A 144,179-nucleotide genomic window follows, 5' to 3' on the forward strand; every position below is an offset into this window, starting at 1 on the left:
AGAAACTATGAGAATAGAAAGGTTCAGATCTTCTGTGAAGCATCACAGCACAGTTGAAAAATATATGGCAAATAGAAATCCAATATGGATGGTGTTAAGAAATAGATGGGAGGAGTTAAATGGAGCTGTAGGTTGGGACTAAAAACAACAAGATAACAAATGTAAAATGTTCAGTGTCTGTGAAATGTATGTAGGTTCAGAACTTTTGTGAAACAGCACAGTTAAAAATATATGGCAAATAAATTTTAAAAAAGGGCAGAGGAAGTACAAAAAACAAACAAAATGTAACTATTGTAAAATACATTGTGTCTGTAAAATGTATATAGTGTGTATAAGCCTTTGTGTTGTTGTTCATTAGTTTACTCCAATTAGGGGAAGGGTTGTTGGGTTAGCGGAAAATAATAAAGGAAAATATATTTTTAAAAGATATGTGTGTGTGTATATATATACACTGCTCAAAAAAATAAAGGGAACACTTAAACAACACAATGTAACTCCAAGTCAATCACACTTCTGTGAAATCAAACTGTCCACATCAAACTGTCCACAAGCAACACTGATTGACAATAAATTTCACATGCTGTTGTGCAAATGGAATAGACAAAAGGTGGAAATTATAGGCAATTAGCAAGACACCCCCAATAAAGGAGTGGTTCTGCAGGTGGTGACCACAGACCCCTTCTCAGTTCCTATGCTTCCTGGCTGATGTTTTGGTCACTTTTGAATGCTGGCGGTGCTTTCACTCTAGTGGTAGCATGAGATGGAATCTACAACCCACACAAGTGGCTCAGGTAGTGCAGCTCATCCAGGATGGCACATCAATGCGAGCTGTGGCAAGAAGGTTTGCTGTGTCTGTCAGCGTAGTGTCCAGAGCATGGAGGCGCTACCAGGAGACAGGCCAGTACATCAGGAGACGTGGAGGAGGCCGTAGGAGGGCAACAACCCAGCAGCAGGACCGCTACCTCCGCCTTTGTGCAAGGAGGAGCACTGCCAGAGCCCTGCAAAAGGACCTCCAGCAGGCCACAAATGTGCATGTGTCTGCTCAAACGGTCAGAAACAGACTCCATGAGGGTGGTATGAGGGCCCGACGTCCACAGGTGGGGGTTGTGCTTACAGCCCAACACCGTGCAGGACGTTTGGCATTTGCCAGAGAACACCAAGATTGGCATATTCGCCACTGGCGCCCTGTGCTCTTCACAGATGAAAGCAGGTTCACACTGAGCACATGTGACAGACGTGATAGAGTCTGGAGATGCCGTGGAGAACGTTCTGCTGCCTGCAACATCCTCCAGCATGACCGGTTTGGCGGTGGGTCAGTCATGGTGTGGGGTGGCATTTCTTTGGGGGGCCGCACAGCCCTCCATGTGCTCGCCAGAGGTAGCCTGACTGCCATTAGGTACCGAGATGAGATCCTCAGACCCCTTGTGAGACCATATGCTGGTGCGGTTGGCCCTGGGTTCCTTCTAATGCAAGACAATGCTAGACCTCATGTGGCTGGAGTGTGTCAGCAGTTCCTGCAAGAGGAAGGCATTGATGCTATGGACTGGCCCGCCCGTTCCCCAGACCAGAATCCAATTGAGCACATCTGGGATATCATGTCTCGCTCCATCCACCAACGCCACGTTGCACCACAGACTGTCCAGGAGTTGGCGGATGCTTTAGTCCAGGTCTGGGAGGAGATCCCTCAGGAGACCATCTGCGTGTTGTAGGGAGGTCATACAGGCACGTGGAGGCCACACACACTACTGAGCCTCATTTTGACTTGTTTTAAGGACATTACATCAAAGTTGGATCAGCCTGTAGTGTGGTTTTCCACTTTAATTTTGAGTGTGACTCCAAATCCAGAGCTCCATGGGTTGCTAAATTTGATTTCCATTGATAATTTTTGTGATTTTGTTGTCAGCACATTCAACTATGTAAAGAAAAAAGTATTTAATAAGAATATTTCATTCATTCAGATCTAGGATGTGTTATTTTAGTGTTCCCTTTATTTTTTTGAGCAGTGTATATACAGTACCAGTCAAAGGTTTGTGCACAACTACTCATTCCAGGGTTTTTCTTTATTTTTACTATTTTCTACATTGTAGAATAGTAGTGAAGACACCAAAACTATGAAATAACACATATAGAATCATGTAGTAACCAAAAAAGTGTTCTGCGGTACAACTCATCCCTAACCATCTCAATTGGGTTGAGGTCGAGTGATTGTGGAGGCCAGGTCATCTGATGCAGCACTCCATCACTCTCCTTCTTGGTCAAATAGCCCTCACACAGCCTGGAGGTGTGTTGGGTCATTGTCCTGTTGAAAAACAAATGATAGTCCCGCTAAGCGCAAGCCAGATGGGATGGCGTATTGCTGCAGAATGTTGTGGTAGCCATGCTGATTAAGTGTGCCTTGAATTCTAAATAAATCACCAACAGTGTCACCAGTAAAGCACCATCACACCTCCTCCTCCATGCTTCACCGTGGGACTCAAATTTGGACTCATCCAACCAAAGGACAGATTTCCACCGGTCTAATGTCCATTGGTTGTGTTTCTTGGCCAAGCAAGTCTCTTCTTCTTATCGGTGTCCTTTAGTAGTGGTATCTTTGCAGCATTTCGACCATGAAAGCTTGATTCACACAGTCTCCTCTGAACAGTTGATGTCGAGATGTGTCTGTTACCTGAACTCTGTGAAGCATTTATTTGGGCTGCAATTTCTGAGGCTTGTATCTCTAATGAACTTACCTCTGCAGCAGAGGTAACTCTGGATCTTCCTTTCCTGTGGCGGTCCTCATGAGAGCCAGGTTCATCATAGCGCTTGATGGTTTTTGCAACTGCACTTGAAGAAACTTTCAAAGTTCTTTAAATTTTCCAGATTGACTGACATTCATGTCTTAAAGTAATGATGGACTGTCATTTCTCTTTGCTTATTTGAGCTGTTCTTGCTATAATATGGACTTGGTCTTTTACCAAATAGGGCTATCTTCTGTATGCCACTCCTACATTGTCACAACACAACTGATTTGTTCAAACGCATTAAGAAGGAAAGAAATTCCACAAATGTACTTTTAACAAGGCACATTTGTCAATTGAAATGCATTCCCGGTGACTACCTCCTGAAGCTGGTTGAGAGAATGCCAAGAGTGTGCAAAGCTGTCATCAAGGCAAAGGGTGGCTACTTTGAAGAATCTCAAATATATTTTTATTTGTTAACCAAAAAAATTAATACATGATTCTATATGTGTTATTTCATAGTTTTAAAGTCTTTGCTATTATTCTACAATGTAGGCAATTGTAAAAAAAAAAATAAGAAAAACCCTTGAATGAGTTGGTGTGCCTAAACGTTTGACTGGTACTGTATATATTTTAAAACAAATATATACAGTGGGGCAAAAAAGTATTTAATCAGCCACCAATTGTGCAAGTTCTCCCACTTAAAAAGATGAGAGAGGCCTGTAATTTTCATCATAGGTACACTTCAACTATGACAGACAAAATGAGGGAAAAAAATCCAGAAAATCACATTGTAGGATTTTTAATGAATTTATTTGCAAATTATGGTGGAAAATAAGTATTTGGTCAATAACAAAAGTTTATCTCAATACTTTGTTATATACCCTTTGTTGGCAATGACAGAGGTCAAACGTTTTCTGTAAGTCTTCACAAGGTTTTCACACACTGTTGCTGGTTTTTGGCCCATTCCTCCATGCAGATCTCCTCTAGAGCAGTGATGTTTTGGGGCTGTTGCTGGGCAACACGGACTTTCGACTCCCTCCAAAGATTTTCTATGGGGTTGAGATCTGGAGACTGGCTAGGCCACTCCAGGACCTTGAAATGCTTCTTACGAAGCCACTCCTTCGTTGCCCGGGCTGTGTGTTTGGGATCATTGTCATGCTGAAAGACCCAGCCACATTTCATCTTCAATGCCCTTGCTGATGGAAGGAGGTTTTCACTCAAAATCTCACGATACATGGCCCCATTCATTCTTTCCTTTACACGGATCAGTCGTCCTGGTCCCTTTGCAGAAAAACAGCCCCAAAGCATGATGTTTCCACCCCCATGCTTCACAGTAGGTATGGTGTTCTTTGGATGCAACTCAGCATTCTTTGTCCTCCAAACACGACGAGTTGAGTTTTTACCAAAAAGTTCTATTTTGGTTTCATCTGACCATATGACATTCTCCCAATCTTCTTCTGGATCATCCAAATGCTCTCTAGCAAACTTCAGACGGGCCTGGACATGTACTGGCTTAAGCAGGGGGACACGTCTGGCACTGCAGGATTTGAGTCCCTGGCGGCGTAGTGTGTTACTGATGGTAGGCTTTGTTACTTTGGTCCCAGCTCTCTGCAGGTCATTCACTAGGTCCCCCCGTGTGGTTCTGGGATTTTTGCTCACCGTTCTTGTGATCATTTTGACCCCACGGGGTGAGATCTTGCATGGAGCCCCAGATCGAAGGAGATTATCAGTGGTCTTGTATGTCTTCCATTTCCTAATAATTGCTCCCACAGTTGATTTCTTCAAACCAAGCTGCTTACCTATTGCAGATTCAGTCTTCCCAGCCTGGTGCAGGTCTACAATTTTGTTTCTGGTGTCCTTTGACAGCTCTTTGGTCTTGGCCATAGTGGAGTTTGGAGTTTGAGGTTGTGGACAGGTGTCTTTTATACTGATAACAAGTTCAAACAGGTGCCATTAATACAGGTAACGAGTGGAGGACAGAGGAGCCTCTTAAAGAAGAAGTTACAGGTCTGTGAGAGCCAGAAATCTTGCTTGTTTGTAGGTGACCAAATACTTATTTTCCACCATAATTTGCAAATAAATTCATTAAAAATCCTACAATGTGATTTTCTGGATTTTCTTTTCTTCATTTTGTCTGTCATAGTTGAAGTGTACATATGATGAAAATTACAGGCCTCTCTCATCTTTTTAAGTGGGAGAACTTGCACAATTGGTGGCTGACTAAATACTTTTTTGCCCCACTGTATGTACTGTGTAGCTAGTAAGAGCTGTGCAGATGTAAGAGAATGTGGCCCCACTGTATATATATATATATATATGTAAGTAGACTCTACATCGGCCTGATTATAAACATTTTCACATGAAATATTATTAATCAACTTAAAGCGCTTACAATTACTTTAGTTAAATATTCTACATTTAATGCTACCAATCATTCCCATCTGTTTATTTCAAGCTGCCAATGAGAAGTGGACAATTGGGAAGTGTTCAGAAAATGTCAGTATAAAGTATACCTGTATAAAGTATACCACATTATTCAAAGACTTTATACAAATAGTATCAATAAGGATGACAGATGTACTGGTCTCTCTTGTGGGCTTATAGATGAGGGGATACAGATATCTGGAGTCTAAAGTATTCAAAAAGTCAGATGTGAGTGCTTCTCAATTTTAAATACATTTATGTGGTAATAACCAAATAGAAAACAAATTTTTTTCTTCATTATGAATCAAATCCAAGGTTGATGCAAGGATAACAATGAAACTACCAATGTCAGAATCGGGTGGCCGATAGAGGCATCCAATTACCACTTTTTTACCTATCTGACTCCGCTATGCCTCCTTGCCCGTCCAACATTTCCTCATCTCCCACCCATTCTAATATGACTATCCCCGATGCTTCTCCCTCTTTTTCCCCTACACCGCTACAAAGTTTCTCCCTGCAAGCAGTCACTGAGTCTGAGATGCTAAAAGAGCTCCTAAACTTGACCCCAAAAAAACATCTGGGTCAGATGGTTTAGACCCTTTCTGCTTTAAGGTTGCTGCCCCTTAAATCGCCAAGCCTAACTCCAACCTTTTTAATCTGTCTCTCCTTTCTGGGGAGGTTCCTATTGCTTGGAAGGTAGCCACGGTTAGTCCTTTATTTAAAGGGGGAGATCGAGCTGATCCTAACTGTTATAGGCCTATTTCTATTTTGCTCTGTTTATCAAAAGTGTTGGAAAAACTTGTTAATAATCAACTGACTGGCTTTCTTGATGTCTATAGTATTCTCTTGGGTATGCAATCTGGTTTCCGCTTAGGTTATGGATGTGTCACTGCAATCTTAAAGGTCCTCAATGATGTCACCATTGACCTTGATTCTAAGCAATATTGTGCTGCTAATTTTATTGACTTGGCCAAAGCTTTTGATAGGGTAGACCATTCCATTCTTGTGGGCCAGCTAAGGAGTATTGGTGTCTCTGAGGGGTCTTTGGCCTGGTTTGCTAACTACCTCTCTCAAAGAGTGCAGTGTATAAAGTCAGAAAGTCTGCTGTCTCAGCCACTGCCTGTCACCAAGGGAGTACCCAAAGGCTCAATCCTAGGCCCCATGCTCTTCTCAATTTACATCAACATAGCTCAGGCAGTAGGAAGCTCTCTCATCCATTTATATGCAGATGATACAGTCTTATACTCAGCTGGCCCCTCCCTGGATGTTGTGTTAAATGCTCTACAACAAAGCTTTCTTAGTGTCCAACAAGCTTTCTCTACCCTTAACCTTGTTCTGAACACATCCAAAACAAAGGTCATGTGGTTTGGTAAGAAGAATGTCCCTCTTCCCACAGGTGTTATTACTACCTCTGATGGTTTAGAGCTTGAGGTAGTCACCTCATACAAGAACTTGGGAGTATGGCTAGATGGTGCACTGTCCTTCTCTCAGCACATATCAAAGCTGCAAGCTAAAGTTAAATCTAGACTTGTTTCCTCTATCGTAATCACTCCTCTTTCACCCCAGCTGCCAAACTAACCCTGATTCAGATGACCATCCTACCCATGCTAGATTATGGAGACATAATTTATAGATCGACAGGTAAGGGTGCTCTCGAGCGGCTAGATGTTCTTTACCATTCGGCCATCTGATTTGCCACCAATGCTCCTTATAGGACACATCACTGCACTCTATACTCCTCTGTAAACTGGTCATCTCTGTATACCCGTCGCAAGACCCACTGGTTGTTGCTTATTTATAAAACCCTCATAGGCCTCACTCCCCCCTATCTGAGATGTCTACTGCAGCCCACATCCTCCACATACAACACCCATTCTGCCAGTCACATTCTGTTAAAGGTCCCCAAAGCACCACTGGGTCGCTCCTCTTTTCAGTTCGCTGCAGCTTGCGACTGGAACGAATTGCAACAAACACTGAAACTGGACAGTTTTATCTCCATCTCTTCATTTAAAGACTCAATCGTGAACACTCTTACTGACTGTTGTGGCTGCTTTGTGTGATGTATTGTTGTCTCTACCTTCTTAACCTTTGTGCTGTTGACTGTGCCCAATAATGTTTGTACCATGTTTTGTGCTGCCACTATGTTGTGTTATGTTGTGTTGCTACCATGCTGTGTTGTCATGTGTTGCTGCCTTGTTGTCTTAGGTCTCTCTTTATGTAGTGTTGTCTCTCTTGTTGTGATGTGTGTTTTGTCTTATATTTATATTGTATTTATTTAATTTTTGAAGTCCCAGGCCCCCGTCCCCGCAGGAGGTCTTTTGCCTTTTGGTAGGCAGTCATTAGAAATAAGAATGTTTTCTTAACTGACTTGTCTAGTTAAATAAAGGTTAAATATAGTTCATGCCTTACATGTCCAAGACAACCACACATTTGTGTTAGTTTTGTCAGTTGGGGTGCACTTCCTATGGAATGCACATTGACACAGTCCACATAACACCTCTGAAGACTTCAGAGGGTTATGACATTTAGAGCAATGTGTTTTGTATGGGTCATGTGGTTAGGTGAAACACATGAACAAAGTAGAGTAAATATGGGTGTGGTGTGTATGCGTGTGTCAAATCAGTGGACTATAGCTGAGTCACATGGGGGGGGGGGGAGTTCTGGGCCGTTCATCGGGGAAGAAATTCGCATTTCATATGTGCCCTCTCCATCTCCATCTCAATGAGTTTAGGGCCCAGTTTGAGTTGATCTGCCAGGAGTTTATTGGCCTTGAATTCTGTGTCAAGCTTCAGTCTTTACGTTCTCAATTCCATCGATTTAAAATGTTATTGAGCCTCGATTGATTTTCGAGGTAGTCTTCTTTGAAAGAGTGCTTGTCAGGTGTTTCGTTTGGAAAATGGTGAAATCCTCAGACACGGTTTTGAACGCGGTCTGGCTGGTGACATTCGCACCCTTTAGCTCCTCCCCCATCCTGTTATCAATCAAATGAACGGTAAGCATTAACGGTTCGACATTATATTGAATTGTGTGTTTTTCTTCAGGTTGATGGGATCATCACCATAAGGAAATATGAATCGTCCCTGTGTGAACTGCTTGAAAGGTTCTGTCACCTTCCTCAACTTCATCTGCTGGGTAGGTTATCATGAACTCTTTATGGTCTCTAAAGCGTGGTGACATCTGTAATATCAAACTCATCCTGTAGAGGGGATAAAAGCATAAACATCACTTTATTCAAGATGCTTTCTATACTTTCTTTATTCCGATACTATACTGTCATCAAAACAAATGATTTTCCTAAGTTAGTTTAAAAAAAATCTAAAATTCCCACATTTTCGTATCAACAATTTGAGAGATCCACAGGATCATGTATTCCCCTTTTTGACCCCAAAGTAAGCCTTTTACACTTGTGTCTTCCAGTTGTGTGGTGCCTTCATCGTGGGTTTTGGAGAGTTCCAGATGGTGCACTCTAGATTTGGCTCCCTCATCACGTCCTTCTGGCCCATCTACCCTGCCAACACCCTGGTAGTCACAGGTACCATTGTGACGTGTGTCTGTTTCCTAGGAATCATGGGGGCCCTGATGGAAAACCGCTGTATGCTCATCACTGTGAGTCTGCACACACATTCTTTCTTTCTTTCTTTTATTAGGTCATTTGTCAGGGACCACGCACAGTAAGTCTGTGTCCCAAATGGCACTCTATAGCCCCCGGTCAAAAGTGGTGCACTCTAAAGGTGCCATTTGGGACGCGCCCATGGTCTACGAGTAATTCGGGATCCGTTGTAATTGCAGTTTTTCATCCTGCTGTTTATCTTGATGCTGGTGGAGCTGGCCATGGCCTGTGTGTTTCTGGTGTACGAGAGGGAGGTAAGAAACATCGAAAAGGGTTCTCTGCTGTCCGCATGACTTCTATTGACTAAATAAAGTGTAATGGTGCTAGTAGAAGTCATGTAAACATGTGACCTGTGTGCAATACAGATTGACACTTTCTTTGAGAAAGACCTGATGCGTAGCTTGGAGACATACAAGAATTCTACGTCAGAGGGGAACTTAACCATTAAAGAGGACTTTGATGTTGTCCAGCATATTGTGAGTATTCAGTAGGTGTAACGGTAAATTCGTACATATCGCACTGTATACATAATACAGGCTGTACCTAGACCTCAATAACATTCCAGTACATTTCTCCATTCTGCTTGCCTGGACAATGTTGTTACAGGGTGGTAACCCAGTGGCTTTGCTGTGTTCAGTTCAGGTGCTGTGGGGTCCACGGCGTGGCAGACTGGGAGGGCAACGTGCCCCTCTCCTGTTGTACCAAAAACCCCTGTAACATCATCCCCCAACCTAACTGGCAGGAGGTGTGCTTGTTTCTCTGTCAACATCCCAAAAGGTACCCTATTCCCTATATAGTGCACTGCTTTTGTCCAGAGCCCTATGGGCCCTGGACATGTGTAGTGCACTATAAAAGGGAATAGGGTGTCATTTTGGATGCAGATTTTCATCTTAAAAATTCAAAAAGAAGTATCAAGAACAGCCACAGCAATATAACCTCTGTCTCTTTCAGGGCTGCCATATGAAGCTCAGGAACTGGTTTGCGAGGAACTTTCGAAGCACTGGAGCAGGTGTCGTCTCCCTTTTCATTCTACAGGTACAGTAAACATCACCTTCTACGTCTTTTCTAATTTGGGTCAATGCGATTACCAGCATAGGAATAGAATTGCTATAGAAATACAAGTGGTCATTCTTTTTATGATTACCATCAGCCTGTTTCCTCTTCCTTAGTCTGTATGTACTTTGGTCTGAGTTAGAATGTACTGACTAAGTATCCAAAACATGTTTTTGTTCTTGTTTGCAGTTCATTTGCATGTGTTTCACCATCCCCGTCTTCTGCCAGTTCAGTCGTAATGGATATGGTTACAAGTGAAAGGAGAACCCATGACTTTCAACTGGCTTATGATGCAATACAGGATCTCATGAACTTGAGACAAAATAATAATAGATTTAATTTATGTCGAGCTTTTTAATACATGAAAAATCTCAAAGATGTATTGATGTCCTATGTGGCTCAGTTGGTAGAGCACGGCCCTTGCAAAGCCAGGATTGTGTGTTTGATTCCCACGGGGGACCATTGCGATGCAATCACTGTGAGTCGCTCTGGATAATAGCGTCAGCTTAATGACTAAAATGTAGATGTCATAAGGATATAATTTTCCTTCGCGTGTTTAGTTTTTGTTTGATTGTTTATTTAAGCAATAAGGCCTGAGGAGGTGTGATATATGGCTAAGGGCTTTCTATGCAGGACGCAACACGGAGTACCTTATTGCATTCATTAACTGGTTACCAACGTAATTAGAACAGTAAAAACAAATGCTTTGTCTTACCCGTGGTATACGAACTGATATACAACGGCTGTCAGCCAAACAGCATTCAGGGCTCAAACCACCCAGTATATAATTAACCGATAAGGCACGGGGGGGGGGGGGGGGGGGGGGGGTGATATATGGCCAGAATACCACGGCGAAGGGCTGTTCTTATGCACGACTCAATGCAGAGTAATTATAAACTGGGTGGTTCGAGCCCAGAATGCTGATTGGCAGACAGCTGCGGTATATCAGACTGTATACCAGGGGTATGACAAAACATTTATTTTTACTGCTCTAATTACGTTGGTAACCAGTTTATAATAGCAATAAGGAACACCTGGGGTTTATATTTGACCTTTCTGAGAGAAGTAATGTTATGAGTAGTAGTACTTAGCATATGACCAAGCATCTAACAAAATAGATTGGCAAGAACAGTTGCTATTGACACTTTGAGTAATTTGAGCACAGGAGGTTGGTGGCACCTTAATTTAGGAGGACAGGCTCACGGTAATGGCTGGAGCGGAATTAGTGGAATGGTATCAAATACATCAAACGCACGGTTTACATGTGTTTGATGCCATTCCATTTGCTCCGTTCTGGCCATTATTATGAGCCGTCCTCCCCTCAGCAGCCTCCTGTGAATTTGAGCTATCATTCTGTATTTTTGTCTTTTAATTTCATTCTGGATAAATTGCACCTTAGAGACTAATATGTATGTATGTTATTGTGATTGTTTCAAACCTACAGGAAAATAAACACTACTCAACTGGATTCTTGACTGCTCATACCTGTCTATTAAACCACAGATTTGCATGAAAAATTATGTGGATGTGCATAACAGCTTTTTACTCTTACAGTGTCATTCTGGATATACAGTGCATTTGGAAAGTATTCAGAACCCATTACTTTTTCCCCAAAAAATGTACATTACAGCCTTATTCTAAAATATATATATTTTTTATTCCCCGCATCAATCTACACACAACACCCCATAATGACACAGCAAAAACAGTTTTTTAGAAATATCACATTTACATAAGTATTCAGATGCTTTACTCAGTACATAGTTGAAGCACCTTTGACAGTGATTACAGTCTTGAGTCTTCTTGGGTATGACGCTACAAGCTTGGCACACCTGTATTTGGGGAGTTTCTCCCATTCTTCTCTGCAGATCCTCTCAAGCTCTGTCAGCTTCGATGGGGAGCGTCACTGCACAGCTATTTTCAGGTCTCTCAAGAGATGTTCGATCGGGTTCAAGTCCGAGCTCTGGCTGGGCCACTCAAGGACATTCAGAGACTTGTCCCGAAGCCACTCATGCGTTGTCTTGGCTGTGTGCTTAGGGTTGTTGTCCTGTTGGAAGGTGAACCTTCACCCAAGTCTGAGGTCCTGAGCGCTCTGGAGCAGGTGTTCATCAAGGATCGCTCTGTTCTTTGCTCCGTTCATCTTTCCCTCGACCCTGACTAGTCTCTCAGTCCCTGCTGCTGAAAAACATCCCCACAGCTTGATGCTGCCACAACCATGCTTCACTGTAGGGATGGTGTCAGGTTCCCTCCAGACGTGACGCTTGGCATTCAGGCCAAAGAGTTCAATCTTGGTTTCATCAGACCAGAGAATCTTGTTTCTCATGTTCTGAGAGTCTTTAGGTGCCTTTTGGCAAACTCAAAGCGGGCTGTTATGTGCCTTTTACTGAGGAGTGGCTTCCGTCTGGCCACTCTACCATAAAGGCCGGATTGATGGAGTGCTGCAGAGATGGCTGTCCTTCTGGAAGGTTCTCCCATCTCCACAGAGGAACTCTGGAGCTCTATCAGAGAGACCATCAAGTTCTTTGTCACCTCCCTGACACAAGGCCCGTCTCCCCCGATTGCTCAGTTTAGCCGGGCGGCCAGCTATAGGAAGAGTCTTGGTGGTTCCAAACTGCTTCATTTAAGAATGATGGACTCTTGGGGACCTTCAATGCTGCAGACATTTTTTGGTACCCTTCCCCAGATCTGTGCCTCGACACAATCCTGTCTCAGAGCTCTACAGACAATTCCTTCGACCTCATATCTTGGTTTTTGCTCTGACATGCATTGTCAACTGTCGGAGCTTATATAGACAGGTGTGTGCCTTTCCAAATCATGTCCAATCAATTGAACTTACCACAGGTGGACTCCAATCAAGTTGTAGAAACATCTCAAGGATGATCAATGGAAACAGGATGCACCTGAGCTCAATTTCAAGTCTCAAAGCAAAGGGTCTGAATACGTATGTACATTTCAGTTTTGTATTTGGTATAGCAAAAATTTTAAAAACCTGTTTTCGCTTTGTCATTATGGGGTATTGTGTGTAGATTAATGAGGAAAAAAACTATGTAATCAATTTTAGAATAAGACTGTAACATAACAAAATGTGGAAAAAGTCAAGGGGTCTGAATACTTTCCGAATGCACTGTATACTGTATGATTGAAACAACAATGAGTAATATTTTTCTTCATTAAGTATTTCTGAACATTGTTTTTTTTATGGTAGAAAACATCAGGCCCAAATTTCCCTCAGCGTAAGGGAGAACAGGGTTCACATCTTTGCTAAACGTGGCAGAGGAGGCTGGTGGGAGAAGCTATAGGAGGATGAGCTCATTGTAATGGCTGGAATGGAATAAATGGAATGGTACCAAACACATAAAGCACATGGAAAGAACATTGATTTCATTCCAGCCTTTACAATGAGCCCCTCCTCCCAAAGCTCCCCCCACCAGCCTCCTCTGGAATGTAGGTAATGCGTCACAGAAGTTGTCATTTTGTCTTTCCCCTCAGTGCTATTTTGAAATGCACGCCCCTCACAAGTTCTCAGTATAGATTTACCATAATATACCCTAGAATAAGGAAGTAGAATGAATTGCCTTCAGTCTACTGAGAACGGGAAGTACCAGTACAGCCAAGTCAAAGGTGCAGTAATCCTCTAAACAACGGATTGTAAAGGGTATCGGGCTTGATTTAAACTTGTATCACTATTTCAACTGACAAGGTAAGTACAATGTCTCAATTGTATTAATTTAAATGGGAAGTTATCTTTAATTTCCTGTAAAAGAGTGACGACATTTGATTGTCTTTATATTGTTATGAGTGATGTGTCTAGTCTAATAGACGTCAGGGGATAAGAGAAATTGGTCATGTGTATATGAAAAGCACAGGAGGTTGGTGTCACCTTAGTTGGGGAGGACGGGCTCGTCGTAATGGCTGAAGCGAAATAATATCAATGATGCCATTTCATTCTCTCCGTTCCAGCCATTATTACGAGCCGTCCTCCCCTCAGCAGCCTCCGCTAGATTATTCTCAAACCTATGAGAATAATCTAAAATTAAATGTTGGGAGTGTTATATATTGAAAACATGTGTATTTAATATAAAAACAAAATTTCTATAGTAAAATCATATAACAAGAAAGATGAGGAAGTTTGGGGATTCTTAGGCTGTGTTTATACAGGCTGCCAAATTCTGATATTTTTTCACTAATTAGTCTTTTGACCAATCAGATCAGCTCTGAAAAAGATTTGATGTTAGAAGATCTCATGTGATATGTCAAAAGACCAATTAGTGAAAAAAAGATCATAATTGGGCTGCCTGTGCAAACTCAGCCTTAGAGGTTGTTTGGCTCAGTGAGGTACATTTAAATATGACTAATAATCACAGACACAGTATGGTGTCCGAGGATAAGTGTCATTTGGGTTAGACACATTGCACAGGAGGTTGGTAGCACCTTAATATGGGAGGATGGGCTTATGGTAATGGCTGGAGTGGAATTAGTGGAAAGGTATCAAATACAGTACCAGTCAAAAGTTTGGACAAACCTACTCATTCAATGGTTTTCTTTATTTTTACTATTTTCTACATTGTAGAATAATAGCGAAGACATCAACACAGTGAAATAGCACATATGGAATCATGTACTAACCAAAAAAGTGTTAAACAAATCAAAATATATTTTATATTTGAGATTCTTCAAAGTAGCCGACCTTGGCCTTGAAGACAGCTTTGCACACTCTTGGCATTCTCTCAACCAGTTTCACCTGGAATGCGTTTCCAACAGTCTTGAAGGAGTTCCCACAAATGCTGAGCACTTGTTGGCTGCTTTTCCTTCACGCTGCGGTCCAACTCATCCCAAACCATCTCAATTGGGTTGAGGTCGGGGGATTGTGGAGGCTAGGTCATCTGACTCTCCTTCTTGGTCAACTAGCCCTTACACAGTCTGGAGGTGTGTTGGGTCATTGTCCTGTTGAAAAATAAATGATAGTCCCACTAAGTGCAAACCAGAAACGATGGCGTATTGTTGCAGAATGCTGTTGTAGCCATGCTGGTCAAGTGTGCCTTGAATTCTAAATAAATCACAGACAGTGTCACCAGCAAAGCACTCCCACACCATCACACCTCCTCCTCCATGCTTCACGGTAGGAACCACACATGCAGAGATAATCCGTTCACCTACTCTGCGTCTCACAAAGACACAGCGGTTGGAACAAAAAATCTCAAATTTGGACTCAGACCAACGGACAGATTTCCACCAGTCTAATGTCCATTGCTTGTGTTTCTTGGCCCAAGCAAGTCTCTTCTTATTATTGGTGTCCTTTAGTAGTGATTTCTTTGCAGCAATTCAAAGGCCTGATTCACGCAGTCTCCTCTGAACAGTTGATGTTGAGATGCGTCTGTTACTTGAACTCCGAAGCATTTATTTGGGCTGCAATTTCTGAGGCTGGTATCTCCAGTGAACTTATCCTCTGCAGCAGAGGGATCTCTGGGTCTTCCTTCCCTGTGGCGGTCCTCATGAGAGCGCTTGATGGTTTGTCTGACTGCACTTGAAGAAACTTTCAAAGTTCTTGACATTTTCTGAATTGACTGACCTTCATGTCTTTAAGTAATGATGGACTGTCGTTTCTCTTTGCTTATTTGAGCTTTTCTTGCCATAATATGGGCTTGGTATTTTACCAAATAGGGCTATCTTCTGTTTACCACCCCCTACCTTGTCACAACACAACTGATTGGCTCAAACGCATTAAGAAGGAAAGAATTTCCACAAATTAACTTTTAACAAGGCACACCTGTTAGTTGGCATGCATTCCACTACCTCACGAAGCTGGTTAAGAGAATGCCAAGAGTGTGCAAAGCTGTCATCAAGGCAAAGGGTGGTTACTTTAAAGAATCTCAAACATAAAATATATTTTGATTTGTTTTTGGTTACTGCATGATTCCATATGTGTTATTTCATAGTTTTGATGTCTTCACTTTTATTGTACAATGTAGAAAATAGTAAAAATAAAGAAAACCCTTGAATGAGTAGGTGTGCCCAAACTTTTGACTGGTACTGTACATCAAGCACATGGTTTCCATGTGTTTGATTCCATTCCATTAGCTCTGTTCCGGCCATTATTATGAGTCGTCCTCCCCTCACCAGCCTCCTGTGATTGAGTGGGTGTACAATTCCACCCACATTTCCATTCTGCAGTCGGATGAAACACTTATGTTGGTACACTTTCACTGATTTTTCCTCAAGGAATAAGGGCTCTATTAAATCTGTAAAGCTGAAGCGTTACATAGTTTGCCATAGAAATCAAAACTGTATTGGTCTAAACATGTTAAAAACTATGATGAAAACCATTTAAAAATGTTCAGCCGAGTCCCATGGGTAAATTTAAAGGAAGTAAACCAGATACAGCAGGCTAATTTCCTCACACTGTGACACTTGATGGCCTCACTACTCACTCAAAAACAGTACCCAGTTCCTTCTAATTTCTTCAGATGGAGAAAAAAAAATCTGACTCAGTGATGTTCTTACTATTTTTAACAATTGTTGCTGTGTATTTGTGTGGTATATGTTGCTGTTTTCGCTGATGGTCTGGGTTGAAGACACGCTTATCATTGATGTATTGGCACAATATGTGTTTATCTGTCTCTTGTTTATTTTGCAGGTCTGGAAGCACTTCTGGGAAATGGCTCAAAATTGCCTCAAGTGTTTGAAATACACCATGTGTATGGTTAACTTCTTGTGCTTTGTACGTATCTCCAATCTCCATCTATTAGCCTTCTACTCTTACTTACTCAATGAGATTGAAACCCATGTTCAGGGTTGGGGAGTAACTGATTACATGTAATCAGTTACATGTAATCGGATTACAAAAACATTCCGTTACGTTAAAAGCAAAAATGTTGTAATCAGATAAACAGATACAGTACTTCTTAAAAACTACATGATTACTTCTTGGATTACTTTTACATTTAGAAAAAATACATTATGACACCTTTCTGTTTTCTCAATGACATTCAAATCAGCATTGAAAAAGGCACAAGTTGAAGTTTGTCCCACCTAAGCGAGTCTGACCACAAGTCAGAGACTACTATGATGACATATTAAATGTGTTTCCCGGATACATTTTGTCTTCTTCTAATGCCTCTTAAGGTTAAGGGGGGAAGTAATCAAAAACAGTTACAATTTTGGACAAGTAACTAGTAACGAATTACATTTAGAAAGTTACGTACCCAACGCAACGCAACCCTGCCCATGTTCAATATTTCAATTTCCATTTATCCTGTATATGGTACATTTTAGGACAGCCTCCTCCTGATAAGCTTGACAAGTCCTGATGAGACTGCCCTAATATGGACACCATAATTATGTTAAATGACACCATATTCTGTATGATGTATGTTGACGCCATGTTGTTGTGTTTGGGTCAGATGTGTGGAACGGCAGTGTTTGGTTTTGGAGTGTTCCTGATGTTGAACACCAAGGTTTCTGCTCTCATCCCCACCCTGTCCTCCTTGAATCTGGCCAACACACTCTTCATCACCGGCATCATCATCACTTGCGTGTCCTTCCTGGGGTTCCTGGGGGCCCTTAAAGAGAACCGCTGCCTCCTCATCACTGTAGGTCTCACATGGATCTCATATTTGACATTATTTTGTATTCATCAGAGACATCGATCTCTTCCTTCACTGTCCTTGCTTTAAACTGACTTACAAAAACATGTAAATAATCTATTTTTATTTATCAAGGTACAATCAATCATTAAAAGTGCAACGTGATAACATAAGGATGTGCATATACTCCGTTTTTCTTGGTTTGCAGTTTTTCATCCTGCTGTTCATTCTGATGTTGGTGGAACTGACTCTAGCCTGTCTACTGCTGGTATATGAGAAAGAGGTAAGATAAAGCAGGTGCACCATCAGATGTTGGTAGGAGGTTAAGGGGTGAGAGAAAATTAAGTGAAGAGATCATTAATACACTACTAATTAGGACTTATATCAGGACTTGAGGGCCAGAGTTGTGAGGAAAGGTCAAAGATGATAGGAGATCGTGTTTTACGAGACGTTCATACTGCTAAGAAATGAATATGTGCGCTTAGATTGACAGATTCCTAGATAAGGATCTCAAAGAAAGTCTGGCGAAATCCAGGGATTCAACTAAAGGTGGGAATTCCACAATGAACACGGATGACTGGGACATCATTCAGATCACGGTGAGTGTGAATTGAGAAACACAAACTACACAATGAAACTTGGATGCCCCCTCTTTCACCCTGCCATAGTTCAGAACAAAATTGAGTGGAAATATGTAGCACATGTAATGATAACACTGCTTTTCTCATGCTCAATTCTATTACATTTAGTTCCAGTGCTGTGGGATCCATAACACAAGTGACTGGAAGACCAAAGTGCCTAATTCCTGCTGCCACGAGAGCCAATGTGCTCCCGAGAAGCCAGTATACTGGAAGGCCGTATGACATTATATATACAATATCCTCTCATGATTAACAAGCCTCAAATGAACTAGAATACTGTAGAAAAACAAAGCTGATGTCACTCAATACGGATATGTTCTCTTCTTCATCTCAGGGTTGTTACAATAAGCTGAAGGTGTGGTTTGAGGAGAACTTCCTCGTCACCGGTGTTGGTGTGATTGTGCTCTGCATTATCGAGGTATGATCAGCTTCCCTGCTAGTTAATACAGGGTGTCGGTGATAGGTTTATCTTGGCATTCACGTAAAAAATACGTATTCCAGACCAGAAGCATCTTGTCATCTGGTGAAAAGTAGTGCACTATATAGGGACTAGTGTGCCATTTGGGACGCACACCATATTCCTTAGGACGCTATTCAAGATGAGTAATGTATAGGCGAGAGGCCTATACACTACTCATCTTGAATAGCGTCTAAGGACTAGTGCGTCCCAAATGGCACACTAGTCCCTATATAGTGCACTACTTTTCACCAGATGAATAGGGTGTCATTTGGGATGGTGTTGCATAACTATACCAGAACACCATGTAGGCTAACGCATTCATTTTGTCTTTTCTATGTTGGTAGGTCCTGGGCATGTGTTTCTCCATGACTTTGTTCTGTCACATAAGCCGGTCTGGACTCGGCTACAAATTATGAAAATTCTGCTTACCTGGTTAGGACCTTTCTGTTCTAACTGAAAACATCTGTCTTCAACTGTTTTACAGAGAATTTCCATATACAGAACTATAAACGCACCTTTGAGATTTTATACACTTAAATTAATGATTTGTTTTTTTGTTTGTTTTCTGTAATATAATGCCGTCAGTTCATGCTCTCTGAGGATTCATTTCATGCTAAAAGGCAGGCACTTTATAATGTAAACCCAAATAATGCAATAAACATTGAGCTTTTAATTCATTTTAACACCACAAAGAATCTGACTAAAAGCACTTTTCCCTCCTGATCCGTAATTGTATAGATTTTTCTGCCATCAGCAGAAGACTTGGAAACAGATTTCCTAAATTAAAATATCTTGGGAGTTGAAAAAAAAACTTTCCCATCACCATCTTTCTAACTACACAGTATGACAGCTGCTTGTCAACATCACATGATTTCCTGTTACTTTCCACCTGCATGGTGAAACTGAATTTAACCACTTCTTCTTTTAGTGTAACTGATGGTTTCACTTCACTAATATAACAACGAAGCAGTCAGTAAAAGGACCCTCCTTTCTGCGAGAGAACTTTGTTAAAACTCCTGTGTGAAGGTGTGAAAACACCACCACCTTGTTTGTTGTGGGAGTTTACAAGAATCCTTTCTGTTTTGCATTTCTAACATCTACATTCAGGTCCCTTTCTATGTAGATTTGCAGTTTTTCACACCACCTTAATGTTTTCTCAATCCTCGGGCAAGATATATTTCACTTCAGATTGAGATATGAAGTGGAATCAAAAGCAACACCTTGCAGGGACATTTACAAATATACTTAAGAATAAAAAATACATTTAAGCATTGCACAGTTTTATTTAAAGAATAAAATCCTGCATCCTCAATATTTTAAGACAAAAACTAAAAAAATACTAAGACTTCCTTTACATTTTAAAATAATTGTGTTCTTTTTTGAAACCGTCACAAAAAATAGAAACAAGTACAATTTTGTCATTTAAAAAAAATGTAACTGTACACAGCAGAATATACCATTTATTGCAAACTGAACACCCCTGATACCTCAGAAACTATACACACACAATTATTGCAATTCACCTAGAGATATGCAAAACTAGTCTGACACAGGTTCATTCATTCTCTTTACTGCTCTGAAATATGACAGCTGTTAAATGAGTCCGGTTCATTTCCCCACGCTGCCCCTGTAATTACCCGGTGTCTGAAGCACAGCAACTGCTATCTTCAATGTGATGTCATGCCTTTAGCGCAGTCGATTTCGGGGGAGGTCCATTTCTTTCTATTTAACTTGTACAAAATTTCAGTAACTGTGGCACTTTTGTCCTCCTCTCTGAACACACAACAGAAGAAACAATATCCTCTTTGGAAGAGAGAGGGAGATGCATTTGACTAAACTGAAATGGTAAGATATGTCACTTAGAGAAGATATCTTCCTTATTTAATAGGGAGGTCATTAAAGAAACCAGAGTCCCTCTGAGTAACAAACGTACTCACTATCAATTCAGCAGAAACCGACTGCCATTATGGTAAAGCAATGCCACCAAACATAAGAAGCTAGACTATTCCTGCATCATGGACACCTCTAAAATGCACTGGATACTTTAACAGATAAACTCGTCTATGAAAGGGATTTCATTTGGAAAGATATGTTTCATTCTAAAGCCTTTGGGCTATTCAAATTATTTGTGTATGACCTACACCTGGGACAAATGAATGTTTGATGTGCAATGTCTTCAAAAACAGATTTTCCATGCCTTTTTCTTTCTTTTGCTGCATATTGCATTAATAACAGTATAAATGCCACTTCAATGACATTCCATATTTCCTGGGTCTGACCAGAGGAGGGTAACGACAATGTATCCCAAGTCTCAGGAGGATACTGAATCCGCAGTAGGGCGGGTATATACACACCACCTCAGTGGGGTGTATACCACATTATTCCACCCCAGTAAATAATGCAGTGCTCACTACAGCCATGGGTGAAGTTAGAGTTGCAGAGGAAAATGTAATGCAATCAAAAGCCAATTAAATGCACTTGCATGACAGAGTATCAGAAATCTGAAGCTCAATTAGAGTAGTTTGAGACAGTACCATGTCTTGAAAGTACATTCCGCTAGGTTAGAGAACCCAAACCATCCATGATTTAAATGCTGCAAAGAGTGAGCTCTTATCACTCAGTAAACATTTAATCCACCAAAAGGTCCATGACAGCAGATGTATCACACCGCTATCTGCAATGACAATAACATCAATAAATAAAATGAGAAATGTAGTCTTTCCCAACCCTTGTCTACCAAAATCTCCAAGTCAAACCTATTCACACAAGCCAACATAATTGGAATGAGTAAATAACAATAGGGTACCCAGCCCCTCTTGAAAACATTAAAACATCTAGGTTAAAAACCTGTATATCTGCTTTTTATAGTTAAAAAAAAAAAAAGTCAGTTATTGTTTGTTCAGTAACCATCACCCCACAATACACTCTGCACTAATTTAAATTGATCGTGTCAAATACAGTATTACGAAATCACGCCCTCTACTGTCCTAGCCATTTCCAGCATACATAAGACCAAAAACAGCAGACCCCTTATGGGTTAAAATCACAGTTACGATTAGTTCAAATTAAGCATGACACAAAAAATAACAAGTTACCATTGATGATTCAAATCTGCCCCTCGTTGTAACCAGTATGCAGCAACAAATAAGTCACCCCATCCCAGTTGCACCATGGAGCAATCTACTTAGTATCAATTGAAAAAGCCTCACTCAAAATAACCATCAATGCACTTTCACTGAAAGGAGGAGGAAACCAATAGGCCCGGGGTATTCAACTCTTACCCTACGTCCCGGAGCCTGCTGTTTTTCTGTCCTACCTTAATTACACCCACCTGGTGTCCCGGGTCTAAATCAGTCCCTGATTAGAGGGGAACAATGAAAAAAACAAACAGTGGAACTGGCTTCGCGGTCCAGAGTCGAGTCTGAGGGCAATAGGCTAATCACTGTTAATACCAAGCAAGCAACCAACCATCTTTCACTAGGTACAACACTCAATTGAAGTAGCAACCCACGATCAACAGCAATTGGAAGCAGGAAGAGGAGAAGTCATTCATTTAAGTTAAAGGCTACCATTTCCTAAAGGCCAGTCAAAGTGTAAAAGCTAATACAATCAGGAATTAAGAAAACAAACAACGTTCCAAACATTGACATTTTCAAGTTATTATACCCCCATAAAAGTTATATTGAAAGCAGGATTCAGATAAACTAGGTGTCACGTGATTGATAATGAGTAAGCTTCATGTGTCACAATGAGCAAAAAGCAACTACATATAAGGCAGCTTGTTTTAACCAGATTTGCTAGCACACGTGCTTGTCCATGGTGCAATGTAGAGTCAAGCTGACTTTAAGCTTGTAAAGCATTGAGACTACTCTTTACTTGTTAAGACTACAGGTTTCAGGCCATACAGAAGGCCTCTGGGCTAAACTAGCCTATGTATTCACTGGAAACAATGCAAAGGTTTATACGGGTCTGGGTCATATTAACTAGGCACCAAATGAAAGAAAATGGACTGAAACAGGGAGGGACTACCTAACCATATCCAATAAGAAGCTCTTGTTTTCGTATTTCCGCTGCAAAAAGTTTTGCTTTGGTGTGCACTAATAAATACGACCCTGCTGTGTCTATTAAAATGGTGCCGTACACATTTGATGCCGCCGTTAACTTGAGTCCCAAACTGCTTGTCTTCGACAGTGGCATTTCAAATCCATGTTGTATAGCAGCTTATTCATGGTCATATCCTAAGACTGCACGACGACACTATGATTAACCAAAACCATTATGGGACCAAAAGGACCAATAACTTAAAATATGGTCACAACAACCAAGTGAAAGTCATCTTCTGTGCATGCCATTGTGGTTCTGTAAGCATTTCTCTTTCATCGCTTGCACTCAAAAGCGCAAAACACTGACGTCATTATGACACGACTACAAAGTCTGGCGTCCCGCACTTAAAAGCAGCCTTGAGAAATCCATAGCCAGGCCAGTATAGGAATGTAGGGGTTCTGACCTGGCCTGGCCAGTAGAGTGACAGTATAGGAATGTAGGGGTTCTGACATGGCCTGGCCAGTAGAGTGACAGTATAGGAATGTAGGGGTTCTGACATGGCCTGGCCAGTAGAGTGACAGTATAGGAATGTAGGGGTTCTGACATGGCCTGGCCAGTAGAGTGACAGTATAGGAATGTAGGGGTTCTGACCTGGCCTGGCCAGTACAGTGACAGTATAGGAATGTAGGGGTTCTGACATGGCCTGGCCAGTAGAGTGACAGTATAGGAATATAGGGGTTCTGACATGGCCTGGCCAGTAGAGTGACAGTATAGGAATGTAGGGGTTCTGACCTGGCCAGGCCAGCATGTGTTCCAGTGTGTCTAGGCCTGTGAGCAGGGGGAGAGGGAGGGGAGCTGTGTGGTTCTGATGTGTAGTAGGGAGAGTCTGAGGGCTCAGGGGGTTGTGCTGTGGAGTGTCGGCGTGAGGAGGGGTTACATTTGGTGGTGGTGGTGTTGTCTGTAGGAGCCCCAACCAGTGCCAGAGGAAGGGGAATGCTGGGTTGCGTCCCAAACAGCAGCCGATTCACCTTATACTGCATTACCTTGACTGGGGCCCATAGGGCCCAGGTCAAAAGTAGTGCACTATGGAGGGAAGAGAGCGCCATTTGGGACACAGTCCTGGGGGTGTTTAGATGGGCAGCTGTCTGTGGACTCGCTCTCATGGGAGTAATGCAGCCAGCGTTGGCGTCAGTGGTGATGGTCTCTTCCCTCAGACAGAAGGACAGACAACTCCTGGGCCTGGCTTGGCAGAGCTCACAGGGGCATCAGCCGAGTGGTGTGGAACAGGAGTGGGTTCAGTTCCTCCGCATGGACAGCCCGGTGGAGGGAGGGCTCCGAGGCACTCCGCTCAATTTTTGGCAACAGGTCCTGGACCTGCTCAATGCCTAACATGATCTGGGGCGAAACAAAACAAACATTGTATAAATTGGGAAATGTACTCCTGCTCATAAACAGCAAAAACCAAGGAGGCCGACATGCATAAAATAAGACAATAAGAGAACAGTAAGTAAAGAGAGGAATAAGTAAAACACCCTCTTGTTGCTGACTATGATAAACCAAGCACACAACAAATGCTTTGGCAGTGCTCTCTCACCTGTGGAAAGAGGGGCCTCTCATCACGTTTGAACTTCAGGCAGTCAATGATGAGCCTCTTCATGGACTTGGGTGAGCTACTGGACAGCAAACTGAGGTCTGGAGACAAGTAGCCACGCCCAACCATAAAGAGTATCTGAGAGGAAAGACAGGTTGGTAAACACGATATACAGTACAGCAGTATCGTGTTTTTTTTATGCATGAGAGGTTTTAATGTGAATTATCTTACATAGCATGCATGTTAGCTGCACCCTTCAGATACACTACCGTCACAAAGAAATGACCTTGTTTTTGAAAGAAAAGCACATGTTTTGTCCATTAAAATAACATAAAATTGATCAGAAATAGAGTTTAGACATTGTTAATGTTGTAAAGGACTATTGTAGCTGGAAACAGCTGATTTTGAATGGAATATCTACATAGGCGGACAGAGGCCCATTGTCAGCAACCATCACTCCTGTGTTCGTTAATCCAAGTTTATCATTTAAAAAGGCTAATTGATCATTAGAAAACACTTTTGCAATTATGGTTAGCACAGCTGAAAACTGTTGTTCTAATTAAAGAAGCAATAAAACTGGCCTTCTTTAGACTAGTTGAGTATCTGGAGCATCAGCATTTGTGGGTTCAATTACAGGCTCTCTTTAATCAGGACAACAGTTTTCAGCTGTGCTAACATAATTGCAAAAGGGTTTTCTAATGAAAAAAATTGCCTTTTAAAACTATAAACTTGGATCAGCTAACACAACGTGCCATTGGAACACAGGAGTGATGGTTGCTGATAAATGTAGATATTCCATTCAAAATCAGCCGTTTCCAGCTACAATAGTCATTTACAACATTAACAATGTATACACTGTATTTCTGATCAATTTGATGTTATTTTAAAAATGGACAAAAAAATGTGCTTTCCTTTCAAAAACAAGGACATTTCTAAGTGACCCCAAACTTTTGAACGGTAGTGCATATACAAAACAGTTCCTATCCTCCTCTCAGCAAGTGTTATATTTATGGTGGTTTGTAAACTTTTAATACTTACATATTTAATCATTTCATTGTAAGTATGTGTGCTTGAAGCTGCAACTTGTAAAAAAAAACAAAAAAACATTATCTCACCTGGTCTCGGTTGTTAATCTGGGAATAAGGCAGAGTCCCCGACATCAGCTCAAACAGCACCACCCCGTAGCCGTACACATCTGACTGGAACGTGTAAGGGTTGGCGTCCTGCATCCGGATCACCTCAGGAGCCTTCAACGGAAACACACACACACATCATTGGACAGCTGACGTAAGCAGATATTTTCTTTGAGAAAATGTCCCTTTTCTAGCTGATGTTACAACTGTTCTCTTTATACCAAAATAATATAAATCACACAAGAGAAATGCTACTCCTTGAAAGTCTAGAACACTCACAAGACATAAAAAAAATCACATGGCTAAATGTAGATTGACAGTTGATGTGAAATGACGCTACACGCAATACCAGACAGTGATATCTAGGTCGTACTCCCTAGACACCAAATGGAAGACAACGGACCGAAACAGGTAGGGACTACCTGAAATTGTTGCAAAACGTTTCCCATTGCAAAATGGTTTGCTACAGTGTGCCGTAATGAATACGACCCAGGAGTGCCAGAAACTTACCATCCACAGAATGGAGCCGCTGGGCTGTTCTACCTGCTCAGAGCCACTCCATCGAGACTTCACCGTTGCCAGCCCAAAGTCCCCGATCTTCACAGTCCAGCCCTCATGGAGGAAGATGTCTGACAACAGAGCTCAGGAACATGGCAGCAAGTAGGTTGGTAGGTGTATACATTTGGAAAAGCCAATCAATCACACATCTAAATAGACGTGAAATTGATAACATTCTACAAAGGTGATCTAGACTTGGACACAAAATATCTTTCTCTGATGGGGCGGACAAACATTTGATCCATTTTATGTTGAAGTGTGACAAATACGAGAGTTAGATCAATTTGTTCTAATACATCTCCATGGATCTGCTAGAAAGCCTGATGTAACACATTCTACTTAGCCTTTAAAAGAGGAAGAAGAGGAGATGCTGTGACACAGTTTGAAGCCAAACAGGCTCACACCAAGCAACATAAAACACTCAAATCATGATGCATAGATTTCACAACTGTCACACAGTGCCACACTATAAAAACATGAATATTAGTGGTTAGCACAGCTCTGAACTGAAAGAAACACAAAATAAAAGGGGTGTTTAAAAATACTTCTGTGGTTATTCTTTATTGGCTGCCAACTAAGTTTCTGGTCCACCACAAAGGCCTACACTATGTAAAGGAAGCTCTGACAGAGCCTCACCACTGACAATATTCATAAAGCGTCGTAAGAGTATGACTGCTCATCTAGGATCAGGGCCTTCTTATCCATATAATGGTATTAATCTTCAGAGAGAAAAGCCCAGCTCAAGAAAGGATACTGTTTGATTTCAGGTCTCGATGAATTATATTCTTGGCATGAAGATAACTGGAAAAAAAGACTAATGTTATTTAAAATTGAATATACCAAAGCAGTCAAGCTAAAAAAAATATACAAATCTGCGACTAAAAAGCACCACGTGTTGTGACGAAAAAGACAGTTCATGAGGCATTTATAAGTAATATTTAAGAATCCATTGCTACGAATCAAGAATTTAAAAGTTCAAAAATAGATGTACAAATTCCAGATTTCCCCTTTAATAACGGTGTGCAAAGAGCTGCAGCCTTACTCCATGCCCTGTGCTGTCTGCCTGGCCACGTCGATGCGACGCATGGTCTCAAACTTGGTCTCAGAGACGTGCAGATGGCGGTACAGGCTGCTGCCCTCACACCACTGTGTGATGATGGCAAAGTTAGGCTTAGTCATGAAGCCCATGAACAGCAGAATGTTGACGTGGCGTGTCTTTCTGCATGGGAGGGAACCCACCAGGGAGAAATATTAGTCACAACACACACTGCATAACTCTCAATATCACACCTAAAACTGCATGTTTCCTCAAACCACCATCCACCACATTCCGGTACAGCACCGTCATTGAGTAATGTACATACCGGTATACCAGGACCTGATAAAAATAGCATTCATTAATTTGTCAATGTAACTAACAAGAAGAGGGCAGCTACTCACCGTAGCACTTGCATTTCATTTTTAAAGGCTTGCAACTGCTCAGGTGTTGGCTCTGTCACTTTGAGGATCTTGATGGCCACGTCTCCGTGCCACTTGCCCTTGAAGACAGTCCCGAAGGAGCCTGCACCTATCCTTTTCTGGATGTTGACTTCTCGCGAGTGGACCTCCCAGTAGTAACTTGAGTCTCTATAGCCTCCACGGTGCTAAAACACAAACCTATACTCAACACTATTTTCAACAACATCCCCATCACTAATTAACAGCAAACACCAAGGGCTCAGAGTCCCGGACATCACTTTCTAAAAAAGGTGATGGCATCTCCAAAAAAAGACTGGAACAACCGTTGATGCCGTCACCTTTACATTTTTGGGTCTTTCCCCAGATGAAAATCTCATTCCATAGAAGCCTTTTAGTACCGCCAGCATATCTAATTTCTACTTACCACTTTCTTTTTGTCGTCAGATGAGGAGGGCTTGCGCTCCTTGTGCTCTGAGGGGGATTTGGGGGGTCTCCTGCCAGGGGAGCCCAGAGAGGGCGGGCTGGTAGAGGGTTTGGGTGATTGTTCAGGAACTGTATATAATACAATACAGTACCAAATGAGCAAGTTATTAAACACTTGCAAGGGGCGAACAATCTCAATAATAGTAATCTCAAATAAATAAATCTGATCATTTTAAAATCTCACCCATTGTATTGTTTTGTATTTTTAACGCATCCTAAAAAGAGAACAAAAACACTTAGCATAACCACTAACGTCCAATATCATTTAAACATTCAGACTCAGATTGATGCCCGCTATAGGTGTGATGTATGCTATTGTAGGGGATGAGAAATGAGCTGTAATAAATGGACTGCTGAAATTGCATTGCATAGTAAATCCTGGCGTGTAATACCAGGCCCTACATTGTGGGTGTGACTGTCTCACCTCTATGATGCTGACACCGGCAGGGCCCACGGTGCTGACCATGTGGACGTTGGGGGTGGAGGTGGACCGATGCCTCTGTAGGGACTGACCATCTCCACCTGGCAGAGGGAACCGGAAGGCCGAGGTTGGGGACAGTAGTCCGTGCCTATATGAAAACATAGGAGCACAACAGTACAGGTTAAGGTTCATTTTTGAAGAGTTACCGTTATCTATTGGAGGGGCCCCACATGGCACTCTATTCCCTTTATAGCGCACTACTACTGACCAGAGCCCTATGGGACTAGTAGTGCACTATATAAGGAATAGGGTACCATTTGGGATGCATTTGACTATGGTTCAGATCCACTTACCCAGAAGGATCCGGGGTTAAGGCTATGTCGCTCTGGGATATGGAGTTGTCTGGCAACAGTATGGATATCTGAGGGTACTCATCTGGGCAAGGATTGGGTGTGCACCTGGAAACAAGGTACAGTACACACAGAGGGTAAACAAGTGGTGAGGAGCACTGTTCCAGTCACACAATGCTAACAGTACAACAAATATGAAGTGACATGAGTGACCTTGTGAAAACAGGGTATCTGCAGGTTCCATGAAGTTGAATTCAAGACTTTTTAAAAGACCTTAATGCCACTTGGAATTCAATTTAATGCCAATTCTGAGGTCTGCATGCAACACACATGCTAATATTCTCCTCCAGAAGTGAGCCCATGTAGGTAAAAAAGTACTATTTTTAGTGCTAGCCCATTGAAAGGCTATAGCCTACATGGCTCATATTATCAGGCAGGTGTGCTTTCTTAGCAATGAGCCTGACAGATGTAGTAGCATAGTAGCTACTGGCTAGGCTATACATGGCTGAAGCGCAGGGTTGCCCATCTGCATTTGTTTAGGCTACCCTGGTGGGCTAATCATTAGCTAGATCACAAACTAGGTTAAGAATTTTGGCTTCGATATCAATACTAGCTTAGTATAATGATGCGCAATACCATAACTGTGGGAAAAAAATGCCTTAAAGTCAAATATACAGCACTGTTACTGTATAAAACATATGTGCTCTCCGTCTTTAGAGCTTGGCCACTGGGTATGCAGGCTTTTGATCACACCTGGACCAGTTTAACAAGGTCCTGTTGAGCAGTGGATTTGTAGAATCTTGTGTGTTATAGTGGGCTGGAAGCAAAGTCTACACACGCACACACAGTAGCTCTCCCGGAGGTATTATTCTATAACATTAGACCATAAGCCTACACCCAAAAAGTCACACAAAAAAAAAACTAATTCAGTGAATCATGTATCAAATGCCTATACTTTGAGGCAAGGTAGCTAAGCAGGATGCTCTAGACATACTTTTTCCAGTGCCAAGTAAGACCTGAAAGAAGTTAGCTATTTCATCTAACATGCTCAGGGAATAGATGATGGCTATTCAAAATAATCAGATACATTTCCGTCTCTTTAGAGATTAATTTGCCTGCATGTGTTTATGTATATTGTCCTAGGCTATATCCTACGCTACATCATTTACAACCTGAGGAAGTGGGAACTCAAAACACATTAGCTAGATTGCTAACGCTAAATATGAAAAGATTGCTTTAGCTATGCAATTAATCTAACGGTAAATGTAAATATCCTAACAAAACGTATTATTGGTAGGCCTATATACAGTGCATTCGGAAAGTATTCAGGCCCCTTGACTTTCTACATTTTGTTACATTACAGCCTTATTTTAGAAACCTGCTTTTGCTTTGTCATTATCAGGTATTGTGTGTAGATTGATGAGGAAAAAAACAATTAAATCCATTTTAGAATAAGCCTGTAACGTAACAAAATGTGGAAAAAGTCAAGGGGTCTGAATACTTTCCGAATGCACTGTCGGCTACTTGATGTATTCACTGGATAGCCTACTCTTTTCAAAGTGGTGTTATTTCCGCTATATAAACCACGTTTCCATCCAGTTTTTATGCGAGTAAAATCACACTGAATAAAAATAAATCATGACAGGTGATGAAAACAGGTAGGTTCGGTACAATTTTATAAATGCCGACAGATCATTTGTTCGTTCGACACGGTGGGATCTTTTGGTGTCTGTAAAATGTATTATGCGCCAAATTGTGGTGTAAGCACAAATACTGATATAATAACCATCATATCGAATGAAACACGGAGTGACGTGATGATTTGGTGTGTGTGGTCCTCCCACTATGACTTGGAAAACTATGCAATTTATTAGGCTACAGATTAAATAAGTTAATGAACTTCACAGGGTGGTGAAAGTGCATGGTGAGCTTGAAGCTCCTTTCCATTAAATTTCTAAGGTGTTATATTCCGGTGATATGATGATTGATGCTTGACTGCAGTTTGACAAATAAAAATGTTCTCGCTCTTATCCATAATTATCATCATAATTATCTCTCTAGCCAACGCAAGCTGTTGGCTAGAGAGCACGTGCCAAGACCAGAGTGGGCACATTTGCTATTTAACGCAACAGTTTGTGACAAAAGTATCGCTAGAGTTGAAAGTACGATGGAAACACATTGAACGAAAAATCGAATATATCGTGCACTACATCACGCTTATCAGAATGAATCTCTCTTCACCAGAAAAACAGGGATAGGGCAGATGCTATAACCTTACCTACATGTACAGATGACCTCAATTACCACGACTAACCGGTGCCCCCGCACATTAACTCTGTACCGGTACCCCCTTGTACATTGCCTCGCTATTGTTATTTTACAGCTGCTCTTTAATTATTTTTACTTTAAATTCGTTACTTTTAAGGTATTTAAAAAAAAAACTGCATTGTTGGTTAAGGGCTTGTAAGTAAGCATTTCACTGTAAGGTCTACTACACCTGTTGTATTCGGTGCATGTGACAAAAAAAAAATGATTTGCTTTCATTGCAGGAAGCAGGCTAATGCACATTACTGTTCTCCAAAAATGGTTTTAGAACCCAAAAAAAAATCACCAGGAACGTTGTGTAGCCTAATCACCGACATAAAAAAACATTGCATTGGTAAGAGGACAGTTTATCATCCCAGCTTTAGTTAATGTTGTCTATCAAACTGTACAGTCGTGGCCAAAAGTTGAGAATGACACAAATATTAATTTCCAAAGTTTGCTGCTTCAGTGTTTTTAGATATTATTGTCAGATGTTACTATGGAATACTGAAGTATAATTACAAGCATTTCATACGTGTCAAAGGCTTTTATTGACAATTATATGAAGTTGATTCAAAGAGTCAATATTTGCAGTGTTGACCCTTCTTTTTGAAGACCTCTGCAATCCGCCCTGGCATGCTGTCAATTAACTTTTGGGACACATCCTGACTGATGGCAGCCCATTCTTGCATAATCAATGCTTGGAGTTTGTCAGAATTTGTGGGTTTTTGTTTGTCCACCCACCTCTTGAGGATTGACCACAAGTTCTCAATGGGATTAAGGTCTGGGGAGTTTCCTGGCCATGGACCCAAAATATCGATGTTTTGTTCCCCGAGCCACTTAGTTATCACTTTTGCCTTATGGCAAGGTGCTCCATCATGCTGGAAAAGGCATTGTTTGTCACCAAATTGTTCCTAGATGGTTGGGAGAAGTTGCTCTCGGAGGATGTGTTGGTACCATTCTTTATTCATGGCTTTGTTCTTAGGCAAAATTTTGAGTAAGCCCACTCCCTTGGCTGAGAAGCAACCCCACACATGAATGGTCTCAGGGTGCTTTACTGTTGGCATGACACAGGACTGATGGTAGTGCTCAACTTGTCTTCGGCGGACAAGCTTTTTTCCGGATGCCCCAAACAATCGGAAATGGGATTCAGAGAAAATGACTTTACCCCAGTCCTCAGCAGTCCAATCCCTGTACCTTTTGCAGAACATCAGTCTGTCCCTGATGTTTTTCCTGGAGAGAAGTGGCTTCTTTGCTGCCCTTCTTGACACCAGGCCATCCTCCAAAAGTCTTCGCCTCACTGTGCATGCAGATGCACTCACACCTGCCTGCTGCCATTGCTGAGCAAGCTCTGTACTCGTGGTGCCCCAATCTCACAGCTGAATCAACTTTAGGAGATGGTCCTGGCGCTTGCTGGACTTTGTTGGGCGCCCTGAAGCCTTCTTCACAACAATTGAACCGCTCTCTCCTTGAAGTTCTTGATGATCCAATAAATGGTTGATTTAGGTGCAATCTTACTGGCAGCAATATCCTTGCCTGTGAAGCCCTTTTTGTGCAAAGCAATGATGACAGCATGTGTTTCCTTGCAGGTAACCATGATTGACAGAGGAAGAACAATGATTCCAAGCACCACCCTCCTTTTGAAGCTTCCAGTCTGTTATTTGAACTCAATCAGCATGACAGTGATCTCCAGCCTTGTCCTCGTCAACACTCACACCTGTGTTAACTTCTTATGGCGGCAGGGGCAGTATTGGGTAGCTTGGATGAAAGGTGCACAGAGGTGCTCATAGTAAACTTCCTGCTCCTCAGTCCCAGTTGCTAATATATGCATATTATTATTCGTATTGGATAGAAAACAATCTGAAGTTTCTAAAACGGTTTGAATTATGTCTGTGAGTATAACAGAACTCATATGGCAGGCAAAAACCTGAGAAGTTCCACTTCCTGTTTGAATTTTTGGTGGCAGATTTTCAACCAAGCTCTCATTGAAATTACAGCGAGATATGAGTTTTCACTTCCTAAGGCTTCCACTAGATGTCAACAGTCAATAGAACTTTGTCTGATGACTAATGTGAAGGGGGGCCGAAGGAGACAGGAATGAGTAATCACTGCCATGAGGTGACCACGCATTGAACACGCGCGTTCATGTGATAGGCATCGCCGTTCCATCGCTCAACTGAAGTCAATCTAATTCTCCGGTTGGAACGTTATTCAAGATGTATGTTAACAACATTCTAAAGATTGATTCAGTACATCGTTTGACATGTTTCTACTGACTGTTACGGAACTTTTGGACATTTCGTCACGTTATAGTGGTCGCGCTTTGTGACTTTGGAATTGTTCACCAAAAGCGCTAACCAAAGTAGCTAATTGGACATAAATAACAGACATTATCGAACAAATCAAGCATTTATTGTGGACCTGGGATTCCTAGGACTGCATTCTGATGACGTTCATCAAAGGTAAGGAAACATTTATCATGTTATTCTGGTTTCTGTTGACCCCAACATGGCGGCGAATTTGGCTATTGTTCTGAGCTCCGTCTCAGATTATTGCATGATTTGCTTTTTCCATAAAGTTTTTGGGAAATCTGACAACGGTTGCATTAAGGAGCGGTATATCTATAATTCCATGTGTAAAACCTTTTTTATCATCTACATTTATGCTGAGTATTTCCGGTGCAACGATGTGGCAATGCAAAATCACTTGATGTTTTTGGAACTAGTGAATGTAACGCGCCAATGTAAACTCCGATTTTTTGTTATAAATATGAACTTTATCAAACAAAACATGCATGTATTGTGTAACATGAAGTCCTATGAGTGTCATCAGATGAAGATAAAAGGTTAGTGATTAATTTTCTCTCTATTTCTGCTTTTTGTGAAAGCTATCTTTCGCTGGAAAAATGGCTGTGCTTATTGTGGTTTGGTGGTGACCTAACAATCGTTTGTAGTGCTTTCGCTGAAAATCATATCTGAAATCGGACACTTTGGTGGGATTAACAACAAGATTACCTTTTAAATGATATAAGACACATGTATGTTTGAGGAATTTTAATTATGAGATTTCTGTTGTTTGAATTTGGCGCCCTGCACTTCGACTGGCTGTTGTCATATCGATCCCGGTAGCGGGATGCAGCCATAAGAAGTTAACGAGAGAATCACTGACATGTCAGCTGGTCCTTTTGTGGCAGGGCTGAAATGCATTGGAAATGTTTATTTGGGATTCAGTTAATTTGCAAGGCAAAGAGGGACTTTGCAATTAATTGCAATTCATCTGATCACTCTTCATAACATTCTGGAGTATATGCAAATTGCCATCATACAAACTGAGGCAGCAGACTTTGTGAAAATGTATATTTGTGTCATTCTCAAAACTTTTGGCTACGACTGTATAGGCTACCTTACTCTGCTCTGGCAACAGCCCGACTCACACTGGCACACACGTGACGTGCACACACACAGGCGCACATGTGGATAGCTCTTGAACATCTTGAAATTGCACTTACAGTATTTGATTATTTATTTTGTTTATTTTTCGTGGTGGCAACAATTAAGCAGCGGCACAATATAACGGAAACACTGTAATCGTCTCCTTCGTATTTTTTAAGACCTTTGACAACGGGATTTAAGACATTTTAAGATGTAAGACCTCTAAATCAAAAAAATGAATATAAGACTTCTTAATAACCCGTGGACACCCTGTGAAAAGCACAACAAAATTAATCAAGAACATTGTGGGATTTTAAACCTTTTATCACAATGTACTGGAGACTCACCACGCTATTGACTCATACAATCTAGGACAGTATCCCTGTTCCGTCTCCATGTCCTCGACACTCACCGTTTTGTTATAGTGTCCATGTCCACACACACAGTGGGGACTTTGCTGCTGCAGTGCTGGTGAAACTTGTAGCCGCATGTCTGACATCTGAAGCCGTTGAACAGAAACTTGTGACAGAAGTCACAATAGGCCAACTTAAAGAAGGTTTTTCGTACCTGGAATACAAATTACTTTAAATATGGTGTGTATTTTTCAGACATTTCAATTGAAGCAATAGGGCAGTATTTAAGAAGGAAAGTGAGGCGAGGGTTTGTGGCAAAGTAGTGAAAGGTCCAGTATTCTAACAAGCACATTCATTAAACGTGGTGGTGGTAACCACTACTGGAAAAAGAGGTGTTGCCATACAATACACGAACGCAGAGTAAAACAATCACAAGAGCTACTTACAAAGTTATGCATGGTGAGGGGGACATCATCCAACACCTCTACCAGCAGCTCTTCTCCTACCAGTGGGGTGATGTCAGTGTTCCAATCAGTTAGTCTCTTGCGACTGCAGGAGGGGGTGGTGGATAAAAAGACAAAGGAAATGGGGAGAACAAAACTGAATCAGAAAACTGTATTGCCATGAAAGACAAAGTTGCTAAAAATGTATTCTGGGGTTGTACATAGAAAGTTATGAAATATTGTTTGAGCAAAAAAACGTAAAAATTGTTATAAATCAGGTTAAAGGTGGAGTGACCCAAAAGGAATCAAATCAGGCTGCCAGTTTAGTTAACCGTTCATAAAGTATGACACTGACAATATGTCTGAGTCACAAATGGCACCCTGTTCCTTATATAGCGCACTACTTTTGACCAGAGCCATATGGGCTACAACAGACACTTACCCTTCTAGGAGTCGAAACACAGCGCAACAGTCCTGGCTCAGGCCCCTTACTTTAAGGGCTTTATCCAAACTGTCATAAACGGTCTGCCCAGGGCGAACATTCACCTGCAGACACAAATAGTAGATGTTTGAACAAAATAAGAGTTTTATGAAAGCTAGTTCAGCATGTGAACGTGGCTGCTTGTGTCAGAGAAATAACTACTTTCACGTGATAAAATACAACACTAAAAACCATTTAGAGTTATGAAATTTTGTAAGTCACATAGACAGTTGGTTGTTAAGCAATAAAACCGACGCGTGCGCAATTATGGGTCTAAACAGACAGGGTTGGCTTAGATCGTTGACATGTAAATTATATTTTGTCTCCAATGTTTATTGAAAACAAATACATTTGCACAATGAGCACTTGTCTCTAAAATACACACACGTGTATATATATACACTGCTCAAAAAAATAAAGGGAACACTTAAACAACACAATGTAACTCCAAGTCAATCACACTTCTGTGAAATCAAACTGTCCACTTAGGAAGCAACACTGACTGACAATACATTTCACATGCTGTTGTGCAAATGGAATAGACAAAAGGTGGAAATTATAGGCAATTAGCAAGACACCCCCAATAAAGGAGTGGTTCTGCAGGTGGTGACCACAGACCACTTCTCGGTTCCTATGCTTCCTGGCTGATGATTTGGTCACTTTTGAATGCTGGCGGTGCTTTCACTCTAGTGGTAGCATGAGACGGAGTCTACAACCCACACAAGTGGCTCAGGTAGTGCAGCTCATCCAGGATGGCACATCAATGCGAGCTGTGGCAAGAAGGTTTGCTGTGTCTGTCAGCGTAGTGTCCAGAGCATGGAGGCGCTACCAGTAGATAGGCCAGTACATCAGGAGACGTGGAGGAGGCCGTAGGAGGGCAACAACCCAGCAGCAGGACCGCTACCTCCGCCTTTGTGCAAGGAGGAGCACTGCCAGAGCCCTGCAAAATGACCTCCAGCAGGCCACAAATGTGCATGAATGGCCTTATTGAAGAGCTCAGTGACTTTCAACGTGGCACCGTCATAGGATGCCACCTTTCCAACAATTCAGTTCGTCAAATGGAAACCCATGAAATGGGTCGGCTGGAGTGGTGTAAAGCTCGCCACCATTGGACTCTGGAGAAGTGGAAACGCGTTCTTTGGAGTGATAGTCACGCTTCACCATCTGGCAGTCTGATGGACTAATCTGGGTTTGGCGGATACCAGGACAACGCTACCTGCCCAAATGCATAGTGCCAACTGTAAAGTTTGCTGGAGGAGGAATAATGGTCTGGGGCTGTTTTTCATGGTTCGGGCTAGGCCCCTTAGTTCCAGTGAAGTGAAATCTTAATGTTACAGCATACAATGACATTCTATACTATTCTGTGCTTCCAACTTCATGGCAACAGTTTGGAGAAGGCCCTTTCCTGTTTCAACATGACAATGTCCCCCATGCACAAAGCGAGGTCCATACAGAAATGGTTTGTCGAGAGCTTTACCTGTTATTGCAACAAAGGGGGGACTGACTCCATATTAAACGCCCATGTTTTTGGAATGAGATGTTCGACGTGCAAGACTTTTGGTAATGTAGTGTATATCGTTACAGTTGTTGGTTAGCTAGCTAGCGAATTTTAGCATTGATATGAAAACAGTCAAAACAAGACATGGTATCAAAAGCCACTCAACTCCCCACATGACAGTTTCTGGTCATTGTTGCTAGCCATCTGGCCATCAAAATTAAAAACAACTCACGGCTTCTGCCCCAATAGGTTCTAGGGTTGGTCGGTATGCAAATTTCCATACCTTCATTATCTGCCATCCCGGGATATACAGTATTACAGGTAGGGGAGCAATTCTTTTCAAACGTAAACTGGCTCTGTTCACTTAACAGAAAACGAACAAAATTCTTACAAATAGCGATGAATCCCCATAACGGATTCTAGACAAATGATAAGTGCATGCAAACATTTACTACTAAAGACACTTTCTCAACAAGTCTCAATATATACCAGCATATGTTTCGTTTATGACACTGTTCATTGCCAATTGAGAAATATCGTCCTGGCAATCCGCCAATTATTTATGTGGAACATGTTTGCTTTTTGAGTATTTTCACATGCGAAGATAAGCTTTTGACCAATAGAGATTGTTATCTGGGACACTGGCACTGACTGTGGGTTTGTTGTGTGAATTACTGAATTTTTCTCTGCCTGTTTTTTTTACATTTGCAATGCATCAGTACAGCAATGTATCAATTTAGCTAATGTGATCACATCACACCAGAGCTACACGTTGCTCTTGCCAATATAATAATATCATATAATAATGTTGCATGATATCTGGAAACGTCGGTACTTTTTCAATTCAACCCCCCCAAAAAACTGTTGGAACTAGAATTTTGTTACGTTCAGTAATTGTCAAATGTGTCTCACGTGATTGTGAGGATCAAGTCTGTATCAGCGCAGCCCCTTTGTAGCGCGATGAGCAGAGTACCTGCTCCACTTATTCATTGCTATTGCTGTCTGGGCAGCATTAGCTCCCAGTCCCCACTCATGCTGGACAGAAGCTAACACACTTGAATAATGCAACACAGTATGTAAACATTGAAACGGTTCATTACTGTTCGTAAAAAATGTATATCCACACAGGCTAAAACACTTTTACAATGCAACACGATACAGGTAGCTTCCAGCTTGAATTATAGGCTACCTTTCCTTGTTAGTTTACAACGGAATATGCTGATTTCAAAGCAGACTGTCACCAAAAACGTCATTAATTCACTACGTCTCCCTCGCTAACAAAAACTCATTCACATCATCTTCTTTTGCCTCCCTTCTGGTTTTCACTAGATTCCATAGCCACATTATGCCTGCAAATGACAATTAACGTCTTAAAGAGACAGCGCACACTTTTAGAAAAGATATTGCTTCTTCCATGCAAATGCTGTTAATCAGAACAATAAAAATAATGTACTCAAGCAGTTGCCAATAAAATAAGTCCTAAATAGAAAGGATTGTTTGTCATCTGTAGCATAAAATGTTCAAATGCCACGATTGTGAATGACCATAGCTGAGTCTGTCTGGATCAAGTGCCATTCTACGACTTTGGCTAATACGTATTTTTTTGTGGTATTGATTTGGTATTGAGTATTGTGATGCTAAACCTGGTAATCAAGTAAAAATTCTGGTATCGTGACACCATTTTATAGCCATTCAGCAAGCAAGAGGATCGATAGCTGTTTCTCTCCTCGAATATGCCTACTAGTTGTTGTTTTTTTTATTGCTAGAAATAAGTTGAACTATATTGCTGTTCATTATCTTATATAGGGTACTCGTTCAAGAGCTAGAGAGAGGGGGAATGAGATAGGACAGTGGAGTAGCCAGCAGAGATGCGTGAATTGCGCAAGAAAGGAACAGTGAAGACAGAGATGTGTAAGTTGGAAGTTAATATATTATAGGCCTGCTAAAGTGAATCTTTGCGACCACCTGTGCTACAGGCAACCCAAAGAGGCAAAAAAAGATATACCTTTATCAATAAGTGGTTGCACAGATTTAGATAAATCATGCGCTCAAATTAAGATGTCAAAATAACCACCCATTGCTTCACTAAAATTGATCAATGGCTGATCATTAGGCTATGGACTGCTTGCGTGCATGAGTTTCTATTGTCAATTTCATCTTCATAGCTGTCTCTCTATATCCCCCCCTGAAATGTTTCTTCATCATTTTAAATGATAGGATAATGCTAACTCAATGTAGCCTATAATGTAGACTAGTTTTGAATATCATACAGAAATTATTTGACTTGCTCTGATAAAAAAATAAAAAATAAATAAGAATCTGTAGGACGAAAAGATCACAACGCAGTTGGTGAGAAAAGGCCTTAAGACAGACACAGCTCATACAGTTATGCAAGTATATCAAAATGCAGTTTGCAGAACGCACAAAACAAATATTAGACAGCAGGGACCTTAATCCAGGAGGGGATTGTCTCTGCTGCTGTTACAAAGAAGCTTGATCTTGCAAGCGTTAGCCACTTACCTAATATTAGCAAAACCTAGCTAGAAATAAGTTATTTAGCTACACTTAGTTAATACTTATAAGATAAATATCTGTCAAACAGTAGTGAATTTCATACAAGTGTAACCTGATCACCTCACTTAAGTTGTGCTGCAGGAGTGACTCCCCTCACGAAGCTGCTGTTTTTGCTCGTTGTGTTTCTTTGTAAACAAACATGTGAATGGCTCAACCAGCTGTTTTGGGAAACTAGTACCAGTAAGCTTCATAATAAAACAATCTAACAGGTGAAATTATGAACATGATCTGCTTTATCTACACTACATGACCAGAAGTATGTGGACACCTGCTCATTCCAAAACCATGAGCATTATTATGGAGTTGGTCCCCCCTTGCAGCTATAACAGCCTCCAATCTTCTGGGAAGGCTTTCCACCAGATGAATGGAAGAAAGTCCCCGCAGCAACAAGACCATTAGTGAGGTCGGGCACTGATGTTGGGCGATTAGGCCTAGCTCGCAGTCAGCGTTTCAATTAATCCCAAAGGTGTACAATTGGGTTGAGGTCAGGTTTCTGTGCAGGCCAGTCAAGTTCTTCCACACCAATCTTGACAAACCATTTCTGTATGGACCTCACTTTGTGCACGGGGGCATTGTCATGCTGAAACAGGAAAGGGCCTTCCCCACACTGTTACCACAAAGTTGGAAGCACAGAATAGTATAGAATGTCATTGTATGCTGTAGCGTTAAAATTGCCCTTCACTGGAACTAAGGGGCCTAGCCCAAACCATGAAAAACAGCCCCAGACCATTATTCCTCCTCCACCAAACTTTACAGTTGGCACTATGCATTTGGGCAGGTAGCGTTCTCCTGGCATCCGCCAAACCCAGATTCGTCCTTCAGACTGCCAAATGGTGAAGCGTGATTCATCACGCCAGAGAACGCATTTCCACTGCTCCAGAGACCAATAGTGGCGAGCTTTACACCACTCCAGCCGACGCTTGGCATTGCACATGGTGATCTTAGGCTTGTGTGCGGCTGCCCAGCCATGGAAACCCATTTCAAAAAGCTCTCAACTATAATTTTTTTACACGACACGCGCTTCAGCACTCAGCATCCCATTCTGTGAGCTTGTGTGGCCTACCACTTCCTGGCTGAGCTGTTGTTGTTCCTAGACGTTTCCTCTTCACAATAACAGTCTTTCAGTTGACCGGGGCAGCTCTAGCAGGGCAGACATTTGACGAACTGACTTGTTGGAAAGGTGGCATCCTATGACAGTGCCACGTTGAAAGTCACTGAGCTCTTCAGTAAGGCCATTCTACTGCCAATGTCCGCCTTTGGAGATTGCATGGCTGTGTGCTCGATTTTATACACCTGTCAACAATGGGTGTGGCTGAAATAGTCGAATCCACTCATTTGAAGGGGTGTCCACATTCTTTTGCATATATAGTGTATTACCAAGTGCACAAGTTGACCTCAGGTAATTATTTAAAACATACAAATATTCAAATGTATTTAAAAATAGTTTTGGAAAATCATATCGAGGGCATTTCAAAACACCCCGGGATACTGTATATACGGTACACCGCCCAACCCTAATGGGTTCTCATGTTTGAGAGACAAGGCCCAGTTCCAATTTCTCATCTTAGGCACCAGCTGGTGCACAACATTAACTGTCTGCTGCGTAGGGGTTGGGCCTAGTCATTAAAAAGTCGTGAAATATTACTGTTGAAAATAATTCAAATGTACTTGTATGTGAGGGCCCCAAGAGATTATTCTGAATGTCTTACCACGGTCCTCTGTTGATTGGGGAGGAAGACACGGATGGTGCCCCCACCTCGGGGCACGTCCTCCGGACTAGTCTCTCCCGAGGAGGAGCAGGAGGAAGAGTTTGAGGACATAATGACAGGCAAGAAGAGCAAGGGAGGCAGCACTGAGATCCTTCAACAACAGGAGAACTTCATGCACTGGGGATCCGGGGGAGTGAGCCCTTACCTGGAACCTGAGACAAACAGTGCTACTAATTAGCAACAATCCATCTGACGCCAATGACCGAGTGAAACAAATGTGCCCATAATCATGATCTTAGATCGACAGAGTATGTTGCAACTAGCTAGGATGATACCACACTGGTGTGTGTACAGAACTGGTAAATAAACAGAAGAGGCCTCATTTTGACATTCCAAAATCCAGCTGCTCACAATAAAATCATTGACTGTTAGGGTTGTTTGCACCACACAAGTGAGCTGGTGTAAATTGTCAATGATTCGAGCAACCGTTATTTCTCATATGAAAATATTAATATTTTGACACGTCAACTAAATGTACTAGCTAACCAGCTATAGTAGCTTTATAGGCAACTTTTCATAGCCTAGACATCTAGCTAACATTAGCTAACGTTACACTATGTCTCGCTGCACTTTTACTCTGAGCTGGAAACATTTCATGTGTATGCGAAATGGCACTAACCAGTAACGTTATTGTAAGAGCCCTGTTGTTGGCTCATCATAGCCCAAAGTAATTAGCTATCTACAAATGCTATAGCTAGCAAATAAAATAACTACTTACGTATCCTAGTTTAGCATAGTGTGATTTGACTGCTTAGCAATATGACATTTCGAAAATTTGGAAGCCATGTTTGTCTCAGTAAACCACTTTAGATTACTATTCATTTATAATTATTTTGATGAAATGACAATACCGCTTCGACGAGGCTAAATTATAAATAGTTTCTTAATTCCTGTCAGGTGTTTTTTCACGTTCGAGTGAGCGCTTTCATGAGGCGGAAAGGGATTAGTTAGCTAGATGGCAAGCTAGCTAGTAAAGCCAGAGCTAACGTAGCGCGTTAGCTTGCAACTTTTGCTGTCTGACATTATCAAGTAATGAAAAGCTTGTTTACGCATAAGCAACTATTTTATTCATATTGGGCAATTAAAGACCACTGCAAAACGAGTCATTCATAAACAACTAATTGCATATTTGGTTTTTGGAATAAAGTCTTACCTGAAGCAGCCATCTTGAATTCTCTCAATCTGAAGTAGAATCTGTCAAGTATTTCTGGGAAAGCGGAACACCTCCGTGATGCACGCTCTGTATTGGTCCATTCTCACATTTACACTCGCTCATTGGATGGCAGAATCGATACATAAAGGGGCGGGTGTTACAAGCAACAACAAAAAATTACATTGTATAAATTCATGTCACAGTATGCTACACAGACAAATTACGTGGATGATTCAGTTTACCGTTCATGGTTCAGGGGAACCATTGTTACATCAGAATGTGTAAAATTAAACTACAAAAAGAAGAAGCAAAAAGCAAAACAGCTGCATACCATAAATGGAGTTAGGGCCTCAATGTCAGTGGAGGCTACTCAGAGGAGGAAGGGGAGGACCATCCTCAGTGAATAAAAAAATAAAAAATAGTGAAACATTTCAAAAGTTATCATTTTTAGATAAAACTATACAAAATATTTTCACGTCGCTAAATAATTGATTAAAACACACTGTTTTGCAATGAAGGTCTACAGTAGCTTCATTGCACTCTGTAGGGTAGCAGCATGGCGTAGCCGGAGGACAGCTAGCTTTCGTCCTCCTCTGGGTGCATTGACTTCAATACAAAACCTAGGAGGCTCATGGTTCTCACCCCCTTCCATCACCCCATACAGAACCAATCAGTCGATATAATTGAGAACAATCATCAGAAATCACGTGATATGAATCAGACAGTGGGACACCGCCTGATCCACTAGTTGGTCAGAAGGTTCAAATCAAAGTTTTATATCGTAATTTCCAAGTAGGCGGTAAAGATAATTTTTTATTGTGCTGTAACTGAAACTAGAAGATCTTCTGATGGCCTTTCCTTTCGTCAAAGGTACGTAATGGATTTTTAAAGTGTTTTTACCCCGGGATAGCCCGCTATTATGACCCATAGTAGGGAAGAACATTTATTGAGTGCAATTCGATCTACAGTACATCTACACCATGATATGAAACATTGATTTGAACCTTCTGACCAACTAGTGGGTCAGGCGGCGCCTCACTGTCTGATTCATATTGTTTGATTTCTGATGATAGTTGTCGATTATATCGACTGATTGCAATTGTATCGGGTGATTCCATAGACTTACACAGTAATTATGACAACTTCCAGGGGATATCCTCCAACCTATCAGAGCTCTTGCAGCATGAACTGACATGTTGTCCACCCAATCAAAGGATCAGAATGAATCTAGCGTAAGCATAAGCTACAGCTAGCTAGCACTGCACTGCATAACATGTGGTGAGTAGCTGACTCAAAGACAACGACAATAGTTGAACAGTTTTGAACAAATTAATAACTTCAAAAATGAAGGAGCAAGAGAGATAGCTATATTTCAAAATGTTTTTCACTTTCACTTACTTAGCTGGATAATTTAGCCTACTCAAACAGAGGGGTGCTATGTTAGCTAGCTGGCTATGACTATCCAACACTGGAACTCTTCCAAGGTAAGCTTTTGGTTTTACTAATGTATTGCCACCTGTGTTCCTGCTAAACTGCTTACTGGCTGTACACTGTGCTGCATGATTGCAGCGGGTTTACTAACACGCTATATCTAACTATGTTAACTTTGACGTTACTTTAGCTAATATGGTGACAACTATGTAGGCTGTGTGTAGCGTTTATGATATGAAGGTTTGGCTTGGAAAGGTTTTTTCGCCTGGTCATGGACAGCTGATGTGTTGTGCACTTTAGTCCACAAGTGAAGGGAAAAGGTAAGAGGAGAGTGTGTAGATGCGAGAAGGTATACAAAAAGGTGTTTATATGTGGCTATGAGAGTTAACGGTTTGTGTTTGATCATGGGTGTATTCATTCCACCGATTCTGTTGAAAAACATTTCTTAAACAGAAGCAAATGGAACAGGATTAATCATATCCAATAAAAACTCTCGTTTGCAACTGTTGGACTAATGATTACACCCTAAATCGGTGTGTACCTACGTTGCAAACTTTCATTCATAGGCTAGGTTGAAGCAACCGCAAGATGGGTATAGGGTAAAATCTAGTATCATGTAGTAGCCTGAACCTGTTATATTGAAGTGGGTGAATGGAATATGAATGACAGTCATCCAACATGCTGTAATAGAAATAAGGTGATGCTCATAAAAAATAAACATCCTCAAACGGCACAGACCACCAACGCATGCTGTGAACAGGCAAATGTTCAGATTGTATGTATGATTCAGATTAACAACAGTAATGTGGAATGTATCATAAGAGAAAGGAAAAACAAGGTTAAAACCTGGAACTGTTTTTATTTTTTACATATTGTTCATCTCTGGGCGAGTCACTACCTCAGATACAGTGCAAATGTAGTACAAAATTATACGTCTATAATATTGTGAGGCTGATAAAGGAAAAATGTATATTTTAGCCATCTGGAAAAAAGTATTGAGTATTTTTGTAACCCCCTGGAAAATAAGTAAATAACTAAAACATCTAACATACAGCAAAGCCAACAATAGCCTTGTTTTGAATCATATTTTTTTTCTTTAGTTCTGTTAATTTCATGGAAAATAGTCAAATTTGGAGTTAGGCCAATCGTAGTATACATAACTTCTCTGGTAGAGTCTTTCAATGAAATGATTCAATGTCTGATGCCATATTTCCATGAAAAACAAATTTGAGGTATGGTGTGTAAAACTGAAAACACAACATTAGACTACTATGTGGTTAGGCTGCTTTGGCCATGCCCTGTCAATGAGGGGCACACTGAGATGTGGCTAATGTTACTCCATGCTGAGAAACTTCCTCTTTTTGGCAGTGTGTGTATATGAGTGGTGGCGCCATTCAACGTCCGCTGTAGCCTCATTTTCCAGGGTACCAAGCTTGATCATGTACACTACAGACAGAAAAACAGTTATATCACTAGATTATAATATAACAATTACAATTTTGCATATGCATTCTCAATACACACAATATCTTTAAAAAACACTAAATGTATAGGGGGAGCAGTGCAGGAAAGGGTCAAACTGCAATTAATCCAAAATTACACATTGTTCAAAAACATGGTGTTGCTTATGATGAGAAAGGTAAAACATTGTACCTACATTTGATTTCAAATCTGGGCCCAACTTCTGACAACTCAACGTTCCTGTGGTCCGTTTTCTTGTAAGTGTGATGTCTGCAATAAAAATAGGTCCTTAAGTAAATAAGAATGTGTAACTACATTCCGCTACCTGAAGGAGTCTACAGTCAACCTATCTGCCCAAGATTAGGTACATGTTCGCAAATAGCTCTTTCAATGCATCCCTCTACTCACCTGAAAGATATAAAATCCTCCTGGTTGGCAAATGTGATAACTCGTCTACTGTCCTCTTTAGGCACCGGGAACAAATACTTGAGGATATTGGAAACCTGATTTTAAGAGAGATTTACTTACAGTCAGTGTCAGAAACTTTTGGATGCACTCACAGTACTAGGGTAAACATTTATTGAGAATTGTGAAGTGCCAAGTCTCTCACCCTCTGGCCAAGTCGTGAGGAGAAGTTGTGAAAGATGAGGTGGGGGTAGGCTTCAGACATGGTTCCAATGTCTGGCACATCATGTCTCATTACCACATTGTAAAGAGTGAAGTACGCAGTTGGTCCAAAAGGTAGGTGGCACACCACCAGCCCATCTATACAGTTCACACAGACAATATTAAAGTAGTTATTTTAAAGTTCCCTTGATGCAGTGTTTTTACTTGGAATGATGCATTCCAGCCTGTAAAAAAAAATTATATACACTACAGGTCAAAAGTTTTAGAACACCTACTCATTCAAGGGTTTTTCTTTATTTTTACTATTTTCTACATTGTAGAATAATAGTGAAGACATCACAACTATGAAATAACACATATGGAATCATGTAGTAACCAAAAAAGTATTTAACAAATCAAAATATATTTTATATTTGAGATTCTTCAAATAGCCACCCTTTGCCTTGATGACAGCTTTGCACACTCTTGGCATATGTGTTATTTCATAGTTTGTCTTCACTATTATTTTACAATGTAGAAAATAGTAAAAATAAAGAAAAACCCTTGAATGAGTAGGTGTTCTAAAACTTCTGACCGGTAGTGTGTATGTGTATATGCATATATAATGTGCATGGATATGATAACCTGGGTGCTAGTCTCTGTTTCTGCTCTCTTATCAAGTCCTTATAGAATTGTCATGCCAAACATGTTGACAATGACAGCAATGGAGTTGGAAAGAGCATAAACAGACCTGGAACCAGGCTATGGCTATAATCATTTGGTGTTGGTAATAGATGGTTCTAGATGATTATAGTTGGTTAATTAAACATTTGAAATTGGGAGGTGCTTTGCAAGCCACTCAGTTAAAAAAAATATGATTGAATTTTAAAACATAAAACCCACCTGCTGACAAGCCCCTCAACATATACATTACATTTTAGTCATTTAGCAAACACTCCCATCCAGAGTAACCCACGGGAACAATCATGGTCAAGCACCCAGCTCAAGGGCACATCGACAGATCGCCCACCCAGTCGACGCAGGGACCCGAACCAGCGACCTCTCGGCCTCTGGCCCAACACTTCCAACCATCCAAGACCCCTCTGAAAACCTCAGTTTTTTTAACCACTTCTGCGCAGGCACGTTTCACTTGCCTTTTAAACTCTGATTATATTGTTTTGTATTTTCTTGTGTGGAAATAAATAAATACAAATATATTTAAAAAAAATATTGTTATATGCCTAGATGGGCTTACCTGGCTGTCCTCTAGTCTCATGAACGATGACCAGGTCTGTAACATTGTTCGCTTTACAGGCTTGTACCAGAGCTTTAATTTCATGACCTCCCCTGTTCATACGCTGAGCCCCAGGGAAGATCAGCTTCACCTCCTGTCAATAGCAAACATTGCACGTCAGCAAAAATTGAGGGTGAGTCATTATTACTTGTATAAAACTTAATCTATTATACTGTCTGTTAGCGCCTTCTTGGGAATTATTTTTCCTGGTTACAATATGCTCTGTAATAGAGGTGGAGCAGAGGATAGACATTGAATAAGAATTGAGACATAAATGAACATACCTTGACAAACATCTTGAGTCGAGAACTGGGGTCTCTTGATGTTGTGACCATGACCTTTGGATCCTCCACTCCAGCCCATTTATACTCATCATCCATGTGAGAGCTGACACCTGCACACACAGAGTATCTCTGTCACTGTTTGCACATTTCTTATGGGAAACTGTGGTAAAGGCTGCTTTTCCATGAGATGTGTTGTCAACATCATAAACAAGACAACACTGAGGATGCGTCCCAAAGGGTACCCTATACAATATATAGTTCAATACTTTTGACCGGAGCCTAGTGTCTCGGTGGTCAACAGTTGTGCACTATATAGGGAATGGGGTGTCGTTTAAATGTTGATGTGCAGAAACAAACCTTCTGCTCCCTCATCATCATACTCCAGCAATTTCTGTAACTGTACAGCTTCTCTGCGAACCTCAGTAGGGATGAGACGATTGTCTGTAGGGAAAAACAAAAGTCAATGACTTTTACAGGTACCCAAATTGTAATTTGTTAGCGCTGCCATTTTAAAAAGTCTCAAGCTATTTTAGATTGTTCATCCACCCACCAATCTCCTCCATTACACACAGTCCTCACCATCTAGAGCAGATTTCAGCTTCTGTTTCTTCTCCTCAATAGTCCGCACCCTGTCCTCTTGGGACTTCCTATACAGGTACTCCCGTCTCAGTCTCGTCTCTCGACGAAGCTACAATCATCAGAGACAAACACACCATGATGAACAGTAGAAAGCTGACTATCAGCATTGTACTGTTCATTATGGCTCAGAAATTATACAGAATAGTTATAACACACATCAGACACAAGAATTGCAGGGGGAAAAAACACGAGAATAATCAAACACGAGAATTGCTCAGAAAGACCACTCTATAATCCAAGATCAATACTAGTGAAATCGGAATTACATCAATCCAACATGCCCATCTGGCAGTGTTTAGCTAGCAAACTAGCTAATAATCTAGCACGGTAACATAGATCAGCAACGACCAGACAATATCTGTTTCTTTACAACACTGTGGAACTAAATAATCAGATGCTTCAAGCTGATATGAAGTTTTAAAAAGCTAAACAAATACTCAATGGAGTTACCATTTTGTTGATTTGATTGCACGCACTCACAGCCAAACACACCGACTACCGCGAGGAAGTCACCAACACTCTTTTTCATTGGATAAGCCAACATCCAATGGGAGTGTGCGAAACTGGCAAGAAGATTGGACGATAGACGTTTCAAAATAAAAGCCCCAAATACGAGCTATCAATGTAAAAGTCCCAAGTACAAGCCATAAACAACGTTGAACATACACCGGAAATGCATTTCACATTTGCATGTTTTTTTTTGAAAACTCTGTTTATTAAGTTTTACACACACAGACAAGACAAAGCAATATAAATAATATACTCAACTAGAAAAAATACAAATAATACATATAAAAAAAATAACTTTAAAGATACCATACTTTAGACAAGTTAAACACACCAGGCAGAAGGCTACAAAAGGTTAAAGGGCAATCTATAGTATAGGGACAGAGCAAACGCCTCACCATTGTTCCTGTAAACAGTCAAGGGATGGGGTGGAGAAATGCAACCACTCACAGACAGTCAAGGCCACAGACTGACCATCCACTGGACCAAAAATAAAAAGTTACAATGCTTTAAAATAAAAAATGAATAATAATAATTTTATGTAGGCGTGAACAGAATTAAAAAATAAAAATAACTGGGAAAAACAAGCTCACACCTTAGTCTCTGCCCGGGCAGGATGAACAAGGCATCCACAGGTCACAATCAATAAGCACATCAACCTTAATGCCCCCCACCCCCACCCCAGAAAAAAACACAGAGAAATGCTCATCCAACCCCTAAGTCACAGGGGGGTCAAATACAGACTTATTTTGGTTTTAATAGGAATGCCATCAGAGGATGGACTGTTTAAAGTAAGACCGGAATGGAGCCCAAGCCTCATTAAACAGTTTGGGGTTCCCACGTGAATTGAATTGAATTTTTTCTAGTTTCAGAGAGCACAACACATCTCTCACCCAATATTTATAAGATGGGGGAGCTGCCATCTTCCAGTTCTGTAGTATTAGCCGTCTAGCTAAAAGAGTTGTATAAGCAACAGTGTCCGACTGGATTCTTGACAGGGGGGTACCTATGGGCAGTACTCCAAAAAGGGCTGTAAGGGGAGAGGGATCTATAACAGTGTTATATATATCAGAGAAACATTTAAATATTAATTCCCAGAAACCTGACAGTTTATGACAGCCCCAGAACATATGCAACAGTGTGGCTGGTTCAATTTTACATCTGACACAGGTAGGATCAAAATCAGAGAATATTCTTCCAAGTCTGGCCCCAGACCAGTGGATACGGTGAACCACCTTGAATTGAATGAGGCTGTGTCTAGTGCTAAAAGAGGACAAATGCACCCTGCGCAGCACAGATTCCCAGGTGTCTTCCCCAAGTTCCTCCCCCAAATCCTTTTCCCATCGAGTCTTTAAAGGCACCAAAGAAGGGTTCTGTAAGTCATGAATGATTGCATATACATCTGAAATTGCGCCCCTAGGAAGCTTGTTCAGCTCCAGGATGCTCTCTATAGCTGTATTCGCAGGCCTATGGGGAAATTCAGGTGTGTTAGCTCTGACAAAGTTCCTAGTCTGGAGATAGCGGAAAAAGTGGGATTGGGGGAGGTTGAACCTTTCCTGTAGCTGAGCAAAAGAGGCAAATGTATCATCAAAGAATAATTGGGCTAGTGAGGAGAGGCCTAGTGAGTGCCAGATGCCAAAAGCCCCATCATTCAAAGATGGAGGAAATAAAATGTTCTGATTGATTGGGCCTGATAGAGAAAAGCCTCGGAGGCCAAAGGCTAAACGGAACTGATTCCACACATTTGCATGTTTGATTCATTAGCTCTTTTTATTTTCCCAGATCTCAGAAAAAGATTTAAATAAGCCATATGTTTCTAATTGTGTGGCTGCGTAGTTTCTAATTGTGTGGCTGCGTACTGAACCAGTTCCTGGGCAAAGGAGACGACGAATATGACGTTATCTCCTCTCTGCCCAGAAAACTACAATTTAACCGACAATTCACCAGCTCTGCAAGCGTTATAATGTAAAAATACGTTCGTTACTCACGAAATATGTCTGCCTGCAAACTATCGATACCTGCAGGCAGGAAAACAACATTTTGAACTAAAACTAAATAAAAACAAGCAAATCGGGTCTGAAAACTAACTGAAACTAAAGTGAATTTGAAAAAGAAAAAGAGCCTCATATAAAAACACAAAACTACACTGAACAAAAATATGTTTCATGAGCTGAAATAAAAGATACCAGAAATGTTCCAAATGCACAAAATTCTTATTTCTCGCAAATTTGGTGCACAAATTTGTTTACATCCCACAGCCCCATGTACAATTCCTGGAAGCTGAAAATATACCAATTCTTTCATGGCCTGCATACTCACCAGACACCCATTGACCATGTTTGGGATGCTATGGATCGACGTGTACGAAAGCGTGTTCCAGTTTCCGCCAATATCCAACAACTTCACTCAGCCATTGAAGAGGAGTGGGACAACATTCCACAAGCCACAATCAACAGCATGATCAACTCTATGTGAAGGAGATGTGTCACGCTGCATGAGACAAATGGTGGTCACACCATATACTGACTGGTTTTCTGGTCCACACCCTATTTTTTTTATTGGTATCTGTGACCATTTTCAAACAGAAATTTGCATCCTGTAGCACTAATTCCACAAAGTTTTGGGACACTGTAAAGTCCATGGAGAATAAGAGCACCTCCTCCCAGCTGCCCACTGCACTGAGGCCAGGAAACAGTCACCACCGATAAATCTACGACAATCAATCATTTCAACAAGCATTTTTCTACAGCTGGCCATTCTTTCCTCCTGGCTACCCCTACCCCGGCCAACAGCTCAGCACAGCAACTTGTCAAAGACCCCCCCCCCCCCGCTTCTCCTCCCCCCAAATACAAACTGCTTATGTTCTGAAAGAGCTGCAAAATCTGGATTCCTACAAATCAGCTGGGCTGGACAATCTGGACCCTCTCTTTCTAAAATTATCTGCCAAAATTGTTGCAACCCCTATTACTAGCCTGTTCAACCTCTCTTTCGTATCGTCTGAGATCCCCAAAGTTTGGAAAGCTGCCGCGGTCATCCCCCTTTTCAAAGGGGGAGACACTCTAGACCCAAACTGTTATAGACCTATATCCACCCTGCCCTGCCTTTCTAAAATATTCGAAAGCCAAGTTAACAAACAGATCACCGATCATTTCGAATCCCACTGTACCTTCTCCACTATGCAATCTGGTTTCTGAGCTGGTCACGGGTGCACCTCAGCCACGATCAAGGTCCTAAACAATATCATAACCACCACCGATAAAAGACAGTACTGTGCAGCCGTCTTCATCGACCTGGCCAAGGCTTTCGATTCTGTCAATCACCGCATTCTTATCGGCAGACTCAATAGCCTTGGTTTCTCAAATGACTGCCTCGCCTGGTTCACCAACTACTTCTCAGATAGAATTCAGTGTGTCAAATCAGAGGACCTGTTGTCCCGGACCTCTCTATGGGGGAGCCACAGGGTTCAATTCTCTGGCCGACTCTTTTCTCTGTATATATATCAATGATGTCGCTCTTGCTGCTGGTGATGCTCTGATCCACCTCTACACAGACGACACCATTCTGTATACATCTGGCCCTTCTTTGGACACTGTTAACAAACCTCCAAACGAGCTTCAATGCCATACAACATTCCTTCCGTGGCCTCCAACTGCTTTTAAGTACTAGTAAAACGAAATGCATGCTCTTCAACCGATTATTGCCCTCACCCGCCCGCCCTACTAGCATCACTACTCTGGACGGTTCTGACTTAGAATATGTGGACAACTACAAATACCTAGGTGTCTGGTTAGACGGCTTCCTATTTTGCAACAAAGCCTCCTTCACTCATGCTGCCAAACATACCCTCGTAAAACTGACTATCCTACCGATCCTTGACTTCGGCGATGTCATTTACAAAATAGCCTCCAACACTCTACTCAGCAAACTGGATGTAGTCTATCACAGTGCCATCCGTTTTGTCACCAAAGCCCCATAAACTACCCACCACTGCGACCTGTATGCTCTCGTTGGCTGGCCCTCACTACATATTAGTCGCCAAACCCACTGGCTCCAGGTCATCTATAAGTCTTTGCTAAGTTAAGCCCCACCTTATCTCAGCTCACTGGTCACCATAGCAACACCCACCCGTAGCACGCACTCCAGCAGGTATATTTCACTGGTCATCCCCAAAGCCAACACTTCCTTTGGCCTCCTTTCCTTCCAGTTCTCTGCGGCCAATGACTGGAACGAATTGCAAAAATCACTGAAGCTGGAGTCTTATATCTCCCTCTCTAACTTTAAGCATCAGCTCAGAGCAGCTTACCGATCACTGTACCTGTACACAGCCAATCTGTAAATAGCACACCCAACTACCTCATCCCCATATTGTTATTTATCCTCTTGCTCTTTTGCACCCCAGTATCTCTACTTGCACATCATCATCTGCACATCTATCACTCCAGTGTTAATGCTAAATTGTAATTATTTCGCCTCTATAGCCTATTTATTGCCTTACCTCCCTAGTCTTCTGCATTTGCACACACTGTACATATATTTTTCTATTGTGTTATTGACTGTACATTTGTTTATGTGTAACTCTGTGTTTTTGTTTTTGTCGCACTGCTTTGCTTTATCTTGGCCAGGTCGCAGTTGTAAATGTGAACTTGTTCTCAACTGGCATACCTGGTTAAAAAATGGTGAAATAAAACAAATAAAACAAATCTGTGACCAACAGATGCATATCTGTATTCCCAGTCATGTGAAATCCATAGATTAGGGATTGTTGTGTTTATATTTTTGTTCAGTGTATAATAACCTTGCTGTGTACTGAGCCTATCTGTTTGCCTTTTTTAAAATCACAAGTCAACCTAACTATGCAAAAAAAGAAAAAATAGTTCTCTCTATATTAGGCAAGACTACTGTGGTTGGCCATTTCCTGACATCTTCCATAGCAGAGCCTGACATACTGTCTTCTGTGTTTTACTTCATATTTTGACTCCAGCAACATTCAGCAACAAAAATGCTTCTACTGACTACATTGGTTTTCTGGCTTGCTGGTAAGGACCATATGTGTGTGCCATGTACATTTGTATGTTGCCTGCACTTCATAGTAAATAGCTTATGACTATGTATTTATTTTGCATATTGCCATCTTTAATCTGACCAATGATGGAGTTCAGACGGACATTTTCAGTAATGTAAGGTAAATGAAGGCATAGCAACAAAAACCTGGATTACAGAGGGATTATTGATTTGACTGAACTGATTTTCAATAATGGAATGAGTCAAGTCAAAACATACTGTACATTTCATAGTATTCACAATTCTTTGTAAGTGTTTGTTACAAAGTTACAACTCATACTGTCAGCTTTTCAAAATGGCGGTGATGTAAAGTACTTAAGTAAAAATACTTAAGTCGTTTTTTTTGGGGGGGGGGTATCTGTACTTTACTATTTATATTTTTTACAACTTTATACTTTTACTTCACTACATTCCTAAAGAAAATTATGTATTTTTTATTCCATACATTTTCCCTGACACCCAAAAGTTACATTTTGAATGCTTAGCAGGATAGGAAAATGGTCTAATTCACACAATTATCAAAAGAAAATCGCTGGTTATCCCTACTGCCTCTGATCTGGCTGACTCACTAAATACATGCTTAGTTTGTAAATTATGTTTGAGGGTTGCAGCATGCCCTTGGCTATCCGTAAATTAAAAAAAAACAAGAAAATGGTGCGGTCTGGTTTGCTCAATATAAGGAATTTGAAATTATTTATACTTTTACTTTTGATACTTAAGTATATTTAAAACCAAATACTTTTAGACGTACTAAAGTAGGGTTTTACTGGGTAAATTTTACATTTACTTGAGTCATTTTCTATTAAGGTATCTTTACTTTTACTCAAGTATGACAATTGGGTACTTTTTCCACCACTGCAAAATGGAGATGAGAAAATTATAGATTAAATTGTCAGTGTAATTTACTCCAAATGATTCAAAGAACAATTCAATCTTTTACTTCATGAAACAATTTGGGCTGAATAACAAGTTACATTGTACAAAACATCCTCTGCGCTTGACACATGCTACATGGTTGGTTGTGATATTTGAGACAGGAAATTAAAAACTTTTCTGGGAACTTTTGTCTTGATAGATCCACTATATATACAAAAGTATGTGGACACCCTTTCAAATGAGTGGATATGTCTATTTCAGCCACACCCATTGCTGACAGGTGTATACAATCGAGCACACAGCCATGCAATCTCCATAGACAAACATTGGCAGAAGAATGGCCTTACTGAAGAGCTCAGTGACTTTCATTGTGGCACTGTCATAGAATGCCACCTTTCCAACAAGTTTTCCCTGCTAGAGCTGCCCTGGTCCACTGTAAGTGCTGTTATTGTGACGTGGAAACGACTAGGAGCAACAACGGCTCAGCCACAAAGTGGTAGGCCACACAAGCTCAGAGAACAGGACCGCCATGTGCTGAAGTGCACTCACTACCGAGTTCCAAACTGCCTCTGGAAGCAACATCAGCATAAAAACTGTTCGTCGGGAGCTTCATGAAATGGGTTTCCATGGCTGAGCAGCCGCACACAAGCCTAAGATCACCATGCGCAATGCCATGCGTCGGCTACAGTGGTGTAAAGCTCGCCACCATTGGACTCTGGAGCAGTGGAAACACGTTCTCTGGAGTGATGAATCACGCTTCACCATCTGGCAGTCCGACAGACTAATCTGGGTTTGGTGGATGCCAGGAGAACGCTATCTGCCCGAATGCATAGTGATAACTGTAAAGTTTGGTGGAGGAGGAATAATGGTCTGGGGCTGTTTTTCATGGTTTGGGCTAGGCCCCTTAGTTCCAGTGAAGGGAAATCTTAACGCTACAGCATACAATGACATTCTAGACGATTCTGTGCTTCTAACTTTGTGGCAACAGTTTGGTGAAGGCCATTTCCTGTTTCAGCATGACAATGCCTCATGCACAAGGCAAGGCCCATACAGAAATGGTTTGTCGAGATCGGTGTGGAAGAACTTTACTAGCCTGCACAGAGCCCTGACCTCAACCCCATCTAACAACTTGAATGAATTGATGATGAATTGGAGCGCCGACTGCGAGCCAGGTCTAATTGCCCAACCTCACTAATGCACTTGTGGCTGAATGGAAGCAAGTCCTCGCAACAATGTTCCAACATCTAGTGGAAAGCCTTCCCAGAAGAGTGGAGGCTGTTATAGCAGTAAAGGGGGGACCAACTCCATATGAATATCCATGATTTTAGAATGAGATGTTCGACGAGCAGTCCACATACTCTTGGTCATGTAGTGTACGTAACGTATAGGTTGGTCAGTAGAATTCTTTCATCAAGATATCATATACACTCCCCTCTGTATGTATTTGGACAGTGAAGTAACATTTTAAAATATCGCCCTACACGCCATAATTTTGGATTTGAGATCAAATGTTTCATATTTTACAAGTATTTGGACAAATTAGTGGTCAAGCTATTACCTTACCAGCTATTTCTATGATTGAAAGGACACCCACTGTATTCAAAAGCATGTTGTGTCAACCGATGGCAGACACAATACAAAAACCTCAGAAAGTATAAAATTGGGTCTAAGCTACAACATATGCGAATCTGTATATTTTGATGTGGAATTTATGCATTTATATATATATATATATTTTTTTTTTACTTTTAAAGAAATAATTAAATTAGTGTGACAACCCCATTTGTAATCTTTTAAATTATATAAATCTCAACCGTTTGTCATTTCCAGTGATGAAAACATGGATGTCTCATGGTATGGTGAGGTATGGAAAATAAGTCAATTTTGAGCACCTTTATCTCTTGAATGTTTTGGCATTCAGGTAAAAACATTCTGGTCCAAAAATGTTTTGGTATTCAGGCCCACTTTCCAAACACTCCTATAATTGGGCAAATATGGCACCTTGCATTCAGGCTCCCGAGTGGCACAGTGGTCAAAAGCACTGCATCTCAGTGCTAGAAGCATCACTACAGACCCTGGTTCGATTCTAGACTGCATCACAACTGGCCGTGATTGGGAGTCCCATAGGGCGGTGTAGTCTGGTTTAGGGTTTGGCTGGGGTAGGCCGTCATTGTAAATAATAATTTGCTTTTAACTGCCTTGCCTAGTTAAATAACGGTTACACACATATACATACATATATGGAAGGTTTTATTCAAAACAAAAAAGGTTGCCTTCAAAAAGTGATTGAATTCAAATTGATTTACCCCTCTATAACTTTATCAATAATCATGATTTATTCATGATGGCATTATCAGGATTAACTTAAAAGTATTTAGAAACATCTTATCTACTCCCAGAAATAAAATTACTCCAGTCATTATTTACCATTAATTTCCTATTGGACAAACATATATAAGAAACGCAACCAAAACACACTGCAAATGCATCCAATGAGTGTGAAGAGTCACAAGCTTAATGTAGTCATTGTGTGCTAGGATGTTGGAACAAATACTACACTTTTAACTACTTCAATACACTATACATGAATTTTGTCTTCACATGGGTGTACTAGATAGTGTTTTCATCTCTAAATGGTAAAAAATACATGTATAAAAATAGCCTCAAATTAAAGATGACATTCTTTACTGTCGCATCATATGAAACATTTAATCAAAAATTATAATTTTAGCTTCACTGTCCAAATACAGTACATATGGAGGGGAGTGTAGGTATTCGATTTTTCAAATAATGAGTCTAAGATTTCTAATATTAATCTATAATTATATTTCACAGGCACATGTGATGGTGTGCAGAGACTGACCTGTCCTTATGATCTAAAGGACAAGGACCTCCCCAGGGTGTGGTGTAAGGAGACGTCCCCACAGTGCTGTTCAGGCTTCAGCTTCAGCAGGGAGAGCAAGTCTTTGGATGCAGGAAGGCTGAAGGTGACCCAGGGTGTTGACTCCTTCATTGTGGATGTCCTGGGCCTGGCCCAGGGAGAGGGAATGTATTGGTGCGGTGTGCTGAGCAGCAATAAAACCATCATCAAACTGGCTGAGGAGTACTTCTACAGCAGTAAGTGTGATACTTGTTCTTGACTGTGCACAGACAGACATCGCCAGATGATGTCTTGATGTAAGTCAAAGTAACCATGAGTGAAGAAGCGAGAACCCTGAAATGTAGCCTATGGTACCTACACTGATAGGCCTGCTAGCCTAATTGCTATCCAACCTCTTACAAGTCCATCACAAGGTCTTGGATTACATGTGCTCTGCTGTAAATGGTCCTCTCTGATTTTTTTTATGTCGACAGTGCCTTTGGAAAGTATTCAGACCCCTTCACTTTTTCCACATTTTTTCTCTCACCAATCAACACAATATCCCATAATGAAAAAACAGGTTTCTAAATTTTAGCAAATTTATTAAAGTTTGGGCTCTGGCTGGGCCACTCAAGGACATTCAGAGACTTGTCCCGTAGCCACTCCTGAGATGTCTTGGCTGTGTGCTTAGGGTCATTGTCTTATTGGAAGGTGAACCGTCGCCCCAGTCTGAGGTCCTGAGTGCTCTGGAGCAGGTGTTCATCAAGGATCTCTGTACTTTGCTCCGTTCATCTTTCTCTTGATCCTGACTAGTCTCCCAGTACCTACCGCTGAAAAACATCCCCACAGCATCACCGTAGGGATGGTGCCAGGTTTCCTCCAGATGTGACACTTGGCATTCAGGCCAAAGAGTTCAATCTTTGGTTTCATAAGACCAGAGAATCTGGTTTCTCATGGTCTGCGAGTCCTTTAGGTGTCTTTTGGCCAACTCCAAGCGGGCTGTCATGTGCCTTTTACTGAGGAGTGGCTTCCGTCTGGCCACTCTACCATAAAGGCCTGATTGGTGGAGTGCTGCAGATATGGTTGTCCTTCTGGAAGTTTCTCCCATCTCCACAGAGGAACTCTGGAGGTCTGTCAGAGTGACCATCAGGTTCTTGGTCACCTCCCTGACCAAGGCCCTTCTCCCCCGATTGATCAGTTTGGCCAGGCGGCCAGCTCTAGGAAGAGTCTGAGTGGTTCCTGCAGACATTGTTTAGTACCCTTCCCCAGATCTGTGGCTCGACACAATCCTGTCTCGGAGCTCTACGGATAATTCCTTCGACCTCATGTCTTGGTTTTTGCTCGGACATGCACTGTCAACTGTTGGACCTTATATAGACAGGTGTGTCCCTTTCCAAATCATGTCCAATCAATGTAATTTACCACAGGTGGACTCCAATCAAGTTGAAAACATCTCAAGGATGATCAATGGAAACCTGATGCACCTGAGCTCAATTTCGAGTCTTATAGCAAAGGGTCTGAATACTTTTGTAAATATTTGTTTTCAATTTTTTATAAATTAGCAAACATTTCTAAAAACCTGTGTTCGCTTTGATTGATGAGGAAAATGTTTTATTTAATACATTTTTGGAATAAGTCTAACGTAACAAAATGTGGAAAAAGGTCATGTGGCCTGAATACTTTCCGAATGCACTGTAGAGAACTTTTGACTTAATTTGTATCTCCTCTACTCGCTTCGGCCTCAGGTTCCTACGTTTGGGACATTCTTCGCTGGATTCTGATGCCTCTGCTCCCCATGGCGATCCTCTTTTCTTACTGTTACTTAAAAAGTAAGTCCTTACAACCTCCAAGCATGCAATGAGCCCAAATGCATCCATAAAGTACTGCTCTTCCACTGACAAATACTAGTCCATAACATTTTAAGTAACTAACTTCAACGCTTTCTCTCCAAACAACAGGAAAAGACCAAAACAAGGTAAAGTATGACATGAAAACATTTAATTCCTTAAACAGAATAGCAATTGCCATGTAGCTACTGTTTTCAACAGCTATAACATACACCTGGTATTTCTTAATTCAGAAGGAGGGAGTATACATGGACATCACTATGATCTCAGATCTGGGAAAAAATTATCCACATACTGAAGAAGAAATAACTGAGCTGGAATGATGGACATTGCTAAAGGACACACAAAATGCTAAAGGGGCTTTCAATTCTATGCTACAAAACAAGACAGCCATTACAGCTTTTTACAGTTACACAAACTGAAGTACTGTACCTCAAGAAAATGTATTAGTCTCCCTGGTGGTTACAAGAGCTAAGTGAAAAGAATCTAAACCAATAGTTTGTCGTAGCTTTCATGATTTTCATAATGGAAAAAATGTAAACGCCATCTATGAAGAAATACGTTTGCATTTATTAGGATGAGCCAAACACAGGTTCACATCCAGTGAAAATATGGAAACATTTCATGGGATGAAAATAAATATCAATTTACCTTTGTATACATTATTTTCTTATTGTACAACATAAGCCTCATGCGCCAATTGGAAATTTGCTCTTAGCATTATTTTTGCCTCATGAACCACCCATTGAATGACAACAATAGACAGACAATGCCGCAGTATTTTAGATTAATGCATAGTTTCATATTTTGAAAGATACATTTGACATTTTAAACCTTCGAATGTAATCTAACGTGACAAGTATATAATACATCTAAAAGTCTGTTGTCTCGTCAGTTAATAAACATACCTTGTAACATCGTCGAAATAAAAGCTTAATGTACCGTGTATCATTCCTGAATACCACCTGCATTTATTTTCTTGTCTAATATGAATTCATGCTGCTTTTAATTCAATTGATGGGTGTCTGTCATCATTACAGAATAGCATGGTATCTTTGCAATGTAAACAGATTGCAACGACTGCTTTCATCTGCAGTGATGCATTTACATACTAATTTTGGCAATGCAACTAGTCAACCTGCTTTAGCACACTAACACATGGGAAATATGTATACATTTGGAGCGGGCAATATAAACCTTATGTTTAAGTCAAACCAGATGACAATCAACCACATCGTAGGTATTAATCAATCCCATTTGTATTTCCTCGTCAGGAAAATATGATCATGACAAATACCATAGATGAGAGTAGTAATAATGAAGCACTATTGTTGTTGACATGTTTCAGTCCAAAAATAGCTGCATTCAATGTTAGTAGGCTGCCATTGAAATATCTCCAAGAACTACAGCTATTGCAAGAAATTGTATTTCAAATGGACATCTGAAGCACAGGTAAAGTTCATGGAACCTCCTGAGACAGACACGCTAACGGTTATGTAAAGTTAACACAAGAACAATAGGAGCCTTGGAATGCAGGAAAAGATTGAGATTTGTTTTTATAGTAAGCAGTTCATTATTTAAGTTACCTTATTGTGTAAGCAGTTTATGACTTTAGCAATCATTAATTTCTAAACTGGTAGGAGTCCCTTAACAACATAAATCAAGATAATTATCTAAAAGCAAACGTTTACATATATTGTGTAGTGTGCTGCCAAGATTTTGGTACTGGCTTCAGCAAAAAAAAAAAAAAGACAGTATATGATACATTTCAGAGTGACATAACATTACAGTTCACCAATAGAAGGCACCAGACATCTCACATCTGTCTGAAGCTACTACCTGTCAGTTCTGATGCATTACAGTCTTGACTTCCCGTAAGAACACTTGACAAATGGTTGATAAGGATTGCAGACATGTACGTGTGTTGTATGTCACTTTTAAGGCATCTAATTAAAACACACTGAAATGTGTACTGAGGCGGTAGAAAAGGTGACAAAAGCTACATCCCAAATAGCACTCAATTCCTTATATATTATACATAGGGAATAAGGTGCCAATTTGGGAGGCAGACAAACTGAAAACTACAGTCACTGTAAAATGGTGTTGTGGAGGGGAGTAAATTATCAAATGGAGTGAGATAGTACTTTGTCAAAAATAGAAAAAGTCAACGAAAGCAGCACAACTTTCAACAACCATTACATCACTGAGTCGGAGAAACAAAACCAGAGGATCTAAGTAAGAGGACAATCTTCAATATGTGAAATATGACCATCAAGCATGTATATGCTCCACTATGTAATATCAACACTGTCAAGCAACCATCACTTTACAGGCATATGCTCTCAAGCAATTCTTACACCAAATAGAGGACATTCAGACAATAAACGTTAGCCCTGCCAAGCCCATTTGGAGTGGTTCACTTCAGGAGAGCATCATTTAAAAAGTTAAAATAAAATAGTAAGCAAATACACATTTTAAGTTAAACGTCAAATTAAAAAAAGTCAAATCTTTCCTTAGTGGCTCTACTAATTATCATATAGTTTGTATCACACCACAGTGAGTGTCAGTCATCTCCTCTAGGTTGAAGGTAACAAGATTGTATCTTCAACCTAGTTTCTCATCTCATCTCATTCAAAGATAATGTGTGACATCATCAGTAGTGCTCATGGGAAATAATATTAATGCATCATACAGCCCCAGCAGAGTCTAGATTTTTGCCTGGGAATGGGTGACCATGAACCATGGGTATGGCTTGCGGATGCTGTTTGTGCACAAATTAATCTGGTTCTAGGAACCAAACAAGTTTCAAATGACAACTTGGGTTCCTTTGGTTCTTTGGGTTCCTTGGGTTCTTTAGAGTCAAGTTCCAAAAAAAAAGATAACTTGGGATCTAGAGTTCTTCATAGTCTCCGCCCTCTCTATTTGCTGACCCCTCCCCTCCAGCCAAGAAATCCTCCAAGTCATCCATTTTCTTGGTCCGAGATTTCTTCTTTTTCCTCTCTTTGTCATCTTCTGTTCCGGTCTCATCTTTATCCTTTTTCTTGTCCTTTTTAAGCTTCTTCTTGCTGCTCTTCTCATCCTCCTAAGAAAAAAGGTTTTTAAAATGTATGTCTACTATGCTGTATAAACATGATCGCCACATAAAAAGACATCCACTCCCTTACCTCTTTGCTTTTCTTCTTCTTTTTCTTATTTTCTTTTGCGGAGTATTTGCTTTCCTTCTCTGAAAAGCAATTAATAGAATTTGAGAAATTAATGAATACAATGTAATTTTGTTTTATAATGTGATATCCTTTGGTACAGTTCTCTGTCATGTGCTAGGATACTATTCTATGGTACTTGGTTGTACTCACTAGATGCCAAACGGAAGAAAACTGATTTAAACAGAGAAGGACTATCTAAACTCTTGTGCAAAAATAAACAATTGTTTTCATTTTACGTTGCTAAACTTTGAAATACAGTATGCACTAATGAATACGACCCTGTTCTCTATAGATTTGTGGTAGTGGACTTGCCTTCTAGGTCCTCACTGCTGTCCTTGGCTTTGGGGGCTTCTTCCTCCATAAAGCCCAAGCCAAACAGGTCTGTCTCATTCTTGCTCTGAAAGGAGGGCTTCAGGACCGGTGTGGGCTTCAGAGGCTCTGGTATCAGAGTGGCTGGAGGGATGTCATCATCTGACAGCTCCAGATCAGACAGTACTTCATCCCTGACTGGGAAAACCTCCTGTGGACAGATGCAGAGGGAAATAATGAAGTCCGAACTATTACAAATACTAATATACATTGTAACCATGCATCCAAACCAAAAAGGCCCATCAAATAATTTATCGAAAATGTATTGGATATTTCACAAATGCAGCACTACATATTTTACGAGGAAAGCCATTTCAATAGGCTGACTACTCAATCTAAAAATGATGACTTGTAACCTACAACCCTAAATAACATCCTTTTGACCTAGCTACCTTAGTTATCTTCTGGATGACTGCCTCCTCCTCAGACTCAAAGTCAAGATCATCCATCACGAAGGAGAGCATCTGCTCAGCAACAGTGGCCCCTGGGTCAGAGTCTGAGTCCACCCCAGGGGTTCCTCCCTTTTTCCCTCTGGGTAGGCATGGCTGCTCCAGGGCTACTGCAGGTGCAGAGGTTAGGGTGAGGGTGATGGGCTCAGCCACCTGGGGGACAGTGTTCTCCAAGAGTTGGCCAGCAGGTGCCAAAGGCTCCGGAGCTTGGGGCTCCATGGCACGGGGCATTATGGACTCAGTGCCCGGTCTAAAACAGAGTACAAAAACATCCCTTAAAACCAGAAATGTTTTACTCTTGATGACAAGAGTCATCTAATAACATATACAATAGAAATTAGTTTCTAAAACAGATGACAAAAAAAACAAAGAAATAGATAAGAGCTTATATAATTCTAAATATAACAAAAGTGACTTAACCATTTCAATTTAACACTTGATAAGACTACAGTACATTAACGGATATGCTGGATATAAGAGGCTTACTTTTTCAGCTCTGAATCACTGTCAAGGTCGAGGTGGTCATCCTGAGTGACAGCAGGTACTGGTGGTGATATTGGTGGGGGCTGTGCTTCCACCTCCTCCTCATCACTAGACATAGTGAAGTCTTTACTGGTGAGAAGGCCCAGGGTGTTGGGCAGGGGCAGCGGGGGCTCCTTGTCATCTGGGTCCAGCTCATCCTGATAACCTGCCACCATGGGGTTCCCTCTGTCCTCTACATCACTGTAATAGATGATGATAATAATAATAAATACAGTATATATATATATACATATATACACATATACACTGTGTGTGTATATACAGTGGGGAGAACAAGTACTTGATACACTGCCGATTTTGCAGGTTTTCCTACTTACAAAGCATGTAGAGGTCTGTAATTTTTATCATAGGTACACTTCAACTGTGAGAGATGGAATCTAAAACAAAAATCCATAAAATCACATTGTATGATTTTTAAGTAATTAATTTGCATTTTATTGCATGACATAAGTATTTGATACATCAGAAAAGCAGAACTTAATATTTGGTACAGAAACCTTTGTTTGCAATTACAGAGATCATACGTTTCCTGTAGTTCTTGACCAGGTTTGCACACACTGCAGCAGGGATTTTGTACCTATGATAAAAATTACAGACCTCTACATGCTTTGTAAGTAGGAAAACCTGCGAAATCGGCAGTGTATCAAATACTTGTTCTCCCCACTGTATATATACATATATATATACAGTGGCTTGCGAAAGTATTCACCCCCCTTGGCATTTTTCCAATTTTGTTGGCTTACAACCTGGAATTAAAATACATTTTTTGTAGGTTTGTATCATTTGATTTACACAACATGCCTACCACTTTGAAGATGCAAAGTATTTTTATTGTGAAACAAACAAGAAGTAAGACAAAAAAACAGAAAACTTGAGCGTGCATAACTATTCACCCTCCCAAATTCAATACTTTGTTAGAGCCACCTTTTGCAGCAATTACAGCTGCAAGTCTCTTGGGGTATGTCTCTATAAGCTTGGCACATCTAGCCACTGGGATTTTTGCCCATTCTTCAAGGCAAAACTGCTCCAGCTCCTTCAAGTTGGATGGGTTCCGCTGGTGTACATCAATCTTTAAATCATACCACAGATTCTCAATTAGATTGAGGTCTGGGCTTTGACTAGACATTTAAATATTTCTCCTTAAACCACTCAAGTGTTGCTTTAGCAGTATGCTTAGGGCTGTTGTCCTGCTGGAAGGTGAACCTCCGTCTCAGTCTCAAATCTCTGGAAGACTGAAACAGGTTTCTCTCAAGAATTTCCCTGTATTTAGCGCCATCCATCATTCCTTCAATTCTGACCAGTTTCCCAGTCCCTGCCGATGAAAAACATCCCCACAGCATGATGCTGCCACCACCATGCTTCACTGTGGGGATGGTGTTCTTAGAGTAATGAGAGGTGTTGGGTTTGCGCCAGACATAGCGTTTTCCTTGATGGCCAAAAAGCCCAATTTTAGTCTCATCTGAAGAGTACTTTCTTCCATATGTTTGGGGAGTCTTTTTTTCTTTAAGCAATGGCTTTTTTTCTGGCCACTCTTCTGTAAAGCCCAGCTCTGTGGAGTGTACGGCTTAAAGTGGTCCAATGGACAGATACTCCAATCTCCGCTGTGGAGCTTTGCAGCTCATCCAGGGTTATCTTTGGTCTCTTTGTTGCCTCTCTGATTAATGCCCTCCTTCCTGGTCCATGAGTTTTGGTGGGCGGCCCTCTTGGCAGGTTTGTTGTAGTGCCATATTCTTTCCATTTTTTAGTAATGGATTTAATGGTGGGATGTTCAAAGTTCCTGATATTTTTTTTTATAACCCAACCCTGATCTGTACTTCTCCACAACTTTGTCCCTGACCTGTTTGGAGAGCTCCTTGGTCTTCATGATGCCTTTTGCTTGGTGGTGTTGCAGACTGGGGCCTTTCAGAACAGTATATATACTGTGATCATGTGACAGATCATGTGACACTTAGATTGCACACAGGTGGACTTTATTTAACAAATTATGTGACTTCTGAAGGTAATTGGTTGCACCAGATCTTATTTAGGGGCTTCATAGCAAAGGGTACATACATACATATGGGTACATACATACATATGGGTACATACATACATACATATGGGTACATACATATGGGTACATACATACATACATATGCTCGCACCACTTTTCCGTTTAAATGTTTTTGTAAACAAGTCATTTTTTTCATTTCAATTCACCAGTTTGGACTATTTTGTGTATGTTCATTACATGAAATACAAATAAAAACCCATTTAAATTACAGGTTGTAATGCAACAAAATACGGAAAACGCCTAGGGGGATGAATACCTTTTTGCAAGGCACTGTATATGGTACTTTAATACAAGATGACACAAAATAAGGAATTTCTGTAGAAACTTAAATTCTACGAAAATTAGAGAATGCTGGAATACTCTTTGGTTCTACCCCCTAGAACGTATAAAATAACAACTGTCTATTAAATGAAACATTGTTTGCAATTCTTAAATCCTCTCTTTCCACAATTTATTCAATGGAAGCATTGAATAAATAGAGCCATCTGGAAACTCTCACCACAGATGGCCTGCTCCAGATAGTACTGTGTACTGTAAACATAGAGCATGTTTTCCAGCAGGGAAGGAAATAAACCGTGGAAACACAGACCACGTTCTAAATGTCATCTTATTATATAGCGCACAAATCAGTTTTTACCAGAGCCCTATGTGAATAGGGTGCCATTTGAGACGCATCCAGGGATAAGAACCCCTACTCTACTACTACTTACCTGTCACTGTCCAGTGCAGGTTGGGGAACCTTAACTTTAGAGGGCAGGCTGTCCTCCAGGAAGCTTTTATCCAGACCCTCGTCTGGCACAAAGTCATCCACACTCTGAACGTTAGCAGGACACACGGGGGCAGGCTCCGGCTCTGAATACAGACAGCAGTGATCAGAAGAGCCTTTGATGTGTTCCAAATGGAAACCTGTTTTCACAGTGCACTACTGTGTGTTTTGACCCTATTCAAAAGTATTGCACTATATAGGGAATAGGGTGCCAATTGGGACTCATCCTTTGTTATTATTCACCAGCATAGACTTACTTACACTGACATTGTACAGTATCAGGCCTTACTCATCTCATGATGATGGTTTACATGAAAACAACCCAGCATCATGTAAGTGTGACTGTCTGGATGTGGAGAGCAAATAGGCAAACTAAACCCTTCCTTCTTAACTCTATTGAGTTAAAAGATTAATGATTTACTTCCCTCAATATAAAGTGTTGTTCCAATGCCAGGCAGGGCAGTGATCCTTACAAGCACTTCAAAGAAATCCAATTATTCAAGAAGATATCCTGTGACTACTTTCTGGTCTAATACACTCATGTGTATAACATGCATAGTCTAGTCCTTTTCCGGGCATTTAGGATAAAATATTGGACAAAACACATCGACGACAAAACGATTAAAATCAGTGGGTGGCCGTCCTATCGCCGCTGACCGGAACATTGGTCATCATTTTTTGTTAATATCCCGACGATTCTACATGTTGAACTGCCACACCACACAGGTGATCGCCAGCACTCCGCGGCCACTCGCTGCTTTTAGCCGTTCGTCTTTGCGGTGTTTATTTGCTTTAACGGACTCACCTGGCATGGTGGCAGTCACCTCTGGGGCGGGGGCGGAGCCAAAGAGGCGTGAGATCAGGCCATGTTTCTGAGGAGGCGGGGCCTGGGCAGGGCACGATGCTGGGGGAAGCGGTGACGGTCCAGGATGCTCAGGACTCGGAGCCTGCGTCAGAGTGGGGGATTGAAGCTCAGCTGTGGGGGAAACCATCCCAGCTGCCAGGGCAGGAGGCGGAGGAGAGGGCGAGGGTGAGGTGGCCTGGAGGCCGGGGACCTGGGCAGGGATGGTTGGCTGATGAGGGGTGCCAGGGCTAGAGCTGCCAGTGGAGGCCCCGCTTGGAGGAACGGTAGGGGACTGGGAGCCCGAGGGGCTCCGGCCATTGGCTGGACCAGGAGAACCATAGCCTTTACTGCGGGTCTCTATGTTCTCCAAGAAACTGCAAAACAATGGGTGCTGTGCTGTTAATACTGGCAAATCGGTGCTGCATGAAGAAAGCAAGAACATCTAAAAACATGGCTACAAGTGTTAAGGATCAAAACAAACTGATACACAGAGGGAAAATATCGCTGAACATGCCAAACAAACTGATACACAGAGGGAAAATATCGCTGAACATGCCAAACAAAGTGATACAGAGAGGGAAAATATCACATTACATTTCATAGTTTTGATCCTCAGTCTCCTGCTGCACGGTGAGCTCCTCCAGAGTGGCGTCCATGTCTAACTGGTTGGTCTCGAGCTGCCGTAACAGAGTCTCCCTCTGTAGAGATCAACAGGATGGTGGCTGGGAATGACTGACCATGAACCAGAGCACACCCTTTCACAGGGTGTGCCCGTGGTATTTCTGATCAGACCTTCCCGACCTTCACGAAATTCATTGGGGAGGCAGGTAGCCTAGTGGTTAGAGCGTCGGACTAGTAACCGAAAGATCGAATCCCCAAGCTGACAAGGTAAAAATCTATCGTTCTGCCCCTGAACTAGGCAGTTAACCAACTGTTCCCCGGTAGGCCGTCATTGTAAATAAGAATTTGTTCTTAACTGACTTGCCTAGTTAAATAAAGGTTGTATTAAAAAAAAACAAGACGGTTATGACAATAGCAAAGCTATACATTTCACAATACAATGTAGTCTAAGCTAGAACTAACCTGAAGTTGCAGGAAAGGAATGTTGAAAAATCGGTGTAAATATTTCAAACCAAATCCATTCTTCATAGAGGCTTCAGCGTAGTGAATATAAGAGGAACCCATGGGTCTGCAAGAACCATAGAAACCATCAGTCAAGTATATGGACACATTAACCATTGCAAAATTCTGGTAGCTTTACCCCAATTCCGAAGTGTGTTTATTCCCTCCTGATTCCAGGAATAATCCAACAGGGATTTCAGGAAAATCCGGACATTTTGGTAATGATAACACAACTTTGTAAACCTAATAAGACTAAAACAGAGTTAAATTCACTACCTATTCAGATTAGCGATAACCTGGCGGATGTCATCAGGTAGAATGACACGGTGGTCACCCATGTCCCTGTGGTTGCCTAGGACACACACTGGAACATGAGTGGGTACTTTGGGCAGCTCTCTCAGGATGTAGTTGAATGTCCTGCAATGACATTAAAAAAAAGAATGGAACAATTTATAGCTACTATTGTTTCTCCATAAGTGAGGAATTACAAATATGTGTGTCTCCCCATACTTGGCCCAGTTCAAAGTGAGTATAATGGTAATCTTTTTCACATTGTTCTGCTTTTGAAGCTAAGCAGTTAGAAGCCAGCCAACCACTGTGGGCTAAGTGGTTAATAGCCACACACAGGCTTACGGAAATCTAATCCCACCCATGCACATTGTTTAATTAAAGCTCATTGATTTATTAATTGAACCATGGCTACGTTCCAAATGTCACCTTATTGCCTATGTAGTGCACCACTTTTGACCAGAGCCTTATGGGCCCTGGTCATAAGTAGTTCACTTTGTAGGGATTAAGGTGCCATTTGGGATGTACTCCATGTTTATATGGACAATACTTTTGCTGTTGTTGCTATAAAGTTGATTATTTTTCAACATAAAACAAAGAATAACAGTACAAACAAAACACCAAAACTGTTCTTGAATGTCTGCCATTTTCAAAATGATATGTAGTGGAAACCTTACAGAACAGAGCGGTATACTACGAAGCAAGCTAGATCTACTTGGGGATTTTCTAAAGCTAACCAGCTTCAGTTAGCTTCCCATTCCAGCTCAGGCTTCATCCTACTATGACGGTGGATATTGCTCGTCTGCCTGCCGCTAACTGTAGCAGGCTTGTAACAGCGTGTGCATGTCGCACATGGCTATTTGAACACCGAACTCTTCACTGAGACCATGCTGAAACGTCAATCCAAAACCAAAAATCAAAATGAAAGAAAAATTATCTTGCAAATTCAGCAGGCTATGATGTGGAATGGGCTTTAAGCAGTACCGTCTTTATTTTATAATGTATCATTAATACCGTCTTTGGTGTGCTTATCAATGCACGACCACATTTCCCCCACTTCTATCACTCCTGTGGAACAGCTTGCTGCATTGTGGCCATAGACATATAATCCATTGAAGGGTTTTGGAACCTCTAAAACTGGCAATTTTACTGTTAAAAACTTCTTATGGCTGAAGGGGCAGTATTGAGTAGTTTGGATGAAAGGTGCACAGAGGTGCCCATATTAAACTGCCTGCTCCTCAGTCCCAGCTGCTAATATATGCATATTATTATTCATATTGGATAGAAAACACTCCGAAGTTTATAAAACTGTTTGAATGATGTCTGTGAATATAACAGAACTCATATTGCAGGCAAAAACCGGAGAAAAAATCCAAACAGGAAGTGGGAATTATGAGGCTGGTCGATTTTCAACCAAGATCCTATTGAAATCACAGCGAGATATGGATGAGTTTGCAATTCCTACGGCCTCCACTAGATGTCAACAGTCTGTAGAACTTTGTCTGATGCCTCTACTGTGAAGGGGGGCCGAATGAGAGGGGAATTAGTCAGGTCTGCCATGACCTGACCATGCTCTAACCATGCGCGTTCACATGAGAAGGAGCTCTGTTCCATCGCTCATCTGAAGTCAATGTAATTCGCCGGTTGGAACGTTATTCAAGATTTATGTTAAAAACATTCTAAAGATTGATTCAATACATCGTTTAACATGTTTCTACTGACTGTTACGGAACTTTTGGACATTTCGTCAGCTTTTAGGGAACGCGCTTCGTGACTTTGGATTTGTTTACCAAACGCGCTAACAAAAGTAGCTATTTGGACATAAATGATGGACATTACCGAACAAAACTAACATTTCTTGTGGAAGTGGGAGTGCATTCCGACGAAGATCAGCAAAGGTAAGTGAAGATTTATAATGCTATATATGAGTTTTGTTGACTGCACAATTTGGCGGGTAACTGTATGGCTTGCTTTTGTGGCTGAACGCTGTTTTCAGATGATTGAATATTGTGTTTTGCCGTAAAGCTTTTTGAAATCTGACACAGCGGTTGCATTAAGAACAAGTGTATCTTTAATTCTATGTAAAACATGTATCTTTCATCAAAGTTTATGATGAGTATTTATGTTATTTGACGTGGCTCTCTGCAATTTCTCCGGATATTTTGGAAGCATTTCTGAACATGGCGCCAATGTAAACTGAGGTTTTTGGATATATATCGAACAAAAACTATATGTATTGTGTAACATGAAGTCCTATGAGTGTCATCTGATGAAGATCATCAAAGGTTAGTGATTAATTTTATCTCTATTTCTGCTTTTTGTGACTCCTGTCTTTGGCTGGAAAATTTACTGTGTTTGTCTGTGATTTTGCGGTGACCTAACATAATCGTTTGTGGTGCTTTCGCTGAAAAGCCTATTTGAAATCGGACACTTTGGCGGGATTAACAACAAGATTACCTTTAAAATGGTATGAGATACATGTATGTTTGAGGAATTTTAATTATGAGATTTCTGTTGTTTGAATTTGGCGCCCTGCACTTTCACTGGCTGTTGTCATATCGATCCCGTTACCGGGTTTTCAGCCATAAGAAGTTTTAAAAGCATGGCTACGCTATCGCCGCTAGTCTCTTCTATGGGTTTATATGTCTACGGTTGGTTGCGGCTGTCATTTGCCTTTCGCAAATGTCTAAATACAATTGCGCAAAAAACGTACAGTTTGGAAAGCAAATGCTATCATTACTAAAAGTGTCATGTGATGGGTATTTTAACATTACTATATCTTTTACACACAAAAAACATTTTATTAATAAAACATTGAAAATCAGTTGTCTTCCTTAAATGAGGGGCATGATAACACAATCTTTGAGAGAGCTATCTGAGCATCTAACCGATCGCTGCCGCTGTACACAGACCATCTGTAAATAGCCCATCCAATCTACCTACCTCCTCCCCATATTGTTTTTATTTACTTTTTGCTCTTTTGCACACCAGTATTTCTACTTGCACATCATCATCATCTGCACATCTATCACTCCAGTGTTAATTTGCTAAATTGTAATTACTTCGCTACTATGGCCTATTTATTGCCTTACCTCCTCACGCCATTTGCACACACTGTATATATACTGTCACGACTTCCGCCGAAGTCGGCTCCTCTCCTTGTTCGGGCGCCGTTCGGCGGTCGACATCACCGGCTTTCTAACCATCGCCGCTCCATTTTTCATTTATCCATTTGTTTTGTCTTGTTCCCTGCACACCTGGTTTTCATTCCCCAATCACACTGCATGTATGTATTCCTCTGTTCCCCCTCATGTCTTTGTGTGAAATTGTTTTGCGTTACGTGTCAGTTTTGAGGCGCCAGACTGGTGTTCGTATATTCCGTGTTTTGCCACGAGGTATGTTTATTTGTTTGAACAATATTATTGTGACTGTTTGCGCGTTTTGCACTTTTGCCAATTGGCTGGAGGTTTTGACGCAGTGGCGTCCGTCTGTTGGTTTCTCCTGCCTAAATAAAGTGTGCACCTGTTCACAACTTTCTGCTCTCCTGCACCTGACTCCGCTACCAGTACACACACTATTGACATATACTTTTTTTCTATTGTGTTATTGACTGTACGTTTGTTTATTCCATGTGTAACTCTGTGTTGTTGTTTGTGTCGCACTGCTTTGCTTTATCTTGGCCAGGTCGCAGTTGTAAATGAGAACTTGTTCTCAACTGGCCTACCTGGTTAAATAAAGGTTAAATAAAAAAAGAGGGAGGGTATGTGATTTCACTGGTCATCAACTCATGGCTCAGACACTTCATTCAAGATAAATGGAGTTAGCCCTGAGTTAGCCTGCCCCAGAAGGATTCTTTGCCATAGAAATGTACCTGGCTAAAAGGTGAGCCACTTTCGTAAAACCGGTTATCCCGAGTTGAAAGTTACCTCGTAACTCCTCAAACCCAATACCCCTCAGCGATAAGTATAGTTATAGTTAAATATGCTTTGGGTGAATAAATATTTACTTTGGAGATGACTGCAACTATTTGAATACAGATCCCCAAAAAGTACTCATTTTTAAAACTATTTGAATACAGATCTGAGAAAGCAACTACTTAAAACAAATATTTGAATACAGATCTCAGGAAGTGACTACTTTTCTGAAACTATTAGGGCTGTATCTGGAACTGCATGTTGAAGATAGATTGCAATAGTATAGGAGATTGTGTGTGCTCTTCATTCTGACAGTCATATTTGATCTCCACAATACATTTCTATCTGAACATTTTGTAAATGTACAATCTCCTGAATGTCCATTGCCCCAGATATACATATTCAAGTCAAACCAATTAACCAATGATATTTTGTAAAGATAAGTATAAATAAGTTGTGACCCTCAACTACTGTATGGGGCTCTATTTTAACAAACCTAATGCCAGTGGTGTAAAATACTAAAGTAAAAATACTTTAAAATACTACTTCAGTTATTTTGGGTATTTGTACTTTACTATTTATATATATTTTTTTACAACTTTTACTTCACTACATTCTTAAAGAAAATAATGTACTTTTTACTCCATACATTTTCTCTGACACCCAAAAGTACTCGTTACATGTTGAATGCTTAGCAGGACAGGACAATGGTCCAACTCACACACATAAAAAGAACATCCATGGTCATCCCTACTGCCTCTAATCTGGCCGACTCACTAAACATACATGCTTCGTTTGTAAATTATGCCTGAGTGTTGGAGTGTGCCCCTGGCTATCCGTAATTTTTTTTTAAAGAAAAGAAAAGAAAATGGTGCCATCTGGTTTGCTTAATATAAGGAACTTGACATGATTTATACTTTTACATTTGATACTTAAGTATATTTTAGCAATTACATTTACTTTTGATACTTAAGTATATTTAAAACCAAATACTTTTAGACTTTTACTCAGGCAGTATTTTACTGGGTGACTTTCACTTTTACTTGAGTCATTTTCTTTTAAGGTATCTTTACTCTTACTCAAGTATGACGATTGGGTACTTTTCCCACCACTGCCTAACGCAATGGTAGATCTTAGTTCTGGCGGTAGTGCTATAGGTCCGGAGATGTCCGTTTTTTTGTTTGCATATTTGCTAAATACACTATATATGCAAAAGTATGTGGACACCCTTTCAAATTAGGGATTCGGCTATTTCAGCCACACCCGTTGCTGACAAGTGTATAAAATCAAACACACAGCAATGCAATCTCCATAGACAAACATTGGTAGTAGAATGGCCTTACTGAAGAGCACAGTGACTTTCAACGTGGCACCTTCCTTTCATAGGATGCCACCTTCCCAACAAGTCAAATTTCAACCCTGCTAGAGCTTCTCCGGTCAACTGTAAGTGCTGTTATTGTTTAGTGGAAACGTCTCGGAGCAACAACGGCTCAACCGGGAAGTGGTAGGCCACACAAGCTCACAGAACAGGACCGCCGAGTGCTGAAGCGTGTAAAAAATCGTCTGGTTACAACACTCACTCCCGAGTTCCAAACCTCTCCCGGAAACAACGTCAGCACAAGAACTGTTCGCTGGGAGCTTCAGGAAATGGGTTTCCATGGCCAAGCAGTGGGGCACAACCCTAAGATCACCAGGCGCAATGCCAAGAGTCGCCTGGAGTGGTGTAAAGTTCGATGTCATTGGACTCTGGAGCAGTGGAAGTGCGTTCTCTGGAGTGATTGAATCACGCTTCACCATCTGGCAGTCCGACGGACGAATCTGGGTTTGGCGGATGCCAGGAGCACGCTACCTGCCCCAATGCATAGTGCCAACTGTAAAGTTTAGTGGAGGAGGAATAATGGTCTGGGGCTGTTTTTCATGGTTCAGGCTAGGCCCCTTAATTCCAGTGAAGGGAAATCTTAATGCTACAGCATACAATGACATTCTAGATGATTCTGTGCTTCCAACTTTGTGGCAACAGTTTGGGGAAGGCCCTTTCCTGTTTCAGCATGACAATGCCCCGTGCACAAAGCGAGGTCCACACAGAATTGGTTTGTCCACATCAGTTTGGAAGAACTTGATTGGCCTGCACAGAGCCCTGATTACCTTCATTAGGCTATTGATAAGGCCTAAAAATACAGCGTATAATTCCAATCAAATTGTAATAAAAATGTCTAAATACAGTCACAGGCACCATAATTGCTCCCCGTGGGCGTATAATACAGACAATCCAATTTAGACTATGGAGGGTTTTTACGCACATCCAAACTTGTCACAGGACTTGGACAAAGATCCTATATAAAGAGAAAGGGGGAATGTCCACTGACCATTATACTGCTCCCAAATGTAATGTTTTATAAACATCATAGAACCATCTTACAGAACATATTTGCACTTCTCCAGAAATAGGAGCCAAAATTGCATAGCATTTGAGCCATATACGTTCTCACCATAAACCCGCGGATGGTGAATCTTTCTAAGTTTGTTTTTTGTTTAATTTGAAAAAAACAAACAATCACTGTTTGAAAACAACAACATTTTCTAAACAGGATCAGGTCAGAAGCATGATGTCATAAATCGCATCTCTAGTTCCATGACCATAAGGCAATGTGTGCACACTTAGTCCTAAGGGCTATTCGGCAAGAGGCATGGATGTTTGTCCTATCCATTGAAGTTTATTAACCAGTATACAATAACCATACAACAGACCTAGTTATAACAAACATGTAGCCAATCTAGTTTTTTATTTTATTTTTTACATTGAATAAGTAATTGGCTTCGTCAACACACATTGAATTCGCATTTCGAAAATGCACTGCATGTTCGAGGCATAGACAATTGGACATTGCCTAAATGTTCTACCACGATTACCCGACCATCGCTGTCGATATGGCCTGTTATTGACTTTGCCATGTGAAAGGTAAACAAACAAACAGGCAAATAGCCTAGGCTACAAGCGGATTCAGCACCAAGGACATTGATTGTAATTCCCGCGATTTGACAGTTAGGTCCAACAGATGAAAATGGAAGATGCAATTTTTTAAAACAAAATGATAAAGGAAAAACAAAACAATAAACTGTCTTTTGTAATAACTTCATGTTCCTAAACAGACTTCCAACAGTCACTGACACCTTTCATTTAATAGGCATTGCACATAGGCCTAATGAGTCCAAACTTCTCACAGAAGCTAGACAAAAATAATGTCCAGTATAAAGAATGCATGCTTTATATGATTAAATAAACATAAATGTATAGTTACAGTAAACTCAAAATGTAGCCATGGATGTGTTACTCATTTTAAGTTGGATGTTACATTAGTTTGTAAGATAGCCTTAACTTATGGCTATTTACTGTATTACAAAAGTAATATTGCAAACAAATATCAACATTTAAAGGAGATATATTTACTGCTTGGATAGTTCCATCTGAGCCACTGGCTTAATCACATTCTTAACTTTTATTTCTGGTTGAATTGTGTTTGGTTTTCAACACAACTAAGCGAGCTGATATAAGACAAGTAAATTACCAACCCTGGCACCACGATTGGAAAATTGCAGAGCGCTGGCTTTTACAAGTCGAAATTGCCAAAGAGTGTGTTTTTGAGACTAGTGCCGCCTTAACGCCAGCCAAAAATAGAGCCCTATGACTCCTTCAACATGCCACTGAAAAGGTTGAAAGCTGCAATTAATTTGAAGATACCTGAAAATAATTCAAAGCGGCAAGTTGGATGCTTAGCAAAATCAACTTCGAACCTCTTTGTCCATCTGAGGGGAAGTGTTCTTGTTTAAAGTACACACTATACCGTTGTGAAAGGAATGGTTTACTCAGAATACAAACGAACATGATTTTCCACCTACCTTGGCTGCAGTTGATTCAACAAGGCAGTTTTGGGATATTTTGTTTCCTTTTGACAATACTTTGTTACTGTTATCATTCTCAGAACATTAAACTGTTCTTGTGCCTGTGTAATAAAACTGTAATTACTTTTGGAGCAACATTTTATTAGCATGTTGTCATAATACTTTGGTAATTGTATTTTAATTCCATAGCAATGAGATTCGTTTTTGTAACTACTGTACACAAGAGAAATAGTGACGGTTCCTTATTCCACTTGTAATAACTATTATGTAATTATAAAGCAATTGTCAGTACTATGTAATAACAATGTTGCTATTGTAACAATCACAAAAAGTGGTCTACTGTAATGTTGATGTGATTTCATGTCCCTCATGTATTTCATTCTATGCTATATTAAGACCCATATCTAAGATCCCTCTAAACCATGTGCTTATGATCATACTGTATATTTAGACTAATTCAACTGCCAACAAATAAATATGTTTTTGTTTTCAAATAACTTAACTATTATTTAGTTTTCTGAGAGGTATTCAAAATGTTCTAATATTATTTGTTTTTCTGAGATCTGTATCTGAATATCAAAGAAAATAGTTGCCTTTTAGTTGAAACTATATATAAACTATATTTGATTACCTTGACTATTTGAAAAGTTGGTATTTTCAAATAAACTACAAAATACAAGTATTTTCTGCCCAGGTCTGAAACCTTGTAACTAATGTATTGAATGTTTGTACAATGCACGACACTGACTCTTACCATTGCTTGGTAATGTCAAACATCATGATCACACCGTTGCAGTTCTTGTAAACATCGAGGAACTCTGCATCCAAGGCCACTTCGTCAGACTGCAACAAATCAAGCGTTATTAATTAGATTATTGAACATGAATGAGTCTTATGAGAATGTGACCTTTGTTTACATCTTACTAGCTACTATACAAAAAAATGCCGCAGGGAGACTCCTTAGACGACCCAAATAAAGGAAAAGACATCTATTGTTCTCTTAAACGTTCTCAGCATGTGATAATCACCTCTTGGGTTTCATTCTCTACTTTCAAAGTGTCCCCTCGCTTTTTACCTCTGCCTGTGGGAAAGCAGAATGTCAAGAAGCTGCAATTCAGAACATAAAACTGGACATAACATTGAACTATTGCCTTCAAGTGTTAACAATGTGAGAAGGCCATACCATAGAAATAGAATGACTAGAATGGGTATCCCATTTCAAATAAATGGGTCTAATGTGGTCTGAGGGGCTATTCTCGTTCTAGTGATTATACTTATATGAGCCCTACATACAGTATGATTACACATGGCATTTATTTTAAAACACAAAAACTTGAATCGCTTTATTTTATAGCTTTGATGTTAGCAAAGTGCAGCAAATACAGTAGTAACAGAAGCAGAAAAGCTCTTGTTATATTTTAATTGGCAAACATACTCAATTCTGTTCTTTCAAAAAGTGAGAGTCAAACCTTTCTTGACTGTAGCTCCAGGTTATTGTACACAAAGTAGTCAAACAGAACATTTTCTAGCAAGCAATCAGCCATATTTCTATTTCAGCCACGCTGCAAACTAAGCAAGGACTAACCTTCACTGTGTTTGCATTCAGATAACACAGAAGCACAAGAGGGACAAACCCACTGCACACAAACAAATAACTTCTAGGAACTACACACAGTGACTCTCACCTACACCCTCAGGGAGAGGGTATTTTTGGCCTGAGGCAAGTGCAAGAGAGGAGCAAGAAAAACAAAATTAATATAGTGAGGAGAAAAACATCCACAGACAGAAGACTCTTGAACATTTCTGAAAATAATTTGCAATAGGCACAGATGGACAATGGGATAATACAAAATACATGGGCACTTCTAATACAGCAGTAGGTAGATGTCAATTGAATGACTCATGTGAGTCTCACGCATGCACCCAAAGTAAGGAATCCCACTGACCTTTATCCACCACGTCCCACACTTCCACCTTGACCACGTCATCAGTGGCTGAGGGATAGAGAAAGTCATCACAACAAGCATCACAACAGACAAAGCCTGTCCCATACTCAAGCTCTAACCACTAGTATGTGTCCCAAGGCTCCATACTCAAGCTCTAACCACTAGTATGTGTCCCAAGGCTCCATACTCAAGCTCTAACCACTAGAATGTGTCCCAAGGCTCCATACTCAAGCTCTAACCACTAATATGTGTCCCAAGGCTCCATACTCAAGCTCTAACCACTAGTATGTGTCCCAAGGCTCCATACTCAAGCTCAAACCACTAGAAGGTGTCCCAAGGCTCCATACTAAAGCTCCAACCAATAGAATGTGTCCCAAGGTTCCATCCTCAAGCTCTAACCACTAGTATGTGTCCCAAGGCTCCATACTCAAGCTCTAACCACTAGTATGTGTCCCAAGGCTATGTGCACTAGGACTTGGCGATATGGCCAAAATATCAAATTTAAATAGTTTTCAGATTTTTGACGGAATTTTATGTATTTGAATAATAAAAGTGCACTTTCACCACACTGTGAAGTTCATCATAACATATTTGATCTGTAGCTTAATAAACTGCATGCTTTCCTGAGTCGTAGTTGAAGGACCACACAATATATCGTCGGGTGACTCCAAGTTTACTTTGATATGATGGTTATTACAGTTGAAGTCGGAAGTTTACATACACTTAGGTTGGAGTCATTAAAACTCGTTTTTCAACCACTCCACAAATTTCTTGTTAACAAACTATAGTTTTGGCAAGTCGGTTAGGAAATCTACTTTGTGCAAGACACAAGTAATTCTTCCAACAATTGTTTACAGACAGATTATTTCACTTATAATTAACTACATCACAATTCCAGTGGGTCAGAAGTTTACATACACTAAGTTGACTGTGCCTTTAAACAGCTTTGAAAATTCCAGAAAATGATGTCATGGCTTTAGAAGCTTCTGATAGGCTAATTGACATCATTTGAGTCAATTGGAGGTGTACCTGTGGATGTATTTCAAGGCCTACTTTCAAACTCAGTGCCTCTTTGCTTGACATTATGGGTAAATAAAAAGAAATCAGCCAAGACCTCAGAAAAAATTTTGTTCATCCTTGGGAGCAAAAAAAGTCTGGTTCATCCTTGGGAGCAATTTCCAAACGCCTGAAGGTACCACGTTCATCTGCACAAACAATAGTACGCAAGTATGAACACCATGGGACCACGCATCCGTCATACTGCTCAGGAAGGAGACGCGTTCTGTCTCCTAGAGATGAACGTACTTTGGTGCGAAAAGTGCAAATTAATCCTAGAACAACAGTAAAGGACCTTGTGAAGATGCTGGAGAAAACAGGTACAAAAGTATCTATATCCACAGTAAAACGAGTCCTATATCGACATAACCTGAAAGGCCGCTCAGCAAGGAAGAAACCACTGCTCCAAAACCGCCATAAAAAAGCCAGACTACGGTTTGCAACTGCACATGGGGACAAAGATCATACTTTTTGGAGAAATGGCCTCTGGTCTGATGAAACAAAAATAGAATTGTTTGGCCATAATGACCATCGTTATGTTTGGAGGAAAAAGGGGGAGGCTTGCAAGCCGAAGAACACCATTCCAACCGTGAAGCACGGGGGTGGCAGCATCATGTTGTGGGGGTGCTTTGCTGCAGGAGAGACTGGTGCACTTCACAAAATAGATGGTATCATGAGGGAGGAAAATGATGTGGATATATTGAAGTAACATCAGTCAGGAAGTTAAAGCTTGGTTGCAAATGGGTCTTCCAAATGGACATTGACCCCATGCATACTTCCAATGTTGTGGCAAAATGGCTTAAGGACAACAAAGTCAAGGTATTGGAGTGGCCATCACAAAGCCCTGACCTCAATCCCATTGAAAATATGTGGGCAAAACTGAAAAAGCACGTGCGAGCAAGAAGGCCTACGAACCTGCCTGTTACACCAGCACTGTCAGGATGAATAGGCCAAAATTCACCCAACTTATTGTGGGAAGCTTGTGGAAGGCTACCCGAAACGTTTGACCCAAGTTAAACAATTTAAAGGCAATACTACCAAATACTAATTGAGTGTATGTAAACTTCTGACCTACTGGAAATGTGATGAAAGAAATAAAAGCTGAAATAAATACTTCTCTCTACTATTATTCTGACATTTCACATTCTTAAAATAAAGTGGTGATCCTAACTGACCTAAGACAGGTAATTTTTACTAGGATTAAATGTCAGAAATTGTGAAAAACTAAGTTTAAATGTATTTGGCTAAGTTGTATGTAAACTTCCAACTTCAACTGTATATCAATATTTGCGAATAAAGGCGTTTCCACCGCCGTTTCTCTCATAATACATTTTACACACAAAAAGATCCCAACTTGTCTTGTGTAATTTGTTTCGTCGACATTTGGAAAGTTTACTGACAAATGTTCTGTTTGCTGTCTCCATTTGCTGTTTCCATCAGCCTTTTGTGACATTTTTTATCCGACATGAACTTTACTCGCTTAAAAAAGTTGGATGGAAACCTGGTTTATGAACACGTAGGATACATTTGGAAAGTATTCAGACCTCTTCCCTTTTTCCACATTTATTTACGTTACAGCCTTTTCTAAAATTGATTAATTACTTTTTTTCTCATCAATCTACACACAATACCCCATAATGACAAAATGAAAACAGGATTTTGCAAATTTATTACAAATAAAAAACAGAAATACCTTATTTACAAAAGTATTCAGACCCTTTGCTTTGAGACTCGAAATTGAGCTCAGGTGCATCCTGTTTTCATTGATCACCCTTGAGATGTTTCTGCAACTTGATTGGAGTCCATCTGTGGTCAATTCAATTGATTGGACATGATTTGGAAAGGCACACCCCTGTCTATATGAGGTCCCACAGTTGACAGTGCATGTCAGAGCAAAAACCAAGCCATGAGGTCGAAGGAATTGTTCGTTGAGCTAAGAGACAGGATTGTGTCAAGGCACAGATCTGGGGAAGGGTAACAAAAAATGTCTGCAGCATTGAAGGTCCCCAAGAACAGTGGCCTCCATCATTCTTCAATAGAAGAAGTTTGGAACCGCCAAGACTCTTCCTAGAGCTGGCCGCACGGACAAGTGAGCAATCGGGGGAGAAGGGCCTTGGTCAGGGAGAGGGAGGTGAACACGATGGTCCCTCTGACAGAGCTGCAGAGTTCCTCTGTGGAGATGGGAGAACCTTCCAGAAGGACAACCATCTCTGCAGCACTCCACCAATCAGGCCTTTATGGTAGAGTGGCCAGACAGAAGCCACTCCTCAGTAAAAGGCACATGACAACCCGCTTATAGTTTGCCAAAAGGCACCTAAAGGACTCTCAGAACATGGTCTGGTCTGATGAAACCAAGATTGAACTATTTGGCCTGAATGCCAAGCATCACGTCTGGAGGAAACCTCGCACCATCCCTACGGTGAAGCATGATGGTGGCAGCATCATGCTGTGGGGATGTTTTTCAGCGGCAGGAACTGGGAGACTAGTCAGTATCGAGGGAAAGATGAACGGAACAAAGTACAGAGAGATCCTTGATGAAAATCTGATCCAGAGCGCTCAGGACCTCAGACTTCGGGACAAGTCTCTGAATGTCCTTGAGTGGCCCAGCCAGAGCCTGGACTTGAACCCGATCGAACATCTCTGGAGAGACCTGAAAATAGCTGTGCAGCAACGCTCCCCATCCAACCTGACAGAGCTTGAGAGGATCTGCAGAGAAGAATGGGAGAAAGTCCCCAAATACAGGTGTGCAAAACTTGTAGCGTGATACTCAAGAAGACTCGAGGCTGTAATCACTGCCAAAGGTGCTTCAACAAAGTACTGAGTAAAGGGTCTGAATACTTATAAATTTGCTACAATTTCTAAAAACCTGTTTTTGCTTTGTCATTATGGGGTGTTGCGTGTCGATTGAAGAGGGGGGAAAAAACAATTTAATCAATTTTAGAATAAGGCTGTAATGTAACAAAATGTGGAAAATGGAAAGGAGTCTGAATAATTTCTGAATGCACTGAACATTTTCATAAACCAGGTTTCCATCCAACCTTTTTATGCCAGTAAAGTACAAGTCGGATAAAAAATGTCACGACAGGCCTGATTGAAACAGCACATAGAAACAGCAAACAACTGTGCTTTTTCACAAGTACCCAGTTTTTTAAAAGGTTATCTGGATTTTGCCTATCGTATAGGATTAAATGCATAGAAATAGAAACTGTTTGTGAGAATAGGTCTATTGTGGTCTGGATGTACACAAGAGATGTGTGTTCACCATCGCACTATTGACACAAAACACTTGTAGGCAAAGCTATTGATCTAGCTAACTACGCAAGGCTATTTCTCAAACCTAGTGGGCTTACCTAGATATTATTTACCTTTATATGTGCCATGTTCAACTGAAGTGAATTACAGTTGCAGGAGCAGGAAAAATACACGTCAGAAATATACAATGACAACATGTTGGCATAATTAGATACTGTAGGCTAAGCCTGGGGTGATTAAAAAAACCATAGGACTAAAACATAGATACATGTGTGTAAGTAAAGAGCCCAATTCTCTTACTTTTGTAGTTCCAATGGATGCTGGTTGCCTGGATCTCTTGAGTGGGTATGTAGTCATCCGTGAATTTCTTTCCTTGAAGTCGATGCCATAGAGTGCTCTTGCCAGTATTTCGGTCTCCGCGGATAACTATTTTCACTTGGAAGAAATAACGAAACAAAGTAAGACTAGCCTGCCTCTAAATATATGTACAGTAGCCTATATTCTATAATACATATTGCTATGAGCGTAACAAAATATGTATCACTTACTGTTGTATTGTACTCCTTTGGCAAAGCGTCTCTGTAAACTCTGGTTCATGGACTGCATGCCAGCAGGGATGCTCTTGTCTCTCGGCTGGCCTGGTTCAGAACCAACTAACTTCTTCAAAGCTGAAAACATCTTGACAGGAAGCTGATCTAACTAACCCTGTCAGAAATGTGTGAAATATAGTGTATTTGACTGAAACAAAATGGTGGAAGAGTTTCTAGACTACTGATGTAGATTTAAATGTTATATTGAGTGATGATCTGATCAACACAAGTAGGCCTAAGCTATGAATCCAGAAATTTAAAGTAGTACTGTATTTTCGTACACAGAAGTAGCATTACCCCCCATCAGGAAGATACATGGGTAGGTAGGTAAGCTTGCATATTTCAGTATACGACTAGATTTTTCTACTAAGAGGATTCCTCAAGGGCAGACAATAACTTTATCAGTTATCGGTTTCTTCTCTCATGTGGTTTTGGGTTACGATCATCTGCAAGAAAGAAACCACATGCGAAATTGAACTACCAGTGTTTCCCCTATTTGCATTTAGCAGTAGCGCAGCATTTAACAGTTTTAGTGGGGGTTCCCCCAATTCTCGCATATTGGCGAATAAGTGATTTGAAAGTCTAGGTTTGAGATAAAATATGTCACAAATTACTGTTGAAAAAGGCTTGCTCCAAATTCCCATTGGAACACAGCCATTTTAAAAGTGCAGGGCTTGTGCAACGTGCCATACCTTTTTCGTCTTACAGGAATGATAAACATATGAGGAGAAAGCTGAAGTCTACCTATCCATTGATTGTAAATATATCCGCTGTCCGGTTCCCAGTTCGTCCACTAGATTGCAGTAGGAGATCACAAAGTCTCTTGGCCACTTGAAACCAGTTGCGTCTGGTTTGGGTAGTGAGTCACTGTGCCAAAATTGCTGAATGGATTTTCACGCCTGACATCTTAATACAACCTTAGTAATCAGGGCTTTCACATTATTGAGTTTGTCTTTTTGAAAAAAGACACAGGTGAAGAAAATTCAAACGTATTTTCCTATTCCTATGAACGCTGAGCTAGCTAAACATAGCGTGTATACAAGGTAAGGTGGCTGAAGAAGAAAATGCGTTGCTTTATGACTATCAGGGTGTACCCTTTCCATGCATACTAAATGTTTGTACTTTCAGTTACTTGACCTACATTGCAGGAATATGACCATAGTGATTTATGATTTAAAAAAAAAAAGATAATTACCTGCAATTCTACATATTTTTTACATGGCTTAGGCTTATGACCAGGGTGAAAAATAAAAAAATTCAAACCACAGGTCAGGTGTATTCAGGATGCTTGGAACATGAAATGAACACTCAAAATTCAACAACTTTGTTACTTAGACATTTTTGGGGGATGAAATTTAAAGTATGTAAACATTGTTTGGGTGGTTTGACACTACTCAAACAGTAATGAAATTAGATAGGGAGATAGGCAAATTCTAGAAACAGCAGGAAGGGTTGAACCAGTGATTGATCCCTGTTCTCTGGTGGAAAGTTGTATGTGGCACGTACCAGGGAGTTACCACTACACACCAAGGCTCTACAGGAAATAATAATATTAATCAAAATCACCCAACCTTCAAGAAAAATCTAATGAATATCAGTACTAATGATAGTACTAAATCTAATGAATATCAGTACTCAGGTGGTTTATGCCTACTAGTTGAAGATCCTTGCCATCATCTTACTCTACATAGACAAAATATGATGCGTTTATGAGTTGTGAGTCCCCCTACCATCCCTGCCTAGCATGTGCACAATACTACACTTTCTAAAACAACCTCAGACATCCGGAAAACGCCTTCGTCCATTAACTCTTAAATGTAATATAATGGAACAGTCATGATCAAGGGCTAGTGAAAACCGATTCTTGACTATTCAGATTTTTCAACTGAGCAATAGGGTAACTTACATAACAGTATATTTTTCTAATATTGTCAGTGTTAACCAAAGATAACAGTGTAACACTTTTCCTTGGGCATCAGCTGATACAAGGTATACTGAACAAAAATATAAATGCAACAATTTCAACTATTTTACTGAGTTACAGTTCATATAAGGAAATCAGTCAATTAAAATGAATTCATTAGGCCCTAATCTATGGATTTCTCATGACTGGGCAGAGGCACAGCCATGGTTGGGCCTGGGAGGGTTTTATTTCTTATTAAACCTTTATTTAACTAGGCAAGTCAGTTAAGTATAGGCCCACCCACTGGGGAGCCATTTCCCCCACAAAAGAGCTTTATTTCAGACAGAAATACTCCTCCGTTTCATCAGCTGTCCGGGTGGCTGGTCTCAGACAATCCCGCAGGTGAAGAAACCAGATGTGGAGGTCCTGGGCTGGCGTGGTTACACGTGGTCTGCGGTTGTGAGTCCGGTTGGACGTACTGACAAATTCTCTAAAACAACGCTGGAGGAGGCGTATGGTAGAAAAATGAACATTAAATTCTCTGGAAACAGCTTTGGTGGCCATTCCTGCAGTCAGCATGCCAATTGCACACTCCCTCAAAGCTTGAGACATCTGTGTTGTGTGACAAAACTGCACATTTCAGTGGCCTTTTATTGTTCCCAGCACAAGTGGCACTTGTGTAACGATCATGCTGTTTAATAATCTTCTTGAAATGCCACACCTGTCAGGTGGATGGATTATCTTGGCAAAGGAGAAATGATCACTAACTGGGACGTAAACAAATTTGTGCACAACAATTCAGAGAAATAAGCTTTTGTGCATATGGAACATTTCTTGGATCTTTTATTACAGCTCATGAAACATGGGACCAACACTTTCCATGTTGCGTTTATAATTTTTGTTCAGTATAGTAACAGTTAGCTAGCTAGCCGGCAGAGTCTGGTGTAACTAGGGAACACGTTAGCTACCTAGCTAGTGTGATGTTGATCTAACTATCTGATATGCCCTCGGATTATATTACTTTGTTAACTAGCTAACGTTTGATAGCTACCTGCTTACCTGTTTTGCGATTGCATCTAATAGTCACAAACTCACCGGCACATATGCTGCCATGACTAATGTGTATACTACCTAGTTTATGACGTTATTGACGATGTGGCTTGTTAGTTAGCATCACGATAAAGTAGCTTGCTAGCGGTAACATTGGATTACGTTGACAGTGCTGAGTGGTGTCCTAAAAATACCCACCGGCAATCAAAGGATTCTTCAATGTAGCAAAGGTGACATGGTTATTTCCAAATCCAACTCCTCCTGATGCACGTGAAAGACGCTAACGTTACACACTCTTAGCTAAACAGCTTGCTTCCTGGTGGCACCATAGATACTTTTGAGGAGATAGGAACCTCCATTGGAATCGTATTAACGCCCATTGTGTGAGAAGCCCCTGTGCATTTCCGGGCCGGGCTCGATGTGGGCGGAGTCAAACGTCGGGTCCGGTCTCAATGTGGGCGGAGTCAAACGCGTTTAAACCGAACCCTTCCCATCTCCTTCAAGGTTACCCAAATTGAGGTAAACGTCAACGAATCTTAATCGAACTTAACCTACATGGAAAAAAATATAAACCATGGAAGTAAGTGAGACTGTCATTATGCATAATGTACTTTGTAATATTCATGTTATACCAGTGTAGTGGTATATCTTTATATGACCCAACTACCGCACCGATTTTAGCATAGCGTTAATTAGCACCCATTTGCACGTGAGCTAGCTAATTGCTCACAATGAGGGAATCTTATTTGGACAAATTTTCCTACTTGAGCAATAAGCCTAGGTTTACATGTACAGTTATGTAATCGATTTGATCGTTGATTTTTCCTGTGTTTCTTCGATGTATGCGTTGTTGTGTTTGGCTGGCTCTAAATGTGTATCGTTGATGCCATTCCCTTAGTTACACATAGTGAGTCTACACGGCCTACACAGTGTATATACAATAATGAAATCACCTGGTCCCAACATACATGACAAGTCAAGAAAAGTCATTTTAACTTGTCCACACTGCAAACTGAAGTTAAAAAAATAAACTTCAAAACACATTTACGAAGAAAGCATACACATTGCTTTGAAACTGTGTCCAAGGAAAGATTTTTGGCATGTGAGTGCATTGTGAGAAATGGTGTGTTTGCAGTCAAATACATTTTCTGGTCCAGCAACACCAATAAATGTTGTGAAAAAATACTTGGGCTAATTCAGTTCCAACTGTGTTCAAACCTGTTATGCATGCTGGAGTATTAAAAAGCTGCTGAATTGTACTTTTTCTTTACTTTCACACACACTGTGTTCACAGAAACATTGCTTGGATCTTGTTCCCTGGACCTTGGAGGACTTTTGGTGTGGATGATGTTCAGGTTAGATAGTCCTTTAAATTGTTCCACTGAACTGTACCATTTGATTGTCATTCCTTTATTGAAAATTGTACGTTCACACCGCAGGGCCTACCAAAGCAAGGTTTCTCAAACAACCGTGGGGTGTTTGTTTTGATGGTAAGATGCTGGCTATTCAGTTTTATGTTAGTCCTATTTTCTGTTATAACAATGCATGAAAATGTGTTATTTCTGTGCTTGCAGCATGTAAAACACACTATTGTTATTGCTCATACTTTTTCTTGTTTATTATTCTTGACACTTTGGGACCTATTTCCTACAGTTTTTACACAATTCATACATCAAACTCCTGCAGAGCTGGATGCTGGTGTGACATGCAGTGACTTCTTGAGGGGGTGTATTATTTATTGTTATAACTATCAAACGTAACAACCTACTCTTAACTTACAGTAAGCTCTGTACATTGCAATGGAAGCACAGTGTGATTTCACTGAGCTATGTATAAATTATGAAATTCTCATCACTAATGGATATGTTTTTTGGGATCCCCATCTGTTTTTATTTAATTTATTTTTTCAAAGCCTAATTTGCTGCATGTTTTCCTATGGTGGTGCTTGGTTCTCCTGTAGAACTTTCCTATGCTGTAACATTATAAAAGTGTTTAATTTGCATCCTTAAAATCAAATGCTTCGCTGTAGCCAGACTGACCTGAATATATGTTCATATTGAATGTATGTTATTCACTGACTGAGGTCTGAAGAAGAGAGGTTGAAAGATTGAAAAAGGCAGTGAAAACAAAACACTACAGGTAGTTGTCATATGATGAGTGGTAGTCTTAAACCAATGTTTAAAGACGTAACCCCCCCCCCCCCCCCCCCCCCCCCAATATATTTCAGGGTGATGTAGAAGACGTCCCCCCCAAGAAGTCACATCAGCATCCAGCTCTATAGGATCAGGTACTGTATTGGCTCTTAGCTAAAGTAAGGTACATTCTTGTACACACATCCCTAGAGGTTCCCTTACATTACTTAATGACCACAATCTGTTTTCTTTCTGGACGATACTGAAAACAAAATGCACTGGGAGCTGTGAACTGGGTACGTAGTCTGTGTGTAATGCCCATAGGCTTGATGCATGGCAAGATATTATAGTTGTGATGACTTGAGTAGTTATATCACTGAAAACCCCTTTAGTAATAGTGGCTTTTGTTTGCATGGTGGTATTGTGAAAGTGGGGTGTAATTTGACTTGCTCACCCAATGAGGCACTACTCTTAATATTTATTCTTCCTTTTTCTTCAAGGAAGCAGCTGTTCTTCTAAGGGACACCCTAGAGGCAGCAAGGTGGTGCGAACTCTGAACATTTAAAGGCACTGTTTCCCTCCCTAGTGTAATTGGGGTGGATGGGGAAGACTGCATTACAACCTTTAAAGAACTACGGTTGTATGATGGCCAGGATGAAGAGGAAAATATTATCCTCAAGGAACCATTCATGTTACAGAGAGATTATGAGATGTTTTATGTGGAGGCAGTCGTTAAGAAAATTACTGTCTTTGCCTCTTGAGGAGCAGGAGTGAAGCCATTTTTGAGGTGTGGTCAAACCTTGTTTTTGTCTGCTTTGTTAATTGTGTTGTTTAGTAAAGATGATGTAGAAGTCACCCGAGTCTCTGATCTCTTTTACTGGAGCTGGTATAACTTAATGTACAAAGCACATTCAGTATGTCTGTCTCCATTCTCACGAGGAAAGTAAACAGCATTATAAATCAGGATGGGTAGTAACTGGGTGTGTATATGCTCAATGAAATAATATAATTAGTGATAACATTTATCACCACAATTTTTACCAGTACATGACATGCATAACAAGTCCGTTGTTCACTGCAACAATATCAGTAGCATGAGGCAAAAAAAGTGTTACAACACAGCTGCTGGTACCACTTCATATTTCTTACGATCTTCCAATACGTTTGTATTCAACGTGTGTCTTGCGCTAACGTGTCTGCATTCAGTGTGTGACTGTCAAATCTTTGATGGCCAAAAGGTGGGCGGGGCCAAACGTTGACTCCGCCCACATGGAGCCTTGCGGTAATTGCACACTGCAGTCAGAAGTACTTGCATTGTGCAAGTGCATTCTAGGCTATTTTGGGACAAGGAGCTTCTTCAAGGAATGAATGGTAGTCAATTGAGTGCCAACTCAAACACTTGGCATGAATTACATTAACAAAAAGTACAACATTGCGAATATTTCCTAGATGTAAGATTAACTTGATTTCTGGAATATCGTATAGCTTTGAAATCGTGAAATCACGTACTTATGAGGAAAATGGGCAGGTTACCCTGACTTTTAGACGGGATTGCATGACGACGTGAACGCGATTGGTCGACAGTCTACCTGGCGGAGCTTCATACGTTGCCCCAGTCATTTCTGCTGTGATTCTTATCTACTCCTTTTCTAATATCTCTGGTGGTACTTGCTTCATCAAGCTACACGTAGTTCGATTATTTTCTGTCTCACCCTGGCAGTTGCTATGGGTGAATACTGTACAAGGGGCAAGTAGCTAGCTACCTTAGCTAGACTTTTCATAGGCTTTCGATGGATTTCTTGTGACCACTGAACTTGAGCTATATATTAAAGGGATAGTTCACCCAAAATACACAATTACATATTGGTTTCCTTACGGTGTATGCAGTCTATGTACAATATATTACACAAAGCCATGCTTTGGTTTAGTTTCCCTGGCACTGTTTCCAAATCCTGTTTTAGCATTTGGGGCACAAATCTCATTCAAGTCTTGGTACCGACATGGTGCGCGAAAATGGCAAATATCGGTACCATGACTTGAATGGGATTTGTGCCATAAATGCTAAAACATTAGCATGGAAACAGTGTCATGGAAATAAAACCAAAGCATGGATTGCTGTCATATCTTGTCTATAGACAGGTTGCCTGACAATGTCACGAAAATGATGCACGAGCATCGCAGGGGTAGAAGGGCATGGGTTATGAACAGTTAGCTAGCAACAATGACTGACAGTGGGAATGGTAGGTGGCTTGTTTCAGCTAGTTGTATCTTGTTCTTGATACCTTGTTTTGAGGTGTTTTGACTTATACCAGGTCTATTGGCAGGTTCCCACGTTTGTTACACAAAAGCAACGTCGAAAAAAAGAAGCATTGCAACATGTGTAATGGAAATGGCAGCTATAGGATAAATGTCCTAAAGATCAACAACATTTTTATCTGTTCGACAGGGGTGTCTTTTTCTTAATTAATGATGATTGCCGAATAATGATTAAAATCAGTAAAATTGTTAATTGCTGCATATTGCCTTTATTTTTGTTCAGTGTAGGTAAGTTAAATATTCTATAAGAATCAATGGCTACATATTAATTTAAGTAAAAAAATGCATGTAGCAACTGCAGTAAAAACAAATAGATGTTTCACACATTTTTATCTAACTATGACAAGCCATTCATGTCCATAGCAGTGATTATATCTAAATGTAGAACACATGAATGTAGCAAAAACGTTGGAAGTTCGGCTTGAGTTGAGTCAATCAGCTGTTCCAGCCACATTGCTCTCCTGAAAGCGCCCCCAGCGGCAGCGTCATTCTCTTGCATGTTCGGGGAGAAATGGCTGCACAAGAGCCATCACCACCATCTTCACTGGAAGGCAACAAACCAGGGTTTCCTAAGAAAATTTTGGCGAACAACCTCGAAGAAAAACACATGTGTAATTCTTGTTTGAAAATATTGAGAAGGCCTCTACAAGCCCAATGTGGCCATCGTTTTTGTTCATTCTGTTTCAACAAAATTGTTAGGTGAGTGTCGTGCTCAGACTGAGTGATGTTGCTCTACAAACGCTAACATTAGCTAGCTCTTTAGCTAGTTACACTTGCCCATAGCATTCATGAACAAGCTAACTGTCAGTGTATGTCAACACGTTGCGAGGCTTGCCAGGTGTTTATAAACTCAGTTAATCTATGGTCAAGTATTGATCTAGGTACTGTCACCCTGTTGTATCCCCACAATGACCTTGTTCAAACACATCAATGGTTCTGCAAGTGCAAGCTAACTACCCAGGGGACGAGGATTGTTAATGTTAACAGTCCGTAGGCAATCATCAGTGATTGGTTAGCTATAACGTTAGCTCTTGTAACTGGGTGTTAATTGAGATTAGGTAACAGTTAGCTAGCTAAATTAACTGTTTATCTGTATGTAGCCATTTCTCTAGTCTTCTATGTTACATATTTTATGTCTTTCAAGTTCTGGACCACATAAATGCAGTGCTTGCGTCAAAGAGGACTTGTTTGAGGACCCCACATCTATTCTTAATGAAGGCGGTGTAAGTACTTGTGTAGTTGATTCAGATATTTGCACAGACTACTGTACATAGCTGACAGTAGCTAATATAATGTCAATGATTACCAGAGACTAATTAGATTTTTTGTAACAGAGGCTATAGTCGTGCATTGATTTTGCAGTCTGTTAAACAGTATTATTCCTACTGACTAGACACTTAATTACATACTGTAACCCAGTGGTACTAGACAGATTGGATCTCCGTCTAGCAGTATAACATACACCTACCTCAGTGGAGGCCATTATTAAGAGCCATCCTCCCCTCAGCAGCCTCCACTGACCTAAATTGCGAGTTATTTACTGACCCGTGCTATGCTTGTTTGGCAACACTTTTCCCACAGCCGAGCCTATATCCGTAGACGGTTCAGATTAGGAACTCGTTGTTTACATCGCTGAGCATTGCCCAAGAATAATTAAATCCAATGGTTAGATGCTACCACCCTTCCCCTCCTAATCAAAACTGAACATGAATGTCAATGTTTGCACATACACGCTCCATTCTACTTGTCTTGCGAGGCTGATTAGCTAGGACAAACAGGTGTGAAACGACAGGTGTCTGCTCAAAATTGGGGGACAACATTTGGCAAGATCGTTTTGTATGGCCCGGTGCCCCTGGTGAGTGGAGATTTCACGTAAGAACCAATGGATCCGTCTAAAATGTGCGAACTCCGCCTACCCGGACAGAGTATGTGAGCGGAGTGTGAAGGCTGGAGTGTCGGCCTTCTCACCCGCTCTAATTTTGCTCCAACAGCACTCCCTTCACGAGCTCAGGGCATGCCCGGCCCAGCATGCATTTGTAGTCTACTTGTGTGCTGTTATAGCCCCTTGCTTTATCTACTCTCATGGAGTTCGCTAAATATTTTCATAAAGAAACTGATAAAACACACAGGTGCTATATCAAGGTGACTTACAAAGATGAGGACCAAGAGCAAGAGAGGGCGTACAGTGATGTAGTGTTCACAACTAAATAATTATTTTGCAATGTGAAAAGACACGTATCCCAAAAGCATGATGGTGTACCAACTATGTGCACATGCTAAAAGAAAGGAACAAATCAAATCAAAGTTTATTCGCGCCGAATACAAAATAATCAAAATAATTCATTTTCATTCCTTCTTAGGCTCCCTGTCTGGCTCCTGACCTATTTAGTGTATTTATATGCTGTTTAATATGACATGTAGCCTATTTGAAATGATGTGCGCTTCTTACATTCATATTTTCTTGTTTATTCAAATACTTTTCATTCAAGTCCATATGGTTTGGTTTCAATACTTCAAAACCAATTGGTATGTCCAGGTAGTCACAAAAATAGATGGGTGTTGGTTAAATTGTAATTTTAATGAATGGATCGAATTTGGAGCTACGTTTTTTTTCCTGTGAGTGCAGAGGGGTTTTTAGCGGCGCTGTTGGAAAGGACATGCTCCATGAATGATGAGTTGGATTGCTCAACTCCGCTCATAGGCTCTTCACCCGGGGCACCGGGCCATGTTAAACGAACTCGTCCATGGAATCCATGTTTGGTTTTTATTTGGAATGGGGGGTGGTAGCATCTAACAATTGGGTTTAATTCTTTCTTGGGCACTACTCAGCGACCCAAAGAACGACTTTCGAATCAGAACCCACTGCGGATATAGGTTCGGACATGGGGAAAGTGTTGCCAAACAACAATAAGCTCAAGTTGGCAAATATCTCAGAAGTTTATAAGACTAAATTGGGCTATGCATACTGGTTTGGTGTTCTCATTTACTCAGAAAACAGGTATGTGTTGAATCTTTGTGCTTTAATAATACAATAGTCTAACCTTCCCTTTCCCTCAAGGCTTTTCCTGACAATGCAGCGCGGAGAGAAGTCGAAGCATTGGCAGCTGTTTGTCCAAATGAAGGATGCACTTGGACGGGCAATATCAAAGAATATGAGGTATGGGATTGATTTGTATTTCTTTATACCAAATAATGTACATGTTTAAAAACTTGTTCATAGTTGTAGGTTTTAAATATGCTGCTCCACTTTTAATTTAACGTCAAATTTGATGCAATCAATAAACACTTTTCCATCCATAGTTGTGAGTGATGTCATACCAAAAAAATCATGACAGTTGTGATGGAAACAGGAAGTTTTGGTACAATTTTATAAATGCCGACAGATAATTTGTTCTTTCGACATGGTGGGATCTTTTTGTATCGGTAAAGCAAATGATGTGAGAAGTGGTGGTGGAAACGCCTTTATGTGCAAATATTGATATAAAACCATCAAATCAAAGTAAACTTGGAGTCACGCGATGATATGGTGTGTGGTTCTCCCTTGGGCTGTGGCGGTTATGACATTTTGTCAGCCGGTGATTGTCAAGCAAATGACTGCCGGTCTCACGGTAATTGACCGTTAATAAACATAAGCACATTTAGCATCTCCTGCCTTCCACACACAGCCTACAAGCCACATGTGCAGACCTTTGGAACATCTATGTTTGATGGAAACACACTACGGGTGGGAAAAGTATCGTTTTTTTTGTTGTTGAATATTTACATAAATCTGTTGCCGATTGGATAAAACCTAGCCATTGTCATTGTATTTTTTGCAACTCTCAAATACCACTGATAATTTAAAAAAAATCCTGTTTCAATTACAGATGAACAAGTATAGAAAAAAGTGCTAAGTCTACTACATGAATGTTCTTAATAGATTACCAAATCTACGGTATATTCATTTGTTTTGAAGTGTTGTTGTCGTGTGTTTTCCAGGTGAACCACGAGGGAAAGTGTGACTTCATGATCATTCTCTGTCCCTCCTGTAAAGAACTCATGAGAACCAATGAGCTGGAGCGCCACAACGAACGAGAATGTCCTGAGAGGACTTTAAACTGCAAATACTGCAAAGAACCTTTCCATTTCAAGAACATCAAGGTAAATCACCATACTTGTCTGCGTTTTGTTTCATTATCGAAATCAGACGTAGAACATGTACTGTTTTGTTATTGGTTGTAGCCTATATAAAAATACATTAACAGTTTTGTTTTCTAGGCTCACGATGAGATCTGTCCAAAGTACCCTATGATTTGTGAAGGCTGCGCAAAGAAAAAGATTCCCAGAGAAAAGGCAAGGATGGACACATTGTTTACTGATTGATTAACCAATTAAAAATGTTGTTACAGTGCAATCGGAAAGTTTTCAGACCCCTTGACCTTTTCCAAATTTTGTTACGTTACAGCCATATACTAAAAAGGATTAAACAAACCATTTTCCTCGTCAATCTACACACAATACACCATAATGACAAAGAAAAAACAGGTTTTTATTTTTTTTTGAAGTACCTTATTTACATAAGTATTCAGACCCTTTGCAGTGAGACCTGAAATTGAGCTCCGGTGCATCCTGTTTTCATTGATCATCCTTGAGATGTTTCTACAAATTGATTGGAGTCCACCTGTGATAAATTCAATTAATTGGACATGATTTGGAAAGACACACACCTGTCTATATAAGGTCCCACAGTTGACAGTGCATCTCAGAGCAAAAGCCAAGCCATGAAATCGAAGGAATTGTCCGTAGAGCTCCGAGACAGGAATGTGTCGAGGCACAGATCTGGGGAAGGGTACCAAAAAATGTCTGCAGCATTGAAGGTCCCCAAGAACACAGTGGCCTCCATCATTCTTAAATGGAAGAAGTTTGGAACCACCAAGACTCTTCCTATAGCTGGCCGCCCGGCCAAACTGAGCAATAGGGGGAGAAGGGCCTTGGTCAGGGAGGTGACCAAGAACCCGATGGTCACTCTGACAGAGCTGCAGAGTTCCTCTGTGGAGATGGGAGAACCTTCCAGAAGGGCAACCATCTCTGCAGCACTCCACCAATCAGGCTTTTATGGTAGAGTTGCCAGACAGACGCCACTTCTCAGTAAAAGGCACATGACAGCCCGCTTGGAGTTAACCAGAAGGCACCTAAAGACTCTCAGACCATGAGAAACAAGATTCTCTAGTCTGAATCCAAGATTGAACCTAACAGAGCTTGAGAGGATCTGCAGAGAAGAATGGGAGAATCTCCACAAATACAGGTGTACCAAGCTTGTAGAGTCATACCCAAAAAGATTCCAGGCTGTAATTGCGACCAAAGGTGCTTCAACAAAGTACTGAGTGAAGGGTATAAATACTTGTGTAAATTTTATATTTCTGTTTTTTCAAAATTTGCTAACATTTCCAAAAACCTGTTTTTGCTTTGTCATTATGGGGTATTATGTGTAGATTGATGAGGAAATAAACTAAATAAAGCCATTTTAGAATAAGGCTGTAACGTATCAAAATGTGGAAAATGTCAAGGGGTCTGAATACTTATGAAAGGTACTGAATATTTTTGCAGTAAAAGTGCTTGGATGTTGCTTGATATAAGTTTGTTCTCTCCCTGCAGTATGTGGACCACATCAAGTTCTGCAGTAAATTTAGAGCACCTTGCAGATTTCACGTCGTTGGCTGTGATATGTCTGTAAGTGGACTTTATTTTTTCATTACTATATGGATGCCACCTGTAAGTTTACTGGGTGAAATTGGAGTGGATTTCTTAAGATTACCAGTTTTTGTGAATGTGTTGGCCTTAACCCTACTGTGTATGTGTGTGTGTTTGTATGCAACAACTTTGCCCAAGGTGGAGAAGGAGAAGACCCATGACCATGAGCGTGCATGTTCCTACGAACACTTAAATCTACTCTTGCATTTCATCATGGGCATCAAGGTGAGCCTGGAGAGCTTGCAGCCCCAGAGCCTGGAGCTCGCAGGTCACAAGATCCACGAGCTGCACCGGGCCTTGAGAGAGCTGGAGCTGAAGCTGGGACAGCTGGATGAGGGAGCCCCCGTGCAGGGAGCCTGTGCCCCTACCCTCCCTACCCTGGCCCTCCCTGCCCTGGCCACCTCCTTCACCCCCCTGCCCAGTGCGGTGGGCGCTGCCCTGGAGCTGCAGCTCCACAGTGAGAAGACCAAGGTGGCAGAGCTGAGCCGGCGGTGCCAGGAACTGGAGCTGAAAGTGGGCACCTTCGAGAACATTGTCTGCGTCCTCAACCGAGAGATGGAGCGCTCCTCCACCACCATCGAGGCCTACAACCGCCAGCATCGCCTGGACCAGGACAAGGTGGAGATCCTCAATAACAAGGTAAGGAGGAAGACATCCCCTGTCCCCACTCTGCTTCTATCGACACCAGTCAACTTGCCTCTCTTGTGGCCTGGCTGGTCTAGTGCTAATGCCACAGCCATTGGCACACATGTCTAAGGTGTCGTCTTTGGTCTGTTACTAGTCCAACGCTCTAACCACTAGTCTACCTGCCACCCCATATAAGGAGGTTTGTAATGGCTGGTTCAGAGTTCAGAATGCCACCATGGCGCAGCTATCAGAATGCAGATTAAATGAGGTGACAGAGCAGGGATCCAAATACTGTGTTTTTATTGCACATACAGACACAGGAGCACGTGGGGGAAGGGTTGCAGGATAAGGCATTGTTGTGGTTTACTAGGGAAATACAAGAGGGAGATACAAACACCTATTAAAAGGAAAACAAAACTGAAATGCATCTTACTAACAAATTGTGGATATTGGAAATTGTACTAAGAAATATGGCAGCAACATTATTATTACTATTATCAAACTAAAATTATCTTAACATTAACATTTATACATTAGTAAGGAAGACTAGAGGGCAAAACCTACTGCTTGAGTAGTCAAGGTGTGCTAATGAGCAGAGTTTGGACAGCTGAGGTGAGTGTCAAGGAAGGGGTGAGGCCTAAGGTTAGGGCTGAGGGCATGAGCCTTCAAAACAGGTACAGAATTGTTTCTAATATTATAATTATTATTATAATGATATGATTATTATAATGATATGATTTTCTCCCCAATTTCGATCTTGTCTCATCGCTGCAACTCCCCAATGGGCTCGGGAGGCGAAGGTCGAGTCATGCGTCCCCCGAAACATAACCCGCCAAACCGCGCTTCTTAACACCCGCCCACTTAACCCTGAAGCCAGCTGCACCAATGTGTCGAAGGAAACACTGTTCAGCCTGCAGGAGCCCGGCCCGCCACAAGGAGTCACTAGAGCGCGATGTGCCAAGTAAAGGCTCCCCGGCCAAACCCTCCCCTGACCCGGACACCGCTGGGCCAATTTGTGCGCCGCCGTATGAGACTCCTGATCACGGCCGGTTGTGATACAGACCGGGATCGAACTCGGGTCTGTAGTGACGCCTTAGACCGCTGCACCACTCGGGAGGCCCCAGAATATGTTTTTTAAGACCATAGCTAGGTTTTCATCCAATTGCCAACATATTCCTATGCAAATATTCTAAAATCTGCACCAGAGATGGGTTTCTATCAAATTGACTTGTTGCTGATAAAAGGCTGTGCGTGATAACGTAGTTTACATAAAAATAACTTTTGTGGTTAAATTGCCATGTACCGAAGAAAAAAATACAAGTTAAATGTGTTTCCAGCGCATTTTTCACATATACAGTGCGGGTATAGCCTACATAATGAGATTATTATGGGCAAAAGAGCAAGATTATTTTTATTTGACAAACTGCAGCCAAGCATTGATAATCATGTCACCAGAAAAAGACCCTTGAAAGGAGCATCAAGCTCATCACCTTGCACTTTGACACCCTGGGAAGTTCATCATAACTTATTTTATTGGCCTTCGTAGTGGGAAGACCATGCAACACGTCATCGCGTGTTTCCAAGTTTACTTCAAAATGTTTTTTAAATAAATATTTGCTCATAAAAACGTTCCCACTGTCATTTCTCGCCTAATTTTACTTACACAAAAAAATCCCACTTTGTCTAGTGTGTTTGGTTGACATTTGTAAAGTTCACTGACAAATTAGCTGTTTCCATCAGGCCTGTCGTGAAATGTTTCATCCGCCATGTACTTTACTCGCATAAAAAGGTCGGATGGAAACCTGGTTAATACCTGTCTTTTGTTGCTGCAGGTGCGTCAGCTGGAGAGAACTGTGGGCCTGAGAGACCTGTCCATTGTGGAGATGGAGGGGAATATTCGGGAAATGTCTGCAGCTACGTTTGATGGTATCTTTGTCTGGAAAATCTCCGATTTCACAAAGAAAAGACAGGACGCTGTTGCTGGCAGAGCCCCAGCTATGTTCTCCCCAGGTAATGTTTTTTTTTTTTTTTATCTACCACTTTTATAATTCAAACATCAAAGTAAACCACTCTATGGTACATTGTGCCTAATGTCCAATCATGCATTCTGTATTACTCTATTTTATAATTGTTCATTCATGTTTGAAAAATGGTCTGGTTCTGACAAGGCTTACTTCCTAATCATGTTTATTCATTTTGTAGCATTTTTCACCAGCAAATATGGCTACAAGATGTGCCTACGGATTTATCTGAATGGGGACGGGACGGGACGGGCCAGTCACTTGTCTCTGTTCTTCGTGGTGATGAGGGGACACAGTGACGCCCTCCTCAAGTGGCCCTTCAACCAGAAGGTAAAACTCACTCCTATAACATATGTTATATATCCTACCTGCAATATACGGTACACTGTACGTTAAACACTCATTACCCTTTTGAACAATATTTCACTCATGATATCTTGAATGTGTTGCTGCTTGTACCTTTTTTGTTTGGTGTGTGTGATACTGTGAGAAGCAGCATGTTAATGTCAGTGTTGTATCTACTGTACCTGTATCATAATGACTGGAATGACAAAGGTCATTATGTATTTCAAGGGCAGTAACATCACTAGTAGCTATCTGCCCCTATGTCTATTCTTGGTATTTGTCTTGCATGGTAAATGTAGGTAGATAAATGTTTATTTTGTACATTTTAATCAGTTCCTTGCTACTTGTGTATATTTGTAAAAACAAAATAAACAATTGTTCATCACAAAAGCATGAATGTTGTCATTGAGGCTCGATGTACAGTAGGCCTAGCCTAGATGTTGCGATCTGCCAATCCTCTTGTGTTCAGGTGACCCTGATGCTGCTGGATCAGAATAACCGAGAGCACATCATCGATGCCTTCCGTCCCGACATCTCCTCCTCCTCCTTCCAGAGGCCCGTCAGTGACATGAACATCGCCAGCGGCTGCCCACTCTTCTGCCCTCTTCCCAAACTGGACACCAAAAACTCCTACATACGAGATGATACTATATTCATCAAGGCTATTGTTGACCTCACTGGCCTCTAGGAACAAAGTGTGCCCATTGCCCAGGCTCTCTCCCTTGGTTATTTATGTAATCCACTTGTAGGGGTTTGCCATGCCATCCAGGGGCCTTGCTGTGCTGTTTTATGTCTCAAATGGCACCCTATTCCCTATGTCGTGCACTACTTTTGACCAGAGCATTATGGGCCCTTGTCCAAAGTAGTACACTACATGGGGAATCGGGTGCCATTTGGAACACGTCCGAGATCTTCGGTTAGTATGTGGTTTCTTGGCTGGTTGAAGAGTCCACCATTCACAGCAGTGTTGTGCTAGCCATCATTTAGCTTGACGCCATTGTTACCAAGCAACCAATATCACAATCACATTTTGCGATGTAGTTCTTGTTAAATTGAAAATAGAAAGTGTTGTTTGAGATTTCCCTTCAGTTAGTGGGACAGCCGTTTGCTGTTATTGTATTGATACAACTATGCTACTGCTAACGCTTGTACCATGGACCTCTGGCACTTTAGCTTTGTAGGATGAAAACAGAAACAGCGCAATGGTCATGTCATTCTGTTAGCGTTAGGCACTTGTGTAACTGCATTTGATGCTAGATATTTGGTAAACCACTCATTTCGAGCAACTTTTGCATAGACAGACGTGGAGTTCCAACAACTACAATTGATGCCCATTATCTTACCTTTTAAGTGGTCAGCTTGGCACATACTTTGCAGTGCATTTAAGAGTAGGCATTTGAAGTCATCTGACATTTGTGTCAAGCGTTGTGTGCCTCTAATCTCAAGTCCTGTGTTTGTAGTGGTGGCTATTTCTTGAATTCCATGAATTCCAGGTGCAGTATTTGGATTTTGAATCAATGTTGTCTGCACACATTTTCTTTCCTCTTTTTGAGCTGAGTTGCTATATTAGTTTGCATGTTGGATCTGTGGAAGATACACTGTAGTTTGCAACAGGGTAGTTCACTAAACCTGAATCGCAGCGACCGAGAAGTTGTCATCAGCCTGGTGTTATAGCTTGACGTGGGAAGGACTTTTATTGGGAAGAGATCAAGGATTGTTTACAAATCACTAAACAGGGTCTTAGAAATCTAATGACATTCAAGGGTAAATGTTTATTTGTATTAGTGTTTTCTTCACAGCTTTGAGCTGTTCATTGATTCCAGATAAAATCTGTGACCTAGCTTTTACGATAAGAAGTGCCTGCATCCGTCATAAGTTCATTCTGATCAATGAGCCGTTGAACTGTTGATGTGCTCTCCTGTGAAATAGATGGATCCAAAAAAGTTTCAGTTGTGTGAAAAAGAGCAGTTCTATATCCTTATAAAAACCCTTTACTGTGGTGTATTTTGGTATGTTCATATGTCCGGTGAAATAATTGTTTGATTTTACTACACCACACAGGTCTAAATATTGCACACTGATGAATTCATGTCATTTATATCTGGGATCCTTCAGTTGAATAGGGGAGTCTTAGATAACTAACAATTGGCTTTACATCTAAATGCAAATTAACCCAGGATGTTTTCAAGCCAGTCTCAACACATATTGAAACCTCTCTGTGCATGAGGTGTTTCAATAAAGATACACATAATATTAAGTATTGGTTTACTTTAAAGAACAACATTTTATTTGTAATTGTTCTTAATATATGATTGAGTGTTCTATTGCTAATTTACGTCACATACGCAAATCGGCAAATGCTGTTAAATTACAGGTTTTGCTATTGATGTATGCAGAGAGTGAAATATAGTTACATATACTCTCCTCCGTATTTATCTGGACATTGAAGAAAACATTTGTAAATCTCACCCTATACGCCAGCATTTTGGATTTGAGATCAAATGTTTCCTATGAGACGACAGTACAGAATGTCACCTTTTCATTTGAGGGTATATTCATCCATATCTGTTTTACCATTTAGGAATGAAAGAACTTTATGTATCTAGTCTCCATTCAGTTCCTATTGGGAAAAACATAATCCGAAACACAACAAAAACAAACTGTAAATGCATCCAACAAGATTGTGGAGTCACAAGCTTGATGTAGTCCTTTCGTGCTAGGAATATGGGACCAAATATAAAACTTTTGACTACTTTAATACACTATATGTGGATTTGTCCAAATACTCATGAATTAATAGGGGGACTAGATACATAAAGTGCTTTCATTTCTAAACAGTAAAACAGATATGTATAAAAATACCCCTCCAAAAAGTGACATTCTATAGTGTCGCCTCATGAGACATTTGATCTCAAATCCAAAATGCTGGGGTATAGGGCAACATTTGCACATTTTTGCTTCACTGTCCAAATAAATACGGACGGGAGTTTATCTATAGAATATATATATATATATATGAGAGATTTTATTTATTGATAACATATTATACTGTATGTTGAGATGGTTTAAAAGCATGTCTGGGCTCATTTGAATTGATGTAGGCAAATCAAGAATATAAATATCAGTGGGAACGTTTCTTGATTTCCTCAACATTTTGAGGGTAAAGACATGTTCAATTGCAGTTTACACGCCTTCAGTAATCAGTCTGAGAAATTGTCTGTGGTATTGTTTGTACATACATAAATAATATACTATTTATTTTATCTAGCCAGTAGACATGGTTGTCATCTCCCATTATGCAGACTGCATTTAGCATGTACAGTTGTGTTAATTATAACATATACATGCTGCTAGAATATATACAATTATTCTCATACTAGTCTACGCTGTAGCATATTACATCCATATCTTTGCATTTATGTGCCAACTATTGCTAATTGATATGGTATCTATTTTTGTATGTCTTGCAAAAGTAACTTTGTGTTGTAACATTAATTTGATCGTCTTAAGGCTGTGGTTAATAACGTTTTCAGTTCTCTCCCCCTCCATAGACTTTCAGCAGTGCCATCTGATGATCATACTGATCTGCACATGATCTATGAGGTAATTACCTTAGAAATAGAATCACTAGAACAGGCCTGCAGGAACCTCAGACCATGGCATGTTCACTGGTAAATTCATGGGTACACTCCAAATGGCAAACCTTGTATTCTATTTCTACAGGGACAATACTCACCACTCCTTTTTTTTTCTGTCCATCCAAATGTGTTGAATGCTCTGTTGCTTGTTTCATCTTGATCAATTTGTTGCTTTAGCAAGGTTTTGCATGAGTCCTTGCCTGTTAAGGGGAAACATCAAACGTACTGTATCGTCATAGGAAATACCCTCTATGGTTACATTGCAAGACGTTGTTCGTTAGATGCTGTTATTCTTTAGTCATATATAAAAACATGTTTCTCTACCTGGACTACTTTTTGTTATTGTCTTTTCTCCTTGTTTTTCTTTTCTTGATATTTCCAAACTACTGACTGAAGGTCAAATCAAAGATAATTAGTCCTATACACATGTTTTAAAATGTGATAAGTCAGTTGGTTTCCAGAACTCATTTCACCACATGGGGGCACACTATACTAGCGGTTGAAAAAGTAATGTATGGTAAGGAAAATAACAATTGTGTTACATCAGAGACCTGACAAGTTTTATTGAGAAGAAAACGGAAAGAAATGGGATTGGAAATTGATCATATAAAATGGCATTGCCAAATGAAAGAACATGGATCTTATAATAAACATCCTGGCTAATTTAATGGATGAAAATACAGGGGTACTAGAAAGTTTTCCTTTTATATGATCTGTTTGCCCCTTACATGACACTCTCTGCTCTACCCTCCTGCCCCCCTCTTCTCTCATGTCACACTCACACATAGTCCTTAAGGTATGACAGAAAGGACATGTAGAATGGTGCTGTAGAGAGGACACCCTCTGTGCTGATGTTTTTCCCAGAGCTCAGTCTTACCTCAGAGACCCTGTGGTTTAGGTCTGTGTGGTGTGTCTCCCCATCTTCTTGACAATACTATGTCTGTGAGAGTGTCTGATCTCTGTTGGATAGTAGAGGTTCTGTCAAAGCCTCTTTCTTTTCATGTTCCACAAACAATGGCCCCCTTGTATAGAGAGCCCATCCAAGATGGCACCAGCTTATTCTACATCTGCTGCTGTATGTACATCATTGGCTCCTTATTGCTCAGAACAGCTAACAGTGGTTCTCATTGAATGTCTCCCAACATCTGATAAAGATTTACCTTAGTAGTCCTGATAGAGGTGTATAGTCTACAATTCAAGATATGCGGCTGTAACCTGACATTTGCAGTAGCAAGAAGATATAAATGTCATTCATGTATTAAGGGGTTGTTGAAGGTTTTATACTACTGTAGCCTTTGAATGGATTGGCTAATATGTTAGCGAACAAATCAAGGAACTTGGCAGTGAATAGTTAGAGCTAGTAAGCAAAGTAAGCATCCAGGTGTGTTCTGCCAGTTGTCTTGTCATGAGTACAGCAGTATTGGTTTGATACCCATGGGAGACCAGTACGAAAAATGTGTGCACTCACTACTGCTCTGGATAAGAGTGTCTGCTAAATGACGCCTAAAATGTAATACTAGTATTAATGTTTTAGTTAAACAATTATTTGTTGTAAAACAACTTTTGAGTCCCTTGAACATGTGCATATGTAAAGCTAAGCAAATACTATAGCACTATAAAAAAAAATAAAAAAAGGCATACATACAATACATCCCAAGTGACACCCTATCCCCTACATAGTGCACTACTTTTGATCAGAGTTCTATGGGCCTAGTCGAAAGTTGTACCCTATATCAAAGGTTCAAGGTGATTTATTTTTTTATTTTTTTTGAATGCGGAGGTTCAAAGATGGTGTCCACTGAGTAAACTATGCACCGCAGGGATTAGAGGAAATGACCAATGACAAGTCCTCTGGAGGAAGGGTGAGGGTAGGTTAAGGATGCTCAAACATTACCTAACATCTTTATGAATGAGCCCATGGTTGTCCACACAAGCACATCATTGTAAACGTAGCCTGTATACCTAGCTTCTGGTTTAAATATTGAACATCAAAAGAGTTCAAAATACAAGTTGGGAAGTGCATGAAGAGGTTTTCTCCGGTTGGGAGCCATTAAAATAATCCATTTAAAGTTATGCATCAGTGGTTAGTTATGTATTATTTATATAAATAATTTTCTCTTGCTGTTGGTCCTAAACAGAGTAGCCTATTGCCGCATTCAGGTCATGTCAGAAACTCGGGATGTTAGAGAACATTCTGCTGCAAATATATGTAATTTATGGTGGGGCGGAGAGTCGATTTAGCAATTTTGTAACTCATTTCATGCAATTCTATTCATGTTGCCATGGGCAAACTTTTTTATATCAGTTTTACAGCAAGTTTCCTGCGATTTCTACACATTTTGCCATAGGTTGGACATATTGTTTCAGTTTTTTTATATGATATCTGACAGAGAGTGATTTAACAAAATCAATGTGGACCCCGGTCATAAATTGACCATGATTACTACAAGTTTGAATGTTAGTCAAGCTATCTAATCTACTTTTTTTTTTTTTACTGACATGGGTTAATTGAGTGACTGTCGGTGACTGACCTAACAAGAGAGAAACTGCTGATGCAGTTATATATTTCGAAATGACATCTTGTATATTCTTTAACTCTCAGCAGTAAGTTGAGACCCCAACGGACATTTCTGAGTTTCCGGCATGACGTGAATATATATGAGGACATTGTAATCTACTTAATATAATAATGTGCATTCTGAGTCTTTTTGGTGAGACAGATTTTTTTAGCTCGATTCACCGAAAAGAGACGTTCATTTGGCTCCCAAACGGCTCTTTTTTTGTTCAGTGGTGCTTAAAAATGTATGAGAAATCGAATATTTCTAATGTAACGCCTAAAGGGTCGCCTACCATTATGTCAGATTGTGACATGTGAGAAATTAAAAAAAATATCTGACGAAATTAAATCGTGTGCAAAAAATAAAAGACTATGAATGAGGCTTTCTCCTCACTATGTTTTTATAACCTATGTTTTTATAATTTATCTGCAGAATGTTGTTGTCTGGAGCTCAAAAACAAGCAGTAACAGTCTTCAAATCAGAGACAGCCAAATGAACGTATCTTTCACAGACGCAATTTTGTTCCCGACGTTCACCAAAAAGAGCCGTTCGTTCGGGTACGACCACTATTATATAAAGTTATCGGCAAGCAGCGAGCGATATAAATGCTAGTTAAGGTATAATTTAGGGATTAACTGAAGAAATACACTAAGGGAATTCTTCTACGTGCCTAGTGTAGCTAAACGAAAGAGTGGGGGTGGATTTGGACACAGACAGACGCTTAACTGTAAATCATGAGTCATCTGAGAGAGAAAATATTCTACGGTAACCATACTGTACTGTAGGCTTCAATATCCTTATTTTAATTTTACCTTTAAGGTCAATTGGGAATGTTATTACCTAAAGCTATAACATGAGATAGCAAGTGTATGACCATATTCAATATGGTGAATTAAGAATAAATGGGACAAATCTGCCTCTTTCGACATCTATCTAACATATTAGCCCAACACATGATACATTTCTGAAATCCGAAAGATGTTTTCTAACGCAGGTTAGATAAACTGTGACACCCTTATTATAGTCCTAGTTGTACCTCAATGACAATTCAATGTTGTGTGATTAGGAAACATCTGAGGATTTCAGAAATGTATGGGCTTATAGCGAAGAGGCGACTCCAGGATGCTGGCCTTCTAGGCAGAGTTGCAAAGAAAAAGCCACATCTCAGACTGGCCAATAAAAAGAGAAGATTAAGATGGGCAAAAGAACACAGGCACTGGACAGAGGAACTCTGCCTAGAAGGCCAACATCCCGGAGTCCCCTCTTCACTGTTGACGCTGAGACTTGTGTTTTGCGGGTACTATTTCATGAAGCTGCCAGTTGAGGACTAGTTTTTCAAACTAGACACTCTAATGCACTTCAAATCAAAGTTTATTTGTCACGTGTGCCAAATACAACAGAAATGCTTACTTACAGGCTCTAACCAAGTGCAAAAAATGTATTAGGTAAACAATAGGTAGGTAAAGAAATAAAACAACAGTAAAAAGAAAGGCTATATACAGTAGCGAGGCTACATACAGACACCGGTTAGTCAGGCTGATTGAGGTAGTATGTACATGTAGATATGGTTAAAGTGACTATGCATATATGATGAACAGAGAGTAGCAGTAGCGTTTAAAGAGGGGTTGGCGGGTGGCGGGACACAATGCAGATAGCCAATGTGCGGGAGCACTGGTTGGTCGGCCCAATTGAGGTAGTATGTACATGTATAGTTTTTTTAAAAAAATGTATTTTTACCCCCTTTTTCGTGGTATCCAATTGTTAGTAGTTAATGTCTTATCGCTGCAACTCCCGTACGGACTTGGGAGAGGCGAAGGTCGAGAGCCATGCGTCCTCCAAAACACAACCCAACCAAGCCACACTGCTTCTTAACACAGCACGCATCCAACCCGGAAGCCAGCTGCACCAATGTGTCGGAGGAAACGCCATACACCTAGCGACCTGGTCAGCGTGCCCTGCGCCCGAGTCACTAGTGCGCGATGAGACAAGGATATCCCTGCCGGCCAAACCCTCCCTAACCCGGACGACGCTGGGCCAATTGTGCACCGCCCTATGGGCCTCCCGGTCAGCTGCGACAGAGCCTGGGCTCGAACCCAGAGTCTCTGGTGACACAGCTAGCACTGCGATGCAGTGCCTTAGACCACTGCGCCACCCGGGAGGGCATGAATGTATAGTTAAAGTGACTATGCATATATGATAAACAGAGAGTAGCAGCAGCGTAAAAAGAGGGGTTTAGGGGGGCACAAAATGCAAATAGTCCGGGTAGCCATTTGATTACCTGTTCAGGAGTCTTATGGCTTGGGGGTAAAAACTGTTGAGAAGCCTTTTTGTCCTAGACTTGGCACTCCGGTACCGCTTGCCATGCGGTAGTAGAGAGATTTCTGGGGTGGCTGGGGTCTTTGACAATTTTTAGGGCCTTCCTCTGACACCACATGGTGTAGAGGTCCTGGATGGCAGGCAGCTTAGCCCCAGTGATGTACTGGGCCGTACGCACTACCCTCTGTTGTGCCTTGCGGTCAGAGGCCGAGCAATTGCTATACCAGGCAGTGATGCAATCAGTCAGGATGCTCTCGATGTTGCAGCTGTTGAACCTTTTGAGGATCTCAGGACCCATGCCACATCTTTTTAGTTTCCTGAGGGGGAATAGGCTTTGTCGTGCCCTCTTCCCGACTGTCTTGGTGTGTTTGGACCATTCTAGTTTGTTGTTGATGTGGACACCAAGGAACTCGAAGCTCTCAACCTGCTCCACTACAGCCCCGTCGATGAGAATGGGGGCGTGCTCGGTCCTCCTTTTCCTGTAGTCCACAATAATCTCCTTAGTCTTGGTTACGTTGAGGGATAGGTTGTTATTCTGGCACAACCCGACCAGGTCTCTGATTTCCTCCCTATAGGCTGTCTCGTCGTTGTCGGTGATCAGGCCTACCACTGTTGTTTCGTCTGCAAACTTAATGATGATGTTGGAGTCATGACTGGCCATGCAGTCATGGGTGAACAGGGAGTACAGGAGGGGACTGAGCACACACCCCTGGGGAGCTCCAGTGTTGAGGATCAGCGTGGCAGATGTGTTGCCTAACCTCACCACCTGGGGGCGGCCCGTCAGGAAGTCCAGGATCCAGTTGCAGAGGGAGGGGTTTAGTCCCAGGATCCTTAGCTTAGTGATGAGCTTTGAGGGTACTATGGTGTTGAACGCTGAGCTGTAGTCAATGAATAGCGTTCTCACATAAATGTTCCTTTTGTCCAGGTGGGAAAGGGCAGTGTGGAGTGCAATAGAGATTGCATCATCTGTGGATCTGTTTGGGCGGTATGCAAATTGGAGTGGGTCTAGGGTTTCTGGGATAATGGTGTTGATGTGGGCCATTATCCACCTTACAAAGCACTTCATGGCTACGGACGTGAGTGCTACGGGTCTGTAGTCATTTAGGCAGGTTGCCTTTGTGTTCTTGGGCACAGGGACTATGGTGGTCTGCTTGAAACATGTTGGTATTACAGACTCAATCAGGGACATGTTGAAAATGTCAGTGAAGACACCTGCCAGTTGGTCAGCACATACCTCTTGCTCAGTTGTGCACCAGGGCCTCCCACTCCTCTTTCTATTCTGGTTAGAGCCAGTTTGCGCTGTTCTGTGAAGGGAGTAGTACACAGCATTGGATGAGATCTTCAGTTTCATGGCAATATCTCACATAGAATAGCCTTCATTTCTCAGAACAAGAATAGACTGACGAGTTTCAGAAGAAAGTTCTTTGTTTCTGGCCATGTTGAGCCTGTAATTGAAACCCACAAATGCTGATGCTCCAGACACTCAACTAGTCTAAAGAAGGCCAGTTCTATTGCTTCTTTAATCAGGACAACAGTTTTCAGCTGTGCTAACATAATTGCAAAAGGGTTTTCTAATGATCAATTAGCCTTTTAAAATGATAAACTTGGATTAGCTAACACATCGTGCCATTGGAACACAGGAGTGATGATTGCTGATAATAGGCCTCTGTATGCCTATGTAGATATTCCATAAAAAATCTGCCGTTTCCAGCTACAATAGTCATTTACAACATTAACAATGTCTACACTGTATTTCTGGTCAGTTTGATGTTATTTTAATGGACAAAAAATATGCTTTTCTTTCGAAAACAAGGACATTTCTAAGTGACCCCAAACCTTTGAACGGTAGTGTAAGTACAGGGGGTCTCTAATGTAAACTGGATCTCTTTTCTCCTTTGGAAAAGCCTATAAGACTGTCCCACTTTAGCTACTCCATGCTGTCCTACTTTAGCTAGCTATGGTTGGTAAAGCAGGACAAATCAAAAAATGACAATGACAAAATTTAAACATAATATTGGCAACTTTTTAATGTGTTTTGATCCACCAGTATGCACATTTACATCACAATCTGGCACAGTGGATTATTTATGACGGTTTTATAACCTTAACATCAAAACAGAAAAAAAGCTATGTCACTGATCTTACCGTGTGTTTCGCAGGGTGAGCTTCCTGTTTGAAGCTTGCTCTGCCCATCTCTATGATGTCACACCAGTGAAGTGATGTGATTTGGATCATGTGGTTTCTCTGCAAGGGCTTAGTAACAATATTTTTGATTTTCTCTTGTCATACCAATAAATAAATGCATCAGGATTATGATGTCCCACTCTTTCCAAATTCACCCTACAGTGCATTCGGAAATTATTCAGACCCCTTGACTTTTTCCACATTGTTGCATTACAGCATTATTCACACACAAACAATACCCCATAATGACAAAGCTAAAACAGATATTGAGAATTTTTGTTAGCAAGTGTATAAAATAAAAAAAGACTGAAATATCACATTTACATAAGTATTCAGACCCCTTTCTCAGTACTTTGTTGAATCACCTTTGGCAGCGATTACAGCCTCAAGTCTTCTTGGGTATGACGCTACAAGCTTGGCACACCCATTCTTCTCTGCAGATCTTCTCGAGCTCTGTCAAATTGGATGGGGAGTGTCGCTGCACAGCTATTTTCAGGTCTCTACAGAGATGTTCGATCGGGTTCAAGTCCAGGCTCTGGCTGGACCACTCAAAGACATTCAGAGACTTGTCCCAAAGCCACTCCTGCGTTGTCTTGGCTGTGTGCTTAGGGTCGTTGTCCTGTTGGAAGGTGAACATTCACCCCAGTCTGCAGTCCCGAGCGCTCTTGAGAAGGTTTTCATCAACAATCTCTCTTTATTTTGCCCCCCGAAAAACATCCCCACAGCATGATGCTGCCACCACCATGTTTCACCGTAGGGATGGTGCCAGGTTTCCTCCAGCCGTGACACTTGGCATTCAGGCCAAAGAGTTAAATCTTGGTTTCATTAGACCAGAGAATCTTGTTTTTCATGGTCTGAGAGTCCTTTAGGTGCCTTTTGGCAAACTCCAAGTGAGCTGTCATGTGCATTTTATTGAGGAGTGGCTTTCGTCTGGCCACTCTACCATAAAGGCCTGATTTGTGGAACGCTGCAGAGATGTTTGTCTTTCTGGAAGGTTCTCCCATCTCTGCCCGAATGACCATTTGGGTTCTTGGTCACCTCCCTGACCAAGGCCCTTCTCTCCATTATTGCTCAGTTCGGCCTGGCGGCCAGCTCTAGGAAGAGTCTTGGTGGTTTGAAACTTCTTCCATTTTAGAATATGGAGGCCACTGTGTTTTTGGGGACCTTCAATGCTGCAGAAATGTTTTGGTACCCTTCCCCAGGTCTGTGCCTCGACACAATCCTGTCTCGGAGCTCTACAGACAATTCCTTCAACCTCATAGCTTGGTTTTTGCTCTGACATGCACTGTCAACTGTGGGACCTTATATAGACAAGTGTGTGCCTCTGTTTTTTTTGCTATGTCATTATGGGGTATTGTGTGTAGATTGATGAAAAAAATTATTTACTAAATTTTTGAATAAGGCATAACAAAATGTTGAAAAAGGGAAGGGGTCTGAATACTTTCCGAATGCACTGTATGTTAATTAAACCAAAAATATATATTTTGTGTATGTTGAAGAACATGAGGTAAAAGTCCTTTACATACATCAGATATGAAATCTTCGGTGGCATTTCGTTTCTAGTGAAAGGTTATTTTACCAAGAGAGAACTAAATATACCCCGTCATACAGTAGTAAACTGTAGAAAAACTTTCATAATCAGCAATGAGGTTTCAGAAAATAAAATACATATTTTTGAAAGGCCAAACCCTTTAATGCTTTCAAGTCCAATCCCTCGGTATTGGCTTAGAGTAAAGTAAAGGTGAGGAAGATATCATATCTAACTATATCAATAGCAGGAACAGGGAAATAAGGAATGCAATACAGAATGGAAATACATTTGATACATTTTACTGTAGGGAAAGGGCAGTCATACGTATCTTGCAACCCTGCTTCAAACTAAGACCATAAGAAACCAGCTGTCTCGAATGGTAAGTGCTATCAGGTGTATGTCCCAAATGGCACCCTATTCCCTATATAGGTCACTGAACAGGGTGCCATTTGGGACGTAGAAAAGGGGTGTTCATCATAGCAAAGAAAGGGACTGACACCTTAGTGTTTGCCAGGGTGCATGCACTGTGAATATTGCTTTTTGTATCCTCTGTGCTTCATCGAGTAGAAGATAACTGCTTCATGTGTTTCTATAGAGGGCAGACTTATACTAATTTCACTTCCACAGTATGTACCTTGTACCTACTAGAGGATCCTTGGCTGTAAATAAGGTATTTTCATTGACAAATAATCTGTTCGTTTTTTTCTAATCCAAATGTCTCCGCCTTAGCTTTAGGTCCATAGGCCTACAGGCCGGATGAGACTTTGTCTGCATCCCAAAATGGCATCTTATTCCCTTTATAGTGCTCTTCTCTTTATGGTGCCAATTATCCTCCATCTTTGGCTGAGTACCCATCAGCGTCCCATGCATCTCCCAAAAGGATATCACTCTGACCACTTCCTCTGTGCCTATAGTTTCCATGCTGTCACAGTCAGTAGTGCTCCTGAGGGGCCTAGCACTGTTTACCTTAAATTTTATTTTATTTTATTTATAGTTTCCATGCTGCCACACTCCATTCTGGTTTCCTCCCAGTCCAAGAACAGGAGAGCTCTCAGGTCTATACTGAAAGGTACACAAACAACCTTCTCTCTGGCAAAGGTAAACAGCGCTTGGCCCCTCAGGAGCACTACTGACTTGAGTTATATTATGGACCAGAGATGTGACTTGCACTTTTCAAGTTCTCCCAGTGCAGGCCGTGCACCCAGACCTAGCCTCCAGTTCAGATGTTTATTTTGGATCACTCCGCACCTATCTATCAATCGCTGGCATTCCTTCAGCTGACGCTCAAGAAAAGGACACCGCAAGATGTGTTCCCAACTTCCCTCCCTGCATCCCTGGCTTACGGTAAATGCCTGTGTTTTATTGCTTTGGGGAAACTGTGAGTGGCACGTTGGAATGGCTGAGAAGGCCTGGCGGTGTGTACCTGCTGTGAGCTCACTAATACACCAGAGGGCCTGCTGAGAGAGGCTGGGCTACCCTCGTCACCCACCACCTTACACTTTTATATGTCTGTTCTTACCAGCTGCTTGCCTCACTTTTTTTTTAATCTGCTGAGGTGGAAAATGTGTGACTGTTCTAAAATGAGCACGGCTAGCCCCTCAGTTCTAACTTCACAGAGGGTGGTGGTCAGTTGATATCTGTAACAGACGGCAGAGCAAAGAACACCCTGGCCTCCACCATGTAGCAAAGGTTTTTTGTGATGCCAGAGAGGTGCACATTTTTTTTATAATAGCATGTAACTGACATAATGCCCGCTGATGTTCACGTGTTGACCTTCATTTGTGAATTATGTTATCGATTGGTCTACTATGAGGGTCTACAGATGCACAAACATACAGGAAAGATGAACATATTTGCTCTTGCGTTGCTGTGTACAGTCCAGTTTCACTGTAAAGCTGAACGACATTCATTAGAATAGTTTACTATTCTCTCTCACCAACCTCCTTAAACTGGGATTAAGACAGACTGGGGCATGGCTGGAAAACTCCTGGAGAGGAAAGCATGGAATGATTCCACACAAAACCCTGAGAGTGACCCTTTCATGTGGTGGTAAACAGTATCAGGCGCATTCTGCTGGCCTGAGCTCATTTCCAGACCTCCTCACGTGGCGTGTACACACTCCTAATGTCCTTCATTAGTCTGACACGCACTCACATGAAAGACTTCTTCCACACCCGTCCTGGTTACCCCAGTTAGCTACTGTGGTGGAACAAACATCACAGTGTTCGTGGGAGGTCTGATATCTTGCGCACCTCAACAGCTGCTTACTTGTATATTCTGTTGCAGGGAAAACATTACCATGACCACATGCAGCACAACATCAACACCGCTATTCTTGCCTAACTATAGCTGACTAATTATCCCAGTTTCCCTTTTAAGACCTTTTTGGTTGTTATATTGGAGTTGTAGCTACCTCTTCCTCTCACCATATGGGGAGGCTTTCCTCCGACATAGCCTTGATGAGACTATGTGAAAAGGTAATGAATGAAAACGTAATGTTTCTCATAACTCCGGCCCCGCCATAACACAGTGAAAATGAGGAGAGGAGTGGCTCACTCGCGCTCCGCTTCCTCTGACTGGGCGTCATGCCCGTCCCAGGACTGTCTGCGTCTGCATCCCAAACGACACCCTATTCCCTATATAGTGCACGACTTTTGACCGCATCCCAAACGACACCCTATTCCCTATTTATAGTGCACGACTTTTGACCGGAGCCCTGTATGGGCACCTCATCCTTATGGGCCCTGGTTAAAAGTAATGCACTATATAGGGAATAGGGTGCATCTATGCCCTGTCAGCTCAGCTCACTGCTCCCTCAATGTGGTCATGGCCCCCCCAAGTAAAGCAGATGGTGGAAGGTTAGCCTTAGGTCACTGGAAGGGTTCAATTCCTGCGTTTCGAAGTTGAGGCGAGAGAGCCGAACGTCTCTGACGGTGTCCTGGTTTCCTGGAGAACCCGGGTATCAAATAACAGTCGACCCCAGCCGAGCAGGTCTAGTTGTAACTGGGATGGGGCTGTAACACGGAGGGGAGGCCAGTGTGTTGGGGTGGTCTGAGGCTTTTCTTTTTTTTCCCTTTGTGCGCTCCTCTGATGAGACAGGTTATGGAGGGCAGTGTCATGCAGGGACGGCTGAGGACTGACATCTGGTTGTTGATCATGATTAGTTTGAAATTATAAACTGGGTGGTTCGAGCCCTGAGTACTGATTGGCTGACAGCAATGGTATATCAGACTGTATACCACAGGCATGACAACATTTATTTTTGCTGCTCTAATTACGTTGGTAGCCAGTTTATAATAGCAATAAGGCACCTCAGAGGTTTGTGGTAAATGGCCAGTATACCACGGGCTAAGGGCTGTGTCCAGGGACGTGCATAAGAACAGCTCTTAGCCGTGGTATATTGGCCATATATCACACCCCCTCTGGCCTTATTGATTAAATAAAACAAGGAGGCCGCATACTGTCACTTTGATGCAAGACATCTATTGATGAACATTTCTCAGCAGCTACAGCTGCCTTCGTCAGGGTTGTCCAACACTGTATCTCTGGGGTTAGGGATGAGAAAGCAGCTGTCTATCCAGAGCCATTGGAGAGATGCAATGGCTCGATCTCCCAACCAATGTTTAACTAGATAACAAGCCAGGCAACATCCCCTTTCCCCTGAGTCGGTTTCCCAAATGGGTCCCGCTTTTACTAGTAGCTATGTAAATGTCCTGATATATTCCTCCAAGTCAATTTCAATCATGTAAAACTAATGATCGGGATTTTTGAGGGTGTTTGAAGTGAAACTGGAGAATTCTTTGGAAGTGGTGTGGGCCTTGGGGAATGCTGCCGTGCTCCACATGAGCGTGTTGTTTTTTTTGTACAGAGTTAGGAAAGTCACTGACAGCCAATTCGGATTTGTAAATCTTACACTTTAGATCCTGCTGTGCTGAACTGTGCATTCACTTTCTATGGTTGAACCCCAACTAGGTCTTGTTGAAGCTGGTAAAGAAGATCAACGGCTTTGAGAAGAAGTGCCGACAACAGAACATGGTTGAACTTGGCATGTGTCACGGACATTAAAACTGGCATGCTAACACTAAATATTAAGTGACCCGTCCAATATCGTGGTCCTTTGGGAACAGCCATGTTCCACAGGAATACCACCGTTTGATAAATAGGTGTCGCCTCTTCTGGCTGTCCTGATCAAAAACGAGATGTCTTTGCAGGGAAGGTCATATGTTTACTACATGTAGCTGATTGTCTAGGCATGTCAATACACTTGTGGATTTGAGGAAAGATTAGAATCACTACTTAAACCCCAGGGATTCCAAAGTCTCCAACTTTCTAATACAAGCTATTCTAGAATACCTGCCGTTTTAAATAGATCATTGGCCTGGGAAGCCACAACATGAGCATACAGAGACCAACTTTGTCCTGTTCGAGTATAGATTTACACAAAGATTTATTGAAGTTAACCTGAAATGTGTGGAAGCGGAAGTGCTTGTAACTGTATATGAATGGGGTGTTTGCAAATACGTTTTCCAAGCAAGAGCCCCATAATTTATAGCCATTCAAGAGTCATGCAATTAGACCAGTCACACTAGGGAGAGGGTAGCTAGAATTTACAGTGGACTACAGCTCCATAGATCCAAAATGAAACAGTCGGTAAGGCCTCTTACATAACAGGTTTCCAATCCATCATTATTCAGTGTTTTTGATTGACATGGCTTAATAATGATGGAATGTGAAAACTATAATCACCAGAATGAAAGTCTGTTGTGTCACCTCAAGAGATAGAAGGCTTCACAGAGCCTCCATTCACCTTCCTTTAGGTTGATTTCATTGAATGTATAACAAGGAGCTGGTTGTAGTCAGTTAAAGGTAGCCTGTAGTCCCTAGTTTGTCATAACATTAGTGCTTCTTGTTAGTGATTAAAAATGTGTTTGCAAATAGATTTCAGCTTTCAGTCTGAATGTAGTAGTTACATTTGGCAATGCTTGGGCCAAGGGGGGGGGGGGGGGAAACGGAATGTACATTCTCTGCTTTGTGGTAATGATGCTCTTACTGTACAACAGTTCTATTCTTCAGTTGCTTTTATAACCTCGAAGAACATTACTCTGTTCTGAAGGTTTCTGTGTTTGCATGTGGAGAGGGCTGCGTCGCTCTCTAATCGCTCTCGGTCGCTCTCGCTCTCTCTTCTTCTCTCTCCATAGCGCTCTTTCTCTCCATCGCTCTCTCTCTCTCTCGCCTCTCGTTCTCCCTTTCTCTCTCTATACGTCTCTCTCTCTACTCTCTCCGTCTCACTCTCAGCCCCTTGGGATTGCAGGCTTTATTTTCATTCCGGGAGTAGTGTTCCTATGAAACACAAGGGTCTCTCGCCAGGGCCATGTTTTCCTTGTCAGTGGCTACTGTTTTCTTTTGAGGTCTTGTGTTCTCGCTGATGACCGTGCTGACGTGGAGCGGCATGGCGCTAAATGAAGAATTTCCCCCAAACATCTGCAGAACCGAGGCTAGAAGGGGAAAATCCTTAATTGAAAAAAACCACACAGACGAACCCCTGTATGGTTCTCATTATTACTAAACATCCATTTATGGTGTCTGGTGCATAGGCTGGGCTCTGGTCTGAGCTGATGGCTACTCAACAGATGGTGGTGATCCATTCAGGGGATTCTGGCCTGTTGACTCTGATGTAGTGGTATGTTAATCATTTTATATGGGTTTAGTCATCTGATGTAGCCTTTGCCTTCTGAATGGCTGTCCTCCAGCAGGCAATCTGTATGTTTTACAGTCTACAGATGTGTGCCTGCGTTTCGAAATGAACACGTCCTTAAAGGGGGCGTCGTTGGGGGATTTGTAATATTATTACGTAGAGTACATATTGGTAGACACTGGGGGCTACGGATACGTTTTTCACAGTTTTGCGAATTTTGGCTGATTTTCTTTGGTATGACGACATGGAAAAGGTGGGCAGATTCATGTGCTGCTCACGTGTTGGTATGTTACCCAGACAGACGCTTGGAGACAGCTAACCTGGGCTGGGATCAGTGGGGTTGGAAAACCTGGCCAGTACAAAGTTAATGATACAGTTGAGAACCACAAATCTGTGGAGGCCGGTCCAGTTTAAACACCTTGACTCTAAATCACTGTCACTATGTTAATAGCCTTGTTGAAGACACCTAGAGGACCAGGGCTTTGTTGAGCATGTGTTAATACTGAATGGTCAGTCATTAAAGTTGTAGTTTACAGTACACGGGTAACTGTGTACTTTTAGGGGGGGGTCATAAGTTACATGTGTATTAATACAGTTGTTCAAATAATGGATCTTGTTTGACCCTGTGTGACAAATTGACATGTTTGTTGAGTTCCACTCCAGGCTTTGATCATGCACGTACAGCCAAATAGTTTCAGAAGTCTTTAGAACGTGGAGCACCTGGATTTGCTTTGCTTCTGTTTACAAGGTGAGACTTTGGCAGGCTAGTTATTTTTGTCATGAATCTTGTTCTAGAGGCAGCATTGCAGAGTAGGTCACAATCTGGCACAGCCACAAAGTCATACAATCTCCTTAGCCACACTGCTAACCCTATTGCTTAACTTTAAGTTACGACCAAGAAAGCACCTTTTATTTTCCTGAATTTTTACAATATAGCCAATTTTGACTTTGCAGCTGGACTATCTACGGGGAAATCGTTTAGTTCTACCTCCAGGACGACTCGTGACAATAAACGTCAACCTGCTAGACTTTTGTGTGTCTGAACTGATATAGATTTTTTTTTTAAGTCCACTGCTGTTTGAAGGTAGGTGTTAAAATGGAATGGGCACATCTCAACATTGCCATTAGGTTACATATTGCATGGATGCAGAACAGAGCAATAGCAGTGCCGTGTCAGACTCTGGAGACCAGTGAAGGCTCAAGGAGAGGTGGGAAAAGGATGCAGAACGTGATAAATGAACGAGAGGCCCGCACACAGAATGATGCTGCTCCCGAGTGATTTATTGTTGTACACAAATGTACAGTGTTTTTACTTCACAGACGCCTTCGTCAGGTGAATCTGTGAGAAGTGGTAGAAAGTGGACCCTTTCTCTCGTACTTTTTCAGGGTATCCCGACAGTGTTGTGCAATGTTTGGACAAAGATTTAAGAGACGGATGGCTATGGAAACACAGAAACAACACAACAAAAAATCACTTCACTATCAGCAGTTTAGCTTCAAGCCCTGAGGAATATGCTTCGATGGCAATGCCAAAACCCTTTAGCTAGTGATTAAATGGTAAAACCGTACTATTCTTTGGCAGAGCTGTGGCTTTTGCAGTTTTCTCTTCCTCAGTTTTTTGTTGTTGTTATCCTATCTTCCTTATTTTCAGAAGGTTTGATACATTTGAAGTGCTGTTAGATGACTTACTGGCAGGGGTTCCGGGAGAGGATGTGGTTTGTTCAATATGTATTATATAACTACTTAAAGGTGATCTACAAACATATTATTTGTCCCTATTCTCCTATATAAATGCCTTTTTTCTTTATGAATGTAACATAAATGTATTTTAGGATGTATTTGGCCTTGTAAAACTAAAAGGGTCTTGCAGTTATGAACATATTATGTCTAGACGTCAGAGACTCACGGGTTGTGTCTCAAATGGCACCTGATTCCCAATAACATACACTACTTTTGACCAGAGTCCTATGGGCCCTGGTGAAAACAGTGCACTATATAGGGAATAGGGTACCATTTGAGATGTTGGCCAGCACATAGTTAATACTAGTGATTTCCGCCAGCCTTGCGGCAGACCACAGGGGTCAGAGGGTCAAGACTGTGGCGTGCACACAAAGACTGGCTTGTTCCAGAGGATCCTTAGGATTCACTCTGGTTACAGCCAATGAATGACCTGTTTATAGGCTCTACTCTGACAGCTGAGGGACCCTCCAGCTACTTTTGGAGAGTATGATGGGCCGTCTCAAGTGGCATCCTATTCAATGCACAGTGCACTACTTTTGACAAGAGCCCCATTAAAAGCAGTGGACTGTGTAGGGAATAGGGTACCATTTGGGACAGTCGAGGGTGTCTCACCTCTGCATGCCATGCAGTGTTCTGCACATGCACACAAGCCCATCAGCTGGGAACGGGGGAACTTTTGTGAGGTCAGTAAAGTCATGCTCCTTCTGCCCATAACCATATAACTGTCACTGATCCCTGGTAATGTATCAGCACCCTAAAACAATGGCTCCATTGAGCTCTGAGGGGCAAAGTCCAAGGCCAATGTCCACAAAATAAGTCCAGAGAAGTAGATGGGGTTTAATTGGGCAACTGATCACATGGTCCCACAGCTCATTGGGGGAGCATGAAAGTTCAGGTCATAAAGAAAAGGTGGTTATAGATGTTGTTAAATGCAGTTATTTTGTGAGTGTAGTCTTGATTTTGGCTTTTGCTATTGCAACTAAAGAAGAGACTCTTGTTCTTTTGAGGCCAGTGGTCAAGACAAGAGAGAGGGAAGTGAGAAGTATTTAGTTGATTGTTTTGTGGACAGTAATGACATTTTACAGTCTACACTTCAGTCATGGGCAGGGTCCAAGAGACATCTTCAGGATGCATTTCATTATGTGAACACACAGCAGTTATCCGCTTGTGTTATCACTTAACCTAATTGGGGCTGCACACCATCCCTTTTCCAACTGGGCCTATACTTACTCTCTCATAATGTTTTTAGGAGGGGAATCCATGTTTGCGTCCCAAATGGCACCAGACACCCTACTACCTATATAGTGCACTACTATCGACCAGGGCCCATTGCACTAAATAGGAAATAGGGTGTTATTTGGCACCTGTCCATTACAGGAGAAGCCATGGTCTTCTCTCTGTCGTCCTCCTGAATTCTCTATTGGTGCCAGGTGAAGTGACCCCTAGCAACAGCAGCGTCTGTTTAGGTTGGAGATGAGACGACATGGAGCAGAAGCATAAACACAGTTCGACGTGATTGATTCATCCCGCTGTCAACATTTTTGTCATTGCCTTGAAAGCCCAAGAGATTTAGAGAGAGTAACATAATAGTTTCTCAGAGAAGATGGATATATGTCCCCTCCGTCCTCTGATATTTTCTCTGGTTTGTAAATCAGAAACTAAGTGAGTTATTGACTATGGTGTCTGATGGAGTTAACATGGGGTAGTATGATGCAAACACTTGCAATGAAATACCGTTACAGCTTATTCAAGCTTGTCTCCATTCCAAACGTACAGATAATCAAGTTGAACTAATGACTGTATGACGTGTGATGGTAATTTTGAATGCTTCCAAGTGTGACATATTATGACAGAGGTTTCTATAAAAGCTATGCCAAGTTTCTTCTTAGTATTTAAATACCAGGGCCTTTTTTTTAATCAATGGTAGACCTGCTTAATTCTTTTACCATCACATTACATTTTCAATATTTTTTTCACAACCGTAACAGCTAGTGCTCAGGAAGTTTCGAATGATGAATAATTGAATAGAATCGATGTATATTTGTTCATGTACATTCTAGAGTTGACTACTGCTAATGAAGTCCCTTGCAGGCTAGTCTGTGTTGACATCAAGGTGCCATATTAGTAACGTACCCCTTGGCTATGCTCATTGTGCTATTTTGATGGTGTTGAGCCAAACGGTGGAGTAATAGTACTAAAGCTCCTATTTGAATGTCTGGCCCTTAAAGTAATTTATACTCTATGAATTACCAACTGTCAGAACCTGGGGCCGCTTCCGCTATGCTCTGAAGCTGAACCCTAGGCCGATGTATTCATTACGTCTTCAGCGTTCTTAGTCTGTTTAATTGCAGCCATTTATCAAACTTCTATGGGTGACTGGCCAGTGGCTGGCTGGGGGAGTTCCCTGAAAGTGTCCCAAATGGCACCCAATTCCCTTTTAGAGTGCACTTCTTTTGACCAGGGCCTATAGGGATTAGGGTACCATTTGGGACATAACCCCCTGTCATTCAGCACTGTTCAGTTCCACTGTAACATCCCCTAGTCTGTTGATACAGTGGGTGCCAGGTTGTGGCTCTCCGTCTTAGGTAATGTACCTGTCTGTATTGTTCCCTTTGGACAACATTATTTGAACCCGCTAATGACCAGATAAGGGTTTTAATGAGGTTCTTCTGGAACCCCAATTAAGGATGATGTCATGTGTTTTCCCTGACTCCAGAGGTCAACCCTGTTGGGGTGTGGTGGTCTGAATGTCTTGTCTGCGTCTCTGGATGGAACCTGATCTGCCTTCCTGCATTCTCATTCAAGTGCAATTGTATTTTGGGCTCTTGTAAATTGGAGATATGACTTTACAGTCTGCTAAGTCTAGGATAGCAAGGGTGTGGGTTTTGTGTTCAAATCTACTGGGATAATAGAAAACTCTTGAAAACGAATAATACAGACGGGGGATTGAAATCCAGGGTTATTTTCCGAAGTGCATGCTCTGTTGAAGCTAAACTTTTAAAGCAAGAAGGCAGAATCAGGAGGTGTTTCTGAGATTTGTTTCTAACGTTATGGTGATGTTGTCATAACATGCAGATCTTTGTTAAAGTTAATCCTAAGAAAGCATAATGTTCAATCAACACTCCACCAGAAACAGAGATACGGTATGCTAAACCAGTGATTGAATGGCTGTCTACAGTATGTCTAGCAACCCATCTCTCTTTCTCTTTTGTAATATGATTTTCCTGGAGTATAATTCACTTTTTCTGTGGATCAAAATTGCTCAATCGACTGGGTCTCAATTCAGAGATGATGCTATTGGTTCTCTAATCTCCCATATCTGCCATGCACACCTGAGCCCAATTAGTCAGGGAGGTCTTGTGAAAATGTTGTCCAGTTTTCCCAGAACGATTGATATTTAAACAGAATCATTACCAGATGCGTGCCGTGCTGCTCTTTAAATATTTAGCCTACATCCCCTGAGCTACCCCGTGCAGCAGAGGAGTCCAATATTAAGATGCACATTTCACAAATCCAACAGGAAAACAATGGTTGTGTCTCAAATGGCACTCTATTCTCTATATAGTACACTACTTTTGACCAGGGGCCCATAGGGAAGAGGGTGCCATTTGGAACACACAAATGGCTTTACATTCAAGGACTCTCCTGCACGGTTTTCCAAGAACTTGTTGTCATATGGGATTCGTTATAACTCAGTCAGTCAATGGAGACAGTCAGTAAGTCATTTAAATGCAGAGAGCTACAGTGTAGTCTACTACTCTATATAAAATATGATTTCTGGTCAATACAAGAATAAGGGAAAAGAGAACTTGACTGAATCAACTTTAGGTGAAGTGGGTTAGAAGGTCCCAGGGGACATCATTGGACCAGCTGCTGGCTGTACTACACCTCCCTGTGAGCAGAAACTTCAGCTTAATTGATTAACATTCACCTTTCTCTCCCTTCTTCTCTCTCTCCTCACCACTGCAACCTAATTGGGGCTGTTCACCATCCCTTTTCCAACTGGTCCTGTATGTACAGTTGAAGTCGGAAGTACCTTAGCCAAATACATTTAAACTCAGTTTTTCACAATTCCTAACATTTAATCCAGGTAAAAATTCCCTTTCTTTGGTCAGTTAGGATCACCACTTTACTTTAAGAATGTTAAGAATCTCTAATAGTAGAGAGAATTATTTGTTTCAGCTTTTATTTATTTCATCACATTCCCAGTTGGCCAGAAGTTTACATACACTCAATTAGTATTTGGTAGCATTGCCTTTAAATTGTTTAACTTGGATCAAACGTTTTGGGGTAACCTTCCACAAGCACCCCACAATAAGTTGGGTGAATTTTGGCCCATTCCTTCTGACAGAGCTGGTGTAACTGAGTCGTTTTTTTTAGGCCTCCTTGCTCGCACACGCTTTTTCAGTTCTGCCCACAAATGTTCTATAGGATTGAGGTCAGGGCTTTGTGATGGCCACTCCAATACCTTGACTTTGTTGTCCTTAAGCCATTTTGCCACAACTTTGGAAGTATGCTTGGGTCATTGTACATTTGGAAGACCCATTTGCGACCAAGCTTTAACTTCCTGACTGATGTCTTGAGATGTTGCTTCAATATATCCACAATTTTCCTACCTCATGATGCCATCTATTTTGTGAAGTGCACCAGTCCCTCCTGCAGCAAAGCACTCTCACAACATGATGCTGCCACCCCGTGCTTCACGGTTGGGATGGTGTTCTTTGGCTTGCACCCTTTTTCCTCCAAACATAACGATGGTCATTATGGCCAAACAGTTCTGTTTTTGTTTTATCAGACCAGAGGACATTTCTCCAAAAAAGTATGATCTTTGTCCCCATGTGCAGTTGCAAATCATAGTCTGGCTTTTTTTATGGCGGTTTTGGAGCAGTGGCTCCTTCCTTGCTGAGCGGCCTTTCAGGTTATGTTGATATAGGACTCGTTTTACTGTGGATATAGATACTTTTGTATCTGTTTCCTCCAGCATCTTCACAAGGTCCTTTGCTGTTGTTCTGGGATTGATTTGCAATTTTCGCACCAAAGTACGTTCATCTCTAGGAGACAGAGCGCGTCTCCTTCCTGAGCGGTATGACGGCTGCGTGGTCCCATGGTGTTTATACTTGCATACTATTGTTTGTACAGATGAACATGGTACCTTCAGGCGTTTGGAAATTGCTCCCAAAGATGAACCAGACTTGTGGAGGTCTACAATTTCTTTTCTGAGGTCTTGGCTGATTTCTTTTGATTTTCCCATGATGTCAAGCAAAGAGGCACTGAGTATGAAGGTAGGCCTTGAAATACATCCACAGGTACACCTCCAATTGACTCAAATGATGTCAATTAGCCTATCAGAAGCTTCTATAGCCATGACATAATTTTCTGGAATTTTCCAAGCTGTTTAAAGACACAGTCAACTTAGTGTATGTAAACTTCTGACCCACTGGAATTGTGATACAGTGAATTAAGTGAAATAATCTGTCTGTAAACAATTGTTGGAAAAATTACTTGTGTCATGCACAAAGTAGATGTCCTAACTGACTTGCCAAAACTATAGTTTGTTAACAAGAAATGTGTGGAGTGGTTGAAAAACTAGTTTTAATGACTCCAGCCTAAGTGTATGTAAACTTCCGACTTCAACTGTACTTACTCTCCCATAATGCATTTAGGAAGGGAGTACATGTGTGTGTCCCAAATGGCACCCTATTCCCTATATAGTTTTGACCAGAGCCCTATGGGTCCTGGTCAAAAGTAGTGAACTATATAGGGAATGGGGTACCATTTGAGATGTAACCTGTATTTTGGAAGGGAGTCCATAGCTCCAGGCAAGCTTTTTTTTACAAGCTCTCAAATCTGGAGCAAGGAAGCCTCCAGCTGGGTCACTCAATTGTAGTGGTTAAAACTAGCAGAGATCCCACTCTAGAACTTTGATATGACCGTGGAGTACATTATGTTCAACAATATATTGAAAACGTAGCCAAATCCAAAATTATATTTTTTCAATATTCAAGTTTATACATTTCAATATTCTTAAATGTATGTCAGAAAATGGTTACAGAGCAAACGGTAAAGCTTCATATGACACCAACTTTTGCTTTGTAGCACCTACAGATGAAACAATATGGAGTCTTAAAGGAGGCAGGGGTAAGGCCAAAATGTCACTAATGTTCCAACTTCAATTCATTATTTCTCAATTATGCTTTAAGATACAAATGTCAAATATATGTCAACAATCCTTCCTCCAAAGGACCCTTCTATGGATGAAATATAGTGAAACCCCCCCCAAATCTTTGTTCTAGTTTTGTGAGGAATCATCCACAAGCTGTTCACTGACTCATCCCTGGCTAAAGTGTCATACAACATTTCACCTTTTTTTGTATGAGGAAAATATGTTTTACTGACAGAAAGCCATTCTGGATAAGCTAAATAACCGAAATGTATTTTTCATTCCAATTTGCAGTTATGCAGAAGGACGTACTGTACTCTGTATGGAGTGATTACAAAACCAGGGATATAGTATGTTGGGTTGTCAAAATGTTACTGCAACTGACTTTTGGTGATATCAGCATATGAACAGGATAATGATTTTGCATGCTTATTGTAACTATGTCCTGTATGATGACTCAAATGGTTTTAAAAGCAACATGTCCATGTAAGGGGTGTTAGTGGTACGATGCAGGAGGCTTGCTAGGCTATATTATGGACAAATCTTCATTACTTTGATCTTCACTACTTTGGTAAATGGTATACTGTTCCAAGATGGACCTAAACTACCGTCCAACACAAATTACACAGAGGTAGTAAAAATATGAAAACGTATCTACTCACTATTGTAAATTGCTCTGGATTAGTGTCTGCTAAAATGTAAATGTGGTAAAATCACATGCATGCAGCACTCCACTCCAGTCGACTCCAATCCACTCCAGTGAAGTCCAGGTTTATAAATATATTCTGCTTTCCAAATAATAATAATAATAATAACATTTTTTGATATAGTGCCTTTCATGCAAAATCTCAAAGTTGCTTTAAAATATATAAAAAATTCAGGGAGCTGGCAGTTCATGGGAGATGGTCTTCACAGATAAATGATGCATTTCAGTAAAGGAGTAGCTTGAGTGGACGTGGCGTCGATGGGAGCAACAACAGTCAGTCAGGCAGGCCTAAAGCTATTCATCAGGCTGTCTCTGAAGTTCACAGCTACTCCTCTGTAGGTAGCCTGGAACATCCACCCCTGAATGTGTAGCACCCACCTAGGTGACGCTTTGGCAGCTAAAAGCACCTGAGACACCACCACACCTCAGCAGTAATCAGCAACAGTCTCCTACGAGGCGAACCTCTGTCATCCCCTGTCACCCCACAGTCCACATCTTTCCAGAAACCGGAGCAGGTGGAATAAAAAGATGGTGCTGTGTTGATCAGGTGTTGATGCATCATTCAAATTAGATTAGCCAGCCAACTAGCTATGACTAGCCAAGCCAAGGAAACAGACTTGCCGTCGTCAGTCCTTCAACTCCATGAGTCACCACCAGATATTTTAGCTCAACCCTCAAAAGGTTATCAACCCCCCCAAAAAATATTTTTAAAATATGCAACTAAGATACACTTAAAAATAACACACGTATAATATTTACAGAGCTCTTTGCCTAGGCTTCCTCGCGGCGCCATGGCACCCTATTCCCTATATAGTGCACTACTTTGGCACAAAGTATTACAAATGCCACCCTATTCCCTATATAGTGCACTACTTTTCACTAGAGCCGTAGGGCCCATAGGGCTCTGGTCGAAAGTAGTGCACTAGGGAATAGCTGGGTACCATTTGGGATGCAGGCGCCTCCATGGTTTTGCAGGCCCTTTGTCTTCTCAATCAGCTGTATGATGATGTCACTGGGCTAGGGAAGCCCTGGCCTGGCTAGCAGGGTATAAGCCTGTGGAACAAAGCGTGTTCTGGGGAGCCCAGCTGTCTGGAACAGCGAGTCTCATTGTCCCAGTTCCTCTATTTCGAGACCTCATTTAACTCCTATAGGCTGAGTCTCAAAGGGCACCCTATTCCCTACGCAGCCACATAGGGCTTTGGTCAAAAGTAGTGCACTAAATAGGGAATTGGGTGGCTTTTGGGACGCAACCCATAACCCAGCATGACAGGATTACTGCACTCTGTTTTAATCTAGCCTCTCATTGCAACGCTTCTGGCCACAATCTCAATAACCTCAGCCGCTCAAAGTCGTGACCCGACCTCGTCAGGCCTGGTCAGACAAACATCCATCCTCTCATCCTGCTGGAGTGAAAGGAGCAGTGGAAGGGGTAAGAGGAAGAGGGAGGGTTGGTCCGTTTCCTTTTGCATGGACAATGAAATGTTTGATTTGCATGTGAGTTGTCAGGGACCAATAGGCATGGAATTAGAGGCAAATTCAGTAGCAGTTTACATTCTAGCATGGGACCTTGGGATTATATGAGAAGTCAAATCCTCTCCTAGATCATCTTGATACTACGTTAAGTATCCTGTAAAATGGCGAGGAAAGACGCATTGCAAGCTTGGAAGGGCTGGTCAATGGGAACTACCAAAAGGATGTCCCACTGATGTCCCTACACGCACGGGTACACACACAAGCACACTCACACAAACGTACACACTCAGACCCAAAGGTTCCCCTTGGTAACTATACTGTCCAAGCCTGTGGGAGGTGCTTGGCCCGTGGCCCGCTGGAGGTCTGCTCCAGCGTTTAGAACCAGCACCGAGCCCAGAGCTGTGTAAATCATCTCCCACACAAGGCCTCAGTCTCAACCCTCACCTCTCTCTCGCTTCAGCTACGGTATACTGTAGGTACTGTACAACGTGTATGGAGCGTTTCAAGCTGGGGTATTCATCTAGGGTGCCCACTTTATGAGAGAGGAACTCAAACCCACTCAATTAAGTTAGCCTGTTTATGTAGAGCAATATTGTGAAATTCTCTCCCTTGTCCATGTGGAATATCTATCAACCTGATACATATAGCTTGGCTGCTGCTGTTTGGGAAGTGTACAGTACAGTCAAGGACAAGTGTGTGCTTAGGCAATCAAACAAGGTAGTTTGAGAGATCAACAACTTTAAGTGTATGATCGGTCTTTGCTTTCCTCTAAAGAACAATAACTCGTAAAGGTGCAAAGGGACATTGGATGAAATGGATTTAATTTGATATAATATCATTTGAATGTAGGCCTACTGTGTATTGTATTTCCTCTACCCACCACATCTGTTGTCAGCTTGTCACTGTATTATTGTATAGTACTGTGTCTCTAATGGAAGTGTAATAGAAGTCGTTTAATATTCCCGAGCATTATTCCATAGCAGATTTTTGATGGGGGCTTGTCAATGTCATAGCAGAGCACGTTTCAATAGCAGTTTTCGATGGGGACTTGTCATGATTCAGGTATGCTCGTTATGTTCGCCTGTGCACCCCGGATTTGTCTTTTTAGCAGCACATTCATTCACCACCCTGTCCAACGGCAAACTTAGACAGTAGGCTTGCGAGATGCCGGACATTGTCATTTTTTTAAACGTCCCTCAACAGACATCCCCTCAACATAAAAAACAGAGTCTCTGAGAATGAGTGTACAACTGGCAAATAGTCGCATGATTCACTACATGGCCAAAAGTATGTGGATACCTCCTCGTCTAACAATCATGGGCATTAATATAGAGTTTGTACCCCCCAGTGCTTAAATCCTGCTGGAATAGGATCCGACACCTCTCAGTTTTGGACTGTTTCGTTACGTAACCTATTTGCCAGGATCCGGTACCTCTCGGGGCATGAAATGTAATTTTCACTGTTTGCAATGTAAAAAAAATGGAATTAAAGCGATCAGAGAATTCGAATTGCCTCCTCTGTAATTCTCCTGCCCCCTAAAAAAAACGTAGCCTAATGTCAAAACGTGCATTTTCAGCCCGCGCCTGATATTCTAAGAATTGATTCGGCTTGGGCCAGCCCGGGTTTATGATTTGCACAACATTGTAGCCTAGAGACCAACTCGTGGCAGTTTCTGTGGCGTGAGAGAGAAGCATGCCTGTATCTCTCACAAAACCAGAATGAGATTCACTTTCTATAATCTCTTTTCCCCTCTCTGCTCTGATAGACAGGAGCCTGCAACTACCATCTCTCCAGCGTTGTAATTCATCATTTATTTCCTTATAGTATCATAGCCATGGGAAGGGTACTGCAGCACCCTGATGCATTTAAATAAATTCTCCAAAGTTATAGAAGGACTGCCATCGGTTCAGAAATAAATGAAACAATTCAGAATACTGCACCAGGAGTAGGCCTATAATTTAGCCACAGAGGATCAATAGCTTAAAAAAAAAATGTATAGCCTAGCTGTGTATTGTGTGTAGCCTAATCACAAGGCATGCCTACAGTTGGGAACACCTGGCAAATCTGTCAGTGAACAACATGTAGCCAAAACAGACCTTTCCCAATATATCTGTCACGTCCTGACCACAGTGCTTATGTGTTTTGCTTGTTTTAGTGTTGGTCAGGACGTGAGCTGGGTGGGCATTCTATGTTGTGTGTCTAGTTTGTCTGTTTCTGTGTTCAGCCTAATATGGTTCTCAATCAGAGGCAGCTGTCAATCGTTGTCCCTGATTGAGAATCATATATAGGTGGCTTGTTTTGTGTTGGGATTTTGTGGGTGGTTGTCTCCTGTGTCAGTGTTTGTGCCACACGGGACTGTGACGGTTAGTACGTTTGTTGTTTTATATTCTTGTCTAGTTTTCATGTCATTAAATTATGGAAACTTACCACGCTGCACATTGGTCCTCCGATCCTTCTCGCCTCTCCTCGTCTGAGGAGGAGGAAGAGCTAGACTGCCGATACAGAACCACCCACCAAACAAGGATCAAGCAGCGTGGAAACGGGCAGCAGCGACAGCAGCAGCGGTACAAGGAGGAATGGACATGGGAGGAAATCCTAGACGGTAAAGGACCCTGGGCAGAGCCAGAGGAGTGTCGCCGCCCCAAAGCGGAGCTGGAGGCAGCGAAAGCGGAGAGGCGGCATTATGAGGCGCTAGCAAGGCAGAGCGGCTGGAAGCCCGAGAGGCTCACCCAAAAATGTCTTGGGGGAGCCTAAAGGGGAGTGTGGCAAAGTCAGGTAGGAGACCTGCGCCAACTTCCCGGGCTTACCGTGGAGTGAGAGGGCGTCGTACTGGTCAGACACCGTGTTATGCTGTGGAGCGCACGGTGTCCCCAGTATGCGTGCTTAGCCCAGTGCGGGCTATTCCACCTCGCCGCACTGGCCGGGCTAGAGTGGGCATCGAGCCAGGTGCCATGAAGCCGGCTCAACACATCTGGCCTCCAGTACGTCTCCTCGGGCCGGTGTACATGGCACCAGCCTTACGTAGGGTGTCCCCGGTTCGCCAGCATAGCCCAGTGCGGGCTATTCCACCTCGCCGCACTGGCAGGGCTACGGGGAACACTCAACCTGGTAAGGTTGGGCAGGCTCGGTGTTCACGAGCTCGTGTACTCCTTCACGGTCCGGTATATCCGGCGCCACCTTCCCGCCCCAGCCCAGTACCACCAGTGCCTACACCACGCACCAGGCTTCCAGTGCGTCTCCAGAGCCCTGGTCCTGCTCCCCGCACTAGCCTTGAGGTGCGGGTCTCCAGTCCGGTACCACCAGTTCCGGCACCACGCACCAGGCCTACTGTGCGCCTCTGCAGGTCAGTGTTGGCCGTCTGCCCAACGCCGCCTGCACTGCTCGTCTGCTCAACGCCGCCTGCACTGCTCGTCTGCCCAGCGCCGCCTGGTCAGGAGCCGCCAGCCAGTCAGGAGCCGCCAGCCAGTCAGGAGCCGCCAGCCAGTCAGGAGCCGCCAGCCAGTCAGGAGCCGCCAGCCAGTCAGGAGCCGCCAGCCAGTCAGGAGCCGCCAGCCAGTCAGGAGCCGCCAGCCAGTCAGGAGCCGCCAGCCAGTCAGGAGCCGCCAGAGCCGCCAGCCAGTCAGGAGCCGCCAGAGCCGCCAGCCAGTCAGGAGCCGCCAGAGCCGCCAGCCAGTCAGGAGCCGCCAGAGCCGCCAGCCAGTCAGGAGCCGCCAGAGCCGCCAGCCAGTCAGGAGCCGCCAGAGCCGCCAGCCAGTCAGGAGCCGCCAGAGCCGCCAGCCAGTCAGGAGCCGCCAGAGCCGCCAGCCAGTCAGGAGCCGCCAGAGCCGCCAGCCAGTCAGGAGCCGCCAGAGCCGCCAGCCAGTCAGGAGCCGCCAGAGCCGCCCTCCAGTCATGAGCCGCCCTCCAGTCATGAGCCGCCCTCCAGTCATGAGCCGCCCTCCAGTCATGAGCCGCCCTCCAGTCATGAGCTGCCCTCCAGTCATGAGCTGCCCTCCAGTCATGAGCTGCCCTCCAGTCATGAGCTGCCCTCCAGTCATGAGCTGCCACTCAGTCATGAGCTGCCACTCAGTCATGAGCTGCCACTCAGTCCGGAGCTGCCCTCCAGTCATGAGCTTCCTCTCTGTCCGGAGCTGCCCTTCAGTCCGGAGTTGCCCCTCTGTCCTGAGCTACCCCTCTGTCCTGAGCTACCCCTCTGTCCTGAGCTACCCCTCTGTCCTGAGCTACCTCTCTGTCCTGAGCTACCTCTCTGTCCTGAGCTACCTCTCTGTCCTGAGCTACCTCTCTGTCCTGAGCTACCTCTCTGTCCTGAGCTGTCTCCTAAATCTAGGGGGGACCTTTGTGAAGGTTCCTAGACCAGGGTCGGGGGCGAGGGTCGCCACTCAAAGGACGCTAAGCAGGGGGACAAAGACAATGGTGGAGTGGTGTCCTCGTCCTGCGCCGGAGCCGCCACCTCGGACAGATGCCCACCCAGACCCTCCCCTTGAGTTTTAGGGGTGCGTTCGGAGTCCGCACCTCAGGAGGGGGGTACTGTCACGTCCTGACCACAGTGCTTATGTGTTTTGCTTGTTTTAGTGTTGGTCAGGACGTGAGCTGGGTGGGCATTCTATGTTGTGTGTCTAGTTTGTCTGTTTCTGTGTTCAGCCTAATATGGTTCTCAATCAGAGGCAGCTGTCAATCGTTGTCCCTGATTGAGAATCATATATAGGTGGCTTGTTTTGTGTTGGGATTTTGTGGGTGGTTGTCTCCTGTGTCAGTGTTTGTGCCACACGGGACTGTGACGGTTAGTACGTTTGTTGTTTTGTATTCTTGTCTAGTTTTCATGTCATTAAATTATGGAAACTTACCACGCTGCACATTGGTCCTCCGATCCTTCTCGCCTCTCCTCGTCCGATGAGGAGGACGACTTAGACTGCCGTTACAATATCAAATACAATCGTGGGATAGCACAGGCTGGAAAGCAAATGGCTCCTACTGAAACAAAAATACTTATCTGTCTGTAGGCTACGAAAATATGTTATCAACTTCCAAATAGGCCTATTGAGCGAACAGCATTGTTTTTACAAACTAAAACGAGAGAGATAGGCTTTTGTCACGAGCGCATCGGCCATCGCGGTGAGTGAGCTGCTCATCATTGGGTGAGTCATTGAAACGGGAAAGCTTTTTCAGGACTATCATTTCCTCCTCATATTGTACAATATGCATGTCTCCTCCATACACCTAGGCCTAGGCTACTTTGTCAATGTCAAAGTAGCCTGACATTTCAATCACTGTGCGGTATTAAATAAGATTCTACTAAAGTTTCCAGTCATGTAAAATTACATAGAATTGCATAAATGTGTTTATAAATGGCCCAATATTTCCTGGACCCTAGGCTACTCTACTGCTTTAGTCTAGACCACTATGCAAATGCGAATGATATGCATGCAATGCTTTATTATAAAAGTGATTTTTCGGTACCTCAGAGCTCCCCAGGTCACCCTCTTATCGCGCTCACTTTTTGTTCCGGCACCTCCCGATTCACAAACTAAGCACTGGTCCCCCCTTTGCTGCTATAACAGTCTCCATTCTTCTGGGAAGGATTTCCACTAGATGTCTGAACGTTACTGCTGGGACTTAATTCCATTCAGCCATGAGCATTAGTGAGGTCAGGCAGTGATGTTGGGTGGTGTTCCAATTCATCCCAAAGGTGTTCAATGGGGTTGAGGTTAGTGCTCTGTGCAGGCCAGTCAAGTTCTTCCACACCGATCTCGACATACCATTTCTGTATGGACCTTGCTTGTGCACAGGGGCATTGTCATGCTGAAATAGGAAAGGGCCTTCCCCAAACTGTTACCATGAAGTTGGAAGCACAGAATTGTCTAGAATGTCAATATACGCTGTAGCGTTAAGATTTCCCTTCACTGTAACTAAGGGGCCTAGCCCGAACCATGAAAAACAGCCTCAGACCATTATTCCTCCTCCACCAAACTTCTCCCGGCATTCGCCAAACCCAGATTCGTTCGTCAGACTGCCAGATGGTGAAGCGTGACTATCACTCCAGAGAACGTGTTTCCACTGATCCGGAGTCCAATGGTGGCGAGCTTTGCACCACTCCAGCCGACACTTGGCATTGCGTATAGTGATCTTGAGCTTTTGTGCGTCTGCTCGGCCATGGAAACCCATTTAATGAAGCTCCCGACAAACAGTTATTGCGCTGATGTTGCTTCCAGAGGAAGCTTGGAACTCGGTAGTGAGTGTTGCAACCGAGGACAGATGATTTTAACAAGCTACTCGCTTCAACACTCGGTGGTCTCATTCTGTGACCTTGTGTGGCCTACCGCTTTAACGCTGAGCCATTGTTCCTCCTTATTGAGATGTTTCCACTTCACAATAACAACACTTACAGTGGACTGGGGCAGCTCTAGCAGGGCAGAAATTTGACGAACTGACTTGTTGGAAAGGTGGCATCCTATGACAGTGCCACGTTGAAAGTCACTGAGCTCTTCAGTAAGGCCATTCTCCTGCCAATGTTTGTCTACGGAGATTGTAGTTGACTGAAATTAAACTATCTGTATAATCTCATAACAAATGTTAGGCTACTATAACAAAACAACTTTGCTTTACAGAGAGTCGTGAGACAGACAGTGGCGAAGCAGGCTGCAATGCCAGAGGCAGAGGACACACACAGAGTGAGGAAGCAAGCAGAGTGGTTTGTACAGTGGTTCCCAAACTTGGGGTCAGGGACCCATGTTGGTTTAAAGATCCAGCAAACTGTCCCGAGCCCTTTTATGAACATCATGGTGAGACTTGCATCAAACAGTTGGCACAGCAGTTTACATTTGACACAAGGCCTGTGCTTGAGGGGTTCAGGGGTTATAAGGAAAACACCAGAGCCATACCAGAGGAATTGGCCCCACTAACCAATATCCTCAACCTAATACCTGTGAGCAGTGGCGAATGTAAACGAGGATTCAGTTGAATGAATATTATCATCAACGCTCTGCGGAGTAACCTTCTGCTGCAGAATGTTTCGTAACTAATGTTTGTCAACCTCCATTGAAAAACTGGAAGCCAAATGAGTATGTCAGGTCTTGGTTGGTAAAACATAGAGGAGCGTCTGACGTACGGTCACGCCTCTGTAAGCCAGCACTTCAGCAAGTGGACAAAAAAGGTGAACTGGGCACTGCTGTGTTAACAGTTTGACATACACCTTGACAGCTGACCTAGACATTATCTTGGACGGGTCTGCACTACAGGCTCCTTAAAGTCCGCCCGGTATTAGAAGAAAACACCTAAGAACGAGTTTCATTGAGCACAGACAGAAGTTATTGTTGCCTACTGGCTTCATATACTTTAAATTCTTTGTATTTTTAAATGAATTTAACAAACCAATGTGATACTGTTGTAATATGATGAAAATAAAATGCAAATATTTATTATTGATGGTTTCATGTGTGAATATTACTTATGCTTATGAATGGTTTATTATCACATACTGGTGTGCCATACTGGTGCACTTTAGCAGTTTACAATACAGAATACAAAATTGCAGTGCAGATAATAAGAACATGAACGTGATAAAAATATTGCTTAACACATTTCAATATAAAAATGTCCACATTCTATATTTCTGGACTTTTCTCGTGTCCAGTTCAAATGAACTATTTTGAAAGGGATGACCTGATGTGCCTTTTGTGTCATTTAAGTACAGACAATTACATTAGGCCTTCCCTATAGACCTGCATGAAAATGCAATCAAACGATACAGTTCAAGAAATGTCATACGTTATGGTTTATACCGGTGGTTGTTCGTCTTATCCCAATTGCCCACTGGAGTTTTATAGTTTACCCACTTCTTTATACACCACTACATCACTGATCCCCATCACACATCATAGCAATAACCTGACCCTTCTGACTGTGATTCACAGACCCGTAGATAATGGGTTTTGAACTATCACAGGATTATGATTATCTGGCCTCCTTTTCTAATAAGCCTTTCCATCCAACACACATCCTCTTTTATCAATTGATGCACACCTTGTATAATCGTCATTATACTGCCCCCCGGATGGCCTGAGTGTGGAACATGGTTGCGTCTCAAATGCTGCCCAGTCTTCAAAAGTAGTGCACTATGTAGTGCCATTTGGGGCACAGACATCATTAGTTGATTTATGTCTTCGGTGTGGAGAAATAGGCCACTTAAGGTGCTAAGGAGTATTTTTTTTAAAAGATGCTGTCTATAACGCTACGAATATTACTTTTCAGCATGCTAAGAATATTAATTCTCAACATGCGTCAGAGGTTCACAGGATTGTCATCCCTTACACTTTCTGTGCGATGAAAGCAGATTAACCGTTGAATAGGAAATAGGTACTGTAGCTTGATAGGATGAAAGATGGCCAATCTGGAAACTGGCCCATTTATTTTTCTTGATTACTTTTGTGGCATAAATGATTAAGCATTTCAACATAAACATTTAATTTGATTGAAAAAGCACGATGTAGCTATTTGAACAAAGACCCAGAGTGGCTTCAAATATGGAAATTATGCTCACTTTTGAGTCACGACAGTTCTGCAGGCTACTCCACATTGTCAGTGGTGGGTTGTGTCCCAAATCGCACCCTTTTTCCTACATAGTGCTCTACGGGCTTCACTGCAGTGCACTGTATAGGTAATATGGTTCCATTTTGGATGCAGACATGGACTTCACTGCAGGCCGATATTATGACCCCTCTCTGAGAAGCATTTATTGAAATCAGTGCTCACTCAACCACGCAACGTCCTTTTCTTCGACTGTAACCAGGTCATGCCTCTCTTGCCCCGTTGGACACTAACACCTCCCTGACACCCAAGCTGGCCACTATGCTGATGAAGCCAAGCGTGAGGCGTGAGCGTGTTACTCTCACGTGATGCTCCTCTCCTCACGCTGGCTTTATATGTCCATGGCCCTCTGTGACAGCCACACGCCTGTCCACTTCAGTCCATACATACATCTAATCTTAAGCAGGGCTTTTGTGGGCTGTTGAATGCAGTGGTGAGAAAAAGCAGCAGTAGTGGCCAGCAGTGGATGAAGACACAGCTAGCGCCTCACTGGGAACTACAATTAAATTAGGTCATTCCCTGGGGCCAGTTCAATAAATGATTATAAAAGAAATGCCACAATCTGGCCCCTGTCCCCCTGCTGCTACCGCTGCTCCCTGCACGCTCATGAGTCAGGCTGCATCCCAAATGGTACCCTATTCCTTATATATATTGTACTTTTGACCAAAAGTAGTGCACTATAAAGGGAATAGGGTGCCATTCAGCATGCAAAGTCAGTCACGCCTCTAATGAAAATTCTCCAGAGGTGCCCAGCTGAGAGCGCTCAGAGACAATGGCTCCCCTGCATACCTTGCCCAATTACTCTCCATTTCACTCTGTTAAAAGGGATCTCTTCGCATGCTACTGAACAATTCTTTGCCACTTATCTTGGCCCTGGCTGAGCCCAGAAGGAAATTACACTCTTTTTCATTATATATCAAAATTTGTTACATTTTTATGATTTCCTTTTTATTTCATTCATTTAGATTCAGACAGAACTTCTATTCCTTAAAAAATCAAAACAGCCATTATACTGACAGTTGTTGTCATAGTAACAGTGGCTCTCGGTCTCATTCAGTATGGTAGTGGTTCTATGAAATGTACTGTGTCCTTCTCACGATAAGCCGTCTGAGAGAACGGTTGGTAGAATATCGACCATCTCTCTCTCAGTAGACAAACCGTGTGGCTTAATGAGCAGCTCCTTGTTCGTGCTCTGGTGCTAGATGAGAAGGTGTCTCCATTCATATTGCACTGGCCCCACTAATTGAACATGGAGAGACATTGCCAATTGATTCCCCTCCTGTATCCATGTTGAACAGCATCTGGTTTGTATATCTTTTGAACCTGGTCTTGAGTGTGTTAGAAGCTGGCAGGACTAAGTAGGAAAGCATACCCAGCACATCCTCCTGTACTACTGGATCATCATAAGGATTCAATGCAAAACCATTTTAACACATATTGACCCTGTCCCTCCACAATGTTGTCCTTGGAAACGACATTAAATAAAACACGTTAGGCACACATTCCGGCTGATATTGACAACCACATGTACTTGCTAACTTGTGCTATAGCAATAATATTACTGGTTATTTCTAGGCCTATATGTAAAATATGGCTGCCTGAAGTAATACTGTGGATAGAACATAGCATAGTTTCCCATGCTGCTCTTGAGGTACAGAACTAATGAAAACATGGCCATTGAAAGTCGACAAGTAATAAAAACTTATTTCAGGGAACCTTTTTTTTTACAGATGTAGGACAATTTAGTAATCGGGTTAAGTTAATCCATCCCTTCAACAGTATATTTGAATGCTAAACGAAGGCTTAGTTCAGCGCTGAGGCTTTGAAATTCTCAAATCTACCGGATTAGAAGACTTTCAAGAATCGATGACAAAAAGACATTTTGAGAGCAGCACAAACGTATCCTTAACGTGGAGTTGATTGTTGAAATTAAAAACTGATAAAAACACTGAAACCCTGAGAAAAATGACTGAAAACCCCTAGAGCCATAAGCACACTGTCATTGGCAGGCTGATTTCTCCGGCAGCACATAAATACCCTCTACGTGGGGTAGCAATGTGTGGATTGTCTTTCATGTCTTGCAGTCAGTCCGAAGGTGGCCAGAGCTTTCGAATGTTGGAGATAGGATCTATGGAGAGAGAAGTGTGTGAAGTTTACCATGCTCCCTGGAGAGTTAGAGAGTGGAAACTAGAATTGCTGCTATCCCATGGGATCTCCTATGCTTTGCCCATATGTATCTAGAATGCAGCTTGGAGAACAGGATGTCCATTGAACTGAGCTATTATGACTCACTCGGTACAGCAGTAAGTACCACTGTGGCTAGTCCTCACTCATAGGGACAGACCGCATGAATTCAGAGACTTGAATGGATGCAAGCCTGCAATGCTAAAAATACTCTTATTAAGAGCAATGACTTTCTAAAGTCTTTCTTAACCACCCAATAACCAGACACTTACAGTATCTATATAAGCCAGCATTTATAATGCCACAGAACTCTATGGCTTTGTAAGCATCTCTTACGTCCAGATGCACACAAAGGATGGCATTTTAAGGCGGTTTGAGCTACATTTGATGAGGTTTAATCAGACATCTAAACAACGTTGTTTTAGCTCGCTTGGGGGGGATGGATCCGTGAAGAACAGGAGAGGAGAAGTTTCCACAGATCCGGTTTGTTATCCCAAAGGCAGATGTTTTACACAGATCCTGTCATTTATCGCAGCCCAGAGTATCACCACCAAAGACCTCCATCACAAGTGTCTCCTCATCATACCTATTGAACACTATTTGAGCTGAAAACGGTCCGAATTGGTTACACTGCCATATGTTAGATGAATAAGAGGGCATTTGAGGCACAAGCCCTTTAAATCTCTGTCTCCTGGGAGACAGGGGATCAGGATTACCGGGCTTTGAATGTTCAGTGAATGAATGGAAACCCGTTTTTACATTTTCTCCAGACAACCGCCGAGTAACATGCGGTTGTCTACTCTACTCTGAGAGAGAGAGAGAGAGAGAGAGAGCGAGAGAGAGAGGGTGTACTGGATAAATGATAGTCAGATTAGAAGAAAAAAACCACAGACCAAACGGTGGATCAGCAACATTTTGACTGCATATGTAGTGTATCCTGAGCGAGCATGGACTTGAATGTATGCTAGGTAGGCTGTGTCCTAAATGGCGCCCTATTCCCTATATAGTGCATTTCTTTTGACCAGGGCTCTGGTCAAAACTAGTGCAAGATATAAGGCATAGGGTGCCATTTGAGATGCCAGCCCAGGCTATTCTGAGCATGTGGGATCCTCCTCTAAGAGCCACTCCTGCTGTCTTTAATCAGGCTCCTGGTCCAGAGTTATGTTCATGTCGGGTCCCTGAGAGGAAATGTGAGGATGAAGGCCTCCCCTGAGCCGCTCTTGCACTTCCTCCAGGACCTTTCCTTGGAGTTTGACGGGTGAAGTCTTTTTTGTTTTCCCGCTCTAGCAGGTGGGAAGTTAATGAGAAAACCATCTGAGGAACCAACAGAGACAAAGAAAGAGGGGACAGAGAGAGTGGAAGGGAGAGAGAGGGGGAGGGCAAAGGTGAAAGAGAAAGACTATGTGGTCTTGAAATATTGTCAAGAGGCAGTGACAGAAGAAAGGTTTTTGGTCATAGGGCATCTCCAATAACTCAAAAGAGATTGACTTTAGTCAAAAAATAGGAAACAATCACGTCTTACCACTTCGTGCCTTCGTTTATGTGTTGGGCAGTTGGAACCAGGTCAGAGAGCCATGAAAATCAAGATCGAAAGTGCAGCTCCCAAACAGTTATACCAGATTTTATGGAGGTACATCAGAAGCAGATGTACCCTGTTGTTGAGCGAGAAGGCACACATTCATGGCGCTATTTGGGCCATATGCAGGTGCCATTTTTGACAGGTAATCTAGACACTGATAGGTTTGTTGCACAGAATTGGGTGCTCTTGTCTAAAACGTTACGTTTCATTTATCTGCTTCCGGAGATCCATTTCAGAGTTAATTCGCTGTAGCTTCCGTTGACTTTACTATTCTCCCTAATTATCAGGCTACTAAACTCAACTCATCAGTTCTGTAACCAATTAACATACTGTAGCATGAATGATCTTTTTGACATGTTTAGATCACTAATGATATCATCTATGCTGGTCTTTGTTCGCTGTCATAATGCGTTATTTGTTTTATGTTAATTAATTCAAACAAATGACCTCTCATTCAATGGATGTTTATTTCCCATACATAGGCAGTCACCTAGGGGTGTTTCAACTTATTGTTGAGCATTAGTAGTGACGTACAGTCAGGGTAGGCAGGGTTGGCCAGTGCTTACGTTGTGATAATCAAATTTTTAAAAAGCTGTTATAAAAAAATGTAATTACATTTTTCTTTCATTCTTAATGGCCTCCCGAGTGGCGCAGCGGTCTAAGGCACTGCATCGCAGTGCTAGAGGAGTCACTACAGACCCGGGTTCGATCCAGGGCTGTATCACAACCGGCCGTGATCGGGAGTCCCATAGGACGGCGCACAATTGGGTTGGGGAGGGTTTGGCCAAGGGGGGGCTTTACATGGCTCATCGCGCTCTAGTGACTCCTTGTGGCGGGCCAGGCACCTGCAAGCTGACAGCGGTCGTCAGGTGAATGGTGTTTCCTCTGACACATTGGTGTGGCTGGCTTCTGGGTTAAGCGGGCGGGTGTTAAGAATTCCATTTTGGCGGGTCATGTTTCGGGGGACGCATGACTTGACCTTTGCCTCCCGAGCCCATTGGGGAGTTGCAGAGACGAGAAAAAGGCGGTCAAATACATTTTTTTTTTTAAAAACATCTAATTTTTATGCTCAAAATCGAAGAATGTGCTAAAACTGCATCAAGACCTAAGGAAAAGCGCCAAGTATGCATGCCTTCCTCCCCAATGTCCCCATCCATTCTAGTTGTTGACGCGCGCTCCGTTCCTGACTCCATTTACTGTTAATGGACAGGGTCAGCATAGTCCTTGCTGCTTTTCCTAGCTGACATTTGTTTCATTTAGCGGATTTCCTATTTTGCGCATGAATATTGCCAAACATGTTGTGTGGGTTAGCGCTGCACATTTGGCGCATGCATCCCGTAAACTGAATGAAGCCAGCTAGCAAAAACAACATGACAAAATGGCCACTTCAAGTACTTGGTATAATTCAGCGAGGGAGACCAACACCTGTGCTTCCTGACCTTCATCAGAGGAATGGACAGAAAATTATTTGATAGTTTAAACAGAAGTGGTATGAATGAAAAAGAATGGCTGACTAGCTGGCTACCAGTAGTTGCCTGTACTGTTTTCTCCTGCCTGCTCTTCTCAACCGGGGACAACATTTGGGTAGAAGGCGGCTACTGCAACCTCAACAACCTGACCAATGCCATCAACAAACACAAAAAGTTGGCATTGCACATCCAACACCAGATTAACCTCACAACTTTTGGTAACAAATGGATCGATCTGGCATTAAATCAGCAGCAAAAATAAGTGACCAACCACTGGGCACACACGGTGAATCAACGTTCAACGTCATTTTTCAGTGCATTGTGACGTCGAATCAACGTGGAAAATACATTGGATTTGAAAAAAGTGATCAACCAGTATAATTTCGACCAGCTTTGTAAACATTTAAGTTAGGGTAAAAGTTGATTTTACCTGATTAACAAGTTGTTGCATCGATCTAATTTCAAAACAATCAGAACTATGTATACATTGAAATTGCGTTGAAAATTCCACATATAAAAGTAAGAACTATTTTTCATCCTAAATGCATCATGCAACAATTTCAAAGATTTGACTGAGTTACAGTTCAAATAAGGAAATCAGTCAATTGAAATATATTCATTAGGCACTAATCTATAGATTTCGCATGACTGGGAATACAGATACCTTAAAAGGTAGGGGCGTGAATCAGAAAAAACTCTATGCTTCTTCGCATAGAGTTGATCAGGCTGTTGATTGTGGCCTGTGGAATGGTGTTCCACTCCTCTTCAATGGCTGTGTGAAGTTGCTAGATATTGGTGGAAACTGGAACACGCTGTCGTACACGTCGATCCAGAGCATCCCAAACATGTTCAATGGGTGACATGTCTGGGTGAGTATGCAGGCCATGGAAGAACTGCGTCCGTGCATTATCATGCTGAAACATGAGGTGATGGAGGCGGATGAATGGCATGATCTCGTCACGGTATCTGTGCATTCAAATGGCCATTGATTAAAAGCAAAATTATTAAATGATTGTTGTTTGTAGCTCATGCCTGCCCATACAATAACCACCATAACATACCACCGCCAACATGGGGCACTCTGTTCACAACGCTGACATCAGCAAACCGCTCGCCCACACAACGCCATGCACGCTGCCATCTGCTAGGTACAGTTGAAACCGGGATTCTTCCGTGAAGAGCACACTTCTCCAGCGTGCCAGTGGCCATCTAAGTTGAGTTTATGCCCACTGAAGTTGGTTACGATGTCGAACTGCAATCAGGTCAAGATCCTGGTGAGGATGACGAGCACGCAGATGAGCTTCTCTGAGACGGTTTCTTACAGTTTGTGTAGAAATTCTTCAATTGTGCAAACCCACAGCAGGTGAAGAAGCCAGATGTGTGAGGTTGGTTGAACGTACTGCGAAATTCTCTTAAACGACATTTGGAGGCGGCTTATTGTAGAGAAATGAACATTACATTTTCTGGCAACAGCTTTGGTGGGCATTCCTGCAGTCAGCATGCCAATTACACACTCCCTCAACACTTGAGACATCTGTGGCATTGTGTTGTGTAACAAAACTGCACATTTTAGAGTGGCCTTTCATTGTCCACAGCACAAGGTGCAACTGTATAATGATCATTCTGTTTAATCAGCTTCTTGATATGCCACATCAGTCAGGTGAATGGATTATCTTGGCAAATGAGAAATGCTCACTAACACTAACAGGGATGTATTTTTTATTCCTTTTTCATGGTATCCAATTGGTAGTTACAGTCTTGTCCCATCGCTGCAACTCCCGTATGGACTCGGGAGAGGCGAAGGTCGAGAGCCGTGTGTCCTCCAAAACACGACCCTGCACTGCCTCTTTGACGCAATGCTCACTTAAACCAGAAGCACCAATGTGTCGGAGGAAACGCTCATCACAATAGTCGCTAGAACACGATGGGACAAGGACATCCCGGCCAGCCAAACTCTCCCCTAACCCTGACAAAGCTGGGCCAATTGTGCACCGCCTCATGGGTCTCCCGGTCACAGCCAGCTGCAACACAGCCTGGAATCAAACCAGGATATGTAGTGACACAGCTAGCACTGCAATGCAGTGCCTTAGACCGCTGCGCCACTCGGGATGCCCACCAACAGGGATGTAAACAAATTTGTGCACAAAATTTTAGAGAAATAAGCTTTTTGTTCGTATGGAACATTTCTGGGATTTTTTATTTCAGCTCATGAAACATGGGACCAACACTTTACATGTTGTGTTTATATTTGTGTTCAGTGTATATTGGGTGGTTGAAGTATTGTGTATTTTTTTATTTGATTAAATATATTGTATTTGACCTTTTTTCAATTTTGATAGTAAAATGGTATGTTTGAGTCAATGTAATTGTTTCAATGTCATGCCATCAACCTAAATAAAGAGGTATATTGAAATAGAATGTGAAGCCACTGTCCAACTGGTATATAAGGGGTAAGGCATTTCAGTGAGACAGGTCTACCATCCACATACCTACCTCTAAATTTCCTGCTTAGCTATGGAAATAAGCTGTGTTCGATTCAGCTG

General features: G+C 41.7%; 7 protein-coding genes across 11 annotated transcripts; 4 read left to right on the top strand and 3 right to left on the bottom strand.

Annotated features, from left to right (window-relative positions):
• The first annotated feature begins 8,968 nt into the window (after positions 1 to 8,968).
• Positions 8,969 to 10,442, top strand: LOC120055069 (tetraspanin-9-like). Its single transcript, XM_039002949.1, has 4 exons — positions 8,969 to 9,230; positions 9,392 to 9,499; positions 9,706 to 9,789; positions 9,997 to 10,442. The coding sequence occupies exons 1-4, from the start codon at positions 9,147 to 9,149 to the stop codon at positions 10,063 to 10,065; spliced, it is 345 nt and encodes a 114-aa protein (XP_038858877.1). The 5' UTR covers positions 8,969 to 9,146; the 3' UTR covers positions 10,066 to 10,442.
• A 2,858-nt stretch (positions 10,443 to 13,300) lies between these two features.
• Positions 13,301 to 19,168, top strand: LOC120041794 (leukocyte surface antigen CD53-like). Its single transcript, XM_038986684.1, has 8 exons — positions 13,301 to 13,507; positions 16,442 to 16,525; positions 17,208 to 17,396; positions 17,599 to 17,673; positions 17,876 to 17,989; positions 18,140 to 18,247; positions 18,366 to 18,449; positions 18,836 to 19,168. The coding sequence occupies exons 2-8, from the start codon at positions 16,463 to 16,465 to the stop codon at positions 18,905 to 18,907; spliced, it is 705 nt and encodes a 234-aa protein (XP_038842612.1). The 5' UTR covers positions 13,301 to 13,507; positions 16,442 to 16,462; the 3' UTR covers positions 18,908 to 19,168.
• A 582-nt stretch (positions 19,169 to 19,750) lies between these two features.
• Positions 19,751 to 42,669, bottom strand: araf (A-Raf proto-oncogene, serine/threonine kinase). 3 transcript variants are annotated; one of them, XR_005475939.1, is made up of 17 exons: positions 42,536 to 42,669; positions 41,323 to 41,534; positions 35,503 to 35,606; positions 35,064 to 35,166; positions 34,677 to 34,831; positions 28,533 to 28,637; positions 28,183 to 28,327; positions 27,943 to 27,973; positions 27,700 to 27,827; positions 27,258 to 27,460; positions 26,860 to 27,036; positions 26,572 to 26,618; positions 25,770 to 25,888; positions 25,242 to 25,373; positions 24,130 to 24,264; positions 23,328 to 23,930; positions 19,751 to 23,186 (listed from the first exon to the last, which is right to left on the bottom strand). XR_005475939.1 is itself a non-coding variant. In XM_038986499.1 (16 exons), exons 2-16 carry the CDS (start codon positions 41,431 to 41,433, stop codon positions 23,790 to 23,792), a joined length of 1,836 nt encoding a protein of 611 aa, XP_038842427.1. In that variant the 5' UTR covers positions 41,434 to 41,534; positions 42,536 to 42,669; the 3' UTR covers positions 19,751 to 23,789. The 3 variants fall into 3 exon arrangements, 2 of the variants coding, with proteins under 2 accessions (XP_038842427.1, XP_038842495.1); XM_038986499.1 differs by having other exon boundaries at positions 19,751 to 23,930; XM_038986567.1 differs by lacking the exon at positions 42,536 to 42,669 and adding an exon at positions 42,101 to 42,208 and having other exon boundaries at positions 19,751 to 23,930.
• si:ch211-102c2.4 (uncharacterized protein LOC568178 homolog) lies at positions 41,435 to 60,359 on the top strand. The gene is made up of 6 exons (XM_038998426.1): positions 41,435 to 41,515; positions 43,980 to 44,019; positions 57,530 to 57,811; positions 59,300 to 59,383; positions 59,513 to 59,529; positions 59,635 to 60,359. Exons 1-6 carry the CDS (start codon positions 41,435 to 41,437, stop codon positions 59,722 to 59,724), a joined length of 594 nt encoding a protein of 197 aa, XP_038854354.1. The 3' UTR covers positions 59,725 to 60,359.
• On the bottom strand, positions 44,806 to 48,769 carry LOC120042107 (U3 small nucleolar ribonucleoprotein protein IMP4-like). The gene is made up of 9 exons (XM_038987001.1): positions 48,701 to 48,769; positions 48,191 to 48,299; positions 47,969 to 48,052; positions 47,612 to 47,721; positions 47,289 to 47,421; positions 46,038 to 46,192; positions 45,836 to 45,930; positions 45,624 to 45,697; positions 44,806 to 45,412 (listed from the first exon to the last, which is right to left on the bottom strand). Exons 1-9 carry the CDS (start codon positions 48,701 to 48,703, stop codon positions 45,300 to 45,302), a joined length of 876 nt encoding a protein of 291 aa, XP_038842929.1. The 5' UTR covers positions 48,704 to 48,769; the 3' UTR covers positions 44,806 to 45,299.
• On the bottom strand, positions 59,536 to 87,038 carry rabl6b (RAB, member RAS oncogene family-like 6b). Of its 3 annotated transcripts, XM_038986790.1 has the most exons (17): positions 86,848 to 87,038; positions 83,655 to 83,811; positions 83,407 to 83,541; positions 78,799 to 78,846; positions 78,538 to 78,567; positions 77,881 to 77,933; positions 77,607 to 77,695; positions 69,027 to 69,167; positions 68,712 to 68,817; positions 68,223 to 68,326; positions 67,590 to 68,002; positions 66,729 to 66,870; positions 63,909 to 64,145; positions 63,366 to 63,672; positions 62,917 to 63,124; positions 62,566 to 62,624; positions 59,536 to 62,483 (listed from the first exon to the last, which is right to left on the bottom strand). In XM_038986790.1, exons 2-17 carry the CDS (start codon positions 83,782 to 83,784, stop codon positions 62,292 to 62,294), a joined length of 2,394 nt encoding a protein of 797 aa, XP_038842718.1. In that variant the 5' UTR covers positions 83,785 to 83,811; positions 86,848 to 87,038; the 3' UTR covers positions 59,536 to 62,291. The 3 variants fall into 3 exon arrangements, with proteins under 3 accessions (XP_038842718.1, XP_038842779.1, XP_038842852.1); XM_038986851.1 differs by lacking the exon at positions 78,538 to 78,567; XM_038986924.1 differs by lacking the exons at positions 77,881 to 77,933; positions 78,538 to 78,567; positions 86,848 to 87,038 and having other exon boundaries at positions 83,655 to 83,741.
• Positions 87,039 to 91,608: 4,570 nt separating this feature from the next.
• On the top strand, positions 91,609 to 100,508 carry LOC120055078 (TNF receptor-associated factor 2-like). The gene is made up of 11 exons (XM_039002960.1): positions 91,609 to 91,796; positions 92,242 to 92,320; positions 94,156 to 94,254; positions 95,076 to 95,237; positions 95,355 to 95,429; positions 96,732 to 96,806; positions 96,966 to 97,052; positions 97,272 to 97,466; positions 99,287 to 99,464; positions 99,657 to 99,805; positions 100,290 to 100,508. Exons 1-11 carry the CDS (start codon positions 91,609 to 91,611, stop codon positions 100,506 to 100,508), a joined length of 1,506 nt encoding a protein of 501 aa, XP_038858888.1.
• The last annotated feature ends 43,671 nt before the right edge of the window (positions 100,509 to 144,179 follow it).

This window comes from Salvelinus namaycush, chromosome 1 (genome assembly GCF_016432855.1).
Source record: "Salvelinus namaycush isolate Seneca chromosome 1, SaNama_1.0, whole genome shotgun sequence".
NCBI classification, from domain to species: Eukaryota; Metazoa; Chordata; class Actinopteri; order Salmoniformes; family Salmonidae; genus Salvelinus; species Salvelinus namaycush.

Bases quoted from the DNA above. Each gene is read 5' to 3' on its own strand.
- LOC120055078 (XM_039002960.1), top strand. From the start codon at position 91,609: ATGGCTGCACAAGAGCCATCACCACCATCTTCACTGGAAGGCAACAAA. The intron at 94,255-95,075 runs GTATGGGATTGA...TGTGTTTTCCAG, and splicing joins GCAATATCAAAGAATATGAG to GTGAACCACGAGGGAAAGTG. The intron at 99,465-99,656 runs GTAATGTTTTTT...TTCATTTTGTAG, and splicing joins CCCAGCTATGTTCTCCCCAG to CATTTTTCACCAGCAAATAT.
- LOC120042107 (XM_038987001.1), bottom strand. The intron at 45,931-46,037 runs GTGAGAGACTTG...TCTTAAAATCAG, and splicing joins CCTCACGACTTGGCCAGAGG to GTTTCCAATATCCTCAAGTA. The intron at 45,413-45,623 runs GTAGGTACAATG...TTCTGTCTGTAG, and splicing joins GCCCAGATTTGAAATCAAAT to TGTACATGATCAAGCTTGGT.
- LOC120055069 (XM_039002949.1), top strand. From the start codon at position 9,147: ATGCGTAGCTTGGAGACATACAAGAATTCTACGTCAGAGGGGAACTTA. The intron at 9,500-9,705 runs GTGTGCTTGTTT...TGTCTCTTTCAG, and splicing joins CCCAACCTAACTGGCAGGAG to GGCTGCCATATGAAGCTCAG. The intron at 9,790-9,996 runs GTACAGTAAACA...TCTTGTTTGCAG, and splicing joins TCTCCCTTTTCATTCTACAG to TTCATTTGCATGTGTTTCAC.
- rabl6b (XM_038986790.1), bottom strand. From the start codon at position 83,784: ATGTTTTCAGCTTTGAAGAAGTTAGTTGGTTCTGAACCAGGCCAGCCG. The intron at 68,818-69,026 runs GTAGTGAATTTA...TGGTTCTTGCAG, and splicing joins GTTATCGCTAATCTGAATAG to ACCCATGGGTTCCTCTTATA. The intron at 62,625-62,916 runs GCAAGTCCACTA...ATTGCTTTTCAG, and splicing joins CAGCAGTGAGGACCTAGAAG to AGAAGGAAAGCAAATACTCC.
- araf (XM_038986499.1), bottom strand. From the start codon at position 41,433: ATGTCCTCAAACTCTTCCTCCTGCTCCTCCTCGGGAGAGACTAGTCCG. The intron at 27,461-27,699 runs GTAAGTAGAAAT...TTTGTGTTTTAG, and splicing joins CTGACGACAAAAAGAAAGTG to CACCGTGGAGGCTATAGAGA. The intron at 23,931-24,129 runs GTGAGAGAGCAC...GTTTCGCCCCAG, and splicing joins AGAGGCCCCTCTTTCCACAG to ATCATGTTAGGCATTGAGCA.
- LOC120041794 (XM_038986684.1), top strand. From the start codon at position 16,463: ATGGCTCAAAATTGCCTCAAGTGTTTGAAATACACCATGTGTATGGTT. The intron at 17,397-17,598 runs GTAGGTCTCACA...CTTGGTTTGCAG, and splicing joins ACCGCTGCCTCCTCATCACT to TTTTTCATCCTGCTGTTCAT. The intron at 18,450-18,835 runs GTATGATCAGCT...CTATGTTGGTAG, and splicing joins TTGTGCTCTGCATTATCGAG to GTCCTGGGCATGTGTTTCTC.
- si:ch211-102c2.4 (XM_038998426.1), top strand. From the start codon at position 41,435: ATGACAGGCAAGAAGAGCAAGGGAGGCAGCACTGAGATCCTTCAACAA. The intron at 41,516-43,979 runs GTGAGCCCTTAC...GTGCTATGTTAG, and splicing joins TGCACTGGGGATCCGGGGGA to CTAGCTGGCTATGACTATCC. The intron at 57,812-59,299 runs GTAAGTGTGATA...CTTCGGCCTCAG, and splicing joins TGAGGAGTACTTCTACAGCA to GTTCCTACGTTTGGGACATT.